Source organism: Phycodurus eques, chromosome 12 (genome assembly GCF_024500275.1).
Source record: "Phycodurus eques isolate BA_2022a chromosome 12, UOR_Pequ_1.1, whole genome shotgun sequence".
NCBI classification, from domain to species: domain Eukaryota; kingdom Metazoa; phylum Chordata; class Actinopteri; order Syngnathiformes; family Syngnathidae; genus Phycodurus; species Phycodurus eques.
In genome coordinates, this window is record NC_084536.1 from 12,262,289 (window position 1) to 12,406,467 (window position 144,179).

The window sequence follows — 144,179 nt, forward strand, 5'->3', positions numbered from 1 at the left end:
TAGTATTGAATTACCAAGAATTTGTCCAGTTGTCTTCAATACAACTTTTGTAAATAACTGAAAGGTGGTGGATAAAATATGTTTGCCTCATGCGCAAATCCGCAGTAATGGACTAATTTTAATTTCGCGACAGAGGGCTCTATTTTCATGACTGCCGTATACGCGTGGTGTAACTCTGTGCAGAGGCGAGTTAGACCCACTGTTGGAAATTTTGTAGACCAGTCCAGCGCACCCCAGCGTATTTAAAAGAGGGACGTCTGCTCTGCTGTGGGCGTGATCACAGCCGACTTCAATCCTGTCCAATCAAAGCAGCTCCTTTCACTCCCTTCAAATGCGGCACGCTCGAAGCGCACTGAGAGTCTTGGACATGGCGGAAGAAGAAACTAATTTACTCGTCAAAATATATAATAATAATATCCATCCATCCATTTTCCGAGCCGCTTCTCCTCTTTTGGAGGAGTAAATTGCTGCTAAATTGCTGCTAAATCATGCTGGAGCCTATCCAGCTGTCATCGGGCAGGAGGCGGGGTACACCCTGAACTGGTTGCCAGCCAATCGCAGGGCACATACAAACAAACAACCATTTGCACTCACAATCACACCTACGGGCAATTTAGAGTCTCCAATTTATGCATGTTTTTGGGATGTGGGAGGAAACCGGAGTGCCCGGAGAAAAGCCACGCAGGCACGGGGAGAACATGCAAACTCCACACAGTCAGGGCCGGGGATTGAACCCGGCCGGGTCCTCAGAACTGTGAGGCTGACGCTCTAACCAGTCTAGTCTAACCATAATAATAATAATAATAATTATTATTATTATAATAATGGCGGCACGGTGAACAACTGGTTAGCACATCTGCCTCACAGTTCTGAGGACCAGGGTTCGAATCCCAGCCCCGCCTGTGTGGAGTTTGCATGTTCTCCCCATGCCTGCGTGGGTTTTCTCTGGGTACTTCGGTTTCCTCCCACATCCCAAAAATCAGATGCGTGGTAGGTGATTGAAGACTGTAAATTGCTCATAGGCGTGAATGTGAGTGCGAATGGTTGTTTGTTTATATGTGCCCTGCGATTGGTTGGCAACCAGTTCAGGGTGTACCCTGCCTCTCGCCCAAAGATAGCTGGGATAGGCTCCAGCACCCCGCAACCCTAGTGAGGATAAGCGGTACAGGAAATGGATGGATGGATAATAATAATAATAATAAAGCAATCAATGAATTTATTTCTACAATGATTCATAGGGTTTTATGCCTGTTGTTCACATATTTATGAATAGATTAAATCTGACATCCACCACACTTGACCTCAGAATCTATCTGCCTGTGCCCCGATCAAATTGAATAAAATCCCCTTGGACCAGCTGTGACCAGAATTACACGTGGTCTCAGCAGGCATAAGTTTAGACCCACTTATTTCCACCTAATTGTTTCTCTGGTGGACACATGTCAAAGGACACACCCTCGCTGCGCTGGAACGCTCAGATTGGCATAAACTGGTCCACCAAATTGGCAAACACGCGCCGATAGCCTTTCGCTTACATGAAAATCAAGATACGACAGGATTTTCATTTCACCACGGATGTGCCGTCAACAAAAACATAGCCCGTAATGTTGAAGTGCTGCCTCCATGAGTGAAAATATCTGGCTTGTTCTGCTTTTTGCCTGTGTGCCTTTCGCTTCAGAATCTGGGCTGCTTGAGAACAAATAGCCAGTCGCCTAGTCGCAATGACCAAGAACAAGTAATTTCACGTGTAGCATTAAAAGGGTATATAAATGTAAGTGTACTGTAATTCTTTATTCTTTGAGTATTTTGACCGAAAAATGTCAGACAGTTTGAAACAGTGAAAAAACATCATTAATTAAATGCCTCCGTGAAACTGTCTTTTCAGGCAGATTCAGAAGTCAAAATCTTTTATCACTGTTATATTCCCTGCAGTAAGAAGGATGGAAACTGGAAACACCATCTTTTAGATAATAATAATAATACTAACTAGAAGTCAAACCTTTGGCACTTGTAAAAGCTTATGTTGATCTTTTTTGTGATATTTTGATTTAAAAGCCAAACTCCTGAAACTCCTCGTTTGACTTAACATGTGCTTGGTGCAAGAACAAAGAGACATGGAAACGTTCCAAACTAATGAGTAGTCATTGATAGGTAGTTATTAAGCCCAACAGAAGCGGTACATTTTCTAGTCAGGAACTCTTGAAGCCCTTTACACCATGTGGCTTCTATGTAAATCTGTTTTTTTAGTAATATGACATTTTGTTCTCTAGAAATATTTTTCATTGATGAGCATGACTCAGGGAGTTAAAGTAGTCTAACCGGGAGTAGATAATCAAAAATAAAGATTTTTTTTTTCTCGCTATTCGTTATTTATATACGATCACGTAAAAAGTAAATTTTCCATGATACAGTATGTCCTCTTTAATCATTTGCTGTTGGCATCGTAGCAAGCAAAGTGATAAGAAAAGATGTCTTGAAAACACAACCGTGATATTTAGCAAATTAATTGGTATGAAAATCCATTGGTGAGGAAACATAGCAGAAGGGTCATAGCTTTTCAAAGGGTCTCTGTCATTTCCAGTAGCATAGTTTTATAGTGCAGGGCTGATACAAGCCCCATCTGTGCGTGTGAGTGCAAGAGCAAGAGTCATAAAAAATTAATCAGAAGATGGAAGTAGACGTCACATCGAATATGTTGCCAGCTGCAGTGATGACTACGGGTAGTGAGCTGTGTAAGGTTAAGGAGGTGCTTCCGGATGAGGCATTGTGTAGACCCCATCAGGGTTAAATGTATATGACTATTTTCTTCATTTAGACTGCAATAGGAATACCAACCATTGTATTTTACGGCCAGTGAATAGCTGCTTCAGTAAACACTGGCTCTAATTGTGTTCTATGTGTAACATATAGCTAAAACCAAAAGTATTCATACAATCCAAAAATTCTGAGCAAGTGAAATGCTCACCATGCATACCACCACCTGCACTCGCCGTTGAAGGAGTTTTATCAACCGCTTTATTACCAAAGTCTGGACTTCTTTTGTTCAGTCTTCTTTCAATTTTTTTATTTTTTTTTTGCCAATAACGACTGGAACAACAAATGATAAAACTCACCTCATTTGTCCCAATAGAATATAGTCCATGATGCACCTGTTTTTAGACTGTTTTTAATCTTTTATTCACCATAGGCTATGATGTAATGTAATTTGTAAACATGTAACGATATCACGCTGTGCAGTTTGTTGTATATATATTTTTTTATTTGCTTGTCTGCTAACTGGAAAAAAAGTGCCTTCTCAAAACAAGTAAAAAATATTAAAAACAAAACATTTTGTCCCGAAAATTAGTGAAAAAAAAAATCTTCCAATTGAACTAGTATGAATTGATTTGATAAAATAGTTGGAACAAGTCTTTTTCCATCCATCCATCCATTTTCTGAGCCGCTTATCCTCACAAGGGTCGCGGGAGGGCTGGAGCCTATCCCAGCTATCATCGGCTCACTGAAAAAAGTCAAGACGGTCTTGAAATATGTATACTAAGATGTTTTCACTAGAAATAAGAAAAATTCACCAGGTAAGATTTGCATTTTTACAGTGCTGTCAGGTTGGCAATGCAAATGAGAATTGGTTCTCAGTTGCTTTACTTGGATAAATAAAGGTTAAATATAATAAAATGAAAAGGTAAGGTATCTTTTAGCTGACAAGTACAAAGGAAAGTGTCAAAAGACTGTAAGACATCCAAATAAAACAACAACAAAATGCTTTGCATTTGCATTTGCACATTTTTCATATGATAGCGGCACGGTGGAAGACTGGTTAGAGCGTCTGCCTCACAGTTCTGAGGACCGGGGTTCAATCCCCAGCCCCGCATGTGTGGAGTTTGCATGTTCTCCCCGTGCCTGCGTGGGTTTTCTCCGGGCACTCCGGAGTCAAGGTTTCAAATCCTAACTCTGGCCTTCACGTGTCGAATTTGCATGTTCTCCCCGTGCCTGCGTGGGTTTTCTCCGGGCACTCCGGTTTCCTCCCACATCCCAAAAACATGCATGGTAGGTTAATTGAAAACTCTAAATTGCCCGTAGGTGTGAATGTGAGTGTGAATGGTTGTTTGTTTGTATGTGCCCTGCGATTGGCTGGCAACCAGTTCATGGCGTACCCTGCCTCCTGCCCGATAATAGCTGAGATAGGCTCCAGTACGCCCGCGACCATAGTGAGGAGAAGCGGCTCAGAAAATGGATGGATGGATCCATCCATTTTGGAAAAAAATACTCTGACCATTACTAAATACAGAAAAATCAGCATTCTAAATATATCGGATAATTTATAATAATGCAAAACGATTACATTTATTTTAGGTTAAATACATTTGGATAATGATAATCTTCAAAATGAAAATTTTTTTCATTTATAACTCAAAGATAGCTTCTTACATTTTTTAGCCAATTTCGGAATTGCTAGCTAAAAGGCTTAATGGTGGTCTTCATGGTCTTAGAGGTGTGTATATTTCTACCAAATCTACCAAATTTACAGTCAAAGAAGTTTCAATAACCACTCATAAACTGTACATAATACACTTTTCGGGATTTACTTGTTTTGTATTGTTATGTATCTCATTACGTTTCTTCCATTTTTTAATTATTCTGTTGTAAAGTAAATCTGTCTTCTTATTTTCTTTAAAAAAATATATATTATTTGATATTGTATCCCAAAATATCTAAATATCTAAAATGCTATGACCAGGTATGATGAAGTGTTCTTAGCCTCTCTTCACATTGCCTGTAATATCTCCTTTTTCATAACACTCTGCTCATCAAATATTTAAAGACAGGAGAGGGAAAAAAACAGACTTAAATGACAGAAGATCACCTGGGGATTTAACGAGTGGGTGAATATTACTCATTATCTATCTAAATGTCATTGAAATATGCATGCCTCCCTGACCAAAAGCAATCCAGATACTGTCTAAACACACACAGGTCAAGTCAGAGGTCAATTAGAAGGTCATTTGTTAAATATTATTAATGATAAGATTGCACTAAATTAAAGCACATTCCTGTTTAAAATTAATATGTACTATATATAATATATTGTGCATAGTCAAAATAATTCCCAGGTGTCATAACATCCCAGGGAGCCTTATTTTTGTTTTGCTGAAATCAGCCTGTTTTAAGGGGGTGTGTGTATTGTCTCTTATCTGCCAAGCCAATGACGAGTATGGATTTTGCTACCATGACAACTTGGAGCAGAAGAAGGCATGGTCCCATCTTTAGCACACAGTCTAAGAAAGTCAACTGCCCTGACAAAGACAGCATGGAGTCTATTTTCCATCTTGGATGCAGCACTTCATACACTAACATACCCTTGTCAATTAGTGTGCAGACCCGTGTATGTGGCGCATGCAACTGACACATCGCCAAAAACCCCACCCCACCTCCAATGTGTCAACAACTTCATCAAACAATCATGCTGATCAGGAACTAATGCTGTTGGCTAATGCTAATCTGTGCATCCAACAAAACACAAAGCAGCTCTGCTTACCTTTTTGTTTTGACACTGACAGTGTTTCAGACAGTATAGTCCAGCCATTGCTTAAAAAAGTCAGATCCTTGCTGTCAAGTCATGGGTGAAGAAATTCGGCGTGGGGCAGTTATTGTATAAATAAGAAGACTAGTGACATCAAAATTTGACATTTCAGATTGCTCACAAACACATTTTCAGAGATAGACAGATACAAACTATTGACTTGGTTGGGCAGGGATTCTAGAAACCCAAATATGTGTACTTAAAAAAATTAAAAACAGAATGTCCCCTAATAGCCCATCTTTAAAAAGAGTTTTGAGGTGCACCAAACAAAATGGCTTTAGAAGAAATGGGTTTCAAGTGAGGTCATTTTTAGATTCGGGTTAGGGTGACAGTGACTCCTTTACAAAGAAGAAACACAAAGCACAGCGCTGACAACCCTGTCTTTTCCTGTCCTCCCCTAGTGTAATTAACTCCCCCAATATCTGCTTGTCACCTTGTGGCTGTTGCAGGATTTTTTTCTGTACTTAGTTATTACTTAGCACCCACTAAATATAGCTTTCCCCCAGGGAAGCAGCATGATAGCTTTTCCCAGTAAACCCCGGTTGTGGGTGATTACTGCTCTCTAACCTCACCCAGTTAAGAAGATGTAAAGGGAAAATACGCCACTCAATAAGTGTTGTATTTCCTCAATATTTACTTAAGCGAAGACTTTAAGGAATTGGGCAGGAGCTGTGATGGTGGTTATTTCCCATAACATTGCTGTGACACTGAGCCCGCAACTCAATTAATATAAGCCATGGAGCCTTCATCGGACTGCAAGGCTGCTTGAGATGTTTGATTGACACATTTAATGAAATTGAAAACGGAAGAGATTATTATTTATTTATATAATTTATTTTGGGACATTTTGTGCCGCCAGCTTTGCCTGATTTGAAAATTATCTTTCAGTAGACGATCGCTTCAATTGTGTAGTCTTTACACACTATCTGAAACAATATCATATTGAAGCCAGGTAAGCAGAGCTACATTGAGTTTAGTTGGATGCAGCTTTAGCCAACAGATTCTGATAAGTGGCAAATACTCATTTGGTTGATGAAGTTGTCTGCTGAATGTGAATGAAAACTGTATAAAGTGTCATGTATGAAATCCTTTTATTGTTTTTCTGCACACTCACGCTTGGCTTTGCTCAACCCCCCAGGGCCATCCCCAGTCGTGATGGTACAAAAGATCCGTACTCACCATTGGTTTCAGGACAGCCTCCTCAAAACTGGCTAAGTTTCATTAGGCTTAAATAATAGGATGCAAAGTGTACTGTAATTCTTGATCCTTTGAGTATTTTGACAAAAGCATTTCACAAATGCATTATTACGACATCGGGGTACTGTTTTAAATTGTTGAAAAACAAGAAAACATTGTCATCAGTCTGCCGTTTGTATCATGACAGACAGCCAATCCTGTTCTACAAACCACAGCAATACAGCCCCTGTTTAAGGCTTTGCTGATGATGTAATCAGTGTCCGAGGCCTTATCAAGTTGTGTGAGTTTCCCAGTTCTTGCTCTCTGTGAATCGTGGATTAAGATAGCAGTGAAATATGAGCATTGCCTGTCCTTCTATCTGTGGATTACGGAACATTGCATCATTTTGGGTGAAGACAAATTCCCTATCTTAAAAGCCTGACCCTCGTGACGATGAAGTGAACTGTATCATGGCTTTGAATTGACCTATCACAGTTGATCTTAAATTGATTATTAAAATCCTTTCCAACTTTTCCAGTGGTTCAGTGTTTTGCGCTTGTGGCCTTCACCACACTCGCCGCTTGTCAAACATAGGGCAAAACAGAGAAATAATAGACTTCATTATGTTGGTCAATGAAAAACTACCCTTGTCATTCCTGCCATTGACTTCATTTGTAGTCTGTTTTCCTCCTTTTGTATATTAGAACATTTCACAACACATATTTTTTAGTTCCAACATATTGTATGCATTTGTGAGAGGTTTTATTCTATGTGTGGGGTTTCATTCTGAGAGAGAGACAGTTTTTCAAGATTTTGAGAATTTAAATATTGTCCATGTGGCTATGTGCTGCATGGAGCATCTTAACTTTGAGAGAATTTTATTAGGTGTTGATGTAAATGACAACCACTGAATCGCAAAAGGTAACAAGCAGAAGAAATTTATGGATTAACGAATGTGTGTATAGTACTTTTACTCTAACACCTATTAAAACAACTCTACATGTCAGTTTAAATATATTAACTCTGCCATCACAAAGGGCTGAAGTTGGAGCTATACAGTGTTAACAAAGAAAAATGAGTTGTACTAAAAATTGATTGAATAGTTAGTGATGATGTTACGGGATGTTCCTTTTTGGTTTCTGTGTATTCATGTATTTATTGTTTGACGACGAACCATTCAGGGTGTCAATCTGACCCCTGAAAATTTGCACCAAAGAAACAAAGGTAACAGCAGGGTTGAATAAATCATGAAATGAAGACATTGTGTCGCACATTTAACACATTGCTGATCCAAATGAGCCATGCTCACAAAAAGGAAAAGCATTTAACGAATGCACTGAATTAGTTATGCTCCTAAAATCACATGTAAAAACAACTCGGCTACGAGTAGGATTTAACCTGGAACAGATAGCTTGTTTTTTGAATTATATGACATAATATAAATTTGGGTTTACATGATCAGGATTTTTGGATCCTAATCAGTGAGTTTAAAAAAAAAACGATAACCGATCACCGATCCGATCACAAGATTGAGCAATGTGTCTATTTAAATTTACTGTACATACTTTTTTACTGTATACTGAGTCTCTCCAAAAACATTCTCTAGTCAGGTCATGTATTGTAATCAGTCTGGTCAAGCCAACATTACAACATGACAGAAATAATGGGTGCTAATTTACTGTATTTAAATTACTTTATTGCAATTAAATTATTTCACACACACCGAAACTTTAGAGCATGATTCAACATAACGCCGGCATGTTTACGTACAACCGTTAGTGCTAGCACTAGCTTGCTAGGCTACATAATATTTTGTTGGCTGCTTGTGAGCCGTATCGTATTAAAAGTACATGAACATACTTCAAGCAATCTGCCCTTTCCTGTGTGGAGTTTGCATGTTTTCCCTGTGTCTGCCTGGGTTTTCTCCAGATACTCCGGTTTCCCACCACATTCCAAAAACATGCATGGTAAGTTAACTGAAGACTCTAAGACTCTATTGTCCGTAGGTATGAATGTGAGTGAAAATGGTTGTTTGTCTATGTGTGCCCTGCGATTGGCTGAGTTCAGGGTGTAGCCCGCTTCTCGCACAGAGTCAGCTAGATAGGTGCCAGCTTGCCCACGACCCTAGATAAGTGGTACGGAAAATGGGTGGAGGGATAACTGGCAATGACCCATGGATTTAGTTTGGAGGCAAATCCACCATGAATCCAATAAGGGCCGAAGTAGGAAACAAGGCTCACATGACAGGGAGCTTGAAATTGGAGCCTCAGCTGAGCAGAAAGAGCTCGAGAGTAGAGAGATAATGTGAAATCAAAGCAGCAAGCAGCGACGAACAGGCCCCCGCACCCTCTTTTTGATGGCCAAATGATCATTACATTTTGACACCACGCTCTCTCCACATCAAATGGAGTAGCCCAAAAAACGTTCTGCAATGTCAGATATCTGCTTCAAACTAGTGTTCATTTAGGCAAATTCCCTAGAAGGAGGTTTGTATGAGCCCAGGAAATGGCTTAAATAAAGGATACCCCAAACCAAAATGGCCGACTTCCTATTCATTTATTCTATTTTTGAGCGGGACCTTGAAACGACTTGTATGTCTGTTATGCTAATGTCCACCCACATTTGTGTTGATGTGAAACTGATGTCCCTGGCTATTTTTTTCCAGCTGGCACTATAATAAGTGATATTGGGGTGTCAGAACCCCTAAATTTTTCAGATGATACAGAAAAGGGTGATTTATTCATTAGAATAATGATAATAATAAGTTGTGGAACATCACGTCTTCAAAGTTGTGCCTACAACATTTAGCAAATAGCAGTTTGTCTGAATGACACATGAGAGTACTTTATCTTTTTACTTCATTTGATCTTAAATGTCCCATATTTTGGCTATTTAGACCTCCATACTACATACATTTAGACTCTGACAGGGATTTATGTCAAAGTGTCAATTTAATCTAAAAGGGCCCCTCAGTTTTGAATCTGCTTTGTCCATAGTTGCCCCCTTTCCTCTGATTGGTTGCTTCCATAGAGAAGACCCACCTGTGAGAGCACACGTACCTGTTATGTTGACAGTGCTGGCTCGGGAGCGGAATGGTAGTCAGAGATTTTCGCTAGTGACATAAGCTCAAGAAAATCATCCATCCATCCATCCATTTTCTGAGCCGCATCTCCTCACTAGGGTCGCGGGCGTGCTGGAGCCTATCCCAGCTGTCATCGGGCAGAAGGCGGGGTACACCCTGAACTGGTTGCCAGCCAATCGCAGGGCACATAGAAGGAAACAACCATTCGCACTCACAGTCATGCCTACGGGCAATTTAGAGTCTCCAATTAATGCATGTTTTTGGGATGTGGGAGGAAACCGGAGTGCCCGGAGAAAACCCACGCAGGCACGGGGAGAACATGCAAACTCCACACAGGCGGGGCCGGGGAAGGAACCCGGGTCTCAAGAAAATCAAATGACCTGATTTTCAGGCCTCTTGGCAGAAAAATGTATGGAACTCAGGAACGTGTGAATGATTTTAATTCATATTTCACGTGTTTACTGAGGCACCATAGAGCCAATATTACATCCCAAACACCAGAAAAAGTTGGTCTGGTAAAATATAGCCCCTTTAAGTCATTTCAGTGATTGCGTTAAAATTATATTTCCTGGCATTCCTTTCAAGAAATAACTTGGAGGTGTTTGGCTTCAAACCCAAAGTGAATCAGAGTCCAGTAATCACCTGAATGTGCGCTGTGACAAGCGATGTCATATTAAAGTATCCAGCAAATTAGGCCACCTCTGAATAATTCAAATTAATCTTCTTAATCAAATATGATCATCGAACTCCTACTAACTTAAAAGTGGAGATTTAAGGGGATTTTCGCCAATGACTAGTGACCTAATTCAGTTCTCTTTTAATATCCACTTTACTTTAAGACCTACAGCCTTTCTGTGAATATCAATGTAAGAGTAGGAGTGCTGTGCAGGCGTCTTTGAGAGTTAAGAGTGTATTGGTTATTTTCCCAGTACTCGATCACCATAAAACCAGTAGGCCTTCATAAAATTATGTCGTACCAATTAAGCTTAGTGGAAACTGTCATATATACACAGCATATTCCACCGTGTCTTGAATTATGATGTATACAGTATATGATTGAAGTTAAATTTTTGTTTTGTTTTGTTTGTTTGTCTTTGGGAGAGGGGGGGAGGGCTCTATATTGGGTGAAAACATAAGACATTTTCGTCCAATTTAGAGCACTGATGTCAATCTCAGACAGGTTTGATAATTATTTTCCCAGATGAGCCGAATTCAAGGAAAATACAGACTTCCCTACATACTCATATAAAGTTCCACATTATTAACTGAGTCCGATTTTGTGATCCTTAACTCCCATTCTGCCTTGGACATTTACATTGGTCAACTGGAATCCAACCATTTACAGCCACCGACGTATACATTAAGTACATATTTCAGGGTGTAGGCGTGGAAGAGGGTCTCACTAAGCTTGTTTGTGAATATCAAGTTTGTAAACCTCTGTAATGACGACGTCCAGCACGTTGGAAGTCGGCCAGGTTTAGGAACCTGACACTCGAACAGAGTATTTATGGTATAAGGTATGTGTCGCAGCAGCAGCAGACTGAGAAAGTGTGTGTCGAGATCATGAGAAAAGATGTTAGTTCATTGACTGAATGAGAAACGGCATGTGAGCCATGTCAGCGTTTCTTATAGCACATCAGAAGACATTTCTCAATTTTGTGCTTTTTTTTTGTTTTAGTTTGAGATGTCAGAAAAGCAAAAATAAAGAAAGAAAAAACAGCATCAAAATCACTGTTCTGCTTGACATTTTCCTTCACAAAAAGCCTTGTTTTCTCTGCTTTTGTTCAGAAACCTGTGTTTTTGGTGAAAGCAACCCATGTTCTACTGCTGATTACTATAGAACAGAAAAAGTTAGAAATACACGGGTGTAATAAGAGACTCTCCTCTTTCTTTTGATAGGTTTGGTGCTTATATTGTCACAGAACACAATATGTGTAGGTCTTGAAAGTCAAAATGCTCTAAAATGGCTAGCAGTGACTCAGTTAAAAGGACTTACATCATTACATTGTAAATCCATACACCACCTCCATGGATTAAGTTTAGTGGATGAGAGTTGTGAGGTCATATCAAAGAGAGGCTCCTATTAACATGCATTGATTGGCAGAGATTATTGATTGATTATTGTTTGGCAGAGAAATTATTGGTTAGAACAGATAAAGTGCTCTAAACGACTCCCAAATCTGTGCTTAATAATGTCGAGTGCATCACATTGTTACTGTGGCGTTTGAAAAGACATTTATTCAGTGCTTTGAAGAGCAGTACAGCTCAATGCGTTGTTAAGATGAAAATGAAGAAGGAAAACAACAGGTGCAGTCAAGACATCAGTTGCACTAAAGTTGGGTCACAACAAAATATTGCTCTTTAAAAAAAAATAAGACTCTCAACACAGATTAGCAACAATCACTTTCCGTACTCACTCATTTAAGTAAATCATCATTTTGGTGATCAAATCTCAGTGAAGAAAAATGGTCCTGGGTGTCATTTATGTCCATCAAATACATGCAGCGTAAAATGAAAGCAAACGTTGCATCGGAAAGCACATGTAGCAGCATAGTCCATCGTTATAATAATTAATATAAAGGAAGTGGTCCTGTGCTATATGTGTGTGTATTGAAAGAAACGCAGGCTTAAGTCTTATTATGTAACAAGGCACAGTGATGGAAATTTTTTGCCCTTTAAAAAAAAAAAAAACGTGCTTAATATAATTGGGAGTATTTGGGCAAGCTGTATTTTCATTTAACTCACCTGTTTGTCCTTATATAACTTCATTTAAAAATAAATATCTTCTTTAAATTTAAAATAGTCTTTGCTGTGCCCAAAAGTAACCCACAACTAAAAAGTAAAATTGGAACAAATGTGGAAATGATCAATACATTAAAAAAAATAACAAGGTGGCTATAAGAACAATTGAAAAGGTAAAAATGGGTAACACGAACAAAAATGACAATGCAAGTAACACAAACAAATGTATACAATTTGTGAAAATATTTACTGTATTTTTCTTTTTTTTATGTTTGTTCAACACTTAGAAGAAAAAATGAGAAAAGGAACCATCCGTCCAACCCCAATCTCTTTGGCGTTCATGGAGAGAGGAAGCATGCGACGCAAAGCCCCGCAGTCAGGCCCCCTCAAAACAAAATTTAAAAAAAAACACTGGGCAAGTTCATTGGACGCCAAGTTGATAAAAAAACAACAACAAAAATCGTTAGAATTAAAATTATTTAAAAAAAAACATGGATGGATCCTTTTTATTTTTTGGAGTGTGACGTGAAGGCGTTCTCGATGCACAGGACAATGTGGGAGTTGGAGCAACTGCGGGAGTGTTGCTGCAGGAGGTGGCCGCTCTGTATCGCTGACGCCAGACCCGTCACGGCCTGCTCGCCTGCCCGCCATGTTTCGCAGTAGTGGTCTGTTTGCCTGCGGCCTTTGTTGCTCGACCCATGCCAGACCATTTTGTGTGGCCTGATAAAGCAGAGAAGGTACATGTTGCATGTGTAGATTCATAAATAAATGGAGGACATTCATTGTTACTTTGTGTAACCTTCCAAAATAACAAAGACTCACCATGCACTGTCCCTGAGAATATCCCTGCCATCGAATGAGTAAATTGGTACACTATTTCGCATTCTGCTGGCATTGTCATCAAAGATTGATTCCCAACTGTCAAACAACACTTGATCCTGCATGGGGGGGAGACAAAAATGTAATGAGGTCATTGTATTGATAGGATTGCCAAAATAAAGGACATCATAATCAATGCAAATAAACGACAAAAGATAAAATCTCTGTATTCTCTTACGGAATAGCATTGAATGACAAGCATCAAATAGCATTTTTATGAGTCACTACTATATTTTTGGACTATTTTGACCTTTTTAATATGATGTGAATCTTAGCATTCGCCTTCAGGTACAGTGCCCACAGCGTAATCGTTATCTATGAAGGTGTATAATTGATGGTGTTCTGAATTGACTGTAAAACTGCTTTTTCTCACCTTGAGGTTGACAATGGGCAATGTGTCCCTGTCCGACCTGCGGACAATGGTGTAAAGGTCTTGGAGCTTTGAGGACAGGAAGGCTCTGAAGGTGCCCTTCAGGCCCACAGCACGGGCCTGCTGGAAACACAAGAAGTCTGCCCCCCGAATTCCTCGCATGTTACCAGTTTGAGGGGCATTGAGGGCGATGAGATGGAGCTAATGAGGAAGAAAGCGCATACAATACATGTATTTGTACATATCTTCAAGATGAAATGAAGCATATTATTGATTTGTGGTTGCTGAACACCATTTACCCCTGATTCTGAATTGTCCCCATGCACTGCAGGTTGCAGTACAGGTGGGCTCGGTCTTCGCTGGGGAGTCACAGGATATCTGTTCTCAGCCTGTTCTGTCGCCAGTCTGCCATCCGTCTGACCCGAGTGCCTCTGGTCTGGGAATCTGGGATCATACTGTGAAGGGTATCGGGGGTCCACAGGTGGGTGTGGCGGCGGCTCGATGGGTCGAATGCCTGAAACAGTCTGAGAGTAGTGGCCGGCTCCATTGTTTTGGGACTGGTCGTGGGACTGAGGGTACAAGATCACAGGTGGAGGTTGAACCTCTGCCAGCTCGTTTTCCTTGAAAAAGAAGTGTAAAAATGATCGTCAAGAAACTGAAATGGTAAGCTAGTAACTTCTGTCCATTTTGTGTGGAGTGAGACTCACCAAATCTCTGAAGAAGGGGCTGTACTCGCCGAGCTGTGAAGGATAAATTATTCTCACATGTATTTCACCAATACTTTTGATTCAAAACTTTCATTGAATTTTCTCAAAACAATTTTATGCAGCATTTGCTTTTAATGAAGAGGTAACAGGTCTGCAGATGCAGCAGAAGAAACATACCATTACTTGTCGCAGTCCATCGCGGACTCTTAAATAGAGGTCGGCTTTGTCGATGATGTAAATGAGGCTGCCTTCTGCATGGCGTCTGGCAGTAGCAAGCATTGTGTCATAGGACCTGAGAACTGCAACCTGTTCAGAACCAATGAATGAGTTGGTTTGTTGGACCTCAATTAGTCAAACAAAGAGTATTGCATTGATGGATGGATGGATGATAGAAATGTAGTAAAAACAAAACAAAACAGAAAAGACACCTACTCCAGATGAGAGCCCAGGACTTCCAGGTGGCCCAGGAGGACCAGGTGCTCCCGGTACATTGGCACCTTTAAATTAAAACAACTTATTTAGGATGCGGCGTTACGACATATCCACCAGTACTCACTTTCACACTTGATGTCATTGTGCTCCAAATAAAAGTACATCAAGTTAGTCTTCAGACCCTTTTTAAATGTTCCCATGAATGTTTCGTTTTGATATACTGAAGCGCAGGAACAAAACCACTCACTTTGACTGGGCCAAAAGGCCCCAGGCAGAGAGGGTGACGTCGCCGGTCCTGGGGGTCCTGGTGGTCCAGGAGGACCTGGGCGACCATCGTAACCAATGCCCGGTTTGCCAGGTGGTCCCTGAGGTCCAGGGGGACCCATTACAGAATCTCCTTTTGGACCCTAACACAAAGAAAACACATTAAACGACTGAGAAATATCCATCTTGACGATAAGTGGGACATTGATGGTTTAATTTCAAACTCACTGTTAAGCCTGTCTTGCCAGGAGGCCCTTGTGGGCCGAGAGGTCCTCCAAAACGAGGGTCATAATATCCACCAGGTTCACCCTTTTCTCCCTTCACTCCTGGGTCTCCATGCTCTCCTTTTAGGTCATTCTGTTGAAAAAAAAAAAAAAAGACTTAACACGTCATTCATGGTGTTGCCTTTGTTGGTGACCTGTTAATTGTTCCAATGTTGTTAATTGAGGTTGATGGCTTAATTCTGAAACGTTCCGTTTGTGCGCTTACCTTTAATGTATGAATATCAAAATCGAAGACTCCTGCAAATAAATATATATATATATTTTTGTAAATACGCCATGTAACAAACGATTACAGCAGCAATATTGAAGAATATTTTCTGGTTTGTTCTGTATATTTCAAATCAAGGATTTACCGGGGGCGCCTGGAAGGCCACGTTCGCCATAGTCTCCCTTTTCTCCTTTAATTGCTGTAGTAAAGAATGACATATACCCACTTCAGCATGAGACAATATTCCACAGGTAACTGACTTTGGCGTTGCTACTTCCTATCGCGACATATTTAGTGATTTATCGGCTCGTTTCTCAAATCTAGTAAAACTTGACGGATTAATCTTGCGACAACAGCGATTAAATCCCCTTCAGGCAGAGATACCTTGAAGAAGCAAAAATTAAGAACGTTTTCATCTCTACAAACTTTAAAGACTTTTAATCTCACTTCTTTGACAGGACCATTTCTTTCTAATGAAAGCGCATGCTAAATTTCAAATTCTATCCTATTGTATCTCACACGCAGTCATAACAGTAGATAGGTACACTTAAATGACACAATAACATTGCAGACAATAGAATAGCGTATAATAGTTCTGATTTTTTTTTTTTTATGCCTTGTATACGAGTAGTTGGATCTCTGGAGTACCTGTCCACCATCAAGTGTGAAATTAAACAACCAATAAACAATAAAATGTGCCTGTGAGCAAGCAGTTCCTACTGGGACATCACAATCTGGTTTATTTAAATAATAACCACTCTCACACCAATTTTCTCCATCCCTGATTCAGCAGCTCAGCTGGGCGAAGAACCTTTAAACTGGACCTAACGAAGTCAACTGACAACTGTTTATGGCAAAGGGTTCATACCTGGATAGTTTCTGGAAGTTCCATCATAGCGCTGTTAACAACAAAATAAAACAAATTCAGACATGTTAGTCAACTTGTTATTGCTTTAAATAGTTTGGTAACTCACATAGAAGCGATCTAAGGCTGGTCCCGCAGGTCCTGGTGGTCCAGGTGGTCCTGGTGGGCCTGGAACTCCCTAATGAAAAAAATTATGTCTAACAACTTTTGACTAGCCTAATTGTAGCTAAATCACAGAACAACCAAAAGATGAACAAAAAATAACAATTATAACTGATAAATCTGAAAAGGAATATTAGCTTGACAAAATTTCATGCAATGGCTTTAAAAGTAACTTACTGGGTATCCATAGCCAGAGGCTGGCTCTCCTTTCTCCCCCTTGTATCCATTTACACCGGGCCGACCCTAACGGAAGTGGCATTTGCTTTTTTTTTTTTTTTACTTTACTGTGTACAAAATTTTATTTGAATTTCATTTCAAATTTTACACAATCTACTGTGTATACTTACAGGTCTTCCAGGCATTCCAATTTCACCCTTAATTCCAGGAGGTCCATATTGTCCCTACATAGTAATGACACATTACTGCATTGTAAAATAAACATTTTGATAGTTTGGAAATAATTGTTGTAGTTATTTGAGCACTTATATAACCCCAAATGTTAAAGAGAATATAACATGTGCAAATGCTTACAGGTGGTCCAACAGGTCCAGGAGGTCCTCGATTCCCCTGAATGCATGGCAGAAACGTAAGGAAAGCAAAGCAAATATGATGAGGTAATTCATTCTACACACAAAAGAGACTGTCAAATGCACTGATGCTCACCTTAAAACCTGTTAGACCAGCTGAAAAGAGTGGACTCCCATCAGGACCAATGACTAGACCTGGCTCGCCTTTCTCGCCCTGCATAGATAACCGCTATTAGCTCCGTTACCAAAGGTGACGCGAGGCTAAAAACTGTACAGTACTGAGCTTTTTTGACCGTACCTTGAGGCCATAACCTGGAGGTCCTGGTTCTCCGCTGTCACCCTTTGGACCCATAGGCCCCTAACAGGACCACAATATTACAATTGCAATTTGTTGACATCCAACAAATATTAACTTTTAATAGTAACTGAAGGGGACTTACTGGGAATCCAGCTCGACCCGGCATGCCAGGTTCTCCCTTTACAGCAAGAAAACAAACAAACAAACAAAACAAAAAAACATTTGATTGAATAGGTAACGCACACCCTGGACTGGTTGCCAGCCCATCCCAGGGCGCATACAGACAAAAAAACATTCACAGTCACAGCTATGGACAATTTAGAGTTTGAATACACACCTGAGGACCAACACTGCCAACAGCACCGTCAAACTGAAGTGGCAAAAAAAATAGAAGCAAGAAAAGGAAATTGCAAATTTATATTTGCAAATACAATTTGGGGAATTTGACATGCAAATTAAATTTGGGGGAATTCGCTATACATTGTCAGATGGCTGGTAGACGATTTGTCCAGGTGGTCCAGGTAGGCCTGGTGGTCCTGGGACTCCAGAGGCATCTCGGCCTGGTTCCCCCTTTAACAAAGCATGCATGTGAAAACATTAAGAGTTCTCCATCCAGTCAGTAAAATATGATTACAAGTCATTCACTAGAATAATAAACATAAAACATTAATACAGTTTGTAACAGTTTGTATTTGGCATTGTACACAAACAATACATGAATAGGATTTGGAGAAATGATATTCACCCTTTCTCCTTGGTCACCTCTGTCACCTTTTGCTCCCTGCAACGTAATGAGACAGAAGACTTTAAAAAAAATTATTCCAGTTCACAGTCAAAAGGTAAGCAGAGCTACATTGTTAGCACATATTAGCATTAACTAACAGCGTTGGCTTCTGGTAACTAGCACATACTCTGATCTTCGGCGAAGATGTTGACGTTGGGGGATGCGCCATGAACATGGATCCGCATACACTAGTCTAATTCCGTGGCTTGTTGATCAAGTGCTGCCGCCTGGAGTACAATGTGTCCGTCTTTCTTTTTTTTCTCTTTATTTTTATAATGCTTTTAATCATATAAAGCACATTGAGTTACCTTGTGTATGAAATGTGCTATATACTGTAAATAAATCTGCTTTGCTTTGGTTTTGCTAGCCTTTCTCTTCATACTCAATGCTGTGTGAGAACATGTAGCCACACGCTTAGTCACTACACCATTGCTCGGCTCCCGGTCGTCACGGTAACAAAAGCGCTATTTGGTAGGGGAAACATGAGAACCCCCCCCAACCTCCAAACCAAGTGATTTCAAGTCAAGCGTAACAAATGAATGTTGAATAGGTAATGTTATTCTTCCTGTACTAGGACCAAAAATGCATAATAATTATGTAATGTCAATAAAGTGAAATGTGAAAATAAATTGCACCCTGTAGGAGCAATAGCTTATAAGAGTTTGTCTTTGTCTACAACGGAGGTAATTTAAATAAGAACAAAATGACACATTTAGAAGCATGTCCATGCAGACGCTAGTACAAGACAATCAAATGTACGGAAGACCTGAACTCCAGGGAAGCCGTCCAGTCCTGGTTGCCCATCTCGTCCTTCAGGACCCGTGCTGCCCTTCTGACCTGCGAGGGCGGGCAACCCTGGTTTACCCTGCAGAGATTAATGCATAGATAGATAGATGCAGATATAAGCAAGACACTATGCTGTAATAGAGTATAACGGCATGTTAACGGTGTAAAGCTGTACAAAGGAGGGGGGGGGGGAATATTTTCTCCTCTATTAATGTCACATGTACAGTAATACATATATGGATATATGATTACTGCATAAACTGCTTGGTTACTTACTGGAAGTCCAGGCAAGCCAGGTGGACCCTAGGAGAACACAACATTTGATTTGGTTAAAAACATTTAAAAAAAACATTCTACCTTGTGTTTACATTTTACTATTTTGTCCAATGAATAAGTTGTTTGACCATGCGTCATGATTGTTTGCTGTTGGTGATCGTTCGCTGTTGTCGTTCAGATCTTTAGTCACTATTAGCTGTCAGATGTCCGTTTAACCCTTCTGTACGTTTCTTTCCCAGGTACAGCAATGATGTTCCTGGGTCAATTTGACATAGGCATGTTTGATTATACAAAAGTGTTGAAGATAATAAACCTGCATTGCATTTGTTGATTACACGTATTAACTCAAACAGAAGAACTTTCATACTGCAAAGCTACTTTTAACTCCTTTGGTTACACCCCCAGGAAAGTAAAAAAAAACAACAGCGACCTGTTATGGACATACCTTCCATAACAGGTCGCACCAAAAGGACCCATGCATGAAATAGAACAGGAAGTTGGCCATTTTGGATTGAAGGAGCCATTTTGAGCAAATTCCAGGGTTGAATTACAAAGTTGTTTTTTTCCTAGTATGGGTGGAACATTGGGTCAAAGGTTTGATGATCATTTTGAGGATTTGCCATGAAATGAGGGTGGGGAAGCCAGTCCATCGTTGCTTCCTTTTGATTGTATTTCTCTAATTTAGGTTAATTTGACCCGAAACGTGACAGGAGGGTTAAGAAGCATGTTTGGATGCTCTCCTTACAATCAGTCAGCCTCCAGGGCCATTCCAACATATCTTATCTCGTGCATTTATTTAGATTTTTTACTCAAATTGGTGCCTGCCAAAAAAGTGGATTTCAATTTTGATCATTTTTTTGGAATTCACCAAGTGACTAACCTGTCTTCCTTCAGGTCCTCTGACACCAGGAGGTCCATTAGAGAAAATCCCACCAGATCCCTCCATGTCATCCTTTAAACAAGAACAAAACCGTAAAACTTTCGTTCTTGTATTTGTATCATGCCTCACAGATTGTATCTTTATAATGTGGAATCACCAGTCTCCAGTGAAGTCAAATGCTTAATATATTATAGTGAATTAAATGCAGCATGTTTCATATGAATCCATGATGACGTATTGTTTGGAGATAACTTACAAATCCAACATGGTATCTTGGTCCAGGAGGCCCGGGAGGTCCTGATGGCCCAGCTGGTCCCATTGGTCCTGGTAAACCAGCCAATCCAGGCTCCCCTGTTGGTCCAGGTAAACCAGCATCTCCTTGAGCTCCCTGTTAAATGGAAACAAAAGAAATATGTAATTATTCAGGGAAGAAAAGAATGGTAAATGAATGAATATACAGTATGTCTCATTCACAAGTCATCAACAGCATAAAAACTTTAGATTCGCTGAAAATGGATTACACGGGCAAAGGATCGATTATGTTTAATGTCGGGATTGTGCAAGACAAACGTCTTTGCTCTTGGCACGATCATTTGTCATGTGACTGGGCATACCCAGCAACCTTTATGAAAACAAATTGATTTCATTTAAAAAGAAAAATAAATCTTCACCTTCTCTCCACCTGGTCCTGGATGACCAAGCACACCAGAATCACCCTAGAATAAGACAACAGACAATAAATAATGATACATTGATCACTTTTCAGAGCTTCTACATGTTTTTTGTTGTTGTATTGGATGTTGAACTCAAACAAATAGGTTGGATGCAGTGGTTAACTCTTTATAGAGACAATGATAACAAAAAAGGGTCAGATGTAGCTAAATTTAGGCAGATGTACTCATCAATGTACAAAATGTGGGAAATTACCTTTTCTCCCTTAGTGCCAGGGGGTCCTGGATGGCCATCGACACCTGGTAAACCAGACAAGCCCTGCAGGCCAGAAATTCAAATCATGGGTGGATTATCATAACCACTTAGAACGTTTAGATGGAATTAAGTGGCATCAGTCCCTTTCATATTGCCCTGGCTTTTACCCCGTGGTGTTGTTTTGTGCGAAAGGTATCGACAATGAGTAGGGGAACAAAGACGAACTGTATCATAGTATAAGAGGCGACACCTGACACTCCCTGGTCCTGCCTTTTTCCGTTGGAAGGAACTGTCGCTGTACTGTATATATTTTATTTTATGTCACATTAGACACCTTCATGCATCTAAATATCAGTTTATGGGAAGCCGCATCACCATGTGAATGCAGTGGGTTCTGTGTGAAAGGTACAGGCGCATATATGCTGGCTTCAGTGTTCACCGTTTCTGATAATTCAATACAGTGGCGGCTTGACTTACAAGTTTAATTCATTTCATGGACACATTTGTATCTCAAAACACTTAAACCCCATGGAAATGAACGGAAATGCCAGTAATCTGTTCCAGCCCTGCATTGTGCTTCTTCTGGTGTGCGTACCTTGGTTAACAGGGGGTGGGGGCAGTATGATGTAGATATCACAACAAACAAAGAAGAGTTTCACAAGTGACTCCGTAAACTGCAGTAATATTAGTAATTATTCCCATCAGATCAATAATATATGCCTGTTATATTGTCTGTCTACACGTGTTACTGCAACATTTGTGTTCAAATATGCATTGCTTAAGGGCTTATAATGCCTCAACATTGATGCTATTCATTATCTCGTTTTGGATTGCTTGTTAGCATTAAGCTAGTAGACTGTCCTAAGTCAAAGTTATGTGGTTGTTTTAAATACTCAATGTGTAATTCTCATTGTTTTATGATTAGTTTGACAATAAACTTCAACTGGGAGTGGAAATAAACAATTTGAAACATTGAAGATAGTTTTGAAGAGTTGTTACCTGCCACCATCTGGCACTTGTATCTGAAATCTCAATTTCCATCGCAATTCAAAGCAAAAAATTGTCAAAGCAAACCACTATGTCTGGTCACTTGCAAGTCAAGGTAACGCTGAAGTGCAGAAACTTTGGCTATTTATTTGTTTAGCAACAAATATATTGGCACTTACAGGTTGACCAGGCGCCCCATCGTGTCCCGGTGGTCCCAATGCTCCAGAACTCGATGCTGTATTTGGTGTAGCAAGACCAGGAACACCAGGTAGACCAGGGGGGCCTGGTGGTCCTGGTGGCCCTGGCAGTCCCTAAAACAAAAATAAATGACAAATGACATTTCAATCTTGTAGAAGTGAAGAATGCCAGAAAACAGATTTTATGGGAAATAAAGCCAACATTTTCCATTATATTTCCCTTCACATATTTTGCTGAAAACAGAACACTTACCCTAACTGATTCCAGATCAGGGAATCCTGAGCCCTCCATGTCCACAAAAGTCTGAAACGCGTCCATTAAAAATAGTTATATCCAATCAATGTTCACTTACATGACTCAGCATAGAACACAATATTCACTCACAGATCTGCTTCCTGGTCCTGGGGGTCCAGGAGGACCTGGTGGCCCACTGGGGCCAGGCTGACCATCGCCACGATCTCCCTGTACGCATCATTCCCATTAGATTTAGATGTTACAGTCAATTTAATGACTCCAAGTCCACTCTGCAACTGTTCATCTAACCTTCTCTCCTTTCAGTCCAGGATTGCCGGGGGTTCCTGGGAAACCCGGGGGTCCATCAGCACCCTGAATTGAGAAGGCCAACCATTATGTTGGGGTATTAGAAGTTGAAATGGAGTCAATACATGCAAAAGCAATGCGTAAAAGGCACTGTACAAGGTGTTCCAAACAACTCACCCTTTTTCCATCTTCACCAGGATCACCCTTTACAATTACACAAAATACAGATGTGGATTAATATGCTGTACATGGATTCCTTGCCACAAAAGATTTGACCTGATAAACTGAACATTAAAGGGGGGATAAGATGGAAAAATTACTTTTCAATCGCTTATAAGTTGCTGATTTGGCAACGCTGACTCACACTGGCCTCATTGCAACGCCCTAGCCCCGCCCCCTGGTCGCCTTGGATATGAAAGTCACACTCAGCGTTTGTGTATTTTGACCTAATTATGTCAAGGCCTTTTATTAAGATACAATTGAGAAGAAAAAATGCATCATAATACAGTATGTTTATTTTGAAATTGAGATGATGATATAGCATGGATACACGGAAATAAGTGCTTCTAAACCAAACCAAAATACCACATTCTGGGCCAGAAGCTGAAGACTGAGTCAAAAGGACACAACGATACACTTCACACAACTGCTACTGTGCATAGTTAGACTAGAATGTGGAAAGGAAGTTTTTCAACATCAAATATCTTGAGAAGTATTCAATAAATATCACACTAACCGGTTCTCCGTCCTCTCCTGGTGGTCCCTGAGCACCAGGGACACCTGCCGGTCCAGGTGGTCCTCGAGCACCAGGTACACAGGAAGGATCTGAACCCTCTTTGCACACTGAGACCTCTGATGCCAGCCCAGGGGGTCCTGGGGGTCCCTGGGGGGCCTGTGGTGCCAGGGTCTCCCTTCTTTCCTTGGTAGCCAAAACCTGCATTGCCCTGGAAAACACACGAATGAAGTTGTTGTGGTTCAAAAAGGACTAGCAGAGAAACATGTACTACCAGGCAGCTAACAAAAAAATATAATTATTGGGAGATTCAACTTACCTTTGCACCCTTTTCTCCGGGTTCTCCCTGAAAATATGAAAAAGAAAAATAACAGTATTGTCATGTACACTTGTTTTTCATCTTCAGAAATGAATAATTTCTGTTGTCACCTTTAACTGAAACGTTGTTTATCAAAAATTACTTCACTAAAACTCATACATATGTGGTTTGTCATATCTCAATGCAATTCACTAGGATGATTTTTTTTTTTTTACAATCTCTAGTGGTTGACTGTGACTTTTTCTAAAATAAAATTTGAAAACCAATCAAACACTCACCATTAAACTGTGTGCATATTAAGGAGTACTGATATACACAATGGGGGAAAAAAACACTTTCCAAATTGCTGCATCAAACCAGTGTGGCCAAATTTTTTGGGGGTGTATTTATGATACATCCCTACTAAAATTCATTTAGCTAACTGAAACTGACTTAAATTTACATGACATTTGAAAACATTCTGGTGGGTGTTAGCGAGTCAATTTTGGAGCTTACACCAAACAATACTTAGCAAATGTTCACAATTCGTTGAGATTTAAATTTTTTTTTTTTTTTTAAGTTTGGGAAAGCCCTTGACAATGGGCATTTATTTGTCTTAAACATAAAAACAACAAGCAATTTCAAGAGGGCCTTTGCATCAGGTCCTCAGTCTCTAAATTAAAAAAATGAGAAAGAGTGGGAGACATGACCCAAGGATCCACACCTTCCCTCCTCGACCTCCTCCCTGTGAGCTAACTGCAGTGCTGTAACTGGTGTCTCCTTTTGGCCCCGTTAGACCTCTGTCCCCTTTCTCCCCTTGGTCGCCTTTCTCTCCTTTGGTCCCAACTGATCCTGAAGGGACAATAACATAGGACACCATAATCACTATCACACAGAAATAGAGCAGAACACACCATGGAGTTGTTACCTAGAGATGGATACCTGCCACAAGGGAGGAAGTCAAGTGGAGTAAAAGTGTCTGTGCACCAATCGTTTTTAAAGGTAATGTAAGATGAGTTTGAAATGATATTAAAGTGATTTGTATGCATATTTTGTGGAATAACTATGGTTTAAACTATTAATATGGGCAATTATAAACATTTTAGGGGTGTGTAAAGTAGTCACTGTGTCAGGGCTAGATTCCTCTCCCTGGCGGTGTTTACTATACTAAAATTCTGGAGAAAAGTTGACTTTGTGCAATAGTCCTTTTGTCCACTAGATGGAGGAATTTTCCGCTAAATAAGTAAGGCATGTGGTGTGTGGGTAAGTGTGAGAAGTGGCAAGTGATTGTGCAGCCTCAGAAATCTGGAAAACACACAATCATGTGAAGACAACGCTTCACCTGTATGTCTCAAAGTCGACGTCTCCTCTTGCCTGGCAACCGGGGGCTGCTGAATGGGCCGCAAAGATGGTGGGGCCGTCTGATGGTGGGACAATAATAATATGATAAGTCCATCTATTTATGAATGATGATGAACAAGCCTGAACATTTTATGCTCCGCATCTGCAGATAATCGGCATCCATGCCATCTTTGTTGGTTCCCCACTACACTGAGAATCTTAGATTAGAAAGAAGTTTGTGGATTCAGGCCATGGGAAAATTAATTGTTAATTTTAAACCCAAACAATCCCAACACAATGACTCGGCACTATTATGTCCAGGCAGTAGAACCAAAGCCCTGCTGCAAACAAAAAACAATGTTCACCAGACTACATGCAAACTGTAGTTTGTCTTCATGTCTAACATGACCTCTCTCACAAAATGCTTCTAATGCAGAATGTTAATTCATACCAGAGTTTTCGAAACACTGTTCCATGACACATTCGTGTGCAGTGAGAGGTCAGCAGATGTGCCGCGGGAAATGATGCAATTTCACTTTGTCTGAAAATTATTATCTATTTACTACAAATAATGACATTTTGTTCATCTACTATATCTGCGCCAATGAGATATAGTGACAGGAAGAACAATTAAAAGTTCTTCCACTTGATGCCATTCATACAACAGAATAATAGCTTTGTGTTCACACTGAGCAAGTCTATTTGTGAGTAAATGAGCTCAACATTATTTTAGCATATTGTGACATTTTTGTTTGATGGCGTGCCGAGAGATGATTCGCGTATGATAAATATGTGCCTTGGCTCAATAAAGGTTGGGAAACACAAATTTATGCCTGTTAAATTGTTCGGTGAACTTAAGAGTGACATCAGGAATGTACCAAATAAAATGTATTTTCGTACATTCTCTTAGGGGTCAATAAGAAATGTTCTTACTTTTGACAGAAAAGCACTGTTTTTTTTCCCAACTATGATAAAAGTAATCATAAATACAGTCTAGAAATTGTTAATGTTGTAAAAAAAACAAGAAAAAACAAACAAACAAACAAACAAAAAGCAAGACTAAGTGGCCACGGGTTAGTCAATTTTCAGGTTAGCCAGTTATTTCCATACAGAATCTTAAAATTTCAGCTCACCGAGACCAAGATATCCGTACGAAGTGCTGCCCCCACGAGTGAAAATGCTTTTATGGTCTTCATGGGCACTTGTTTTTTTTTCTCCACCACTCTGGGCTCCACTTCGACAAGGAAGCCGCTCATGTAGCCGCAATACCCTAGCTTCGTTCCTGGTTGTCATGGTAACACAAACCAGACTGGTATTGCTGAGAAAGTAGGCCTAGTAGAACACAGGGTGCGGCATTACAATCGCCTCTCGCATAAGGCAGGGGTGCCCCCTTAAAAACGGGCGAATGTCAGCAAGACAAAAATAGGGTTTTGAGAGTGCACTATAAGTCTCGATTCTTGTGGGATTTTGACAGAGGCATTTCACAGACATGTTCACTGACAACTGATTAAAATGGTGAAGAAAAGAAATGTTTTCAATTGATATAGCACACATGCCACTCCAGTAGTGACGCTGTAAATGCAGACTTTGCAGGAGAATCAAGAAAATACACAAAATGACAGTTTAAAACCATTTTTTTCAGTCATTTTAATCCTATGTAAACACCCCCTAAATGCACAGGAACAGACTGGCAAGTAACAGGAGCTGCTTTAAGGCTTGGGGGGGGGGAATCAGGACTCAATCCAGTTCATTTGTGTAAAACTGGAGAGGGGAGGAAATAATGGAGTCCCCCCCTTCTTCCCAAACACACACAGTTCATTCTTTACCGATGACACACCATGATTGCCACCTGCGAAGAATGTAAAACAGAGAGCAGCCGAAGGGGGCAAAATGAAGCCCCGGTTGATAATTAACCTGTTGTTTTCTTTTGAGAGGCTGCAGCCCCCTCACTGTGCCACATAGCAGATATGCTAAGAATTCCACCCGACCATTATTGACTATTGATTAATTTAACACAATTAATAACGTGATAAAAAAGAGCCAACAACTCATTTATCCATTGATGATAGCAAGCGGCCTGATGGGTGGCAGGCTGAGATGTGCTGATAGATGTGAACCACATGACCTTCACCGTCCAAAAGGAGATATCCAGTTTCCTTGGTGAGAGAAATCTCGGAGTGGGTTGGCCCAAGACCGGTTCAATTCATAAAGTACAGAAATGGACGTTTTGACTCTTGCTACTACCTTCACAGAGTGAGTCTTGTTCACCATTAAAATAGGGCATGGATGAGTATAAATTATGCAGATTGTGTTTTCCTTTTATGAACACTCAGGCCTTGGTGAAGGTTTACCCTCTATTGTTGACTTGGAGATGCTGCAGATAAAAACTACACTGACTCCCCACTGATACATATTTCACTCTTCCTAAATCTAAAATTCAAAAAGTAAAAGAAAACCCCTTGACAGATCTAAGAGAGCGGTTCCGGTTCATGAAAATGAGCCAATGGTCACCAGCTCGGAGGTTGAACGAGGCAAGGGGAAAAGGAGCCCAGAGTACAGTAATAAATAAATAAATCAATCAATAAAGCAAGCGCCCATAAAAACACAAGCATTTTCACTCATGAAGGCAGGGCTTCACCCACTATAGTTATTTGTGCATCCAACAAAACTCAACGAAGCTTTTCGTAGCTTTTGGCTTTGACATAATAATGTTTCGGACTAAATTAAAAAGTCAATTTTCAACAGTATGTCCCCTTTAATGAAACAGAAATCATCACATGACATCATCAACATCACATCATGTTTAGACGTATTCTCCAGAAAAAGGGGGGGGCCTTCCTCTTGAAGAGGACACTTCAGTGACATTTTCAAAGATGCCATGAGCAGCTCAAAGTCCCAACAAATTCCTGCATGACGAATGGAAAGTTTCACTTCACTACACTCTCTGCTTTGCATTTGCCCTGACTTGTTGGAGTTGCACACATAGGTTATAATGCCTGCGAACAGACATTACGTGAGAAACATTGGTAGGTCCTCATTTGGTACCACCTGTTGTCATCAACACCACCTTTGCGTATTATGATGCTAATGAACACCTATTGGACAGAGGGAAATCCCACTTGTAAAAGTGACAGGGCATCAATGCAGAATCATTAATGACCAAACAGGAATATTTTTGATGGCACGACATGCTCTGCCCACAAAGTCTGCTTGAGGGGTTTTCAAACTGAGGTTCTTGGACGTGGATATATGGAGATTGGCACACTAAGAGAACAAACACCACAAACCAAATACTTGTCCCTAATTAAATTTTGGGTTAATTAAAATCCCTCGTTAGCCTGATAGTACATTACGGTATATTTGGTAAATTCGGGTTCTTTTTAATCTTACTGTCCCAATAGTAATAAAAAATACCAATGTGGGTGCTATTTTTTCATAACTTTTGTGTGGCTTGTCAGTGTCCCAATTCAATCCAGACAAATGGACTCTTCTTGTATGATGATTTAAAAATAAAATGTGTTTATTTATTATTGTTATTGTTTTTTTTTATTGTTTTCTGAAAACGTAAAAAAAAAAAAGTTTTGAGTGAGCCGTTCTGAAAGTCCGCCCAACTGTTACGCAACAGTGGAACTGATTTACATAATAACTGCCCCACACCGAGCTTCTCTGCCCATGACTTGACAGCTATGCTGGGTGATGAGCTGCCACTTTAAAGCCACAGCTGGAAAACAATTTCTGAAACACTATCAGTGTCAACCCAAAAGCTAAGCATAGCTCCATTATGTTTTGTTGGATACGCATATTAGTGTTAGCTAACAGCATTTGCTTCTGAGATGCGGCAGATGATTGACTGCTCTGTGAAGTTGTTGATGCAATGGGGATTTGGGGGGTATTTGTGCTTGGGCATATGTGCACTGCAGGCACCATATGCACAGATCTGCTACAAAAATGGACACGTTTATGAAGTACTGCCTCCATGAGTGAAAATGCTTTTATTGTCTTTACAGGTGCTCGCTTCTTTTTTCCACACTCTGGGCTTCGCCTCTGCAAGTCGAAGCCCCTTGGTTCATTCAAACCCCTCGCTCTACCTCAAGCCGTTATGGTAACAAAAGCCGTCCTCGGCATTGGCCCAGCAGTAGAGGGTTGTTATTAACATACCTGTAAACTATTTAAATTGTGCATAAAATGCATACTATGTCTCCTTTTACTGTACACTGCTCTCAGAGTGTCTGTCAAATATTTCAACAAATATTTTTTGTTTGTAAAGGACATGATATAATTGTTGTGACAGCTCTTGGAAGCTAGGGTGCTAGCTTCAAAATCAGAATAAAAATTACAAGCTTTCATAGTGACTCATTTGAGGATTCAAAGCTCTTTTCATGTATTTTTCATTACAAACCAAAATGAGTCCTTACCGTCCATGTGTGTTTTGCTACGGCTGGTTTTGATGGTCTGGTTTCCACATTGCCACTTCCCTCTCCTGAAGCCTGAGAAAAACAAGCATACAGTAAGTATTTATATTTATTTTAGCATTTTATTTTACGTCCAAGAGGCACTGCTTAATAAGCTATTCAGTAAATTATAATTTCAAAATGTTACTACATTGGTACAGCTAAGTCATACAGCTGCATGAATACAGAAACATTCCTGTCTGTTCACTTTCTTAAAGAAATATTGAAGTCAGTGGCTAATTGTTTCTTAAAAACATATTGAAGTAATGAAACAATATTTGTTTTACATTTTTAACTCTAGAAAACCATTGAGTAAAATTGGATTAGATCTTCTTCTAACCTCAGTTTTATTCCTTTCTTATTTTGACTGTATGTGTTTTAAAATATATATATTTTTTATTTGCAAATATAACAAAAGGATGGAAAGTGGATTTTTGAATATTCACAAAAAAAGTGTAAATACTAACTGAATAGTAAATAACAGTGTTGCAAGTGCCAGTTTGTTTTGTTTATTTTGTATTTATTTAATTTGTATTTATTTCTGTGTATTTTTTTTTATGGTTGAACATGCAGTGGGTTAAATATGGAGTGGGTCACCTGTTGACCTATTACTATTTCTGGTGTACCAAAGAAACAAACATGTCAGGATCTACTGTATGGCCAAGCCCTGCCACTTATAACAAGTTCCATGATAGATGCTGTTGGTTACTGTAAATCAAGCTAATATGGAAACTGCCATTGTCACTCCCAACAGCTTGTAAATACGCGTATCAGACGGCGGCAGTGCCACACTCCTGTTAGACCGGAGAGAGTTTGAAAAGTCATGTCTCAAATGTTGTTTCTCCTGGAAAACAGCTGTGAGTGAGGTGAACATTTGCAATGAAAGGCACATCCTGTAATCACAACCCTATCATTTCCACTCGGAATGTGATTTCCCCCGCCATCTAATACAAACACCACGTGAAGCTTAGTTGAGAAGCCGGTGGTTAAACCTTAAACTGGGTCAGTCGGAGAGGATGAGTTTTTAGTGGCCTGTGGAGGTTTAACAGCTGTGGGATGGGGTGGCAGGGTGCAATGTTTTATCAAACAAGATCAATGGCGGCCTGCAGTGAGGCACCTGTGTTTGAATCTTGGTGGTCAACAGCGACTAGAATGCTGAAAGACTATCACAAGCTGCAGATTAATGAGAAATGATGCAATGAAAAAGGCGAATCCGGGGGTGGGAGGCAGGTTTGGACTGAAAGGGAAATACATTAATGCTACATCATCTTAATGAAGTAAAATAAATAATACAATACAGTGAACCCACCAATTTCCCTTTCATTATTCACAAATTCACAAATAAGTGCTCTTTTAGAAACACCCAAAGATGTCACAAGATGGTTCCAAAGCCCTGTCAAAATAGGAAATTAGTAGAATAATTGGTTTCAAGTAATTACGCTGAGATTTATTGCAAATGAGGAATAAGCTTTGTATGTTGGGGAGGAGCTAAGTTTAGCCTGGGTTGCTAGCACAAGTGACAGAGAGTCTTCGCAGCATGGTCATGTGCCTTTAAGGTGCATCTTTTTTCGAAATCAAGTCATCTGCAAGCCATTTATTTTTAAGGGCAACGTTGTAAGGTGAGTTTGAAATGATAATAAGTTTGTGGTTTACAGTTCATAGTATCAGTATAGGTAACTATACACATTTTTTGTGGGTTGTCAATTACTCTCATTTTTTGCTAGTAGAGAATACTGTATCTACAAAACATAAATTTTTAAACTGTGACATGATGACTGAGCAAATCTACCTACCAAACAGGGATGCGTTAATACATCGAAACTGTATTTTGTTAGTCCGTGACAATTAAAAAAGCCAAATAAAAGTTGCCCAATGGTATATCTATGGTATTATAAGTGGGTTGGATTAGCAAATTTCAAATAATGTATTGTTTGTTTTCCAATACTAAATGAAAGCCCGCCATCAAAACATGGAGAGACTTAATGATGTCAGTCACTCGATTAATTTATGTACGTAAAACATAGTCACTGCCTCCAACATGTTTGAGACGTGATGTGGTATGCTCTGGATTATAAACTGTTCCATTCCTTCGCCATAGTCCTCTCTTCCAATCACTCTGATACACCTGGGGTTTATTTATTCCCATTGTGGTGGTGTCAAAAGGCAAAAACGGTCCAAATACTTCTGGACATATCTGTACACCGGTTACTTATCATAGGATATCCGTAGAAACTGATTTGACATGCGTGTTAAATATGATGATTGGATATGAAATACAGCATAATGTGAAATGATAGTGTTCCTACACAAAATAGCGCACTGAGTTTATACTCACCATGTCCGAGTCATCGTCATCCTCTTCGCAGTGCCTCTCAGCGGCACGGGGGTCTCCGACCACGCTCAGCTCGCTCATTACACCCTGATTAGAAGACAAGATCACGGTGGGTTTGACGTTTGATGACCAAATTGCAATAGAATATCACAGATTGACTATAAATAATATAAGAACTTTTCATAAGACACTCAGTCACGCATGGGTACAATGTACGCGTCTTATAATTGATGCCAAAGCTAATAATAAATATGCACCATAGAAATTTACAGAATGACTAATTATCTACAGACAAAAAAAAAAAAAAAAAAAGGCGATTTCATGCACTGGTCACATAATCACATGATGTTCATGTCATATCATTGATGCCATAGCTTCTTCGTCAATGCGCACAAAAAAAAAAGAACAGATGGACTGGAAATAATCAATGGATTGAAAAAAATTAAAACATATCCACGGCACACTCGGGTACAAGCACGCACAATGTACATGTCATGTAATCGAGGCCAAGTGCACCAAGTAAAAAATAAAAAAACTCCATGTCATGCATGTACGTCATACAATAAATGTGATAGTTCCTGTCCCACTGTACGCAACGTAAATAAACAGAACAACTGAACGTAGATATTATAGACTTATTATGCATACATGCTAATTCATAACATTCAGACCTTTCACTGAGCAAAGTACGAATATTTTTTTCCAAAATATGTCTGCCGTCGAAGCAGTGCAATCTAAGCTCAAATGTTTTTAGGAGAAGATAAATTATGTATCTGCTGGCCAAACTTTTTAAAACCTGTTTCAAGTGCTATTGCTCCGATGGGACAGACTCTTGATTGCTTTGGACATGCAAATGGAACTTTATTTATCTTCACTCCTTCAGTAGTTAGTCTTTTAGCAGACTGAATTTTTTCCATATTTAGGAATACAGAATAAATAAAAACCCAAATGGCACAGAATCCACCAGGAACATTAATTTCAAGTAAATCCACTATTCATTTATTTCTATTTGACTTAAGTAAAATAAGTTGACGTTCTTTTAGCCATTAACTTTTCAGAGGAATGTGGAGCACTGAACTGAACTTGCTGGAAGTACACCTTTGGGTGCATGCTTTTAGTAGCCAAGGGTAAGGAAAAGTAACTCCTTAACAACATGTTCAGCAGACGTCCGGGTCAAATGAGTTGATTTGCTGCAAACGAATGAAAGACGTAAATTATATGCCCACGCTGAGGACCTCCAATTACTTGCAGACAACTTTCGGGAAGCTGCTGAGGTGATTATGAACAACTGTGTGATGGTTTGGATGGAGCTAATTTGAGCAATGAAATCAAATTAGTTATTCAGCTGCAATGTCTCGCATGCTTGATTAGGGATATAAAACAGCATTTGAGCTGCAGGAAGTCTGATTTCATCAGAAGTTCATTCTGGTTCATGACAACAATAGACAAAAGTTTAGGGATGTGATTATAACCAGAAGATCATGGACATTTTTACTTTATCATCAGTGAACCCCCGCCTATTTGTAGTTTGCTGTTCACAAATTTACCTATTTGTGTGTGGGGTTTTTTTCCCCTGTGGAACCTATCCTGAGCTAGTCACTGAAAAACTCACCTATGCCACAGGATGGTGCCAAAACCCTGGGGACGAGGAAAGTAGTACAGTGTTGCCTTCAGATAGAAGTTAAATTCATTCCGTGACCACGTGATTAACTCAAAACACTCATACCTGAAATCATCTTTTCCCACTGAAATGAATAGAATAATATAAAAGCATATAGTAATGACGTAATGCAATAGAATATAAAGAATTGTATAGTTTGTGCATCATGATTATTTCATTGCGTGACTTGGCCCCCTTAGTATAATACAGTCATGCAGATGGAAACAAAGAAGAATTTCACACCTACTGTAAGTAACTCAGTAAGATGCATTAATACTTGTCATTTTTCGCAGCGGATAAAGAATATATGCATGTGGATATTGCTCTATAGTCTGTCAACATGTGTTAATGCATGCGTTCAAATAACCGTTGCTTGAACTGTTACAACACCTCCACACAGATGTTATTTGTTAGGCCGTCCATCTATGGTGTTATTTTTTGTTGTTTGTTAGCGTTAAGCTAAGCAGACTTTTGTAAGACAAGGTTACTGTGTTTTAGTTAATACAGTGTAAATTCTGTTTTATATTTAGTTTGACAGTAAACTTCAATTATGAGTGTCATAAAACATCTTGAAGCTTCTTTTTTGAAGAATTGGTCAATATCTGCCAAACTGCTGTGACGTGAGTTGAGGTCATCCCACCATACGGCGCTTTCTAAAATTTTTCCTCACAAGTCAAACCAAAGAAAAAGGCAGAACGATGGCTTGTATCTAAAAAAACTAGTAAATCCGGTCAGTCTTATCACGAGGCACCACTGTAATTGGTGTCAAGGAATTATGTTGAAGTTATACATCTGTTCTAAGATCTTTGTATGCTGGGGAGGAGCCAAGTTTACCCCCCTATTAAAACAAATAACGACAGATTTCTGTACTTCATATTTGAATCCTAGATTGTAACATAGTTGAAGTCTTTACACATACCAAGAACTTGTCTGGATCAGAGCCTCCAGCCTGTCCAACAAAGACCCTCGCGCCAGCTTCTAACTCCATCTCATCAGGGGACCTTTCGATGCGCAGTACTTGAGGATCTATGTCACAGTTCAGGTAGAACATGACCTTGTCATCCTTTACCGCGATAGCAAAACGGGTCCAGATGTCCCTCAAAGAGGGTACGAGGAACCTGGCGGCCTCGTATGATGTCTCTGAGTCAGGCTCTGTGTAGTATAATATGACATTCTGGTTTCCGCCCTGCACGGGTGACAGTTTGACACCCACATACATGATCTGCTGTGTGGCGTCTGTGACCGAGAAGATCACGCCACCCCTGTCAGATGTGGGTTTCAAGTTGAAGATGAGGGAAAAGTCCCGGTAGAATGGGTTCGGCAGGTAGGCGCGGGCCAACTGGCCCGTGTTTGTCATCGACCCCACCACGTAGCCGGGAGCGGAGTCAGGCCCGTAAACTCGTGTGATCGTATTTGGAGGAGCGTCCCCGATCAGCTGCAGCAGGGAGACACTGTCTTCTAAAGGGAAGGAAAAAAATGGACATGAGACCACAATTTAGAAAACACAAAGGGCTCATTAAAAGGAAGGGCAGCATGGTAGGGTACAATGCTAGAATAGGTTTCATTAGGCGTTTGGTAATAGTGTGTGTTTGTGTCTGACGGAACAATAGTATTTCACAATTTTACTTTTATTTTACAAACTCAACCAAACGGCATGTTTTTGGAGAAACTTCAAGACCAAAATAAGGGTTGTTGAAGTAAAGGGGGAGCATAGTCCCATTTTACCCAGATTTGAATAGGCAACTAGTGTCTACAAACCTTGCAAACTGAGCTCAGTGACCTGCTAGTCTGACCACAGACACAATCACAAGGGTCTGTGGAGAACTATGGCAATTAATTGAACATGTATTCAATTTTTAAAAAAAAATAATAAAAGGCAACAAAATCTGTCCAGGATGTGTGTGACCTTTCCAATTGCGAAGTTGGATGGGTGACCCAAATTAGGGTAAGTAGTACTGCATTGGTAATGGATGATTGGTTCAGAAAAAAATACCGAAACCCTACAAACACTTGAAGAATCAGGGAACTGATAGAGTATTACATCTTTTCATTTAATGGTTCCAGGGAGCCGTTGTGTTTTCCTTGCATAAAAACAGAAGTTGTTGCTAGCTTTAACAACTGAAAAGTTCAAATGAAAAAGCAGACATTTCCATTTTTTTTTTTGTGAATTGAGATTTTTTTCTTCATTTCTGGTTCCAGGTTAATGCTAATAATTTTTATTTTGGGCATTCTAAATAATACAAATCAAAGAGGTATATTACATAATTTCATTGCAAAACCTTAACAAAAATAAATTCTTATTTCTAACCCTTGAAATGGAGAGACATGTCACATTGATTGCACATAGTCTGTTATCTTGTTTCTTGCTGTTATCCTCAAGATCCTGTTGACCCAGTTGATTGCCACCAACATCAGCGAAGAATCAGTCACCAATCTCACCCATGAGTTTCAGAACATGATCTCTCTTGGACTGTTTCAGAAAATTATCATATTTTACACACATTTTCAAGCACAAGTGAAGCTGTTTTAGGATCGAGGAAATGAGAAGTAACAGGCGCAGACATGTTTGAGGACGTATGTGACGAATGACGGCTTTGTGATGACGTAAAGGCGTATGTATGGGCTCGTGACTAGCTTCAATGCCCTCCAAATCCGTATGGGGCTCATCGGTTTATGCATTTATCTTCATTGAATTTTACATAGTAGTGGTTTGGTTTTGCAGGGTGCGGAAATGCAACATCAAACAATACCGTTTTAGGCAGTCTGCTAGTAGGTGTGGCGCTATTTCTGTCAAAATGGCACTTGTCCGCTTTTGTATTTGAACTATTCAACTAATTCAAACAAACACAGAACACCAAACTTATGAAAGCCAGGCTAATTTGTTCTAAAGAAAATACATCACTTTTATCTGACATCCCAGTCCATTTTTGTGAAAACACGCTGCCTCGAGACTAAAGTAAATAAGTCCCCTGACTTGATGCAACATCTACTGAATGACACTGCACCATAGTTCATAGAGTCCATCAGCTGGGCCCCTAGAACGTATTACCTCATACCTCCATCTCCCTGGGTGACTGGTGACTTAGCACATAATAATTGAAGCAGGCTTAAGCAAACAAAATATTTACAGAGCATGGTGTGCATGTCTGACATCTGACTTCAGACAAAATAGAATTACTTACTACAAACAGTGATGTATCCCAGTGTTTTTACAAAAAGTGCTGTTACGGGACATCCCTTGAATTTTCTCATTCTTTGAAGACAAGATTTGGTTTACCGCCCGGTGAGTCGTGTTCCAGTTTTATTGGCGGGTTCAAAGCCTCCCCGCCGCTGTGAGCGCTGGAGATCAGTGTAGCTGGCGGTTGGCTTTGTTTAGATCTTAAACACACAAGGTGTTTGGCCGAACCTGGGGTCCCGCTTTGTGCTCAACAACCCTCGACACAAGTCTGAATATTCTTGCATGCTGTTCCAAAAGCAAACCTTTGAATCGGAGGAGACAAAGAACCAAGTCAAGCCTTAACAGGACAGCAATACACTATTATTAAGTCATACCGATCCTAAGGTACTAAAATTAGATCACATTTCCGAATATCTCTTTATAGACACAGCACCATAAAAAAAAAAAAAAATCATTGATGGATATACAGCACCAGAAATGACGCATATCTAAGTCAAAACAAATTATTAGCCCAATATATTTTACGCATCTTATGTTATGATTCATTTGTCATTTTTTACAGTAGATTCATATTTGAATGTTTTACGCAGAACTTGTCAAGTGAGCTCATCATTCATTTCTTAATTTGAGTGAATGGTATAATGAGGCAAGCAAGGTAATTGCCTAAGGCCCCTAGCTGAAGGGGGCCCTGATGACATTGGCCCCTATCAATGACAAAGCATCACTTTAACACGACAAGACAGTTGCTGGCTGGTGGGCTCTGAGAGATGGCTGATATTGGGCCATGTCAACGCCACAACAGTAATCAGACTCTGCAATGACACGGTGGGATTCAGATAGCTCCTAATGTGGCCCATTACTAGCAGGCTTGTTGGATATACATGTATAGTACAACAAAATTAAGCAAACTTATCAATCAGGGCATGCAAAAAGAAAAAAAGAAAAAACAAGAATGAAGTTATGTATGTTATATGTTATATATATCAAACATCACAAACGTTTACTGCAGATTATTAACTAACATTAGCTAAACAGCAGACTTGCTAATAAACTAGTTGAGACAAAAACATACATCTTATATCTGTTGGAATATATTTACACAGAAATGGTTTATGCTATAATAGCCACCTTGCAGGAAGTTAGTCCTGTGCAGTAGATGACAATTTCTCCTGTTAGCAGAATTTGTTGTCAAATGCAAAAACTGATTCCAACTCCAATTCTGCTGTGAGCTTGGTCTGTTCAAACTGGTAATAATGTATGTTTATAATATATATATATATATATATAGCTCCTTGAATTTTCTGGTCAAGGCTAAATGCTATATGAAACTGTTAACATGAAGCATTGAAGTTTGTACTGCAAATGAACTTTCACCAATTATTCAATCTAGATCTAAAATATGTTTTACTATTCCTGTCCCCATGCTAAAAAGAACAGTCTACCATGAAGAGACATGTAGTTTCAAGTTTCAAAGGAACAAGCATTTGCCAACATCCTATGTCCCTAACATAGGAAGGAAAGGATTTCCAAACTAACAGTGGAAACACTGAAAATGATTGACTTAACTTGCTGTTGATGCATGCCATCACGTCTCACAAGATGTTTTTCTGTTTTTTCTGCATTTTTCTTCTGCCAGAGAGGAGGCCACCATACAGCCTACCCTATATACACAAACTTATCCATTAGCATTTTAACTGCATTCTTACATTCTCAAGCCCATTGTCAACCAATGACAGCCCCAAGGTCGAGCGGACAGTCACTGAATGGAGTAGTCCCAGGTTTATGCTACTCGTTTGTCTTGTCGAGAAAGCCTCTTCCTATTCCGACAGAATTCCAAGATGGGGCTCCAGTATTGTGATTCCCTGGTGAAAAAGCTGTATGCAGCGTGGGAGTGTATATGTCCAATTTTGAGATTGTGCATAATTCATGGGAAAACATTTAATCATGTTAAAAGTCACAGTTTTACAGACTTTGTGGTGTCACTATTTAAAACACCCATGGAGACCTGCTGACAAGGGCAATAATCCTTTCCTACATTATACAAAAAGCTCAGTCTCACAAAATTGGTGATTCATTGCTGTCCAATGAATGTGAGACAAAATTTAATATGTAGTGGTTGTTAACCCTTTTGATTTACAAGTTAAATAAAGGCAACTCATATAAGCAAAAAAATTTGTAGTTCTCAATGTAATGGGCACAATTGGATTTCCAAGAGACCATTGCGCACTGCATTAAAAGAAATGGTTCTGTCCAAAGTATTTTCTTAAAGATAAATATGGTTCTAGTTACCAGGTTTTGTACCTGTAACTAAAAAAAAAAAAAAAAAAAAACACCATCCCTCCACCCCCTTTATTTGTACTACCATAAAAGGATATGATATCTTTTGGGGAGGAAAATCCTTGATCGTAATACATCCTCAGTTTTCATATGACTGCAACGCAAGCCCTCGGGTCCAATGTGTTTCTTTCAAACACACTGCACTGTGCCCATAAGTAGTACCCCTTTAAGAGCCAATCCAAAGTGAGTTCAAGGCAAACATAGACAGGGAAAGGGTTATGGACAGTTCCATCATGCGGTACAATTTCAATCTTTGTTGAAAGGAACGGTGGTGTTTTCAAATTGGTGGGAGCTCGTCCATAGTTTTCTGGCTACAAAATACATGCAGACAGATACCGCCATCTCAGAATGACAATGGACAACTATAGTTTTACATTTAAGAAAGGTGAACATGTACCTTGAGACCAAGATATAAGTGACTTCCCATCTTTCAAGCACACAAGTAACCATATAGAATCATGTATAAGGCTTGCATTACTTAAACATCCTGTTTTACTGCCCCCTCAGCGTGAACAGATCACGTTCACAGATTTCTCATGTCATACATATAAACATGTCTGAATATTTTTGAGCTCATAACTCTACCACATGTGCAGCCTGACTTCGTTATGTCCGTGTTGTGCTTAGCGGCCACATGATATAGTTGTTCACCCTATGGATGTAAGCATATCAGGTCACATTCATAGCCTATAATTAAGTGATGTAGTGGTAGGTGGTTATTAAGGCCCAAAGGAGAGAGTACTCTCACATCTTCACATCTCCTGATAGTAAAAAAAAAACAACAACAAACAAGTCTGAAGCATCCAAGGCACTGCATGGTAGGGGTTCATTTGGAGTCACATGGAAAAAAAACGATCCATTCCACAAATTTGAATAGGGTTTTCTTCATCATTCCATGAATATATGGGTTCGTCTCAGTCGTCAATGCCTTTGATAGATCTCTCTGACATCCCCAAGATTTATTGTCTAGCTTTAGCTAACATAAAGTCTGCTGAGCATCCTATTTGGCCAGTTGTCTGTCCTTTAGTGTGGGTACGAGAACTAACTGACCACTCAGTCTGTCAGCAGAGCAAGCTGTCAGGAAGATACTGGCGCTGTAAAAAGACCTCCTTGAACACTCACTGATATGAACTGAAGGGGGAGGGCAGGGCCAGGTATTTGGTCAAAGAGATTTAGAGGCACATCTGCATTATAGAAAAATATTATATTCACAGTAGAGTGCAACACAGGATGTTTGTCAAAAGAAGTATCAGTCAAGTGGCAATAAACATTTGAATCATTGTCCTCCTTTTAATTTTAGTGAGTGGCATGCATGATTTTCATCCAGCAGGTACATTAAATTTGATTATTAAGATTATTAACGTCAATCAATTTAACAGCAAAATATAATTTACTATAAACATTCCCATGCCATAAAGAGCAAAGTAATTATAGTATGTAGCCACAGATTAACTCAGACGATTGATGGGCCTATATTTTCAATGTTAACAAAATAGGATCGTTTTCAAACATCCATCCATCCATTCTCTGAACCGCTTCTCCTCACTAGGGTCGCGGTTGTGCTGGCACCTATTTCAGCTAACGTCTGGCGAGAGGCGGGGTACACCCTGATTTGGTCGCCAGCTAATCTCAGGGCGCATATCAACAAACACCCATTCGTACTCACATTCACACCTATGGACAATTTAGAGTCTTCAATTAACCCACCAGCATGCTTTTGGAATGTGGGAGGAAACTGCAGTACCCGGAGAAAACCCACACAGGCACAGGGATAACATGCAAACTCCACACAGGCAAGGCCAGATTTGAACTCGGGTCCTCACAAATGTGACGCAGATGTGCTAACCAAGTCGTCCATCGTGCAGCCCATTTTCAAAAAGGTCACTGAATTTGTAGTACAAAAATTATATCAAACAGAGAATTGCAGATGCAAAAATCCTTACGTGTATTGACACCTTTTGTCACTACTGTACATCAAGCTACCTAGACATGCGTTTGCATTATATATTCGTGTGTGTGTGTGTGTGTGTGTGTGTAAAATGGTCCATTCACATGCAATTTAAATGGACAAGGGAACAAATACGTGCAACAAATAACAGGTTGCTAGGCACATGCTGTTATAGAACGACCAACCGATTAACAGCAACACATACTTGATTGTCTTTGGAGTAATATTTCGGTGCATGGGGATTCCCATTGGGGTGAGGGTGGGGGTGGGACTGTAGTCATCTAGGAAGTGTGTGGATATTGGTTTGGTATTGCAGACGAACTGGGAAGGTAGGGGTTTTAAGAACTGGTTCAAAATAAATGTCAAAATTGGTATTAATTTAAACCAATCATTACCTTTCCGATTAAAAACCGACAAGCACTGATACCGATCATCCTCCTCTTCTGGAAGTTGGTGGCACTCCAAAGGGAGGCGTCCCTCGTCCAGAAGTGTCCAGCAACTGTCCCTTAAATCTTCACAAAAGCTTCGGCAAGGCAACACCGTCATTGGAGAGCCACACTTTGGTAGCAGCAGAGGACAGAAGAACATCTCCAAACCACGGTGGCACTTTGACCCCAACAACCAAGCCCAGTCATGTAGGAGTACTTGGATTTCTTCCAAGCTGGTCTGGTTTAGATGATTGGGCACAACAAATCTTTTGCCAGTCATGGATGAGCAGAACTGAAGAGCAGTATCCAGCATTAAGCAATGTGGGGGTTTTCTAATAAGATGTGGTTTTGGAAATTCTTTCTCATCTTTTGCTGGTGTATAGCTCTCTGCAACTGTATATGTATATTGTATAGCTACAAACTGACTGACAAATTGACTGTGTTTTGACTGACTGTCTGATGTTTGTGTTAAGGTATGGCTAGGAGTCACTGCCTGGCTAGTAGGTAATGCCTGATTATTGATTTGATGCTCCATAGAAAGGGCTAATACTGTTCCGTCCGATTTTGTGTCATCTATATCTGATTGTGTCTGAAATCTGTAGGGAGTTTCTAATGGTAAATCCTGGTGATTGTTGTTAAGTGAATTTTGGTCAACTTCAGAGGCACGTTCATGAGATAGATAAATGTCCACTTGTTGTTTGTCCTCAGGTCCCCATATAGTTCCCAAAGAATTGTTATCAACGATCTTGTTTCGTAAATATGCAAGTCTAGCCGATTCATGAGAAGGATCTGTCAAACTGTCAGACTGATTTGTACTCAAACTAAATCCACCTCCTACAAGATTATTGCTTTCTTCAGTTCCACTACTACTACTACTACTACTACTACCATTCCTGCTACTACTACCACTACTACTAGCATTCATTTGAATCTTCAGATTGTTCACTTCAGAAAGTACATTGCCCTTACTGTCAAACCTGTGAAGGTTACTGGGCACTAACAACTTTTTGGGGTTTCCCACAAAAGGTTCTGGGCTTTCAAATCCAGATCCCTCATTAAATTCATATTTTTTTGCTAATTCAGATTCAGGCAAGAGCCCCGAATTAGAGTGTCCAATTGTAGACCCAACTTTTGAAACATTTCTTGCAAAACTTTCATGATTAAATCCCCCATGACTCGTACCTTTTAGTGAAGATGTTTCATTACCAAGTTTACTTGTGCTTGGTGAAATCTCTGTTGTGCCTTTGGCTGGTGTATGCTCAATCTCCACTGAAGGTGTAACTGTAAGCAGTTGAAGAGCTTCGGTAGTGTCCTGCCCAGTCCGCTCGACACTTTGCTGACCACGTCTGTCTTCGATGACCTCTGCTCCAGTACTGGCAATACTCTCTGTTGGTATTTCTCCACTACCTGTGGGGCTGCCAGACCCCTCGAGATCCGCTAATGGGGCCAGAGTAGTGGTTCCAGTCCAGGACCAAAACCAAGCATCAGAGTAGACCGCACACATTGTCAACAAAAGCAAAATTTCACAATGGTTCCTCATCTTGGGGACAATGTTGAGCACATCCACCTGTTTGATTATTCGACTCCCTGAGTGTACTTGATATGTCCTGGCAGCCACTACCCTCGACACACACACAAACCACACACGCATGCACACACCCCGCAGTGTCTCTTCACACACGTCTCTGCAGAGAAGACAAGTGAAGAGAGCACCCCATTCAAAATAGTCAAGGAGGGAGAGAGCAGGAGGAGCTGTGTGCATCATTGGCTGCCCAGACCATATTTCCTCTCTCAACTCCTCCTTCTTTTGTCAAGGCAATGAAAAGTGAGCTCTTCTGCTGACCTATACCTTAGAAGTATGGCAGGCTTTTCTTTGTACAATACCGACACTTTCAGGGTTTAAAGCAAAGGGGGAATCTAATCCCCTAGACTGTCTTAAAAAATAAGAAACTACAAAAAAGACAACACTCACTTAAATGGACAGTCATTGTTCAGTTATTTTAGATTTCTTGTTTTCCTACTGTTGTAGGTGTACACAATATAGTTAAGGGGTCTAACATGAACTGGTGCCATTCATGTTTGAAGTGTTCTGATGTCACATACTAACTTGGGCCTCACTTTCTTGTCCAGACTGGTTTCCTCATACAGCCATTGGAATGATTTGACAGAGACCCTCAACATCAGCCAAAGGCAGTTTTAGCTGGTTTAAGCCACTATTTTCATGAAATTAAAGACACAAACATTGACATGAACGACCATGTACAGAGGTCCTCATTTTACGACAGTGTGTTTATCATTCACATATTTACTTTAAGCGGCACTAAGGTCAAGGTTTCAAATCCTAACTCTGGCCTTCACGTGTCGAATTTGCATGTTCTCCCCGTGCCTGAGTAGGTTTTCTCCAGGTACGCCGGTTTCCTCCCACATTCCAAAAACATGCATGGTAGGTTAATTGAAGACTCAATATTGCCCTTAGGTGTAAATGTGAGTGTGAATGGTTGTTTGTCTATTTGTGCCCTGCGATTGGCTGGCAGGGCACAAATAGAATATATGGCAGGGTGTACCCCACCTCTTGCCCAAAGTCAGCTGGGATAGGCCCCAGCCTACCTGTGACCCAAGTGAGGATATGTGGTACAGAGAATGGATGAATGGATATTTACTTTACTACAGTGCATTCCAACTTATGTGTAAATTTGGGATAATTCGCAACCGTACGAATAGAACTCCGCTGTAAACCTCATGTACTGTCATTGTCACAGGTCTGGACATTAATGCTGGAATAACAAAAAATGTCTGTCTGCCCTTTAGATCATGATCTAGGGTAAGTCATGATTCAAATGACTTAAGATTGGCAACTGCAATACGGTTGTGTTGAAAGTGGAGAAGAAACTGAATGCTTGGCAAGCAAAGAACAGAACACGTTGTTAAACACAAGGCCAGGCATTTTTTATTCTATTCGGATGCTTGAAAGGAATCATAAGACAACTTCATACTGAGCAAAAATGATTAAGGGACTCGTGATGGCTTTTTTCTGTCTGCATATTTCAAGGGAACACTTGTTTGATCTTAAATCAACAAAAACAAAACAGAACAAAAATCCACCAAAACGTCTGTGGCATTTTTTGACAAAATTTGATTTGCAGTTGAAAATAGATTAGAGTTTAGCCACATGTAGGGATAACCAAGCCATTGTTTACTGCAAAACTCTCAAAGTTTGTAGTTTAAGTCATATTAACAACAGCAACCTGCAACATAGAAACTTAAAGGTTGTCTGGAAGCAAGAGGCCACACATTATAACATAATCCACTAATAAAACCACAAAAGTGTGTAAATTACTTTGTATTAAAGATACATTATCTTGAAATGTTAAGAAAGTTAAAAAAAAATTCAAATTAGAATATGACGTCAAGGTGGGAAAACCTTGTGGTTAATAAACCGCAAATAAGGTGGTTAATAAACATTGAAGTAATAAATACTGTATACTGCCTGGTTGGTAATGATTAGCCAAAAAGTCACGAAACTCCCTGAATTCCTTTGGCTTACATGAATACTATACAGCTTTGCATAGCATTAAAATGAACACATTTAAAGGAGAAATTAGGGGCAAATCCAGAGAACTTTTCTCTCTCTCTCTCTCTCTCTCTCTCTCTCTCTCGCTCTCTCTCTCTGTATAGCTTAAATATTTTTTAAGGAAGATGTAGTCTCAATAGTTTATCTTATTTTTAAGAAAGTGCAACATCAATAGTTTGTTTTATTTTTGGTAAAGTGCAACAACAATAGTTTGTCTTCTTTTTTTAAAAAAACTATGCAGACAAGTGACTGTAATAGATTTCATTGTCTGAAATATTATGCAATAAAAACTCATACTGAGTGACCTGATCTGTTTATTTAACAAACATCTTAATGTGCAGATAAAATCGTACGAAGGAAATATCCTTTTTTTTTTTTTTTTTTTTTTTTTTTTTTAGCACCGCTTGGAAAACACCTAAACATTGTTATAAAAGAACCCCTGTGTCCAATATCTCTTTCAAGTCTACCACTGAGTACAAAGTACCGGTGTAATTACAACAACACAAGCTGAGGATTTCCTGTTTTCGAGAGTGGCATTTGGGTTTGAAAGAGGTTAATTGCAGTCGAAACACTTGAAACATTCTCTGTGTGTCAGAGCTAGAACGAGACAATGTTTTACTGTCCTCCGTCGCAGATTAAGACATCCCCCCACTAGCTCCTTGAAAACATTAAACGGGGTTGTCATGGCTCAGTGAGAGTTAGGATGAAATGTAATTGGTTCATGTGCCAGCAGCAAGCTGTATGTACATGACACTCCTGTTCAGCTCAATAATTAGTTATTTCCCATGGACTTCTTGAAATTGAGTTCAAATGCTGACCGCGGTCCGGCAGAGAGTGGACTATATTTCTGACTAGGACACCTGCTCTTTCAAGGGGCCAGCAAACATAAACAGACAAAAAGTTTTTCCTTTTATAACTGAAAGACTCCATATTGACTCAGTAATATCAGCCGCTTTTAACATATTACCGCCTCATGTTGTTTACATGAAATGTCTGAAGTTCTAAGTGCTGAGAGCCCTCGAGATGTTGGAGCAAAGGATAAAGTGAAATTCCAAGCCTCCCCGGTGTCTGTCCACACAATACACAGACAAAAGAATGTAACTTAAGACCTGGAATGAGTCTGCCGGCTCAGACCATCAATGACTGGCTAATTACAACAAACAACAGAAGCTCACAGACATAATCCACCATGGGTCAAGGATACCATCTCACCTGACAGTTTATCCCATACTGCCATTTAGGTTTCACATTTCATATACAGAGTCCACATTTAAATAGCTCAAATGTGGTAAATCTTTAAGTGAGGGGACATATTATTTTTAATTGTTCGCATTTAAATAGTTGGGTCTCTGGAGTGCCTTCCCACCCACAAGCATGAAGTTAAACAACCATGTAAATCTTTTGTTATCTGCCTATTTCTGAAAATGTGTCTGTGACCGAGAAGTTCTGAATTCTAACTACAGTGGTGCCTAGAGATAACGTTTAACTCAAATCATCTTTCACCATTGAAATGAATGGAAGTTACATTAAATCTGTTCCAGCTTCCCTAAACACCCACGATTGTACAATCTTGTTGTTGTTGTTTTAATCAGAAAATAGTGCACTATATTTGAATAGAATGTAAAGAATTAAACAGTTTGTGCATCATGATTAATTCACTGAAACTCGTTCTGGTGTTTGTGATTTGCCCACCGGGGGAAGTGCAGCACAGTCACACAGACAAACAGAGAAGAGTTAAACATACTCTAAGTGACTTGGTAAGCTGCAGTCATGTTACTTATTTTTTGCAGAAAAATAGAAAGAGAACGAATATATGCCTGTGAGTATATTGTTATATTGTCTGTCTACATGCGTTGCGGTACCGTTTGTGTTAAAAAAAAAACGTCGCTTAAACCGTTAAGAAGAACACATGCCGCAGATGCTATTGGTTAGTCCGTCTGAGACATTTCTCATGTGTTATCATGAAGCTAAAAATATTAAAGCAAAGCTATGTGTTTGTTTAAACACAGAATGTGGAATTATCTTTCTTTGATGTTTAATTTGACACTAAACTTCAACTGGAAATGCCATTATTAACAGCTTGAACACCCTTTTTTTTAAAATAATTGTTCATTTTCTCACAAAGTGCTGCTTGTTAAGTGAGTTGAGTTCACTGCCACCATACAGGCCTCATATCTCAAATGTTTGCTTGTTAAATCAAAGCAAAAAAATCAACGAGTCACTTGTATCTCAAAGGTGGGGGTACACTCCGTTCAGGCATTGCAGCTGTAAAGTGTTCAATTGGGGTTTTGCCCTTAGCAAGTGTAACTGCTGTCAAAACAGAGACGCATGAATCGGGATGGAGCCTAAGCAGATTGAAAATACAAAAATGTTGGTGTCATCTGGGGCATTTAGACCATCCACAAAGGTTTAAGGCAATCCCTCGACCCCCCTGCGACGTCACCGGTGTTATTTCAGCAAGCGAGGGTCATCGACCTCTTCCTGTGAGTCACCATCTTCAGCGGTTTTATTAGCTCTAAGCCACTCGTTTTGAAATGAACAAAAGTCAAGGTACAGCCACACAGCATGTCACAGTTGAGGCACAGAATAAACACTTACGCACATACATAAGCTTTTTGGACCACCTGCCTGGACTACTACAGTACTTGTTGCAAAATTGTAGATTTTTGTAAGTATGTCTTCAGTGCAAAAATAAAGACACATTTGTAAATGATCCATGTGTCTCTTAGATAAACCCTTTTCATCTGACTCAAAAATATTGACAGGATCAGTAAAACACTTTGAAGCAACCTGTTGTGAATCTTTAGAATAGAGAATACAATCACTGTGATGGCTCTTTTTAAAAAGCACAATTGCTATTACTGTTGTCATCCTGTGCAATTTAATAATAATATGACATGTCATGGATCAGAATGTTCTTTTTCTTAAAAAAGGAGTGCCATCCATGTGTGTGATAGATACAGTGTACATACAACTATAATGGCAATAAGTACAGTATATACAGTAATTCTAAGCTCCTTGTGTCACGGCTGGGTCAATATATTGAATTCATTCACTGCCAGCTGTTTTCAAAGCAGACATCCCCATATTGTCAGCCATTTCAGAGCATTTGGCCTTATCTTTCAAGACCCACAGAATATTGTGTGCCTTGCCAATATAAACACCAAACCTATCAATAGAAAGACTTGACCCTTTTCTATTCCCAGAAAATGTTTGTTTCTACACTGAAAAAAAAGTCCTTTGAATTTCCTTAATGACCATGTACTTTGGTTGAACATAATTAAAATACGGAAAACTGATTTATTTCCGAGAAGAGTGGACAATTGTACTCATGTGCAACCTATTTACATGATCCAATTTAGAACTTTTTTTCCGTGTAGTTTTTTTTCCCTTCTTTAGTAATCAGCACTAGAACATGGATTGGTTTCAACAAAAACACTGAGAATATAAACAGGAGAATATGAGCTTTTTATGAAAAGAAGCATATCAAACATCCATCCATCCATTTTCTACCGCTTATCCGAGGCCGGGTCGCGTGGGCAATAGCTTTAGCAGGGACGCCCAGACTTCCCTCTCCCCAGCCACTTTATCCAGCTCTTCCGGGGGGACCACGAGGCGTTCCCAGGCCAGCCAAAAGATCTCGCCAGCGTGTCCTGTGTCATCCCCAGGGTCTCCTCACGGTGGGACGTGCCCGGAACACATGACCAGGGAAGCGTCCGGGAGGCATCCAAATCAGATGCCCCAGCCACCTCATCTGGCTCCTCTCGATGTGGAGGAGCAACGGCTCTACTCTGAGATCCTCCCGGATGACCGAGCTTCTCACCCTATCTCTAAGGGAGAGCCCGGACACCCTGCGGAGGAAACTCATTTCGGCTGCTTGTATCCGGGATCTTGTTCTTTCGGTCACGACCCACAGCTCGTGACCATAGATATCAAACATGTCAAAAAAAAAATTTGACGCTAATATTATTTTGCTTTTGTGATACCTCAACAGTAAAACAATAAAAACTAGACTGAGAAAGGGTTTTTGATGGCAAAATACTTATTTGCAGATATACAACTAAGATGCCTGATAAATGCTGACTCACCACATGACTCAAGTAGAAAGTCAGTCACTTTTTTAGATGGTGTTCGCCATTCACTCCATGAACTGCATCTTCTTTTCTCACAATCGTAACACACACCTTCTACTAACTACCGTGAAAACATACTCTGTGTACTCCAATGGGTTGGCATTTGTCTCACTCAAAATTAACGTGACCAGCCAGATTCACCCCCTAATCTTTATCTTCAACTCAAACGTTGTGCTGATCTAAAATTGAAAGCCATGCAACGCCACCATCTACATGGATCTGTTTGTCATTACTGTGGTTTAATAACCTGAATTTCACAAACTAGCTGGGTGAGACCTTCTTCCATGCGTAGCCATTGAAAAAAAGCACTGACGAATTTATTCATTGGTGGCAGTGAACAGTTGGATTCCAGTTGACGAATATAAACACATACGGCAGTGAATGAGTTAACATACCTTGTATATGAGCAAAGTAAAAATAAAAATAAGATTTTCATTTTTTTTCTGGAGATTTAACACTTTAACATGGGTCATTTTGACCCAAAACATACCATGAGGGTACGTCAGACACTGGGTCGATTTAAGCAGGCATACAATAAGCAGCAGTCCTCTAGTGCCATCCAGCAGTGGCCCAACCAAGCATCTAAATGAAGTGTATAAGGCCTCCAGCGAGTGAATGTGTGTCACAATGAGAGGTGGTGGGGGGTTGGGCAGGAGAATGGAGTTCAGCGGGTCACAGCTATCAGACTGGGAAAGGAAGGAGGTTCCTCACAGAGGCTTTTCACAGTCCTGGTGAGAGTGCATGCATCATGCTCTAACACACTTTAAACAAGACTGTATCCAACACTAAGTAGAAAGCCGACATATATTATCATGGGGTCCATTTTTTAATGTCTAAAAGATGGGCAAGCTTTATAGATAATGTGACAATCATACTTGTGATTAAAAGGTATATTAGTACCGACGTAATGTTTCTCATTTGAATGAGTGGAAATGCGAGTAATCCATTCCAGCCCCAGAACAAAGTTATATATTATTTTCATCGTGCTGTGTTGCTTTGTGGGATGTGGCGGCCCTTTTGTGCTAGCGGTATCCATAGTGAACATAAACAAGGATGTGTAGTCACGCAGCGTGAAAGACTGCATGTGATTTACAGGCAAAGTTTAGATCAGGCAAGGCTTGAGGTTAACTTTTTTGTTAACTTTAGCAAGTGCCCTAAAACCTTCGCCTGCCCATGGCAAATTTCAGCTTGCCCTGTTCGGTCAAGTGCACTCAAATGTTTGCTGTCTCACGATTCGTTTTTTTCACGGGATTACTCTCATGGTACGATAATTTTATTGCGGTATTCTGGGAAATGTCATGGCATTGCAGAAAGGTTGACAGTACAGGTGGGGCGAAGAGGTGACAGTAGGCATACCAAAAAATCTCTCTTTTTCTTGCTGGCCGAGTCCTTCTCAATAGGGTTGAGCAGTGTCTGTGCATTTCCCCACAGGTTTTTGTAAAAAATACATATTTTTTAATATATATTACATTATTATCCCGATATATTACTCACGGGTTGTTGTTTTTTTCAAAAGTAATATGATTGGGCTTCCTAATAACGTTATCGCAAGCGGTTTTCACTATCTTTGGAGCCATACTGCGGATCAATTAGAGCAAAAAATAATTACAACATTAAAAAAAACACATCAGCAATGTGTGACACAACAATTGATGTTTACGGAGCATGATTAAAAGACTGTTCATGAACAGAAAATAGTGCGTGAATCAAGGAAATTTTTCTTCAAACATTTCGTTCACAAACCGAATAGTTGGTCAAATGGGTTGTTTGTAAAATGACATTCCAAAATGTTGTTTTCTTGAATGGGTACTTTAACCCTCCTTTTATGTTGCTGGTCAAATTGACCCAAGTTAAAGAAACAATTAAAAGCAGTAAGTACCTGTCCTTTTTTGTCCTGTATGAAAGCTGTTGACAAAGTACAAACAATGTTTATTGGAATTCTTTTAATTTCTGACACCTTTGGAGAGTTAAGCATTGATGGGTTCAAAATAACCCAGGAACATTATAAACAAGGTTAGTTAATAAACGTTATTATCAGAAGCGGAAAGACTTGAAACACTTGATTTTAAACCTTCTGTTATTAACAGAAGGGTTAAAATATTTTTTTAATGAGAGGAACAAAAGTAATGAGTAGTTTGCCCTAATTGGTGAATAAACCCTGAAAATTTTCTTGCAGACAGATGACACATTACTCATGAGCAAGTGCCCTGGGGCATTGCCCTTGGAAACCACTAAACTGAGCCTTTCAGGCTATTTCACTGAATAATCAACCATCCTGTTAGAAGGAGACAGAGCCCCTCAGGGTTCCCCCACAGTCCTGCTCAGACAAGCAGCAACAGCTTGGCTGTCAGTGTGAATAAGACACATTCCACAACAACAGGGGAATATGCGGCATGTGGTGCCCGAACAGTGCTTACAGTATAGCGAGGAGGAAGGGGTGCTGTGTGGGAGTCGAAGGGAGAAAATATTCACTGCAAGTATTTTGAGGATGTGGGGAAGGGGGAAATAATATGAAATTTTTATTTTTTAAATTTCTTATTGGCAAATAGTTGGGTCTCTGGAGAATCTGGCCATCTATCGAATGTGAAATTAGAAAGCCAAGCAAATGTTTTGCTAAATATCTATTTCTGAAAATCTTTGAATTTTGCCGAAATGCTAAGTCACAATTTGGCCAATTTATATTATAACCTTCTCTACGGTGATTTCTGGGTGTACCCCACCTCTTGCCCAGAGTCAGCTGGGTTTGGCTCCAGCACACCCGCAACACTAGTGAGGATAAGCAGTTCAGAGAATGGATGTGAGGCGTGTGAGGCGAGTTTACCTTGAAGCGTGAATAGATTTTGCCGCTTAAAATGTGAAGAAACAGTCTCCTAGGTATAACCTGCCTTCTATGCATTAGTAACATGACACGATTTCCAAAAAAATTACTGTCTGTCAAAGTTCGGCTGAAGTCTGCAATGTCCACTTCAACTGACTACAACGTACCAAGAATTTTGAAAAATCGGGTGATGGATTCCAGAGAAATTTAAGGGTTGTTTTGGTGGAACAAAAATTATTTTTGGGGAACATTTTTGTGTGATATCGCATGAAGAACATTTGGTCAAAAACACCTGCATTTGCAGTAAAACTGTAAAACATCATTATTCCTTCACATAAAGTATCTCCTTGACGCTTTCGTTTTGTCTGCTACTCAGGGAACTCCTTCTTTGATTGGCTGACAAGTTTCAGTTTAAAATAGCCACTAGTAAGCGTGTACCGCCAAAAATTCCAAGGGGTTCTCCAAGTCAACAAGTTAAAATTACTGTGATGTTTCAAACAGTGTCACTTGCCCTAAACCTCGACTTAAATTGCGCAAACGGAACATTATTTGTGTGGCCAGTAAAATAGGTCATGTACTTTAGTAATCAATTGTTTTTGAAGTATGTGCCCTGGACTGACTGGCGACCAATTCCGGGCGTAGTCCGCCTTTCGCCCGAAGTCAGCCGGGATAGGCTCCGGCGCCCCGCGACCCTAACCAGGATAAGCGGTGTTGGAAATGGATGGATGGATGGATGTTTTTGAAGTAAAGTTATTTGTTATGGAGGATTTTAGACTATATTGGAAGTGCTCATTCCATGTAAACGTGGCGGCCACTTATCACATGGCTACATGCTTGCACGAGAGGAAGAACATATTTCCTATTTTAAAACCAAATCACTCACTTCATTCATACATCAAGATAGTGGCGCTGGTTTAAATGGCATTGGCAAAAATATCCACGCCATTCCGACTGAGTCTGTCAATGGCAGCTGAAGACAAAAGTTGACTGAGTGAAGTATGTAACATGACAAGAGGATGTTTGCCCAAGCAACGCCTGCTGGCTTTGAGAGCGATAACGGACAACCATGTGGTATTAGTCTGCGCTCTTGCAGTGTTAACAGCTGTTTTCTAGTCATGTTGGAAAGGAAAGAATAATTCCTCAGAGGCCCACAGTGATCAACCTGTGTGGAAAACTAGCATTGTAAATAACATGTAGACATTATGGTTGACAGAAATGCTTTCAAGGGCAGGATTGGACCAAGTATGGCAGTATGTGTGACATTAATTTGGCCCTTTATTTATTTATTTCATTGATCTAATTAAATAACTGGTTAAATGGTTTAAATAAAACCAAAACAAGCACATAATTAATTTTAAAAAAGTATTAACTACTGAGTTAATTAATTGTAAATAAATTATACAAATACAATGTTTTATTGTATTATTTAAATGACCAATTGTATATGCTTTAGATACACATTGTAACTTATTTATTTTTCAATATAAATGACCGAGCCAATTTTTCTGTTTTAGAAATCAAACTTGCCTCTTGAGCACAAACTTTGCGCACCTAGAGCAGTGATTACCAACCACATTAGTATGCTGATAATTATCCAATTTCTGTTGCCATTCATTCCAAAGAATAATACCTTTGTTCCATTAAAAAGGCCAAGATTTTTCACCCGTAGTAAGTACATTTTGGGAGTAAATTGAGATGAGATCATTATTTCAGTATATACACTTTTTGTGACATTATTGTTTTTGAGAGATTATACACCATTAGATTTTTGAAGTGTAAAATATAAAATATGTGATTGGGAATCGCTGGTCGGGTAGCAATTGAAACCCCTGAGGCAAGTCAATTCTTGCAGTGCTGTGGGGAAATGCCTCCCTCTGCTGTCCATAACCATCCTTCCTCAGACACAGCATCAGAAATAATAGATTGATCTAAATGATCAATACAGTAGCGCTATTTGCAAGGGATAGAGACAGAGCCCTGCTGCAAATAGCAAAAAAATAAAAAAATAAAATAAAATTTAAAAAATTAAAAAACAAGTAATTGGCACACCCCTAAAAATGTTTATACTTGCCTTATTACATGTTGTAGAAAGAGCACAAAATTTCGACGAAAACCGCAAATAGCTAGCAATAGGCTCCAAAGGGGAAAAAATGTGAATAAGAAAATTCTTGCATGGGAACAGGCAGGGGATTACTAGATTCTTTTTTTTTTTTTTTTTTTTCCCCAACACAACCAGTGGGAGTTTACAACATAAAAAGCCTCTGTCTGCTTCATGTTAGTATTTGTGGTAGTAAGGTGTGACAAATTGAAATATCAGCAATTGCATACGCTACACTACCTCATGCTATCGCACATCTTTGCTGTTCACTGCACGTCAAGGACAAAATTTATACAGGTGGTGGTCTCCAAACAAAAACACACCTGGGTAAAATCAAACACGACATCCAAAAAAGGCCTGTCATCGCCAAGCAGCAGCTCATGGGAGATAAAGCACTTTATCGAAATCATGATAAGATACAAAACGACATTATGCGTACGTGTGTGGTGTGTTGAGAGGAAAGTTCAGAGGAAATGTACAAAATACGCAAAATCGCTCAGTTAGTGACGATCGCCTTGATAAATAGATGACACCGTATGTAGTCTCATTATGGTGGTGAGGGTGTCAGCTTGCACCTGCACGGTGATGTCACGGCACAAAGGAAACAGCAAACACGTGTGCGGTAGGTATTAGGTTTCCTTAAATGACAGGATTTGACAGGTTAAGTCCTGAAATGTCCTTACTCTCAGACATTCGGTATCATATGAAATCTTCTTTTCAAAATCAACAATTTCAGTTACTCTAAATTGCAATGTATAATAGTGTTAGTTACATTTATGCAATACAGTTGTACTCAGTAGCCAACTTCTGCCAGCCTAGCCTAAATTTGTCTCCTGAAAAATAAAAAAGAACTTTCCAAAATCAACAATTTTAAATTATGTCCTAAATTTCAATGTCTAAAATTAGTGTGTGGGGGGAGGGGGGCGGTCGGGGGAAATCTGAATTGAATCCAATTTACCTATATTTAAACTCAAGAATTGTACAGGTCACATTTCTTCTAAATCCAAGGTTCCTAAATTGTCACAACAATAAACTGTAAACCTTCAAGGACACCAAACTCCTGACTATGCCTGAATGTGTGTCCTGAAGGGAAAAAACCAAATCTTACATTGTTAAAAAGGTGAAAATTTAAAAAAATAAATGATGGCTGCTCTGCGGTTCACTCTTCGATCAGTAGAGGGAGGCCAAATCAACAATAGGTGTGCTTAGACCAGTGATTTCTGACCTTTTTGGAGCCAAGGCACATATTTTACAATAGAAAAATCTCACGGCACACCAACAAACAAAAATGTCACAAAAAGTGGATACAGTAATTACTGTATGTGCTTCCTGCCATTGAAGAGAAGAGCATTTTTTTTTTGTTCTGTCTGTCAGTATTCCTCACTGGCATAAATAGACGAACGAAGACACATCATTCATTCATCTTCCATTATTTCTAAATACTAAATATATACTAATAAATACTTTTTTTTTTTGAGCAATTACATAAAATTTTATAATTTCCCACAGCACACCTGAAGAGCGCTCATGGCACACTAATGGCACACTGGTTGAGAATCACTGGCTTAGACCCCCATATATATATTTTTTTTCCAATAATTTGACCCCTTTTATTCCCTTCATTCGTGGGGGGTGGGTTGTTCTCAAATTCAAGAGTAAGAGTAATATTTAAAAAAAAAAAAACAATTGCCAGAAGATTTATCCCACTAAAAAGCTGTATATTTAAAATAAAACATTATACACAGAGCATAACAGGAAGTTTAAAGACCCACCAAAGCCCAAAGATTGAGCATTTGATTCAAACCCTTAAGAAAAATGCAAAGTGGAGATGAGTCGCTTTCAAAGCGAGCCGGTTCAATACACTTGGCTTCATTTGTCAAAATTGTCAGCATCTTCCACTTATGTTTAACAGAACGAAGGCCTGACTTATGTATGTTGCGGCGCTCTCAATATCATGCACATTGCACCCATCTAAACACGCAAACACAGGTACACAACACAAAACCTTTTCACTTTGGCTACTCAGGTTGCGATCTTGTTATATTGTAGCATGTGCTAACATTTTTTTTCACAATTCACAATATAAAAATACCATTGGAATACAGAGCAAGATAAAAATCCTCATCAATCTGCCTTTTTGTTTTCTGTATTCAGGTTGATGTCTTATTATAGGTCAGCATTTCATCAATTCTCATTACAAATAGCGAATGATCACGCGGCGTGTGGTAAAATCTTTATCGCTTTGCTATCTTGCTACGTCAGCTTACTAACTGTTAGCCTGTTAGCATTTTATCAATTCCCATTTTAAATCGAGCCAAACATCAAGGCAAGATGTAACATTTTTATCTAACTGCTTTCGTGCTTTTTCTTTTTAGGTTTCTATTTTGCTATGTGTTAGCATGTCAGCATTTTACCAACTCCGTTATAAATCGTGCCCGACTACATGGAAAGATGTAAAATCTTAATCGATCTACTTTAGGGCTTTTGCTACTCAGGTTGTTATCTTGCTATGTGTTAGCATGTGAATTATTATCAATATAATAGTACTATAATTGCACTTATTTATTTTTCAGTCTCACATTTCCTACATTTCACTTAATTTTACAGCATTTCAGTTCTGCGATAGTACTTCAGCATTAACATTTCGTGTTCTTTTGTTACATTTAACATTCTACTCCAGCTTCCATGCTTATTTTTGCCCAACATTTGTAAATATGTTCCTTCAATATCTAGGATTTTATCATGCGTGCTGGAAATTCTTTTCAAATCAGTCTGACATCTGAGTATTTGAACTCTAACGCTAAGGGTTATGCCGCTTTGACAAATCATTTACCGGCTTTTCCAACCCACAGAGTGGGACTCTCCTACACCTGGAATCCAGACACTCAGTCTTATAAGTGCAAGCTTAGGGGATCATTGGGTTGGAATCGACCCACTCAAGTTTGCTCCAATTGAGTAGTTTTGGAATTCAAGGTTTTCTCCATCCATCAATTCAGTTTCTATATTACTTCTTTTTCTTCAGGTTGTAGATGAGCTGGACACCCTGGACTCATCACCGGTCAATCACAGAGCACATATAGACCATGTTTTCTCTATTTAATTCGAATTGTGGTAGAGAACTGAATGCTTAGCTGAAACCAGCTGACTGCAGGTCAAAGAAAGGTGCCTTTTGACCGGTGGGTCACCAGTTGGACTCGGAAACCAGATGGGAAAAGTCTGGAGGGGAATAAATGACTGACAGGAAATGATTGCCTTTGACAAAGTAAAAGTTAATTGTGCTTGAAATTAAGTAGATAAACAAAGTAAAATACTTAGTGTATTTCAGTGGATCATTCTTGCCAAGATCCTGGCTCAGTATTTGTCAGTATGACATACATAGACTCAGCGTCATCAAGTTAAAGTGAGGTTAGTCGATGAACTGCGCAAAGCAGCTGTGGGTTCCAGAGAGCACCTGACAGACAAGTCTAAACCTTTTCCTTTTGCAGACATGAAAGAGGCCACGGGGTTCTCGTTTGAGGGCCAAATGCCATGCCCTGTATGTCCATGTCCTTTCAGCTAGTGTTGTGATTGGGACAGCCGCTGATGACAATGCTGTCATTCTCACTTCCCCAAAGTGAAGTGTGGCGATCGGAAGTTCAGCATTACAAACTGTTGACTTCGGGGGATTAGCACGAGTAACCGCAAGGGCTGGAGAAAGCCCCAAAACGATTGACTTGTCTGTGAAGTGTTTACCAAAATTCCTTGAGGATCGAAAACTACAACAAACTTTATACCCTATTATTTCAGCATCCCAGAACTTGTAGTGTTTTGAGGGCGTAGTCCCTCGACTGCAGAACCAATTTCAAGTACGTCTATTGCTGGTTTGAACCATGCAGGTGGCTTCTACTTCCGGCAGCAAAACCAAGAGTGCAGGGGAAAAAAACAAGCGGCCGTAAGACCAATAAAAGCCTTTTTACTTGTGGCAGCAGCACTTCATATACTATACTTCATACACTTAACTCGTCTGCAGATCCGTCCGCTAATTTATGCATTCAACACGATACAGTGAATAATAACACTATTCAGGCTGCATAGTCTGATCATGGCTTGAAAGTGGCAAATCTTCACCCAACTTAAGAGCCAAGTCATGGGCGGAGAAACATGTTGTTGGCGGGGTGGTTATTATTTACACAATTAGGTCGCTCACAGACACATTTTCAGAAATAGGCAGCTAACAAAAAATTTCCTTTTCTTTGTGAAATTTTAGACTTGATGGGTAAGCAAGCGGTTCAGTGACACAACTATCTGTATACAAGAAATTAAAAAGACAGTTTTCCATTTTGTGTCCCGTTTAATAATTCCTTGAACGTGTTCCTTGCCTTAAAAAAGGCAGTTGGTAGCTGCTTCATGGCATTTACTGTATTTGTCTCCAGAGTCATGAACACATTTATTTTTAAACCCTAGTTTCCCATTGAGACACTCTCAGGGGAGAAACAGCATGAGAAATATGGTCCATGCCAGATTATTTTAGGGTACATTAGAGACAGTGTTTATTAAAAATCCCCCTTTCATTTCAAGACCAGACCCCTGTATGACTAGTAAGATAACTTTGCGGTCTTGGCTTGCAACTTGAGCGGTGTAATTAACACGATAAAGCATCAAAAGGTTGGAGTCGGCTTCTCTTATGTGGGGTCTGACTTGTTTTGTGTTTAACTTTTGTAAGATTCCTCAAGAAAGGGGGTAATTGTGCTCACCACCCACATGATAGAGAATTTCCTGTCACACACATTGAAGGTCTTTGGCCTTTTTTTTCAAATGTTTCAAACCCATGTACAAAAACAGTCAAAGCAGACAGGCTGGGAATGTTGGCTTCAGTACAAACCGGCATCCGTTTGTCAAGACTGGACTTAACACCTTAACGCCTATAGAGGGATTTATCTTTATGGCTCTGAATCGATATGCCTCGAGACCCAAGAAAGATCCGCACAAAGCTTTTATCGTTTCAATACAGGCAAAATTGATGTCCCAAAATCTCAGACAGAATTTATTTCTGTACTGTGACGCATGCCAACATGAGTAACATGTTGCTCTCCAGTTTAATAGCATGAATCAGCAACAGCAGAGATAAATAGGAAATTTCTCCCAACTTGCAAACAGATGGAGGGAAAATCCAGATGTTGCATTAGGTGGACTAAAGCTGGAGAATAACATTCGTGCTGAGGGGGATTTGCATATATTTCCACTTTTCCTTCCTATCTTGCATCAAGACTCATTTTCATTCAAAGGGGATGCCACAATATGTTGCCCTTTGAAAGTTATGTGTACGAAGCGGAGATGACTCTTGAAAAGCTGATTTTTTTTTACATTGAAAAAAAGGGAACAATGCATTCATTCAACCAAGCCTTGTTTTGAGGTTTAGCCGCAGACATTACTTAACATTTCCCCGACATGATTTTCTCTTCCAGAGAAACATGTGAAGGCAAGATGTTCAATTCAGAGCCCTGAGGTGCACAGAACAAATGGAACAGGATCCCCCCCCCCCAAAAAAAAAAAAAACTTCAAAGGGAATTGTTCTACGAGTTCAGCAGGTTTTGGAGGAAGAGCATTGATTACCGAGAGGAAATGATGTGCCGTTGCTTGCCCACCGGAACTTTATCGACATGACCCATTGTAAGAAAATGCAAATGCATCATCTTGTTGACATTTGCCTTTTGCCATTTAACACCAAAACAGGACAAGAAACAAAGGACGTGTAAACTAAATTGCTGCTACCCTTTCCGTTAATGAAACAAAAACCCAATGGTTACTGAAAACGTCCATCCATCTATTTTCTATCAGACGTGTCCTCATTAGAATCATGGGTAAGCGGGAGCCTATCCCAGTTGACTTTGGGCGAGAGAGGCGAGGTTCTCCCTGGACTGGTCGTCAGTCAATCGCCAGGCACTCACATCACAACACCTACCTAAAATTGAGACTCTTCAATTAACCTAACATTGATGTTTTTGAAATAAGGGAAGCCGTAGTACCGGGAGAAAACCCACGCAAGCAAAGGGAGAATCTGCAAACTCCATACAGAAGAGCTTGAGCTGGTTTTCAAACCCAGAACCTCTCAACTGTGAGGCAGATGTGCTAACCAAGTCCTTTGCTACTCTATTTTGGCCTATGTTTTGTGAGCAAACTGGTCCAGCTCTTCACAGATGTACAACAGGATATTGTGTAAACCAGGTCTCATCAGAATAGCCCAATCTTTTATTCTTTGCTCTTCTTGGGTGTTTGTAGCTGTGTATTTGGGTTTTTTTGTCTTGTAGGGGGACCCGTCACCTGTAGCTGAAACCAATTAGCAGCCCATTGTGCTCCAGAACTCCTTGATAGTCTTGAACTTTCATTGTATCCTGCACAGATTCAGGACATCCTATTCTAGATGTAGCAAAGCAGCCAGAGAACATAACTGAGGATCCTCCATATTTTAAACCGGGTACAGTCTTCTTATCTTTGTAGTTTGTACATTCACTGGCACGGGCAATACTCCTCGATGTAATATCCTTCTGTTAAAGAAAGAAAAACTGCATCATTCTCCAACACTATAGTGTGACTTGTTCATTTTCAGGTGTAGTCAAGTTTCACTTCAAGTTATTTCAGTGATCATTGTGTTTTTGGCTTCTTTTAACATAAGGGTACCAAGGATTTAACCTACATGCGTATGCTGCAGAATCAGAATCATCTTTATTTGCCAAGTATATCCAAAAACACACAAGGAATTTGTCTCCGGTAGTTGGAGCCGCTCTAGTACGACAACAGACAGTCAATTGACAGAGAACACTGTCAGGCTAATTTAGGGTAGGTATCAGACATTTGTCCAAATAAATGTAACCAGGGACATTTTTTGCTCATTAACTCAACAGAAAGGAACATTCTGAAAAAAAATAAAAATAAAACAAATGATTCCTGTGGGTTTTTAACAAAGGAAAAAGGCATTTTGTAGGGGGTGTGATTGACTTCACATCTGTAAACTTGCATGACGCACTCAAAATATCATAGCTGAGAGTGTAGGAGGAGAGCAAGATAAATTGTGATAGCACCTGTCATCTACAAGCAAGTGGCCACCACAAGGCCATAATATTTTAAACAGACATTGGTGGATTTCCTGCATCTTTGCTGGGAGCGTGGTGAGTTTTACTGCAAGGAAAACACTGTCTGAGAAATGAGGATAAGGGATCCTATCAACAGCAACAAAATGTTTTTTTTTAATAATGAGACCTTGCTCTGAGAAGTTCTTATTTTGCTGTCAAGCCAAAATGTTGTAGAACCAAGTTAGACATGTAAAGACGCATTAAAAGGACACTACACAGTCATTTTTAAAACTGGCCAAAACAAAACATTCCATACAACATCATCAAAAACATACAAGGCAGCGGTGAAAAACACCCAAAACAAAAACAAGAAGCGACCTTGAGGACCATGTCAAGTCGGCACAATGCCACCCTTTAAAGTGTGGGTGGGGCGTCCATGTCTGGACATCTGAATACCTGTTCTCGTTACGTGTACTCATTATTTGTCTTTCTGTCCCTTGCAAGTTAGCGTTTATGACCGTGTCTGGGGAGAAAATGCGAGGTTTGAGGGGTGTGGAAGAATACTTAAACATACACGGCGCAACCTTGGAGATGAATGACAAGATGAGAGCGCCTGCATCCTTTCATCCTATCACATCAAACATAACAGAACTTTGAGTCCAAAGTGCAGACCCACAAATACTGAAGGGAATGATGTAGCAGCAGTGAACCACACGAGCAAGGAAATTGCTACCTATAACCTCCCATCTCCAGTGCATCCGGAAATTGTTAACAGTGCTTCACTTTTTCCACATTTTGTGATGTGTAGGCGTGGGCCGGAATCAAATTCTGATGCTATGATAAGCTTGAGCAAAATTATTGCATTTTCACAGTATCACGGTATTGCAATGACAGCTCTAAAATATACAATTTTGAAATGTTTCAGTAAATAACAGCAAAATCTTTCCGTTGAACACAATCTATTTTAGTTTTAAACAACAGATATATTATTTTGCTACATTAAACAATCAAAACCTTTATTGAACCAGAAAATAAAAACCCCTTGAGACTGAGGTCTCTTTTTCAAGGGTGATCTGATCTGATTAGTAAACGTAAAAACAAAATAATTATTTTTTTTCTGAAAGTAATGATTTCTCAGAAAATAGATAGCTACTAATCACTTTGTAAAGTAACGTCAGAGTGGAAAGAAGCTAATGTTAGTCATGCTATTTAGCGAATTAGATAATTGTCTGCCTCGAGACCAAGTCTATAGTATTTATTTCACCAGTAGTAGACACATGATTCCTCGCAGCTAGTTGCAAACGATTTCAAGACAGCGTTTTATTAATATACAGTATTAACGTTGCATTCAAATTGTCAGAGTGATGGGTGGCACTCTCGTGAATTTTATCTCATAGTGGAAGTATTGCTCCCTCCAGCAGCCACTTTTCATGAGCACGTTTCACATGTCCTTCCTCCAGCAAGTCGCAGTACCCCAAAAAAAAATTCACAAATGTGATGATTTTTTTTCAACAAGGGGAAAAGTCATCGGGCTCACTGACCATTTATATTGCTGATTGAAAGATGTAATGGTTTTGAAACTGTGACTTTTTAAAACTGCTATACCTTGAAACAGATAACAGGGCCATGTCCAGTTATTTACAGCTTTATTCCAAAATGGACCGAATGCATTTTTCCCTCCCAATTCTACACACAAAATGCCATAATGACAACATGAAAAAAAGTTAAGAGATTTTTAGAAATGTATTCAAAGAAATAAATAAAAAGGCAGCCTCAACTCTTTTTGAATATGCCACAAGGCTTCGCACACCTTGCTTTGTGCAGTTTCACCCATTCCTCTTCCTGTATGGGGATCATTTTCAGATTCTGTAAATACTTTCCGGATTAACTTTATAATAATACAGGAAGCAATGGCTTTCTGTTCTTGAAACATCCACCCATCACCCAGTATTGCGAGGATGAATCGTTTCCAATCGTTTAAAGAAATTCTGACAGTTAGCAGTACCACTTCAAATGTTAGTTATCGTCACTATCATATTAAGTGTCAGGGTGGTAGTTATTTTTTGTCTTCTCCCATGCCACAGTAAACAAATAGAGAAATAATCCGCAAACGGAATAAGAACTTGAAGAGAGTGTGACTCGGACAGCAAAGACGCATCGATAATCAAATCTTAAGGTGGCGAGAGAGTCCCAGAGCATACAGTTGAGCTCTTTAGGCCAGCTCGACAGACATTCACAGCAGTGACCATGGCATCTAAGTGTTCTCACAGAAATGGTCACTCAGATATATGTCACTTGTGAAAAAATCTGCCTGTGGCACTTTGACAAGATGGCAAAACAAAGAAGATCTGAGTTTATCTGTGTTTAATTTGGCTTGTAAGTAAGAAGGGCTATACAGCTATTGTCTGCACAGGAGCATTCTCCACAAGCTGCAACTATTCACCAAGGCGACTTCGCTGTCTGTGTGTGTATGTGACCGACAACCCCCCTCATTTTAACTTCAGCCACTGAGTTTAGGGCCAGTTAGATTAGTGATGGGGGGTGTTAAGTCAGAACTTGATGACAGGGAGAAGTAAGCCACCAACTACGTTTGCATCCACAAATGAATCTGGTTTACTGAAAACCAGACACTTTGTTATCTCATATTTCTCTGTGAAATCCCATTATACAGTACATGCATTGGGTGAAATTCAATATTTGTCCCAATTATGTCTGCCACCGAACGTTAGATGATGGTAATCCAAACTTTAAAGACCCTGTAAAGGGAAGTCAGACATTTGTTTCTAAATATATTAGCCTATACATGTTTGTAGTTGGCGGCATGGTGGCCAACTGGTTAGAGCGTCAGCCTCACAGTTCTGAGGACACGGGTTCAATCCCCGGCCCCGCCTGTGTGGAGTTTGCATGTTCTCCCCCTGCCTGCGTGGGTTTTCTCCGGGCACTCCGGTTTCCTCCCACATCCCAAAAACATGCATTAATTGGAGACTCTAAATTGCCCGTAGGCATGACTGTGAGCGCGAATGGTTGTTTGTTCCTATGTGCCCTGCGATTGGCTGGCAACCAGTTCAGGGTGTACCCCGCCTCCTGCCCGATGACAGCTGGGATAGGCTCCAGCACGCCCGCGACCCTAGTGAGGAGAAGCGGCTCAGAAAATGGATGGATGGATGGATGTTTATAGTTTCTGAATACGTGCAAAGACTGAGAAATATGTAGTACTGAATTGTGAGGCTACGGCATTAAACCGTTTTTTACTATTTCAGTTTTGAAATTGTTTTGTGGTGTAGCTAAAACAGTGAGGCACCTCGGCAGTTATCGGGAGCAATTGCAATGTGCAGTTTGCTCGTTAGCGGTGCCTACACAGCAAAAATAGATCTTTCCTTTGAATAGTCTGCTGGCGTGGTCGCTTTAGAGCGCCTCGTTGTTGGCTGTGAGTGTGCGCAGGCCATGGAGAGAAGCAAAAAGAGCAAGGGGGGAAAAAGTCAGAATTGACAGACACAGCATTTTAAACAGTCTTGTTTCAGTTGATTCAATGCAATACTTTCTTTAGTGGATGCAAACGTACTGACGCCTTCTTTTTGATGACCCAAGCGCCATTTTATTGGGATGAAATGGAAATGCAACAACTCCAAGTTCTCACATATCAATATGCCAAGGATGAAATACATCAGTCATTTAAAATAAATAAAATGAAAGCTGTGAGCAGCAATGAACTTGCCCTTGTACACCCTTTTTCATGGTGAATGATAATTAAACTATGGCAATATCCTCCACCCACATGAGAGGATGTAGGCTAAAATGTGTCATAATTTAGCATCAGCCATCTTTCTAGGATATATTCTTCTGACTGAGGATTCGTTGGGCCCAAATGATAAATAATGTGCCCCAAATGGCTGCTTCCAACCTAAATGTCTGACTTCCTGGCCTTAACAAAAATCATATTGCGCTGGTAGGCATTTTTCCTCTTGGTGTGAAAATAAGCATTCCCAAAGAGTCTTCAAAGTGACATTAAAAGACATAGAATGCAGAGTAGTCCCCCTCGCAAAAGAAAAAAAAAGTATTTATCCATCTTTAATATCAATCAGTTGTGCCCTGCGATTGGCTGGCAACCAGTTCAGGGTATACCCCGCCTCCTGCCCGATGACAGCTGGGATAGGCTCCAGCACGCCCGCGACCCTAGTGAGGAGAAGCGGCTCAGAAAATGGATGGATGAATATCAATCGGTGCTTTCCAGTCCAGATCTGATTAGGTAACAGTGCATGAAACCTGGCGGTGCTGCTCAGCTGTAAAGACTGAGGGGTGAAATGCACATCCAGAATGCGCTGGATAAAAAGGTAAACCACAGTATAAACATCGAATGAAAAGCAACTACTGCACACCACACATGGAACAATTCTGTGTTTTGATGGCAAAGCTCTCGCCCCTCCATTTTGTCATATTAAAGCCCTCACTCAGTTTATCAAGGAGCAATTTGATGCAAGTGTACTTTACGCCCGACTAAGAAATTTCAATAATGTAAGCTCTTGATAAGTGACTACCCTGTGGGTCTGCGACCCCCGACACCCACCCACAGACACACTTTTATTATTATTCTATTTTTAAATTGGTCCATTTTTTAAAGGATTTATATGGGTGTTAATTTTTTCCGGCATGAGACAGACAGGAGCCTTGAGGCCAAAACTCGGGTTTTAGAGGGTGGGGATGTGAGAGATTTGCCTTGCCCTCGGGCTAAGCATGTCACTGTGGTACGGAGAGTACCATACTACAATGGAGCACTTCCCATTAAAGTCTATAACTTCAAATAACCTAACAACTGGAGATCTCTTTGTGACTCCAAATTAACTTTAATTACTATTTACAACTTTAAAAAAATATTTGCATTTACCATCATTTACTGCAATCACCACAAGAAAGCATACTTTACAAGGATGGTAAACCATATGAGCTTGCTCATCAAGGCATGCGTATAACTTGCAGCAGGTGAGTCTTTAAAACACACAGTGACAGTGCAAAGGCTTTTCTGAAGCTGGGAACAAGCCCAAGCCCGTAAACTGAAAGAGGAGGGATGTATACCTCAAGACTGATACTGGACTAAATTCTGTGGTCCAATTGCTCATCAGGAGGGTCTGAACTGAATATTGGTGGCAACAATGTGCATAGGAGCTCCATCAACTCATTCACTGCCAGGCTGTTTTCAAAGCAGAGTTTCCCATCTTGCCAGCGGTTTCGGAGGATTTTGACTGATCTTTCAAGAGCCACAGAATATTGTTTTCTGCGAAAATATAAGCACCAGACCTACCAAAAATAAAGAGTGGACTCTCTTCTTTCACCAGAAAAAAAATGTTTCTAACTTTTTTCTTGTCTTCAGTAATTATTAGTTAATAATTAGCCATTAACTTCAGGTTGGTTCAGATGATATTCAATGCACCATAGTTTATCGGGGTTTTAGTAATCTGTAATGAGACAGAAACAAATATGGGTCTCAATTAAGAAGTATGTGGGTGCTTTAGTTTTATAATCTCTCCTCTGCTTGACCCAACTAAGAACAAAACAACTTCTGGCCCATGCCACACCTGGCACAAGTCCAACCCAGCATTTTTTGTGTGTGTATTACAACTAAAAGCCAAACAAGCCAACAGTGCTGAGAAAACTGTAAATTCGCTGACAGAGGTAAAAGGTTCCCACAACTGACAAGTTTACGGATGCAATTCTTTGGCATGCTTAGGTGGCAATTTTATAACAATCATAAACGTGTCAATCAAAAACAGTGGGAGATTCGTAAAGGTGATCAAGGAACGTTGTATTGAGTGGCCAGTTGTATTTTGGGGATCACTTCCAAACCGAGCTGAATTTGTCAAAGACTATTCAGGAAAAGAAAGATTAAGAAGAACCACAGAACAAAAACAAAAATGAGACCAGTAGAGTCACAGTAAAAACAAAATCAATCAACATCCCTGGAAGACTTCTCGACAGCCTCAGTAAGTGTTGACCTCCTCCTATCAGTTAAAGAGGAAAACTGACTGAATTGCTAGTTTACAAACACTTGTGTGTCTGTAGTGCTTGTCCATCTGAAATTAAACAACCAAGTAAATACTGTATCTGAAATCAACATCCCTGGAAGACTTCTCGACAGCCTCAGTAAGTGCTGACCTCCTCCTATCAGTTAAAGAGGAACACTGACTGAATTGCTAGTTTACAAATGCTTGGGTGTCTGTAGTGCTTGTCCATCTGAAATTAAACAACCAAGTAAATACTGTATCTGACTATTTCCGAAAATGTGTCTTGTGGCCAAGCCATTTTGAACTTTGCTAATTGGGACGTCACAATATAGCTTATTCACATAATAACCGCCCCCATATCGGGTTTCGCTGGTCATGACTTCGCACCTAGGCTGGGCTAAGATCCTCCATTGTCATTGCACTAATCACACTGAAATAACTGGCAAAGTGGAATTGGTGGCTTGATTATCGTTACTCGCTTTATGAGGGCATATGGTGAAATTAGCCAGTGGTGGCCTTGCATAAGTGCGATTCATTTGCAATTCATTCATATGTGCGCAAATATAGTGAAAGATCTAGACTTCTTATTGCCTGTACAGGTAAAGGTGATAAAAATAGACAAATCATCAAAGAACCAAAAAAACTAAAAGACAATATTTTGACTTGAAGCCCACTACGTGTCACAGATTGCAAAAGGTTATGAGGAGTCCTCGACGTGCTGCAGCTTGTTAGCTTCATAAATCAAAAGGCACGTCTTGGTCACATTCCAAGACGTGCTCATATCTAATAAAATAGAGGCCCGCCGCTTTGCCATGTAGAATGTCCACTGACAAACTTCCCAGGCTATCAACATTCTTTAGATTCTCCTGCCACTCAGTCAGGACAATATATTGACTGACCAGTGGAAAAAGACCTTGTGGCTATATGTGAAAGAAAAGGGTTACACTTTCACAATGCTCATTTGATCTGATAATTGAAGCTTAGCCTACAAATTAAGTATTTAAGTATGTCTCAGATTGCTTTCACATTTATGAGACTCTGTGATGTGCTTTGGCAGCTTTAGTTGTATGCGGTGCAGTGGAAAGCTGCTAAGCCATGTTGAACTCTGAGACATAAAGCGCAACCTGCTGAGGTAGCACCGTGGTGTCTAAGTAAAGCAACTATCTGTAATTTCCATCTCCTGTCTCGTTTTGATTAGCCCCTTTTCTGACCTTTGAGTGTGCTCTCCTATACTTACGTATGTTCAAACCGGTGTTTGCAACAGTTAAGAAGCACAAAATCCTTGATTGAAAGGAGAACCTTTTCCACATGTATTCAAATATGACTTTCAATAAGAAGATGACAAGTACATTTTATTGCCAGTTGAACTCACTATCTCACTCATATATTTACGGTATGACACACCCATCCATGAATGCACACATTTTGCCTGTCTCCACAGGTTGAAGATTTTGCGAAGGAGCTTAGAAGGTGCAAAATCTTCAAATGGGTATGGCCATCCACTCAGGATTCAGCCTATGCAAACAATGCAATCCACTTGCAGAAATATCAATGCAGACAGATGGCAGGGGTTTTGCAAAGACAAGGAATGATAGACCAGAACATTTGACATTTGAAGCAGCTCAGTTGTAAATCTATAGTGAGTACAAGTCTCTATCCTGTGAAGGGCTGTTGAAATTGGTGCAAAGTCCTTACAATGAGAACAATATTATACAAAATGTACTTTTTACTTCATTGCATATTGTTCATTGTATAAAAATAGTCAGGTATAAATGTGGCCTACAGTATAGACTAGGACTCAACAGACCAATCATGATAACGTTTTTGGATGACATCTTCGTATCTGCCTGTGTGTGAAAATGGCTTCAAACACATCCGACCACAGAGCTGGAAGCACTGTTATTTATCCAGTTGAGCTAATAAAGACAACAGCATGTCCATATCAAACAGTCACGCATCCTCCCTGCTTTCCTGGTTGCTCCAGAACTTCATGGGGAACGCTAGGCGCTAAGCGAATATACTCCGAGTCCCTACCGTGTTATTAGGAATCCCACTTTGCCATCAGCCCCTTTGCAACATGATTGGCTCCTGCATCACTGAAAGGGCAAGATGTAACAAGCTGATCATTCCAAATGTGTATGAAAGTTTTACAAAATTAAAACAATCAAGTTTGTTATGGCTAGGTTTAGGGCTAGGGTTGGGGTTAGAAGTGGGCTACGGTAGGTCAGGGTTAGGATTAGGGTGGGCACGGTTAGTGGGATTCATATAAACGCTACCACACTGAAGTCTGGATTAAAGCAAGCACTTATTTTGCAGCGGCGCATGTCCTGTAGCCAATCATACTGGACCAGGGCGTGTCGTGCCTAGAACATGAGTGGGATTCCTAATGACATGTCCCGACTAGTAACTAACTAGCTGTGGCTAGGTAGCTAGTGCGGCTAAACACTGTTGTTGTTGTTGTTTTGCTAACGGACTATAACATTAATTCAGAAATACTTCCATTACAATTTTTAGTTTTCAACAAGTTTAAAATCTCCATATTTACCATTACCGTGAAGCGATTCAATTTATACTGTGATATGAATTTTAGGCCACATAACCAACACCCGGCACGGTGGACGACTGGTTAGAGCGTCTGCCTCACAGTTCTGAGGACTGGGGTTCAATCCCCAATCCCCTGTGTGGAGTTTGCATGTTCTCCCCGTGCCTGCGTGGCACGTGCCTGCGTGGGTTTTCTCCGGGCACTCCGGTTTCCTCCCACATCCCAAAAAAATGCATGGTAGGTTAATTGACAACTCTAAATTGCCCGTAGGTGTGAATGTGAGTGCGAATGGTTGTTTGTTTGTGTGTGCCCTGCGATTGGCTGGCAACCAGTTCAGGGTGTACTGCGCCTCCTGCCCGATGATAGCTGGGATAGGCTCCAGCACGCCCGCGACCCTTGTGAGGAGAAGCGGCACAGAAAATGGATGGATGGATCACCAACACCTACTCCCCACCAATCAAGTGTGGCATTAAACAACCAAGTAAATTTTTCATCTGTCTATTTCTCCAAAATAGGCTGTGAGCAAGCCATACTGAATTTTGACATTACAATTCAGCTTATAGACATAAAAAACGACCCCTACACCGAGTTTCTCCGCCCATGATCGGGCAGCTTGGCTGGGCGAAACAGTCTTCCACGCCCACCCCTTGAAAATTGTACTTGACGTATATAAGTCGGTGGGAGTGAACAGTTGAATTCCAGTTGACAAACATAAACATTGAAGGCAGTGAATGAGTTAAGAAACCTCAAAACCATTTTAAACTGTGAAAAAAAATGCATAATAAGGCTCCTTTAAGACATTCACCAGTATAGCCTGCCAGTTAATTTGAGTTGACACTTTAATCTCCTTTAATAAATTGAAACAATGACGGCGAGAGGGTGAAGTTTTGCCGATGGCTATATCAGAGGCCCCCAGAAGATGAAGAGAAGCGAGTGTGACAAAGAGGCCTTTCATCCACAAGACAATATCAGGGCCGTCAATTAGTACAGGGAAGATTAGAGTCCAGGGTGCCGGCATTCATTGTCCCCCCTCTTTTGGGCACAAAAAGAAAAGAAAAAAAATCATACTCTTCCTCTGTTTCAGATTAAACCAAGCACAGGCATGTTATAATCCACGTGATGGAGCTTTAGGGGGCTGGTGCAGCAACCTGATTTCAATTGAACTTAGTGAACCAGCTGAAAAACCTCACGGCCCAACGTGGGGGACGTCGGAGGCTGGTATTTTAAAAACATATAGTAACAGTGACAACGCATAACGCCGCAGCTTAAAAAGTAACAGCATTGCACGTTGCTGTGTAAATATGGTTCACGGGTCCAAAGTAAACTTGGTCAAAGCGCCGCCACTTTTTGAGACACTGAAGTGGAAGAGCTCCACCCAAGCAAGCATCTATAGATATTCCTTCCCTCAGGCATTAATGGACTAGCAACCTCATCATACTTTCAGAGTTCACAGATGGAACAATGATAAGGGAGCCAGAGGCTAAGGGCATGAGTGTTTCTTAGCTTTGGAAATAGACAGGAATAACATGCGACCACAATTGAAAGCAGAAATCTGTTACGTTTCTATGATTCTTTATTTATTTACACAAAAACAACAGCTACTCATTTACTGTCAAAAAGGCCAATGTGGCAGCCAGCAGCTCTTGGTGAGTTCACTCTAACAGAAATGTGTGGTGTAATTTTTCACCAAAATGGATGAGGGGGATGTGAAGTGACATGATCTAACAAGAGTCTTTGTGAGCTAACTTTCGAGCAGAGTTGGGGAGGCTTGAGTAAGACTTAAGTTGCCAATTTTAGGACTTGGGACTTGCTTGCCGAAAACTTATTAAAGACTTGACTTTGACATTGATTTGAACTACTGTATGACTTGCCTAGTCTTGCCTTTTTACATTTGAAAATCTGGACTTTCAAGATAGTCTGCCATTTGTTTTGTTTACGAAAGAAAAGTTTTTGGGGTTTTTTTGTGTAGTGCACGCAAACCTGCCGACCAACCAATATGCTATGATGCAGAGTACACAGTCCACCTCATGCAGGAAGTACCATTGAAAATGATGATGTCTGGATTCAAGGATTATGGATTTGACAAAATCAGGAAAAATAGAATGACAACATGCAAGGTTTACAACTCAAAGATAAGAGACAACAACTCTGACAGCTAACTTCATCTGCCTGAATAAAACCCACAAAGACAAGGTCGGTTAACTTCACAGTTTAGCTCACCGATAGATGGTCGAACATGAAATAAACTTAATGTTGGTTATGCGTTTTGTTGAGAAGACACTAAGCAATAGACAATACGGAGCCTGGTTAGGGACCATTAAAAAAGTGAATTGCGTTAGTACAAATGCGTTAGTACAACAAACTAATGTAGCTAATGTGTAAATATAAGTTGTGAAGATTGTATGGCTTGATTTATGACTTCCTTAACCAAAGTAATGACTTGACTCAACTTGCTTGAAAATCAGTGGGGCCTCCACTTGACTTGCTTGATTTTTGCCACAGTAACTTGTGACTTTGTTGGACCTTTAAGGTTAAGACTTGAGACTAAGTCAGCATTCTAGGTGATATTAAGTAATGTTAAGTAAAGCTTCTCATCTGTGTAATTACTAGTGCTCAGATAGACAAAGTAGCCATTTACTATGAAAAATAGAAATTACACCCAGGACAGGTTTCGAACTAATTGCACATGAGAGGAATCCATCCATCTATTTTCGATGACACTTGATCTCATTAGGGTCACGGGTGAGCTGGAGCCCATTCTAGCTGACTCTGTGTGAGAGAAGCAGGTTACACCTTGGACTGGTCACCAGTCAATTGCACATGAGAGGAATCAAAACTGTCAAAATCCCAAATTTACAACTAAGTAATATTTGTCTGCCTGACAGTCGAGAGGTTATTGGTTAGAGTCTCAGCTCAAGCCTTCCTGTGGGGGTTTCAGTTAGGATTTGGATTTTTTTTGGATTCACATAGAATTGTAAATGTATTGACTGAGCAGTGACACAAGGGGCTAAATGTGGCAGATTTGGCTCTTTTTTTGTTTGTTTGTTTGTTTTGAGATTAAACATCTGGTCCCACTGAACCATGAAAATTTGTGGGTGTACCAAAGGAATACATGGGAGGCTTAACAGGCTAAAAATGAAAATTGTCATATATATTTTAATGACAAGCATACACAAAAAGAAGTGCAAAGGCATGAAAAAGTCAAACACACAAAAGTGCAAAGTGACACCAACAGATGAATTTTACAGTTAGAAATTAGTGTTGCACTCTTCTGTTCTGCTTTCTACATTCAGGAAAGGAAACAAGTTGCAATAAATCTACATGGCAGTCTTGCTGAGACCAAATAGTAAACTCAAGCTATGAAACCACGGGGTTGAGTTGAGCATGACAGTAACAGAGTTTCATGGGGACTTTCCATCGCTCAAATGTTCAGTGAAGGAGAGAATTCACTGCAGCCTTACGAACCCACCTTGTAATAAAGTACTTTCAGCAGATGAATGTGCCCCGCAAATCTTTCACTGGACCTTTAAATATTTAACATCCTCGTGGCTGACCCATGACCCCCCTCCCTCGATCTAAACCTCTCAATGGGTGGCACCGTGCCACCTGGCCCAAAGCAACCGCAGAGTGAATAGAGGGCACCCTTTATTGTCTGCAAACTCACGATTCACACAATTACAAGTTATGAGCAACTGAGATATTCATTTGAGGTGATAAATGAAGACTCTATAAGCCACAACCACCTTGGAAATTATCCTTCCTAACTTGCTGGTGCAGTAAAAAAGGCAAACGTTTGGGGTACAGGGAACCCTTACAGGGGAGAAATTTTCCAAAGACACCCTCAAAATCCTAACACCAATTTAAATGCAATATAGGTTAGGTATAGGTTTTGGTATAGGTCAAAGGTGGCCCATTTTTGAGGAAAAAAAGCTATAAAGTGCGGATGACAAATTCATATTTCTTAGAGGAAAAATGGTTGTAATTTTATGAGAATAATATTTTTTCAAAACAAAAACGTCTTTGTACATTAAACAGAGGACTTCTCAAACCTTTTGTGTCCAGGGACTCCTTAAAGTGAAGAAATGTTTCCAAGAACCCCCTCGTAATCCTAAAGCCAATTAAAATAAGAGTAACTGCCATGCGGTGCTCTTTCATGCCACAGTAATTAAAAAGTTGCCTATTTTTGAGAAACAAATATGTAATGTTACGATTAAAAAATATTAATACCTTTTAGAGAAAAACATTTGAAATGTTATGAAAAGTCTCATTTTTTTTCAAAGAAACCTGATGTAATCTTGACATGGACATGGCCATATTTTGTTGGGATTAAAAATTGTCATTGTACGAGAATAAGGTTGTATTTTTCCAAGATAAAGTCGATATTAAATTATAAGTTTAACAAGGAAAGAAAGATGTTTAAACATTTAGAAAAAGACAACTTTATTCTTGTAATATTATGCATTTTATACTGGAAAAGACACCTTTAATTTCCATTTTAAAAAAGTATTTATAAAAAAAAAAAACAACAACAACAACGCTGTGGTTTTCTGTTGTTGAAAAAATAAGACTTGGATGTTGAATTGAAGTGATGACACTTCACAATCATATCAGAGCTTTTATTAGGGAGACATAATTGGTTTATTGTGATTGTTTTATTGCCGCACTTGTTGTCTTATGTAGGTATGCACTTATTTTAAATGACACAACATATTGTAATAATTAATTGCAAATCATTTTGCACAACCCAAGCTACTAATTGCTTCCCCGCAAGGGTTCGTGGACCCCAGTTTGAGATCCATCGTATGCATCCTACCTATTATTTTACTTCCAATGTGACCATACCCAAGGAGGAAATCTCAGCAAATCCCCCTTTTGTCACAAGAGCCTGAGACTTGATGATAATCTGCCCGGCCGATGGGATTCTCTTCAATTCACACCCCCATGGTGTGAGATTTGCGAGGGGGTGAAAAAAAAAAGAGAAGTGCCTCACAGACGTAGCAACTCTTGAGGGACGGATGAATGACCGGAATCCACGGATGCTTTGAAAGGCGGCCTGCGAATCGCAAGAGTCAATCAGAAGATAAGACGACGCGGAGAGCAAAAGGAGGGATACATAACAGCGAGTGAAGTTTGAAACGCACAATGGCATTCCCAGGAGGGGCCTCATGAAATCTTGAATGGTCCATTCACTCATTTTTAAAATGCATTGAGTGCATTACCGTTGCTTCTATTGACCAGCGTTCACATCTGGCACTTAAAATATGCTTAAACTCACGCGTAAATCTGTGAAAAAGCTCATGGAATTTCATTCAATTCTCACTGAATATATCCTAACAAGGAAAATTTGGTGACATAGAGTTCTCAAGAACATGTAAAAGAGTAGAGAGCTCGTCTAATGTTTCATGTCATGTGTTCAGCAGGCTGTCGGTAAGGATAAGAGAACACTCCCTAAAGCGAGAGAGGGACAAAGTGCCAGGTAGAGGGATCCGGTTTCATTCCGCAAAGGCCAAGTGTGTTCTTGTGGTGGAAAAGTATGCACCTGATAGCTGAGGGGACGAACCGACCACACACCCTAACAATAAATAAAAATTCATCTTTGTCAAAGTAGTCAAGGCTACGTATTGATCTGTACCACCTCAATATTGAGACATGACAGTTGAAGATGTTCATCCATGACAGTTCTTTGCAGGGGTTGGGGGGGGGGGGTTATCAAGCTTGCAGTGCTGTCAAATATTGTCAAATCATTTCCGTGGATCATGAAAGTATTTGTTTTTGGAGTAAAGGCAACTCAAGGGAGACATATTATGATTCTTTTCACAGTTTGAAACAGTTCCCAAGTGTCTTAGTAACCTGTGACATGCTTTCATACTGAAATTATCCCGTTTTGTGGGTGCAGGCCCAGTCTCATGCAAGTGAGCAACTGTGTACCCCGCTCTACATACTGCGAGGCTAAAAACAAGTCCAGCTTTTGTTCCCATAACGACTGGGGGGTTTGGGGACTAGAGCGGCTTCTACTTGAGCCCAGACTGTGGCAATAAACGTAATGGCAATAAAAACATTTTCACTTGTGGAAGCAGCACTTCAGATCCTACATTACATGCACTTGACAATTAGTGTGGATAGAGATTCACCACCTAATCTTTATCTTCTACTCAAAAACTGTGCTGATCTCAAATCCAAAGCGATGCAAGGCCACCATCTACAGGTATCTGTTAGTCTTTACAGTTGTTTACAAACTTGAATTTCACAGCCAAGACCCTCTTCTATGCCTACTCATTGAAAACCGTACTTGATAAATATATACGTTGGTGGCAGTAAACGGTTGGATTCTAGTTGATGAACATACTTTAAAGGTCCACAGCAGTGAAAGGGTTAAAAAGTAAAATTTTCCACAATATGGCCCCTTTAAATCAAACTTTTGTAAAACTTTTACAAGTAAGAGGTATCTTTGAATATAAGCAGATGAAGTAACGAAAAAGTCGGCTTGCTTTGCCTCTTGGACCGCTTTTTTTTTTTCAGCAAATGCATAAAACGCAGGTGTCACACATCCAAGAAGCGTGAATCGAGTTGAAGCTGGGAAAGACAACCAGATAAGTGAGGGTTTGCCACAAACAGGAAAGAGGTGCTGAGAGAGCACTCAGTGTGCCATTAGTGCTGGAGACAGTTGGTCGTACTGAACAAGTGGCCATATAGACCCTCTGCTTTTGCACAACAAGTAACAATTATGGTATAGCTCTGTATTTTGACTCTGCCAAACTGGCATTTTGACATAAGGGTCCACATGAGGGACGAGAAGACGAGAGCATTTGAAACTGACGTGGAAGCACATAAAAATACAAATAACAGCTGTTGGTTATTGAAGGAGACATATGTATTTTTTCACAATTTGAAAAAATGACATGTCTGTGGGCGGCACGGTGGCCAACTGGTTAGAGCGTCAGCCTCACAGTTCTGAGGACCCGGCTTCAATCCCCGGCCCCGGCTGTGTGGAGTTTGCATGTTCTCCCTTAGCCTGCGTGGGTTTTCTCCGGGCACTCCGGTTTCCTCCCACATCCCAAAAACATGCATTAATTGGAGACTCTAAATTGCCCGTAGGCATGACTGTGAGTGCGAATGGTTGTTTGTTTCTATGTGCCCTGCGATTGGCTGGCAACCAGTTCACGGTGTACCTCGCCTCCTGCCCAATGACAGCTGGGATAGGCTCCAGCACGCCCGCGACCCTAGTGAGGAGAAGCGGCTCAGAAAATGGATGGATGGATGTATTATACTGCCACCATGTGGCCAAGGCGCACACACGAGAAGGAACAGCACAATGTCCATTGAATTGAAGCAAAGTGCTAAAAGAACAACTGCTTCATTCTTTACATTCTATTTATTTATCATTACTGTATGTTTTTATAAAGTACAATATATCTACTTGAAAAACACTACATATTTTTGGGTGGAGGCTAGAACAGATTAATAGCATTTCCATTCATTTCAATGGGGAAAGATGATTTGAGACAATTTGAGATACGAGTGTTTGCAGTTACAAGCATGGTCACGGAATGAATTAAACTAATATCTCAAGGCACCACTGTATTTCCCCTCATGGAGGCAGCATTTCATTACAAAGCCGCTGAATTACACTCGTCAATTAGTGTAACAGATCAATATATGTGGCACATAGAGCGGACAAATAAGCAAAACACAAAAACGAAACTCCCATGTTGACTACTTCACCAAGTAATCACTTATGTGCTGCTTGTCAGAAGCTAACAATGCTGGTTGACGCTAATCTGTGCATTTAACAAAACTCAATGCAACTCTGCTAAAAGAAAGTGCAGAAAGTGATGAATCTTCACACAGGCTTCCTGTCAGGTCAAAGGCAAATAAACTCAGTGTGGGAGTGCTTATTATATAAACTAGCCCCATCCGGGCTTTGCTTGGTTGTGTAATTTAACACTTGATGGGTGGGCAGGAGCTCCAGAGACGTCACTATTTGTATAAAAGCAATTAAAAATGTCACTTTTGCAAATTTTTCCCCTGTGAAGGTTATGCCATATGTGCTATCTTTTTTGAAAACATCAGCAGTTGGAAATTACTAACTAGTAAAAAGAAAACTCAATGACAAACAACTCAAACCTTTCCTTAAATGTTTCCACCACGTGCGTGGACTAATTTAAACAGTGTGTGTGTGTCTGGGTGCGTGTGTGTGTGTGTGCGCATGTGTGTGTGCGCATGTGTGTGTGTGTGTGTGTGTGTGTGTGTATGTGTGTGAGCAGGCAGGGGGGTTTTGAGACGAGGCCATGTTTTTCAATGTCCTGAGCAGATATGGAGATTTACAACGAAATCCAGATGGGTCAATCGACGTAAACAAAGCAGGATGTGTTCACAAAAACACATCCAACTCAAGGTAAACTACACCAAATAGATCGAATTTCTCAAAGAGTGCTTATCCTACCAAGATATGTTGTGTTTGTAACTTGTGTTATTGTGTGGTCCCGTCTGCGGCTCAAGTTTTTTATTTTTTTTTATTTTTATTACCCGACAGGCAGTCTCTATAAAATAATTGCAAGCCTATAAACAAAGAAGAATGTGTAACCTTCCGAACCGTGTGGAGTTAACCAACTTCGATCTTGGTGAGTGACACACACCTACATACAAAAAAGTGGTCTTGGATTGGACTGAGCACATGGAAACAGGGAGTGTTAATCCCTCACGTCAAGGTTGTACAAATGCGAAGAAAACTGAGCCAATAAGGGAGGTGCACACCACTTGACACTTTGATTGACCCCCCCACCTCGTCCTGCAAGTATAAACCTGGCTACCCTGACGCTCCGAGATAGAACCCATCTTCCTAGACAGAAGAGTCTTAATGACCTTTCAAAATACACGCGACGGAGATGGCGCCTCTGAGCCTCGATGCGCGGCACCTCATGGGGGTGGTCGATCATGAATAAGTGTGTTTACTGACCAGTAAATCCATGGATTAGACATCACAAGGTTCAGTGAGTCAACAGAATCTGTGCACAGCCGGCCCATTTATTTCATTTGTGGGTTACAATGATCTAAAAAGTGTTGTTATATCCCCGTTTAAAATATGCTGCAAACTGCAGTTCCATTCCAAAATGTCGTTTTAAACCTTTTGTTTTTTGGAGGGCAGCAGTGGAAACAATCGAACATGGCAGCACGCTTTCATGGTGCTAGACCTGCTCCATATGTTAAGTGCCTTGAGAGCAATTATGCTGTTTCGTTGACTTGACTACCCATAATGCATTGCGTTTTGATCACATACTTTCACAAAAGCAAGAAATTCTTGACGTTGCAGGAAATCCACGTTTGTTTGAAAAGGATGTAAAAAAAACTATCTGATCTGTGTTATCGGTATCGGCCGATAATTAGCATTTTCTGCTGATCGGCTTTCATGTCATAATTCGCCGATCCAATCAATGACGTCATCAATCGGCTCCACACAAGACATTTAACTCCGCACCGCCGTTGCATATGAATCCAAAAGCTAGTCTATTTTTAGCCTTGTCGCGTGTCTTGTGGCGTAGTACTGTAACTATCTGACAGTCAATAAAGTGTTTCTCAATCTTGTCGGTTAAAAACACGTCATAGTATTTTGCGGTGTCTCAGACAAACAACACGTAAGTTATTTTCAGTCTGTGCATAACTTTAGTACGTTGTGGGGAACGTCATCTAAATGCTTCAACACAAATTTGATCGGGCACCTGAAGAATGTACACAAGGAGGAGCATGCCACGTTCAAGCAACACAGCGTGGGGAAAAAAAAAAAAAAAAAAAAGGAAAAGCCAAACGTACGCAACTCTGGACAACACCCTTGCATATAGTGATAAAGTTAGAGTAAGCATGTCATTAACAGTATTTATTAAAGTAATTTAATTGCAAAAAAGTAATTTAATTACAGTAAGTTAGCACCCATTATTTCTGTCATGTTGTAATGTTGATTTGACCTAAACTTATGTCAGTGGCCAATCATTGAATGCCCCCTAGAGGTCATTGATGTTTTAACTTTTGTCTAAAATGCTAGAGAATAATTTGAGCTGGGATGGACGGCGAGGGTCGCGGGCGTGCGGTACAGAAATGGATGGATGGATGGCTATAGTACTCAGTGTACAGTACACAAGTATATACAATAAATGAACAAGTCATGTAAATGGACACATTGCTCCATCTTGTGATCGGATCGGTGATCGGTTATCGTTTTTTTAAACTTGCTGATTGGTGATCGGCCCCAAAAGTCCTGATCGTGTAAAGCCTAGTTTCGGCCATTTTTGTTGTTCTTGTTGAAGTAATTTTCACCCAACCCACTCCTAGAGGAGATGACACAATGCTGACTAAGCCTATCAGCTCCTTTAATATCTGGGTGTATTTTTCAGTATTAGATTTTTTTATATTTCGTGAATGCCCGCACAGGTGTGGGTTTCTTCTGCCACAGTTTGTCAGGAGAGGAACACTTCTTTTTGTCTTTTATAACAAAATAGAACACTACTGTAGATTGATACTCAGTAGAGCCCAGATTCCGCCAAGCTGTAACATGTTAACCTCAAGTGAGTACATTTACATGCACAAATGAATATGTTTACTGACATAGTTGGGTCTCTCCACTTTGTCCAGCTTCCATGTGAAGCCCCAGTTTACATGCACTTAAGCAGATTTGCAGATTTCTTCACAAGGAAGTGGTTGCTTGTTGCTACTTCCTAACTGGTATGAGCGGAAAGGTAAATGGATAACTGTATAACTCTTGTTCTAACTCTGATGTTCTTTTTTGCACAAAGGAGATCTGACTCTCGGTTATGGTGGAGTATAAAGACAGAGAAAACAAATTACAGATCTATAAATAAAGTATGAAATAAGATATATAAATAATATTTAGTTAACCTGATACACTAATACGTTTTGTGGACGGTCTTAACACTCATGTATAATTTTTCATTCGGGGAACAAGATGCTATTATGCTATTATTTATTTTCATTTTTAATTTGGTAGTGAATAGAAAAATGCTGTTTTGGTGTCACATGGGATAGCTCGCCTGTGTTCTTGCGGCTCAAAAAGGAGACCCCCAAAGCCAACTGTGATTTTTAATGTGGCATCTAATTCAGCCATTAAATGGCACAGCAGGGTGTCCCCTTAGAAGCGCTACGCCCTCCGCCCCCCTTCCTCATCCTGCTACCCTTTAGGCAAAACCACCGCTGGGTGCATGTCAAAGATCACATGACAATAGGGATTCCTGACCCAGCCGGGGACTGGGAATGAATTAGACCCTAATTCAAACATTTCGCATGCAGTCAACAGCACTGCGGCCTGGGACAGAACGGAAGGATTTGCAATCAGGACACACACACACACTGGAGACTATGACATGTTGTCTACGAGTTACATTTATGATTTAATAGCACACGAAGGATCACTGGTGGGCGCTTAAACATAGAAGACGCAACATAAATGAGTGGCCAAAGCCAAGAGCTGTCTCACTTTATCAATAAGTACCTGAGCCACTCAACTCAATTTCACTCACTTTTTTACTGCCCATTACTCAAATTAGCCTAAATGATGGCAAATGTACGATTAACTTTTGGAGAAGGTTGCCTTGAATATTCTCATTCATACATGTCACTTCATTCTCAGGGCACTGGATCGATCGCAACTAGACATCCAGAGCAGTCCAGTTGCGATCGACTCAATGCAATGAGCACTTTTGAAGGAAGACAATTTGTCATAAAGTGGTACTTCTACGGAAACATCACTGAAGACAATTAAAAAGACAGTTTTACAGGAGTCCAACAACGTAGTATTGCTCGCATCAGAGATAAGTTTGAAGCAAATGGAACTGTTCAAGATGTCTATCAGCAATGTTCTGGAAGACCTCCAACATCCAACAGCCCCACAAGTGACGAACGATTGGTGGAACTTGTCCTCTGAACCCCAAAGAAATCCATCCAACAATCAGGTCGTGAAATAGGAATCCCAAAATCGTCTTTATCGCACGTTGTAGTGCGACTGGAAATGAGTAATGGCCAGGACGCTGAGTACATTTTTGGGCGACACCCTGTTCTGACCTTTACAATAATCTGCGTTTATGCGGCAAATCCATGGAGGTCTAAAACGCAGACCGAACTCACCCACGACTCATCTGTGACTTTTCCGTATCTTCCCCCATAAGCCTGAGGGGTCTGATCACTTATCAATCAAATATTAATCAAGATCCTCTCAATTTCATGTCCCTATCAACTGACAGTGCAACAAAACATTGGCGAGATTAAGTACGAACCACCAATTAATTATTGAACAACAGAAGAGATTTGTTTCATTCATTAATACTTTGTGTGTCCTTGTTGGTTTCAACGCCAGGCGTAGGAAGAGTGTGGTTCGGGCAAAAAACACAAGAAGCAACATTTTGTGGTTATATTACGACAATAAATGAAAACTAGACTTAGGACCGGCGGCACGGTGAGTGACTGGTTAGAGCATCTGCCTCACAGTTCTGAGGACCGGGGTCCAAATCCCGGCCCCGCCTGTGTGGAGTTTGCATGTTCTCCGTGTGCCTGCATGGGTTTTCTCCGAGCTCTCCGGTTTCCTCCCACACCCCAAAAACATGCATGCAGGTTAATTGAAGACTCTAAATTGCCCGTAGGTGTGAATGTGAGTGCGAATGGTTGTTTGTTTATATGTGCCATGCGATTGGCTGGCAACTGGTTCAGGGTGTACCCCGCCTCCTGCCCGAAGATACATGGGATAGGCTCCAGCACTCCCGCAACCCTTGTGAGGATAAGTGGCTCAGAAAATGGATGGATGGAAAGACTTTGGACCACAAGGAAATGTGTGTATGTTGGAAATACAACTCTGGCCTTGAACAAATAGAACTTCTGTTGACTTGTCATGACTAAATCTACTAATGTGGTATTGCAGCTTTGTGATACACGGAATCTGCAATTTAGGCTGGTTTCACACTCTCAAGTGGCATAACTCTGATATGCATCACGTCAGCGTCAATAGAAAATAAATGGACGATATATCCTCAGATCGCATTCAGCACTTTTCCAAACAGAATATCACCCAATGAGCCTACAGACACAGATCGTATATACTCCGTCAATGGCTGCATGACATCGTCGAAATACACCAATCGCTGACGCGTATACTCCGAAGTCTGCGCAAATAACACAAATAAACACGTAAAAAAAAAACGCTGTAAATCAAAACTACGTAGCGCTGCGATTCCCAAACCTTTTACATCATGATGCAGTTTAAACATTAACACTGTGTTGAAATCTAGGAAAATTAAAAAAATAATAATAATTCAATTCAAATGTAACGCAGACAAAAGACAAAATAAGCGTTTGAAAACAAACAGATCTAAAATACGAAATGCAAACGTTGAACTTAGAAGTCAAATACAACTGAACTGTACTTAGCACCACTAGATGGAGCCTTCAGGAAATAGAATCATACCCCAGAATCCCAAAAATCTCATCTCGTAATTTACAAGGGAATTGGGCACTTTGACCTGCAATGTAACCCATCCCAAATCAAAGTCGAATGGGAAATGGCACTCATAACTGAGTGTGATTACAGATGTATTTATTAATAAGTATCTATCTATCTATCTATCTATCTATCTATCTATCTATCTATCTATCTATCCATCTATCCATCTATCTATCATGTAAAACTGGCCACTACATTCCATAATCACACAAAGTGGAGTATCCAAGTATTTCATTATCATTCATTAACAATGGAATCTCGTGTGTGTGGTGGGGTGGGGGGGGGGGGGGGGTGTCATTCGTCTACTTTTGACAATGCACAAAACAAGTGCTAAAAGTCTAAAAGTCTTACTGTACTTCTTACCTGTCCATTGCGTTGCAGCCCGGCTTGCAAAAACGAGAAGGTAGCACAAAAAACGCTCCAGCCCTGAGGTACACCTGCAAGAAGAAAAAATAAATAAATAGCTCAACTTTCGTATAGAAAAAGCTGCAAACATTGAGAGGAATAACGCGGATGTACCTCATCGTCATCTTTCTTGCGCCGCACTCGAGCCAAGAAGAAGCAACATGGACTTTTGACGGTGCACAAATGTCCACTCGTTCCCGGCCGGCGGCGTCGCTCCTCCAGCTGATGCACACACAGACACCGCAAGAAGTGAGTAGAGTGTGGGGCCGACTGGTGGACCCGCTCGCAGCGCCCACCGGGGACTTCCGCCAGGTCCTAAAGGAGGACCCGTTTCCTGCGCGGGGGCTGCAAGGTGTGTCTTGCCCCCACTTTCCCCACTGCTTTTGGAGAAAATCCGTCGCAATTTACAACTAGTAATAGTAATGATTCAACTCCTAAAAGGAAGACAAGTACAGACTGAAATGCAGGAGACTTGATCCAAAAATAAAAATTAATAAAACAAAAATCATTAGATTGCCACGAAAATGTTTGGGTTTTTTTATAGAAAAAAAAGTCAGAATCATAGTAGCATAGAGTTGTCGTTTTTAAAAAAAAAAGTTAAAAGTACTAGCATAAAGTTGTTGTATTTTGACGAAAAAGTAATAAGCGGAGGAGCATAAATTTTGAATATTGCTTGTTGGAGTTGTTTTATGGGTGAAAAATAAGTTATAGTATTAAAGACCGAGAAAAGTTAATTCAGTGATTTGTTTGTAAATACTGTACATTAAATATGTTTGAAGTGCTGAAAACATGCAAAGACTGACAACTATGTAGTCCTCATTTTGAAGACATAGCAATAAACTCTTATTAGCCATTTCAGTTATCCAGATTTTTTGGGTGTGACTAAAACCAAACCCAAGTGTGCACTTGGGCTTTTCTGTCATTAGTCGGCCCTCCCCTACTATACGCATACCAGTGGGCCAAAATTCAAAATTGGGACAACGTCGCGGGCCAAATTCAATATTTAATGAAAAATCACTGCGATGTGCATGTTTCGCTTCTCTGCAGAAAAGTAGCGTTAAAGTTTATCATATGACAACAAACTTAAATTTTGCTTAAACACTGAATCGCGAATAAACAAACTTTAATATTATAAACACATGAGAAATAAAATTTGTGACAAAAGACATCAGTGGTATTTTTTTTTTTTTTTAAATTTAAATAGATAACATGAATTCTTCTGTCTCTCTATCTTCTATTCATCTATCTCCGACTACCTTTCTTTTTGATGTAAATCTTTTTTCAAAGGCCAACAACAAAACAACCTAAAAAAAATAAGAATGTCCTTCAATAAAAAGCCAAACTTCAAACTATTAATAGTCCCTGCCTAGGAGTTGATAAAGGGCATTAAAAAAATATATTAATTAAATTATGTTATATTCTTTGCTACAGCCACATTGCTCCGCACATGACAAACAGGTCTCTCTTTTACTTTGGTGAACAGATAATCTGCCTCCCACCTGTCTTGGAAGTTAACTGTTCTCCATCTTTCGTTTGGCCATTTTTGGGAAGGGGAAGTGTAAATTTGCTCGAGGAGACTGGTAGCATAGTTGCTAACGACAGCAACAGAAAGCAAAGGGGCACTCGCCTGTCTAGACTTATGGGCCAATACACTAGCAAAGCATTCTGGGATTTGTAATATTAGTGGCGCATGTGCTATATACTGGTGAACCAGCTCTAATACACATTTGATATGGTCTTGCGGGCCAAATATAATTACATCATGGGCCAGATTTGGCCCCCGGGCCTGAGTTTGACTTATATGTCGTATATTGTAAGTCCATCAGTGTCTATTTGGTGCAATTGCCAGTTACTTAGTAACAATAACTTGGCCCATTTTTACAACAACAGCGTGCAGTTAGCCCATGGACGGGGACCTGCGTTGTCCAAAAAGTCCGCGCCTCACTTGGTTTTGTGTTGTGAGATACTTCAGGGAAACTAACTGTTTATTAAACACAGCAGCACGTTATTCACCCTGTGGCTCACACTACAGATGTTTGAGCACATAACGCAAGAACGTAACTGAGTGCCAAGCCAAGCGGGACATGTCTTCAGTGCATTTAGCAGACACGCCCACAGCGTCCAAGAGCTGGGAGCAGGTCTCTATTTTTCACAATTTTGGAGCCTCATTGTATATACATGTCGATGTTTTGATTCATTTAAATTTGTCAGGCTTGTTAGCAGCACTCTTTTCTGTGGTATTTCAAAACTATAAGACATTTTTGTTTTCACTGTACAGGGACTTTTCAGTTATTTTGCGCTGTAGCGTCAGATGAGCAAAAGCTGTGCTGCTTCCTGATTGGCTGACTGATGATTGACAGGGGCTGGACAATTGCCTTGCAATAAACAATACAATAACCATTTGGACAACAACGGTAAAAAAAAATATTTTCCCATAAAATAGTTTTCCTCTTTTATTAACTTACATACATGAGAAGGAGAGGGAAAATAATCCCTTTACAAGTCACATGGTGTTGTTTAACAACTAGCTGGCATTGGCTCGACTGTAATGCTTTCAAAACGTGTTCCCATAGCCTTGCTCATGTTGTAAACTGACTTAAAAAAAAAAAAAAGATGGTAACATCTGAAAAACTACACCTTACCCGTATGTGTTTTCTCAGATTACAATTTTTGGAACTTCAGAAGCTGGTGTTTTTTAGGCTGACACAAGATACAACACATTTTTAGGGCCGGAAAGCTCAAACGATTCTCTTAAAATAACGCCATGGATAGGGAATATCTTGCTCCTCCGAATCGCTGTTCATGTTTCCTGGTTCAGGTTCCTCCATTTTGCTGCTGCCCCTGTTTATTCCACCATATATTGTAAATTGCCAAGATATCAATCAAGGTGTAAACTGCAGTTGACTTTACCTCTCTCTAGTCACATCTTTTTTTACCTTGTGTCATCATCCGCATAGATTGAAAAATCTATATTCTGACAGCAGAAACTAAAGATATCTGTTTTCAAAAACTAGGGGAAAAAAAGTAAAAAGTCTCCAAATAAATAAATGCTCAAGTAAAGCACATGTACCTGAAAATTCTACTTAAGCACACCACCACCGCAAAATTCTAAAGTGAAACTAGAAAATTGAATTTCTGTAGTCATTGCGTGTGAATGTCAAAGAGCTGACGCTGAAATGAAATGCTGTAAAGTGAATTACAAATGTAAAAAATTGGAGAATGTGAGACTTAGCGGGGTGGGGGAGGGGGGGGGTGACCTGCAGAATATGACTATTATTAGCACATTTACATTTATTCTATGTCTATCTATCTATCTATCTATCTATCTATCTATCTATCTATCTATCTATCTATCTATCTATCTATCTATGAAGAAGCAGAATGATAAGAACAATAAATCTAAAGAATGCTGATGCTCTTCATCATTCATACAGTTACATTTATAATTGTCACCCATTTAGATGAAACGGAGTTGGTGGCATGAATATAAACTAAAATGGTTTGTGTTCTTCATTGTCATTGGCTGGAGTGGGTGTGAACAGTGGGGGGTAAAGAGTACACGAGCTGTGTAAACGCACGTTTTTTCACCGGAAAATCTCTGTCATTCATGCTGGGTTTGCACTGTCATTAACCTCCTTGTGCTCACGGGAGAGGTCTTGGCAAGAGCATAAGTCTTGGGTAAAAGGCTTATTTGCTTTGCTTTATTTTGCATGGAAGCAAGAGAAATATAAATGGGGCCATTTAAATCTTGCAAAGCAAATTCTCTTCTCATATGAATGAACACATTTTATAACTGGCACTAATGCGTTCTTTTTATTCTTCTTCAAACAATTACGCTGGATCAAATAATTCATCCTCATGGGTATAATAGTGTAAATTGTACATTTAGCAACAGAACAGGATTCCTTCTGTTCCCCTATTTCTGAAATCAGATTGAATGAACAAAAACAAACAACAAAGAAATAATCACAATTTATTGTTGCCCATTTGTCCCCAGTAAGGACTTCTTGACTCCAGTAGGTCAATACGAGCCCTGGAATTTGCCTCAAATGGCTGTTTCAAACCAAAATAAACAACTTTGGACATGGGTCCTTGAGACTTTTTGTGCCTCCAGCTATGGTGGACCTTTACACCAAATGTTATGTCTTTTAGTGAAAGTGGTGTCAGGGGATAATTCTTTTTTCTAGCTTTCCAGAAGGTGCTACTGAGTTTTGAGGGGTGGTGAGTTGGGGACCTCTGAGTTACATACATACATTAATTTTCACCATGAACATCAATAATTGATGAATTTTCAAGCATGCTGATACCAAAAAGGTCTTACATTTGTCAGAAGAAGAATTCTGAGTTCTGATTCCTTTTTAATGCTGCACTTACACAAAATGGCCACCAGAGGAGAATGTTGCTATTATTTTCAAGATTTGTTAAAGGGACAAAAAAAAAAAAAAGACTTGTGGTGCCTTATTTGTGTGCATATTTCCATGAGATCTACGGAGCCCCAGAAATGACATGGACAAAAAAATTAATATGGCAACGACATAGCTATAATGTGCATGGCACATTTGCTATGGAACCAAAAGAACAGATGATGAAAATAGACTGCCCACCCTCCTCTTTGGCCTCAGCTGGCAGAAGCAAAGAGAGATGTTTATTAAGGCAGCACGTGAGAAAAAGTGGCCGTTTGGACTTGTAGCACTGGTTTATAAAATTCATGAACCACGTTGCCTTCTTCAAGTAATACTGCCATAAACCTAGCAGCCTCCTGTGGGACTGATTTGCCTCTACGGATTCTGTCCTGCAGCACGTGCATTTGACATCGCTGTCTTCTTCCAGGCCTCCATCCTCCAGGTCTGAACACGTCCGAATCCCTGTGATTGTCTGTTTTGCTCACATTCCAGTGTCACGGAGAAGAGAAGGTAAAAATGTCAGTAAAAGGTAAAGCGGCATCCAAAGTGACCTTAACAGAGATCAGGGTGGAACTTCTACATGTATTGCATATACCAGTGGTGATCAAACTGGGGACCGTGAGCTGTAGCTTAGAGGTTAGCAAGATTGTGATGTATCACGTAAATCTGTCATTTCTTTCAGTCTAGTTATACATATGATGGAAGGCAACCTCGGCAAAGTATTGGTGGCTTGGACGGACCTACCTCGGGTTAATCGTTTACAACATGTGGCCAGATCCCTGCATTTAAAACGTGTAAACGAACACCAGGTCTTTCGTAATGTTCAGTCCTATTGACTCTGTGATTGGCATCCACCAGATTCCTTTCTTGTCATCCTCAAAACTATGTGAAAATGATTCTGCTCATGTTGTGTTTGTTTTAAAGTCACCTTTTTGAAAAAGAGCCTTTAGAGGGGCTGCAAAAGTTGCAAAGTTGACAACACTGGCTGTCCTTTTGTAAAATAGCACCTCTCTGTTTGCAGCCCTGTTGTTAGTGGAGTTAATGCATGTCAGCCAGTAATGATAGAGAAATACGTATCTGATTGTATTTAATTTAATTTGGTTACGTTCCTCTGTACTAAACAGGTCGTGAAAATTATGTTGGAAATGTTCAAAAACAAAATAATTCCGATGGGTGTTTAAGGGTGCACATGGTAGTTATGCTTAATTGGCGTTAGGACGCTCCTATGAAGGAGTCCTTGGCTAAAATTCGGGCTTCTAAGGGGTCCCTGGATGCCAAAAGTTTGATAAACCTTGGACAACAGTATATACTACTGTGGAACTGTATCACAATAATAATTGTGCATATTAGGGCCCGAGCACAATGCATAGTGAAGTCCCTCTTGGAATTGTTCTGTTTCCAAAGAAATTGTCTTTTCACAGAAACTCACCAATGTTTTGCAATCGTGTACTGTATATCGTAAAAATATACATATTTTAGCATTCCCAAGAATGACGTGAAGAAGTTCTTAACGACCCGTGCATGAATTTAAACAGGAAGTGGGACATTAGGTTTGAAGCTGCCTTTTTGGGCAAATTCATGGGATTGTACTTTTACAAACTCCTTGGAAACTGAAAAGGAAGTAAGTCATATTGGGTTAAAGCTTCAAATTCCATTGTTCGTACTTGGTAGCTTGCCCAAATGAGCACCAATCGGAAATAGGTATCGTAGACATACTAAATTGCAAAGCTTTTTTTCCCCCTATGACCATCAAAGGTGCGCTGAACATGGCGTCAAAGTTTGATGATCATTTCAAGGATTCGCCATTAAAATCAGGTTGTAATGCCCTATCTATCACTGCTTGCAGTTTTAACTATTGTTATTGCTGCAACAAAAGGAAAAGACACCTTCCACATCCAAGTAATTTAACAATAACAATATGCACTGAAAAATGGTTTGCATGGTTTTTTTTCAATTATGAAAAGGTAAAATCATATTAAGTTGTTATACACCTTAACAAAGCGACATAAATGCCAATAAACAACAACTTTCTGACAACTATTTTGATGTTGGTAATATGAAACCTTTCACAGAATTCAGTAGGTTGTATAAACTGTTAAATAACCCCTCATAAGTTAACAAAATACAGTTTCATAGCACATTCATATTTAATAAACGTTGACATTTCTACTCCGGCACAAAGCATTTCATAACCAGCTCCATGGGTCTGAGTTATATCAGATTACGTCCAACAGCTGAAATCAGCCAGGAGGTTGTGTGGAGCCACTAAACAGCTGAAGGGACTCGGCAGCCAACAACAGCCACAAACACAGTCCCATGTGCTGGCTGGCTGTCCTGCTCATTACTGAAAGGCATAAAATTCCTCCAATTTGTAATGTTAAAAAAATTTAATGCACTGTAGTGATTTGGGTTTTTTTTGTGTATGGATTACCTAAATACATATTTGTTTTATTTAAGCGCAAGTAAATAATAACAACCCACCCAGCACAGAGATTGTGCAGTGAAAATCATGTTGTTGAAAAACAGTCCACCACATATACTAACCTTCTGTATATAAGTATTAGGACAGTGATGGAAATGACTTTATTGTTACCTGAAAACGTTTAGGTTTGACATTAACAGATGCATATGAGACAGGATATCAATATTTCAGCTTTTATTTTACATCTGGATCTGATACCCAAGTTAGAAGAAAAGCATTATTTGTAACGATCACATTTTTAGTTGAGCAAAAGTACAATAGAACAGATTTTACTCACTCTTTAGCAGATAAAATGCATGCTATATAGGGTTTAAGTCTGGTGATAGCCATGGTTCGTATAAAACATCCCACTTCTTACCCCTGACAAACTCCTCTGTTGTTTGGATAGTTGGCAGATTGGCAGATAAAATGTTTCTGCTGTATAGACATCTATGTTCACTTTACCACTGCCATCATGTTTTTTTCTTTTTTTTCATCACTGAAGATTAATGATGAGCCCATCCCTGAAGAAGCCTTCGAACCCCAAGCATTCCAACACGCTCATTCATCATCTTTGTCTCATCAGTCCATTAAACTTTGTGCCAGAATCTTTTAGGCTGCTCTCTCTACTTCTTGTCAAATTCCGTCTGGGCTTTCCTACTCTTCTTCCTAATGAGTTGTTTGCATTTTCTGGTTATAGCCTCTGGACTTTTGTTCATGAAGTCTTCTCCAACACTAGATTTTGATACATTCACTCCTGAGCTCTGGAGGTTCTTGCTGACGTCACTAACAGTTGTTTCTTTCTCACAATGTTTCTATCATCAACTGCTGTTTTTTTTTTTTTTTTTTTTTTTGGTCTACCTATTCAGCATTGGTTACTTTCTTCTTCAGGACATTCCAAATGGTTCTATTGCTGTCGAAGGTTGTTTTCCCAAAGGCTCTTCTTGATTTTGCATCATCTTTCAGCTCTCTCTTGTGAGAGTTCGGGCTCTATTTACGTGACTAGCGCAAATACAGCGATACGCTTGGTGTAATTCTGCGAGGTGTCAAGTCAAGTTTATTTGTATAGCCCTTAATCACAAAAGAGTTTCAAAGGGCTTCACAGGTCCATAGTTGACAAAGATTGACAACATTCCCTAATCTGTATTTTAATCCTCAAGCAACACCTCTCAGATGAAAAGAGTATCAAGTGGTTATAATAAAGACCAAATCCCAGCCATGTCAAACTCGCAGCCTGGGGGTCACATGTACCGGCCCGGTACATCATTTTATGTGGCCGTCAAAAGCAAATCATCTGTGTCAACTTCCATGATTCCTGCTAAAATCTTTACCAAATTTTCACATTGTAATATGTAAAAAATAATCACGTTGAGATATGGCAAGCATTTTTTTTGGTTACCAAACCCCTTTTTAAAGTAACTTGAACAATAGTTGAACAAACTATTATTCTTGATTTATGCTTTTAAAACTAGTTAGCCATCATTTTGTTATTTATATATACAACCCCAATTACAATAAAGTTGGGACGTTGTATTAATCATAAATAAAAACAAAATACAATGATTTGCAAATCACGTTAAACCTATATTTAATTTAATACACTACGAAGACAAGATATTTAATGTTAAAACTGATAAACTTGATTGGGTTTAGCAAATAATCATTAACTTAAAATTTTATGGCTGCAACACGTTGCAACAGGTGGCAAAAAAGACTGAGAAAGTTGAGGAATGATCATCAAACACCTGTTTGGAACATCCCACAGGTGAACAGGCTAATTGGGAACTGGTGGGTGCCATGATTGGCAAGCAAAGATGGGGCGAGGTTCACCTCTTTGTGAACAAGTGCGTGAAAAAATAGTCAACAGTTAAAGGACGATGTTCTTCAATGTACAATTGCAAAGAATTTAGGGAATTTATCATCTACAGTCCATAATATCATCAAAAGGTTCAGAGTCTGGAAAAATCACTGCATGTAAGCGGGAAGGCCGAAAAAACAACATTGAATGCCCGTAACCTTCGATCCCTCAGGCGGTACTGCATCAAAAACCAACATCAATGTGTAAAGGATATCACCACATGGGCTCAGGAACACTTCAGAAAACCAATGTCAATAAATACAGTTCGGCACTACATCCGTAAGTGCAACTTGAAACTACGACGCAAAGCAAAAGCCATTTATCAACAACACCCAGAAATGCCGCCGGCTTCTCTGGGCCCGAGCTCGTCTAAGATGGACTGATGCAAAGTGGAAAAGTGCTTTGTGGTCCGAAGAGTCCACATTTGAAATTGTTTCTGGAAATTGTGGCCGTCGTGTCCTCCGGGCCAAAGAGGAAAATAACCGTCCGGACTGTTTTGGACGCAAAGTTCAAAAGCCAGCATCTGTGATGGTATGGGGCTGTGTTAGTGCCAATGGCATGGGTAACTTACACATCTGTGAAGGCACCATTAATGCTGAAAGGTACATACAGGTTTTAGAGAAACATATGCTGCCATCCAAGCGTCTTTTTCATGGACACCTCTGCTTATTTCAGGAAGACAATGTCAAACCACATTCTGCCCGTGTTACAACAGCGTGGCTTCGTAGTAAAAGAGTGTGGGTACTAGACTGGCCTGCCTGCAATCCAGACCTGTGTCCCATTGAAAATGTGTGGCGCATTATGAAGCGGAAAATACGACAACGGAGATCCCGGACTGTTGAACAGCTTAAACTGTACATCAAGCAAGAATGGGAAATAATTCCACCTCTAAAACTGCAACAATTATTGTCCTCAGTTCCCAAACGTTTATTGAATGTTGTTAAAAGAAAAGGTGATGTAACACAGTGGTAAACATGACCCTGTCCCAGCTTTTTTGGAATGTTTTGCAGCCATACAATTCTAAGTTAATGATTATTTGCTAAAAACAATAAAGTTGATCAGTTTGAACATTAAATATCTTGTCTTTGTAGTTTATTCAATTAAATAATGGTTGAACATGATTTGCAAATCACTGTATTCTGTTTTTATTTATGTTTATCACAACATCCCAACTTCATTTGAATTGGGGTTGTAATACAATGATCAGGTGATGAAACATTTATGCAGTTTCACGGTCATAATGGCCTTCTAAGGGAAACTATACCAACAATGTGTTTGACACCCCTTATTTAGAGGGTTTGATGCCCGCTGTTCACATATTTATGAATGAAATATGTCTGGTCCACCACACGTCTGCAAAGCTTGCATATCTGTCTGCCTGCACCACGATCAAATTCAACTAAAATCTCAGTAGTCTCACTTTGATAAATGTTAGACATGGTCTGAGTAGGTCTAAGTAATCAAGATACACCACCATTTGGACCTCGGTGCACGTTGCACAGAATCAGAATAATCTTTATTTGCCAAGTATGTAAAAAAACACACAAGGAATTTTTCTTCAGTTGTTACAGCCGCTCTAGTATGACAACAGAGAGCCACCGTTACAAACTATTCTTTAAGTACATAAAAACACACTACAGTCTCCAAAAAAAAAGAGCCCTTAATGTTAAAAATGAGATGTACGGTGAGTGCACAGATTACCTCATCCTTAGTAGTAATTGAAATTAAGGAACTGTTTGAAGAGTGTTTTATTGTTCTTAACAGATTAATGGACTGATTAATACTGACTGGTTACCGTCTGCTAATACAGGTAACTTGTATGCCATTAATGTTAAATTGTGACTCAAATCAGTGCCTTCCATTTAGTAAAGGTTTATATATATATATATATATATATATATATATATATATATATATATATATATATATATATATATATATATGAAGCTATACTATCCTTTAGCTATATTAGTTAAAGGTATGTACTTTTTTATGACTCAAATTTTATTATTGCATACAGGAAGTCGGCTAAAAAAACAACAAAGTAAAAGTTTATGATGTCTGTAGTCTTCAGGGAAAGCATTTTTTTCCTGAACTCTTTCAACTAAGGTTAATACATATGCAAAAGACCGGAAGGTTTTCCTTCTCCATGTACTGTATTTTTAATGCAAAGCCTCACATTAGCAAAGCAGTCTTCTGTGGACTAGTCACCTGCGCTATCTTTAGCCCCTGCTGGCAAGTGAATGAAAGTGCCGTACTTATCTCCCCTGCTGTCATCGAGGCTGCCAGTATTTTTAGGGGACAGCAGCAGCTGCAAAAGCATTTAACAGTATTCCACGAACAATGACACTTGGGGTGTCGAAGGGCTGAACGCCGCAGAGATCGGGGGGGGGGGGGGGGGGCATTCTGAAGCTGAGACTGCCGAGGAGCCTGAAGTTGGTTTAAACCAAACAGAAAGCTTCAAACATGTACTTGAATAGAACGGCCCAAGTTTTGAGGAAAACATGAATTTGGACATTACTCGGCCTTCAGGAGACCCGCGGTACTGCTTCTTCACTCAAAGACTGATTGCGACTGCGGAATGTATGTTGACGGTCGTCATTGGCAACTGAAGTGAGGTAGGTCATCTGAGGGGTACACTGCACAGATTCATGAGGGCCATGGGTCATTTCAATTAAATTAGACATGTAAACACAGGCGTTAATCTGCTCTCTTTAAACCTCCAGTGGGAATATTGATGATACTTTCAATGCAAAGTCCAAACTGTGACAGTTTCTTCACCGAAATATATCAAATAAACAGAATAATACAAAGTAGACTGTCACAAAACTTTAGGTTTGCTTTCAAGTCTGTTATAGTCAAGGCATCGAAGATACCAGTTGAAGTGGTGGCCAATTTGCTCACCGAAACAAGTTATGGTTACAAGCGTGAGAATATTGGAAATTCTCATTTATTTCTTTAGTAATTTTAATGTGTCACGTGTTGCCTTCCACATGCCCGACTTGAAACATGAACTATGTACCACGGAGTATTTATGCTCACATGGACAAGCTTTCCTTGACAATGTTTGCCTAAGAATATTCTCATTCATCCAGGTCATTTCATACTCTGGGCATTAAATTGATGGCAACTGGACCGTTTTGGTTCTCTAAGAAACAGTCCAGTTGCGATCGAGTAAGTACCCTAAGAATTTCCATGACAAAGTTTTAAAAGCGCAGTTTTTCAATAACAAACTAATGACAACCAAATCCAAACAGATTTCATTTTCCTAAACAATACAAACAGTATACATTATGTTTTAAATACAAAGTCCTTGGTTTATGATTGCAAGTGGTTAGTGTTCAGCTCCTAGTTGGTACACACTGTATCCTCACTTGCTACACTAATGCTAATGCAGTAGGAGGACTTTGTGTGGAATTCTGGCATGGGTCTTTTTCATGCATCCTTTTATGTTAGTCACACATCATTTTTCATGGTGAAAAGTGGGTCGCAGACCCATTTTGGGTGGGTCACGGACAGCTAGTAAAAAAAATTATGTATTCATATTTCTTCGGGAGAGTACAAAGCCATACCAATTCCCCACATGGAACATAATCGGTAAGTGACAGGGAATGTTACTCACTTGTGCTGTAGTCACTAGTTTACACTGTAAACAAATTTTAGTTTGAAGTGGCCAACATGGCCAACATGGCCACTTCAAACTAAAATGGAGGAATATTGTGGACTTTTGACCATGAATTCTTGAGGCTTTTTGCTGCGTCCAGTTATGACAGTCTACCAAATTATGTGTCGATCAGTGAAACTGCTGACGAGCCCTGATTAACGCAGTAGCTACTTGCTTCTAATCGGGGCTCATTTGGGTGAGTTTCCTTCTAGAAGTTAATCAAAGTACAAGCTCTGGAATTTTCCCAAAATGGTTGCTTTAGACCAAAATGGAGGACTATGTGTGACATTTCGAGTATGGGACCTTGAGACTTTTTCATGCATCCTGTACTGACAGATTTGTCCACCCAATTTTATGTTGATCGGCGGAACGGGGCTGATTTTTTTTCTAACTTTCTACTACTGAGTTTTGAAGGGTTCATGTTCAGTACCCATAAAATATGTACATTTTCACGACAAGACATGCACTTGCAAAACATGTGCCTGGTGCTTTGACCTTAATGATGATAACCGTATCGTACGAGTGGAATTTTAAAACCATGTTGAAAATGAAGGGTATGACAGAGGCGTGGCATATTTTGACTGTGAGGTCTTTTGGGGGGGGAGGGTACATGGCAAAATGGTCCCCGTGTTTGTGTGAGCACGTGTGTTTCAGAAGCTTCTTTGTGATACCTGACACACACTCTCTTGTGGCTCTTTATATAGGTTCAACTATATTAAGCACTTTCCCACTGAAATACAGCACCAGCTGTACTCGCTGAACATTGTGGCTGCCGTTGCAGTGGGCCCAAGCAACCCCACCCCCCATCTCACTGCCAGCTTGTGTTTTTCTGTCATGCAGACAGCTCCAATTCAATTAACCCTAATATTCATACCATCCGCTTGTGCTGAAACACGCACGGCACTGAAGTACGGATCTTAATAACTTGTTGGTTTGTAATACTATTTTTAAAAGTAAATTGAAGCATTGCATTAATACCAGTGATTCCCAACAGATTTACTTACTACAAATAATGCCTTTTGTTGATATATCTATGCCAGTGACATATAGTGACTGACAGAACAATTAAATGCTCTTCCACTAGATGGCAGAGAGTACAATTGACCTGTGTATCGATCTGTTGCCATTCAAACAACAGAATATTTGCTTTGTGTCCAACTAAACAGGCCCACATTTCACACTGAGCAAGTACATCCATGACTAAATTAAGATAAGGTCATCATTATTTAAGTGTATATACTTTTTGTGACATTTGTGTATGGTAGTGTGCTCAATAAAGATTGGGAAACACTAATTTATACTCCTTAATAATACTAAATGGGCTTCACTGTTTTGTACACTTTGCCACCTTCAAGGTACTCTCTTTCAATGAGTAATGATATGCATACTAGTCACGAGTCATAATAGGAACATAAGAGGTCCTTTACACACTAACATGTGTATGAATGGCATGGCACGTGTATGAAAAAACTGGAAACTGCCAGGAGTAAAGCGAGATATTCAAAGAGAAGATAAAGGGATATAGGAGAAATGCACATCATACTGATGCCAATAGCACCATCTTTATTCCAATATGCAACAGGGATGGAGGCCTACTATCAAATGGACCACTGCTAGTATTACTATCCATCCATCCATTTTCTGAGCCGCTTCTCCTCACTAGGGTCGCGGGCGTGCTGGAGCCTATCCCAGCTGTCATCGGGCAGGAGGCGGGTACACCCTGAACTGGTTGCCAAGCCAATCGCAGGGCACATAGAAACAAACAACCATTCGCACTCACATTCACACCTGCGGGCAATTTAGAGTCTCCAATTCATGCATGTTTTTGGGATGTGGGAGGAAACCGGAGTGCCCGGAGAAAACCCACGCAGGCACGGGGAGAACATGCAAACTCCAAACAGGCGGGGCCATGGATTGACCCCCGGTACTCAGAACTGTGAGGCTGACGCTCTAACCAGTCGACCACCGTGCCGCCTAGTATTACTACTACTGCTTAAAATAGCAATGATAAATCTTGCATCGTTGTCAGCTACAGCTCTGGAGGCAGATGAAGTTAAAGCAGGGGAAAGAACATGAAATATGAATGGTTGTTTGTTTATATGTGCCCTGCAATTGGCTAGCAACCAGTTCAGGGTAGACCCCAGCTCTTGCCAAAAGTTACCTGGGATAGGCTCCAGCATACCCGCGACCCTCTTGAGGATAAACGTTTCAGAGAATGGATGGCCCCTTTAAACTTGGTTGGAGATCTTTCAGGGACTGGAGTGAAATGATTCCACAAATAAATATGATGTTTTCCTATTTGATGTGTGTGTACTGTTTCATGTGTAATTTCTCCATTTAATATATATATATATATATATATTTGATCCTTTTTAGAAATTACCATTGAAGAACCGGGACTGCTCCAGCCCCTGTGAATAACTGTCAAGTCTGGATCTCTCGTACTGCTTAAGGTGAAACTTGGCTGACGGAGCAAAGTAAAGATGGACGTATTTGGTGGTGCACCACGCTTCCTGGCATATCCCAGGCCAGTGGGGGTACAGAGTGGGACCAATGCAGTCCTGAAGTGTCAGATTGGTGGAGATCCCAGACCAGCAGTCATATGGGAGAGGAACAATGAGAAGATCGACCCACAAGGACGATACCGTGTCTTTGAGGATGGGAACATTTATAATCTGATCATAACCGCCGTCACTATCGAGGATAGTGGTCAGTATATGTGCAAAGCAAAAAACAGTATTGGTGAAACGTACGCAGCGGCCACACTGAAGGTTGAAGGCGAGGCACAAGAGCTGGAGTTAAGAGAGGAGAACAAACCACGATTCCTCATCAAACCTCTATCCACTCGAGCCGGTCGTGGAGAAGATGCAGTCTTCTCCTGTAAGCTCTGGGGAAGTCCACGACCAGAGGTGACCTGGGAGAAGGACGGCAGAAAACTCAGTGAAATATTTGAAAGCACTCACTTCAGTGTAAGTTACCAGGATGGAGGATGGTTCCAGTTAAAGATCTTCAAGACTCGCGCACCAGACGGCGGCGTGTACACGTGTAAGGCGAGGAACGACTTTGGCGAAGCGTTGGCGGGAGCCGTGTTGCTCGTGGACGCGGGCCCCGGACACGAGGAAGACGGAAACCGCAACGGCTACACAAATGGACACAGGAAAGCTCACCAAGGAAAACAGAGGATTAGCAGGCAGAATCTCAATCAAAACAAAGACCAGACAACAACCAAGTCGACAAGAGTGAAAATGTTTGCGGTGACAGAGGGTAAACATGCAAAATTCCGTTGTTTTGTGACAGGAAAACCCAAACCAGAGATCATTTGGAGAAAAGACGGAAGGCTAATACTGTCTGGAAGGCGGTATTTGTTATACGAGGATCGAGAAGGATACTTTACACTCAAGGTTCTGTACTGTAAGCAGAAGGATAACGGTGTCTATGTCTGTGCCGCCTCAAATACAGCAGGCCAAACCCTCAGTGCTGTACACCTCTCAGTAAAGGGTAAGTCAAGACACTGTCAGTCAGAGTTGGGAATAAGTCACCTTTACACAAGTCCCAACTTCTTGTGTTACAAGATAAACAAGTCCAGTCTAGTCGCCACTAAATTTCAAGCAAGTTGGGTCACGTCATTACTTGGGTTATGCAAGTCTTAAGTCAAGTCGTACAATCTTGCTCAGTAACAAAATCCTGTATAGTACTAGTATTTGTACCAGCGTTTATAACACATTTACCATCATGTCGTTTTCAAACAACTCTGTATCATACATGACTTTGTTGTCTTCTCAACTAAACAGATAACTAACATGAAGCTTAATGTACATGTAGTACATGTAGTCTTTGTTGGTTTTAAAATGTCAGATGGAATTAGATTAGATAACCGGTAGTCGTAGTTCTTGTGTCTCCTATCTCTGAGTTGCAAACCTGGCATGTTGCAATACTCTTTTCGCCCATTTGATGAAAAACAAAATCCTTGAATCCAAATGTAATAATCTGAAGAGCTCCCTCCATGATACTTGCTTCCTGAGGTGCTCCCTCATAGTATAACATAGTGTGTAACATAGTATACTGGTGGCTTGTCAGGTTCGCACCACACAAAAATAATTTTTATTTCAAAAACAAAACAAATGGCAAAGTAACTGAAATTTATTTTTTCAAAACATAAACAGGCAAGACTGGTTATGTAGTTTAAGTCACATCCAAATGGAGTCTCATGAATACCAAGTCAAAATCTTTGTCTTTCACATTTTAGCCAAGCAAGACCCAAATCCTTAAATTGGTGACTTAAGTCTGTAATGGTTTTGCCAGTGAAGGGAGTGTGCATGTGTGTGTGTGTGCGTACGTAGGTGTGTGTGTGTGTGTTTTCAGATGGGGTGGGGGCACGGTGTTGATGTTGCATGTCCTTTAATAGGATTTCCTTCCATTCGGTGCGAGATTGATGTCAGTGACATATGTCCAAGAAGGTATGCTGAGATCATGAGGTAATTTCCAACAGTGGTATAATGTCTGCAAAGTCACTTACTTATCTTGTGAGGCAGCACCGAGGAAAGGACCACGTGATCACCATAGGACGGGTAGGTTCTTATTTCTCACAAGGCTGTGGGAGGTCCAAATGCAAAGCACGCACCACAAGCAAATGCATTTGCACAGTACATGTGTATTGTACATACAGTAATGTATTTCAAGAAATATACACACTTTTTTTTAATGACGTGTGGTTACTTGTAGCAAACAGATTAGATGAGATTAGATCAGATGAGTCACTGAGTCACTTTAAAAGAATGACAGTGGATGTGAGTTTACCAGTAATTGTACATTCCAAGAAGGTAGGGATGGGGACCTTGGAAATCGATACCGGTACTCAACGGTACTTTTATGTGTCTTTATGTGGCAATAAATAATTTGGTCAATAATAAACTCTCAAAATGTTTCAATTTAACATTTACTGTTAAATATGTAAACTTCGACAACTATATAAAAAAAACACATCCTAAGTTTAAAACAAATGAGCAAAAGAGGATGGAGTAAAAAAAAAATAAAGCTACACTATTTCACAAATAATAAAGTATTACAAAATACAAAACAAACATATTTGCAATGAACTGGAACGAAGATAAACAGTGTTTGTAATACGATGCATGTATGGTCTCCTCGCTGTTTTTGCTTTTTAGTACCTAGTTTTATCAATTTACTCAAGACTGTTTCATATGAATGCTGGACTTTATACCCAATTGTTGGACTCGATTTATCTTCTCTTTCTCACACTCTGCAACCCCGAAAGGGTACTTTATATCAAAATAGACCATCTCATTGGTAGGATAAGGGAGTGCCACACCAATAAAATTAGCCGGATAAAAAATGGTATGATAAAATGAATGGGATAAGGATTAAGGATTTATTGCCACTTTTTACGTTATAAAATTTGCCAAAATGTTCTGCCCAGAAATCAATGTAAATCATTAGGAAATGTGAGACTGAAACCTTGACGCTTTGGTAGAAAAATGCCCCGATGTTAGTTGAGATGGAGATGTAATGTTTAAACAGGGCGGCGTCAATTTGAGCCATTTGAGCATTCTCATTTTAATGCTCAAACTGAGAGCAAAGCAATCAAAAGAATTACTTCAGACTTCACAAAAAACAAGAACAATAATTGTGAATCATCACCGAATAGTTTTCTATCGTTACCGAATCTCACGAATGTGTGATTTTACCACACAAAATCTCAACCGAATTGAAAAATTTTAAAACGAGGTGGTCAAGGTATGGTACTACTTTGGCTAGCTTCCGCCCTGGACAGGCTTCTGGTGTACCTCACGAAGCACACTCGCTTGGACCAGTCTGCTGCAACCCTACCAGCTCTCCTGCATGTTTACCTCCACCCACGGATTGCTGTTAATGCGGAAGACTCCCCCTGCCGGACACACTGACCTGGCGGCTAGCTTGCTACTAATTACGAAAGTCCATCCAACTTTTCCCCGTCTACAAAGAAGCGCAATCAGTACGCTCCACCCTTCTGCTTCCGCCATGGTTTAACACCGCTGCCGATCTCCCATCATGTGGATGAATAATCTGCTCTATATGGATTGTGCTGTGTCTGACTCTCATGAGTGCAATTCCCCCGCTTCGTTATTTGGTAGTGGATGCATGCTGATTTGTTGTGAACGTGAGTGAACCGGTGTGAGTGACATTATCACGCTCTCATTGCTGCCATGGAAATTGGCCAACAAAATAAGACACTTTTCCCATGATTTTCATCATCTTGTTTGCTAAAGAAGAATTTAGTATGACATTAAAATTTTGTTGCAATATTTCACGATCTTGTGATGAGTTTTCATGGCATTATTAAGTGTGTGTGTAGTGGGAAAATCTTTTACAAAAAAAACACGTGGAATGGGAACTTTGGTTTAAACAAAGATATGCTCTTCTACTCCTGGTGCCAGAGCCACCTGTGCGGTTCAAGCAGCCCCTCATCGATCTGGAGGTATGGGAGCAGGACTTAGCTGTTCTTGAGTGTGAAGTTCCAGAAGACTCTGTCCCAATCACATGGTACCTGGAGGATCGACGACTACAGCCAGGAGCCAAATATGGAATGGAAGAGTGGGGAACAAAACGCAGACTCACGATCCGTGACATTGGAGTAGATGATGACGGGATTTATCTGTGCGAAATGCCTGATGGTGGACGAAGCATCGCTGAGGTAGCAGTGAAAGGTAACCCGCAATTAGTTAAGATATGAAATAAAACCGAACACCTGGTAATTACAGTTGCTTAAAATCTGTTCTGGTCAATCTTTGATTTGGTCTCTGAATCCTGCAATTCCTCCTAAACTTAAAAATGTTTTTTTGTTTCGGTAGTTTGATCTCACTTTTGTTGTCAAACTGTATCTCTTTAGGTCCAATTATGCGGAAACTTCCAAGGAAAGTTGATGTTTTGGAAGGTGAAAATGCTGCATTTTGTGTTGAAGTGGAAAAAGAAGAAATGGACATACACTGGTACAAAGATGGTGTGGAGCTGCGTGAAACGCATCAGACAATCTTGAAGTCCTTTGGTCGAACTCATATTCTGGTTTTCGTCAACACGATGCCCCAAGACTCGGGCTTTGTGACTTTCTTTGTGGGGAGATCCAAGACTTCCGCTCAGCTCAGAGTGAAGGGTAGGGTTTAGTAAATGACAGTATAGCATTACAAAGGTAACAATTATCACAACCTTGTCATAATTTATGTAATTAATTTGCTTTCAGCGGCCAAACATTGTCCTCCTAGTTGTCCAGTGGGAGTGCAGATCAACACAGAGCGGGCAAATGCAGCACTTCTTTCGTGGACTTCAGCCCAGGACTCACGCAAGAACCCTCCGTCCGGTTATGTTTTGGAACGACAGGAAGTGGGCACGGGTTCACAGGAGTGGCTACAGTGTCTGACCACTGACTCTGCCACATCGGTGGAGATCCTTGGTGATAGCGTGCCTTGTGAGGCGGATTATCGATTCCGTATTTGTAGTGTCAACAAATATGGAAAGAGCAACAATGTGGAGTTCCCTAGAGCAGTGCACTTGGGTAAATTCAGTTCATCAATGAATCTATATCATGGTTGATAATTTCTCATGTTATTTCTCTTTATTTTATTCTTCAGTTCCAGTAGCCAGGATACAAACCCCATTACAGGACGCACTTGTTCCAGAAGGACAAGATGCAGTCTTTACCATTGAATTATCTGCATCTGTTATTGGCTCGTGGTTTTTAAATGGCACACAGCTTCAGGACGACGAGCGTTTTTCCATGCGTCGCTCGAGAACACACCAGTCTCTTCGGATCCAAGGGGTTCGCGACACCGAAAATGGAGCTGAAATAACATTTATTGCATACGGCATACGAGATTCGGCCGCGCTGTATATTCAAGGTGAGTTTCTCAAAACTGTAGCTGTATGAGTTTTAGTTGTCTTAAATTAACTGAACAAAAAAAACACAAGGTGTTCCACCATTTTAATCACTACGGTCTTGGATTCTCCCAAATCTGCAGCTCCTCTCGTCAAGTTTTCACTGCTGTCAGAAATGGATCGAAACAAATTTGTTGAAATTGGGAACCCCATCGTGCTCTATTGCGAGCTCTCGGACCCGGCGGCTCCAGTGCACTGGTACAAGAACGGGGTGGAATTACAGACAACAGATGGTCTTCACATCCAGTCAGAGGGTACCATGAGGAGGATTGTCATCCTGTCAGCAGAGTTCTCACATTCCGGAGTGTATTGCTGCGATGCCATTGATGATGTCATAAGGTTCAATGTGGAAGTTGAGGGTAAGTGTGAATTCTTCTTATCATGCAGTAGTTTTTTTTTTTTTTTTTTTTCAAAATTGTGTTAGATGACCTATTTTTCTCCTTTTTTAAAGTTTGGCTTAGTGAAAAAAAAGAACAAGAAATATATGACCATATCTAAATATCTATAGCCCCGTCTGTAAGGTTTTCAGCAATTCCTGAAGCGGCGAGGAACAAAACCGTCCATGCTGGCTCTCCTATTCTTTTACGCTGCGAGCTATCAGACCACGATGCCCACGTGCACTGGTACAAAGATGGCTCAAATCTCTTCCCTCAAAGTGGAGTAAATATTCAAACGGATGGACTGGTGAGGAAGCTGGTTATCCCTTCAGCTGACTTTTACCACTCAGGGTTGTACTGCTGCAAGACAAAGGGTGACACCGTCACATTTAATGTGAACATCAAAGGTGATTTAATATAAAGCAATATGAAAATGTACTCCTATGCAAAGCAACTAACTCTATTATGTGTGAGCTGTTTTTTAACCTTGATCATTTATTTGAGTCTATTAGAACATGTAAGTCAGTTGTCAGGTTTAACTAATGCATAACAGATCTTTACAGTTGGCTTAATTTTGAAATTAGATATTGAATTATATCTGTAGCTCCACCGGTGAAGTTCTACCCACTTGCTGAGGAAATGACGACCAAATCAATTGAAGTGGGAAATCCTGTTGTACTCCAGTGTGTGGTTTCTGATCCCGAGGCCCATGTTTGCTGGTACAAGGATGGAACACAGCTTGTTTCAAGCTCAGAGTTAGAAATCCAATTGGATGGAACCACAAGAACTTTAGTTGTTCATTTTGCAGAGCTGCACCACTCTGGTGTGTACCAATGTACGGCAAAGGATGACTCTGTGGACTTTCAAGTGGAGATAAAAGGTGACTTTTTTGTCTTCTGCGGAAATATTTTAACCTCAGCTCTTATTTCAAGATGCCATTAACAACCCCTGCTTTAACTCTATATAGTTTGTATAATGTCCCTTCGGAGTGAAGTTTAAAAATAATATCAAAATATAAAAATATAAAATCTAAATCTCCAAAGCCATTTCATATTCTAAGTTACTTTTTCAAGGTACTTATTTAGCTTTCTGAATTTCCAATGCTAGCCAAACCGACGATGCCCTCCAATAACTTTGATGCTAAGAGAGCCAAGTCCTTCGAAATGGGCGAACCTTTGGTGCTGGAATGTGAGGTCGCAGATTCCACATTGCCTGCGCAGTGGTATAAAGATGGTGTAAAGCTCTTCCCAAACAAAGAGCAGGACATACAGAGTAATGGCACTTTGAGGAGGCTTATTGTCCCTTCTGCAGAGCTTGTGCATGCAGGGCAGTACAACTGTGAAACGTCAGATGAGTCTGTTCACTTCACTGTGGATATGAAAGGTGATTATACATTGATTGAATCCTAAAGCAATTCTGAAAACTGTCTACAAACTATAACCAACTAACATTTATTTCTCACTTGTGTCAAATGGTGTTTTTATTGTTTTATAACTTTTTTCTTGAAGTGTTGTCAAACTAATTTCTACAAGCTAACATAAATGCTCGTCTATTCGTTTTTGTCTTTGGCCTGATGTCTTACAGTTTAGAGAAAGTTGAACATTTTAACCTCCTTCGCTTAATCAGAGTATGGATATGTACAGTTTATCCTCAATTATGATTTGAGTCATCACCTTTAGCTCCATCTGTGCCATCGGCACCCTCGCTGAAGTTTGTGGAAACGCAATCTCTTGAGGCACCCTGGTCCTTTGAACCAACACGTCAGACTTCAGACCCTGAGAGTCATTGCCCACGTCAGGCAGTGGTGTCACTTCAAAAAGTTAAAGCAACAGTATCAAATTCAGAACAAGACGTTGGAATAGAAGACATAAAGAAGACGCTTGTAATTGAACCAAGGAATCCATCAAACTCTGGAGCATACTACTGTGCAACAGCAGATGATGTTGCTCCATTATTTGTAAACACTCAAGGTGATTTTATGTCTTTTTTTCTTTCGTTTCTACTTTTGATATGACTAACTCACTTTAGTCTTTGTTCTCGATTTGTCTTTGTTATTGCTGTGCAAAGCTAATATACGAAACATTTCTCTCATTTCGAGAAAAAATCTTAAACCACTTTTTGTAACCCCACCATTAATGATTGTCCATAGTGCCAGCTGTGACATATGGCCCAGAAGTTGAGAGGGCCAAATCTGCTGAAGAGCGCATCCCAATTGTGCAACAATTTGAGATTTCAGACCCCATTGCCAAAGCTTGTTGGTACAAAGACGGAACTCCAATCTACCCAAAAATGGAAACTCTTTTTGAACCTGAGAGCAACATCCAAGTCTTTCCACCTCCGGTCACAGTTGATTTGTCTGGTGTTGCGAGTTTTAGCTGTGAAACATCTGCTGATGCACAGTTAAATGTGGACATAAAAGGTGTTTTTCCCCATGTCATAATACAAATATTTTGTTTCACGTTGGGAGATATGACTCCTTCCTCATTGTTTTCTCTTTGGCTTTGTCCAAACAGCAGAGCAGTGTCACTATGATGGTGAGATTGGTGAGATTTCTGATGCATCTGCCCAAATCACTGCTGGATGTCAAAGGTGATTTAATATATTTCAACATCAATCATCCATTTTAACCCAGCCCACACATGCCACTAACAATGGTGGTGTTTTACTCTAGGCTCAATCGGCTGAGGCACCAGCCCGTTGTTTTTTTCCCCCACCTGAAAATTGCTTTTTGTCATCTTGTCCTCCATATTATATTCTGTTGTCTGTGTTCTCGAAAAAAAATGCAGATGTTTAGGTTACTTGAGCAGTTGCTCAAACTAACATACGTGTTGTTTGGTCACTTCATTTTTCACAGTAACAGACATCTTTGCTCTTTAAATGCTGCTTTCAACTCTATAAGCTCATTCCATGCGGTACATAAAACATCACCAGATCCTCTCAACCTTTGCCCGTTGCAATGACAAGGAACTCTTACAAAAGCAATGCAATGTGCATCTTAAAATAAATGAGTAAGGTGTTTCTTGTAATTTAAGTATAATTTTTTAGGTGGAACTATAAGAGCTCAATTTCAGACCAAACCTGGTCGACCATCTTGTTTGTCTTTGCAATGGATTATTGCATAACTCCATCCTAACCCACAATGATGTCAATGAAATTCTGTTGTGAGAAGAACCATTGAGACCAACAACCTCTGAAATCCTTTCTGCTTGTAGCTACACTGCCAAGGTTTGCCTCTGAACAAGAGAAGACCAACCCGACTGATGACGAGTGCATTCCCTCAATGCACAAGTCTGCTATCTGCAGCGGCGAGAGGAAAAATTCTCTAACATATGAAGAACATTGCACACACAAGACAACTCCTCAGTCAACTAATGAATACATGACTGACAGGATTTTAACAAAAAACAAAAATGAGCAAAATGATCAACAAAAAAGCCTAAATGTCAAATTTCCATCTGACTACAACCCAATAAAGCCCTCAATCGTGAAACCTGACCCATACTATCACACTAGACATCTCACAGAATCCCAAGGTGAGGAATTGCTTTTCCATATACAGAAGGCAAAAGACCCTGACGTTTCTGAACAGTGTATGACTTCCTTGCAGACATCTGTCCCATCAGAGGTTTTTAATTCCCTGCAGAGTACAAATGTTGAATCAGAGGAATGTAATCTCAAGACTGTATCTGCCCAGTTAGAAGAGCGCCATAGCTCAGCACCAACTGTTCTACCTTCAGACCTAGGTAACATCCAAAAGACTTCTACCCCCCAGTCAAGGCACTTTACTAATCACATAAAGACTGTGTCGGTCCGATTAGACAAGTTTTGCGACACTGTAAACAGTCCTTATATGGAGAAACCTTTTAGAACACTGCAGTGCACAACAGTCGGAGCAGAGGAGCCCCACAATTCCACAGAGATTCCAGACTTCCTGACAAATAATCTTCTTAATTGCACCCAGACTAAACTACTCATTTCAGATGACCGTAGTAATTCCATACGGACTATTTACCAATCAGAGGAGGCCTCAACTGTCTCCTCAGTAAAGAGTGATAAGCCTGATAGTACGTTTTGTTTATCAATGGAACTGTATGACTCTCAACATCCAGAAAATGACCAAACAAGGGGGAATTCCAATTTCCATACCCCATTTGTTGGACTGGATGACATCTGTCCAAAAGAACAGGCTGTGACTACCCAACAATATCAGTCCATGGTGGAAACAACAGTCCAGCCGACTTCTCACCACAATACGGAGGCTGCAAAGGACCAAGTGTACGTAACACTGATCTCTGGGCAAGGATCGTCGATGCAGTTTTCAGGCCAAGGATTGCCAATGCAGTTTTTAGGTTCTGCCTGTTTCGAGCAGACATCAAGTGTCCAATCAGAAGAGAGCTATCCCTCACGGACATGTGGCAGTCACAGCAATGTCACTGCCAATAAGGTGGCTGTTGAAGGTGATTTAAATGGTTAGCAAAGAAAAAGAGCATAATCAGATATTTTGTAGGGATCATGGACATTGTATTGATGTATGCATATACTTAAGTGATACTGAAGCGGTAGAAAATGGATGGATGGATGGATACTGAAATAACATTTGGGCTATGTAAAATGAAAATTTAATCTGCTTAAAGATCAATTATAATTATAGTGTTTGAAGCTCCTTAAAAATTTATAAAATCTATAAAATGCACCGTGCATTCATACATTTCTAAGATTTATTTTAAATTGGAAATGTTGATTTGCTCCACTGTTTTGTGAATCAGTAATAGTGATGCAATTTTCTCTCAATGTACCTCAAAACATCCCCAGCTCCACCTGTGACAATTTCAACACCATGTCAGACTGAGAGGATCAATTCTGTGGAAGTAGATGACCCAATAGCGCTACCCGTAGTGGTACCATGTGAACTATCACCTCCAGGTGAAGTAGTCAATCCTTACGAGGATGGAATACAACTCCAAAAAAAAGAGGCCAGCCAAGACACACCGGTGGATGGGGCTGGAAGAGAACTGGCTTTGCATTCGGATGTGCTAGCCGATGCAGGGGTTTACAGCTGTGAGACAACAGATGATGCTATGCCATTTCAAGTGGACATTAAAGGTGACAAGCAGTTTTTGTCGGGATAGAGTGTGTAAATGTAATTTACTGTTCATTTGCATCTTACATCTAGATTATCACTTAGGTGTGGTCTAACTTGGACAAAGTGCTTTCATGATTTCTTCTTTTTTTTTTTTTTACCTTCCCCTGCACTGTGAAACCTTTGCCTTTGTGCCCTTGTTTTCCTTACAGCTTTTAACCACAAGTCTTCCCCTAAAACCCTTTGACATTCTTGCTCATCCCCTTAAGAGTATCTTGTGCAAAGGGCAGACCTCCAGTAGCCACTGATGGAAAACATGCATTAAGGAAATGAGAACCAAAAAGATGGTCCTCTTCTGCTGAATGGACTGCCCTGAACCCAAAAAGCTTATATATCTATCTATATTGAGCTGGCTTGCTAGCCCACTTGAATTATGCTAATTAACCAAATTCTTTCTTTTTTGTATCGTTTTCATTAAATCAGTAACTTTATACAACTGTCTTGCATTCGTGCAGTGTAATAACATCCCACAAGTCTTTTTGCTTCTTGTAGACATAAATTATGTGTTGGTAACAGAACATGACTTACTGACTCACCTCTTTCAGACATTGGACATGGATACCGTTGTCAATGATATTGCCACAATTAAATCAATTTAAAGCTAAAGATGGATGGTGGACACAAAATACAGAGATTATTGAGATACACATTGTTTTACAAGGATAGGCGTCGGCGCCTCCATCCAGGTTTAGTTACTATCAAAAGTTGACCAAAAAAAAGTTACCTTTGTTTGTCTGTCTCCAAGGAGAATTAGATAAGATGTCACAAATACACAGGTTGGAACTGTACCATTTTTGTTTTTTATTGCGATACGCTGCCGAAAAGTATTCTTTCATTGATTGTACTTTGAGATATTTGGTTCATAAGTAAGTTTTCAAAACTAATTGCATTTTGCATTCCATCTTTAGTTCCACTTCAGACATTTTCAGCTATAACAGAGGCTGAGCAGAAACAGACAATCATGGCAGGCTGTCCCGTTGCTCTCCAGTGCGAGTTGTCGGACCCCACTGGACAAGTCACGTGGTACCATGATGGAACAAGGCTGATACCTCAAACTGGTATAGACATCCAGTCAAGGGATAATTTGAGAAGTCTAGTTATTCAATCTACCGAGCTGGCTCATTCTGGTGTATACCGTTGCGAGTCAAAGGGCGAAGACATCCAGTTCACTGTGAAAGTAAAAGGTGATGCACACAAGAGTCTTACGTCGTTTTGCTTTGCCAACTAACTGAAACAGCAGGTGTCCATGTTTCCAACCAACTCACAAAAAGTTGTTAATCCATTTCCCTACCTAATTTGGTTTACTACTCTTTGAAAATGGCCTCTCCTAAACTCGTTGAATAATTTCACAGGTTCTTGTGCATGTAACAAAAAAAAACAAAACAAAACAAAAAAAACCTACAAATTCTACTGGTACTTGAATACTACATTCTCTGTGTTCCCTTGCTATGGTATATTCTGCAAGCAGATATTTGATACAATGACCGCCCGGATTATTCTCCCTTCTACTTATACATTATTTCTACCTTGAGAAGTGTACTACTTACATGCCATGCTTCCAAAAATCTAATGCTTGCGACTTAACCCTCCTGTTATGTTGCTGGTTGTATTGACCTATTGTAAAGTTGTTGGTTTTAAAATATTAATTGTAATAATTGGAGTGGATGAACAGTGTAATCAACTACAAACATTGATATTGAGATACAAAGGTTTATTGTTTTTGTTGTTTTTTTGGACACTTTTGAATAATGGGTCAAATTGACCATGAACATTGTTGCTGTTCCTGAGAAACGGATGAAAAAGGAGGGTTAATCAGTCAATAAAAAATAAGTGCTCGTGGCATATTAAAATGTGAAGTGGAATGCCACATTACAAAAACAAAAAAATACAAATACTACCACTGAATACTATTTTCTCTGTGTACATTTGCTGTGGTATATTCTGTAAATACATATTTGATACCATAACAGCCCAGATAATTGTCCCTTCTACTAGTGCGCGTGGCATATTAAAATTTGAGTGGAATGCCACATTATTACCAAATGTATAAAATGTATTCGTAGACTTTATTATGTGGTGTACGGGACATTCGTTCATCTTTCCTTGAATACTTCATCTTAGCTTTTCTCGTTGACATTTTCCACGGATGACCAGTCCAAAGTTGTGACACATCTGCTGTGACAGTAGACTCTCTTTTGAAAATGCATAAGTGTGAAATGAGGCTACAAGCCATCTTTTTTCCCTTTAACTCTTTAACTAATTATTCCTCTTAATCCAATTGCTGTTTCCATGATTTGCTTTCTGCTTCAGTTTGATCTTGAAATCCTTTGTAATAACAAAGTTGCTTGGATACTTAATACATGTTTATCCATGTATTAAAAGACAGTCTTTTTTTTTAAATGTCTAATTACATATAGCTCTTCCCACGAAGTTCTCAGAGCTTCAAGAGGCCGACAGGAACAAAACCTTCCAAGAGGGCTGCCCCATTGTCCTCCTCTGTGAGCTCTCTCAGGATTCTGTGGTTGACTGGTACAAGGATGGGCTCAAACTACAGCAACAAAACAATTTGGAAATCCAAACAGACGGTCTAAGAAGAAAACTTTTCATCCCTTCAGCTGAAAGCACACACAGTGGAATGTATGAATGTGCAACAGCAGACGACACCGTCACATTCAAAGTGGACGTAAAAGGTGATCGATTTACTCTCGTGTCATCTTCTTTTGTTATTTGCCACGCATTGATTCATTTTCTTCTGTTTTCAATAAGCAGTAAAGCTTCAAATATTCTGGCTGTGCCCAGGTAGGATTATCGGTCAGTGTACTCAAAATCTACATTGTTCTTTACTCTTAGGCCGATTGCCACATATTACGCCAATCCCGCAATCAGAAAAACACAGGATGATTGCAGGTGGTTCTCCAATTATTCTCCAGTGTGAGGTATCGAATCCAGTTGCCCAGGTTTCATGGTTTAAAGATGAGGCCGAACTCTTTTGCAAAACCGGCCTTGACATGAAAAGAGATGGCAACCTCAGAAAATTAATAATTCACTCTGCTAAAACATCAGACTCGGGCCTCTACGGCTGTAAGCTTGCTGAAGATGTTGTCACATTCCATGTGAACGTCCAAGGTGGGATTTCCTTGTGTTTAGTTAACACATCATAATGAGCACAAATGTTTAGAATTAGTTTACAGCTAAGTATCTTCTCTCTTATCTCATTTTTAATCTCCAAATCTTTTCCACTTACCAGCTGCTCCTGTAAGGTTTGCAGCAATTCCAGACAGAGAAAGGAACAAATTGGTAGAGGCAGGCTGCCCAGTTAAGATGCAATGTGAAGTCTCAGAGCCAACTGCCGAGGTCCACTGGCATAAGGACGGCGGGCAGCTGCTTCCAAAAAGTGATTTCGAAATCCAAACTGAAGAGACATTGAGAGCGTTGATAATTAAAGCTGCAGAGGTCAGACACTCTGGTGTGTACAGCTGTGATTCTGCAGATGACCACATAGAATTCAAGGTGGATGTTGCAGGTGATTTACATATTTTCAAAATCATTAACCTTTTAGTTTGTGCAACTAAAACAACTAGATTACTTGACACTGTTTGTAATACTGTGAGACGGCGTACATGACGGTAGGTTAAAACTGCTTAATCCCGAGGAGTGAAAAACCTGCAGTGTCCTTAAATTTTTCTCTCACTTTTGTGATCTGCTGTTTGGTTTGGTCTGGTCTAACCGGTGTCATCAACCCTGGTTTCAACACAAAATCTCAGATAAATGGACTGCATGCTAGCCGACCCGCAAGTATGTTCTTTTATCTTTTAGCTGTAATCCGATGTACTGTATGTGACAAAGCTGAGTGTGGCAAAAAATTATTCGTTTAATGCTGAAGCTCTGCAATTCTTGTAGCACTGATTTTATTCTCAGCTGTTCCAGAAGTTAAAGCCAGGCAGGCGGTTGAAGCAGGCGATACAGACATAACGCAGTGCAAGGGCTCAGGCTCCACAGACCACCCTGCCATGCATGAGGATGGAATAAAGCGCTTTTCGAAATCGGCAACAAAGATTGATTCGGAAGACCTCACAAGGACACCTGATCTGGACTCAGCAAGATCTTCAGTCTCTGGGGTGTACGGTTGTAAATGTGACGATGAGTCAGAGTCCAACGATTGCTATGTGGAGGTGAAAGGTGATATGCATAGCTTTTTCTTCTCAAGATTTTATGGTAGAGTTCTATACTCTGCCACGACCTCTAATAACATGCAAAAGTAAAATCATCTGTCAAAACGCTCTAATTCCATCACACTTAGCATTTTAGGTAAAGCACTTCACACTCCATTGTTACACTGCTTCAAATGTAATTAACATCCATTTCTAACGTTAATGTGGAGTGGTAACACAAAAGGTGTGGGAAAAAAACAATTGATCGCCGCATGTCTTAACTGCCATGCGGCTGCTGTGAGCGCGAGCTTGAAGAGCGAGTAAAGAGTACTGTTTAGTGTAAACTTTCTTGATGTGCCTTTTTCTTCAGCCCCACCTGTAACGTTTGCCGACATCCCAAAGGAGGAACTTTTCAAGAGCATGGTGGAGAAATCCCAGCTCAGCCTGTCCTGTGAAGTGTCGAGGGTCGATGCTGTTGTCCAGTGGTACAAGGACGGAGCTGAAATCCAGCCGAGTAGAGATATTACCATCCGAGCTGAAACAACAAAGAGACATATCGCAATTGAGTCAGCCCAGCTGTCTGATTCGGGCATGTACACATGCCGTGCAGGAGACAACACTGTAATGTTCAAGGTCAACATTCGAGGTAACATTGTCTTATTTTGCATGAATACAGTCAAAATTAAGAATATCAATTGATTATGTGTGCATTTCCTACTGTTCCTTCCAAGAACCTCCAGTGATGATCGTATACCCCAAGGAAGATGTCCACCTTGACCGTCACGTACCTGAGGAAATTATTCTCAGCTGTGAACTGTCCCGTCCAAATGGAGTGGTAAGCTGGTACAAAGATGGCCAAAAGCTCCAAAAGAGCGAGAATATCAAACTGAAGGTTGAAGGCCCTTACCGACGACTCAAGATTCTGAAGAGTGGAGTTGATGATTCTGGAGAATACGTTTGTGATACAGCTGACGATTCAATATTCTTTAATCTCACTATTACAGGTAAAATCCATGACATTGCATGTTGTGTGTGTGTTGTTTGGTTGGGTTTTATGGCATTTCAGAATCAGAATCATCTTTATTTGCCAAGTATGTCAAAAACACACAAGGAATTTGTCTCCGGAAGTTGGAGCCGCTCTAGTACGACAACAGACAGTCAATTACTGGAGTGCAATGATACCTCAAACAAGAACACAATGCCAACATGACAAATGATCATAAATTTAATAGGCCTCCTTTCTATATCGAACCTTCTCACTTAATCAAACGATTACTATTCCCTAATATTGCTACAGATCAAGATAATACCCCTGGTGTGGTTTTCCATTGCTTAGTTCTTGAAGATCAAATCTTTAAGAGCTGTGTTCAATTGGTAGCTACCTCAGAAAAAAACACAGTATATCTACTTTTTTGATTTGTCAAATGCAGACTGACGATAAGGAGCGAGTGAGGTAACCAACCTATTACTTCCATTGCATTTACCAAGTGTCATTTATAATATACTAGCCAATGATTGTACCCTTGTCTACAGGTGAGCTCGAAGGCAGGTATTCATGAGAAACACAAGACACTTTTTCTTAACCCGTAACTACCCGATTCTTTCACATGAAACATAGCATACAGCCTGTTATAGATGATCAAAAAAGTCGGTCGGTTAAATTAGCCATTTGTGGCTTTGTGCAAGCACAATTCATTTGCAGTCTGGACATGGATGGGTGAACATCTCCTGCTCTGGTCGTAAACTCAGTTTACTAAAGTCTCCAACAACACCACAAAAAAAGTTTGTTGCTAGTTGCAAGATTTCTGAGTAGCCCTCGCTTTGTTTTAGGAATACACTAGCACTGCTACTTGGCATGGTAACAAAAACTATACTCAGAATTTACATGGGACAGAACAGTCCCCCAAAATGGAGTGATTTCAGTCAGAGTGTGACAAGTAGATGTAGAGCGTGCTGAAAGTTTGTTTCCTTTGAGTACTTTGACCAAACCATTTCATTATGTCAATATTTAGAACCTCCAGTGAAGATTGTATCACCTAGTCAGTCCCAAATGGAACTGTGCCAGCAGATGTCAGAGAGGATGGTACTCAGCTGCGAGATCTCCCGGCAAAATGCAATGGTCCGTTGGTACAGAGACGGTCTCGAGGTAGAGGAGAGCGACAATCTCATACTGGAGGTAGATGGTGTCTATAGACGGCTCATTATACCTGAAACCACTGTAAAAGATTCCGCTGAATATGTCTGTGACACAACAGATGACTCCATGACGTTCTTTGTAAATATAGCCGGTAAGAAAAGTCAGAACTATACAGCATGAAAAGCTTTATGATTAACTGTGTTTCACCACATTTCATACATTCACAGAGCCCCCTGTCCGCTTTGTCCGTCCACGAAAGATAGTGAGCAGACTTGAAAAAATGGTTGGCGAAACTTTGGTTCTGGACTGTGAGGTCTCTAGACCGAACGCTGTGGTTTTCTGGAAGAAAAACAGAGAAGAAGTGGAAGATTCCAAAAATGTCACCGTTGTTGAAGACGGTGTAGTGCGTCAATTAACTGTTCACTCACTGACTGCAGAAGATGCGGGTACATATGTCTGTGATGCCAAAGATGATGTGATGGATTTTCACGTTAAAGTGAAAGGTAGGTCATACTTTTAAGTTATTTACATCATAATGTTGTAAAGATTATGTATACAATGTCTCTTCTTGTTTGTTCTCAGAGTTGCCCGTACAAATAATTGGGAAAACCAATGCAAAAACAGAAAAGCAATTCCTAGTGTCTGATGACATTATTCTAGTGTGTGAACTGTCCAGACCAAATGCATCTGTCAGTTGGTACAAAGGCGATCAACCATTTGACAACACTGAGCGTTACTGTAGTGAAGAGCAAGGTGTTTTCCGATCATTGGTCGTCCTAAACGCTTCGCTCGAGGATTCGGGAGAGTACACGTGTGATGCAGTGGATGATAAGATGGTTTTCCACATCACAGTCACAGGTAATTTCATTATTACGATATTTCTTTGATCAGGAAGACTTTGACCCCTAATTTTTTTTTTGTTTAGAGCCTCCAGTCAAGATTGTTGGAAATTCTGGCCACCCAGAGCATCACATATTAGTAGCGGGAGAAGAACTTATTTTAGAGTGTGAGGTGTCTCGGCCAAATGCCACCGTTCGGTGGCTCTGGAATGACAAGATACTGAAACCAGACACCCGCGTTACAATTTACAGCCATGACATCATGAGGAAGCTTATTCTCTCTAGACTTCAGCCGTCGGACTCCGGAAAATATGTTTGTGATGCAGCAGATGACAAGATGATCACAATTGTTGATGTCCAGGGTAAGATAAGAATATGAATATTTTAAAATACCATGTGAACAACACGTATTCAATTGAAATTCATGATTAACTTCTCACTTTTTCACCCTGCAGAAGTACCAGTCAAGTTTGTGAATAAAAAGGCAACTCATAAAATCTTAGCCTATGAAAATGAAAGTGCAACACTTTGTGCCATCGTGAGCCGAGACAAAGCTAATGTGCGCTGGCTGAAAGATGGCCAACTACTGAACAAGGACAACATTCACATCTCCAGCGAGTGTAATACCCACAAGCTCACCATTAATCCCCTGCAGCTGTCAGATTCTGGAGACTATGTCTGTGATGCAAATACAGATGATATGTTTTTCAGTCTTTTTGTAAAAGGTAAGAATTTCACACCCACTAATCAAAAGTAGCGCCCTATTTCCATCATAAATATTTCCTTGATGATAACTGTCAACAAGTTAACTTCTCTGATATGATATTCTACACATCCTCATCAGAAATGAAGGTGAAATTCATCCGCCCACTGGAGAATGTTACATCTTTGAAGGGCAGCAGCCTCACGTTACGATGTGAGATCAATAAGCCAAAAGGAGACGTCCAGTGGGTGAAAGATGGCCAAGAGATCTTGCCAAGCCGTCGTTACAGAATAAGGGCGCAAGGTCGAGAGCGAAGTTTCACGATCTTTGAAGTACTTGATGAAGACGCAGGCAAATATGCCTGTGAAAGTACAGATGACAGCACTTTGGCTACTGTCACTGTAAACAGTAAGTAGATGTCAAAATCATTTGACTTCCTTTTAAAAATGTGTCTCATTGTCATCTAAAAATGACTTGCCGATTTCTTTGCTCCCAGCACCCCGTGTTGTGGAGTTCATAGCAGAACTCCGTAACATCACGGTTCGCGAAGGGGAAGACGCAGTTTTTAAGTGTGTGGTTTCACCAGCGGACACTCAGTTGGTGTTTTGCCTGAATGGCAAACAGGTAGCCTGGAATGAACGCACTGATGTTTCCAGCAATGGACTCTGCCACATGCTCCGTATCTGCAACTGCATGGTTTCAGATAGCGGCATAGTGACAGCTGATGCGGAGGGATTGATATCAAAGGCTGAACTCAGAGTTCAAGGTGAGTGTCCTGTCCCTCAACAAATTAAGCTTATACTACATATTTGTCACAGTCGCAAATCTATTGTACACACCATTTCACAATATCTCTTATTTCTTTGGTTGTAGGACTGCATGATTATGAGCAAAGTTATTATCACAATTATTTTTAGAAATATTGTACTCTGGATTATTAATCACGATTATTGCTCATGTTAGGGGAACACATGTATTTATTTAATTTGAAGGTGAGGAATTATTAGTAACCAAGACAGTACACTGGATGTGAAAGGAATGAGCTGATTCGACATTTTAATAATTGTTGAAAAGGTAACTTTGTTTTCTCCGGGCACTCCGGTTTCCTCCCACATCCCAAAAACATGCATGGTAGGTTAATTGACAACTCTAAATTGCCCGTAGGTGTGACTGTGAGTGCGAATGGTTGTTTGTTTGTATTTGCCCTGCTATTGGCTGGCAACCAGTTCAGGGTGTACCCCGCCTCCTGCCCGATGACAGCTGGGATAGGCTCCAGCACGCCCGCGACCCTAGCGAGGGGAAGAAAATGGGGGGATGGATGAAGTAAAAAGTTGTCAGACAAATAAATACTCAAATACAGATACCAGGAAAATCTACCTTCGTATAGTAATAATTCGAAGCATTTGCACTTCGTTATCTCCCAGAACTTTAAACCAGATAGCACTGTCATTGGTGTCATCCATTCTTTTCTTGTCTTTTTTTTCAGAACAGCAGGTGATGTTCACTAAAAAGATGACAGCGGTTACAGCTGAGGAATACGGCGAGGTGACCCTCCAGGTCGAGGTGAGCCTCGATTCGAGGGAAGTGCAATGGATGAGGCAAGGGGTGCTGCTCCACCCTGGGGCCAAGTACACTCTGAAAAACAAGGGCCATAAACATAGCCTTACCATCCACAAACTGGCCATGTCCGACCGGGGCACCTACAGCTGCGAGACCCTTCATGACTGCACGCAAGCTCAGCTCACGGTGGAACGTGAGTGCGCACACGTTGTTGCTATGCCGCCACTGTTGTTTATTTACCTCCGTTGCTGATGTCGCCGTGTCTTTCACATGCTCCGTCCATGCATGTCGAGGAGGCAATAACTGAGTAAGAGTAATTTGAGTGAGCATGGACCAGCGGGGCGCTTGTACTGAAACCTGATTGCGACTGACAGCTGACTACCACCCTGAATTCAGCTTAAAAAAAAAATAGAAAAAAGAGAAAGCAACCACAGTTTGAAAGGAACAGAAGTCTTTAAGATTCCAAGATTTAGAACCAAAATGGTGGAAAGGAGTTTAGTCGTAAAAGGTATAAAGTAAGGACTAACTTCAACAAAGAAACAAAACAGTCAAGGTCAATCACTTATATTTAAAAAGCTCATAATGAGTATTAATCATTAAGATAGTGGTCTGTGACAAAGTTTAAGAATCATTTCTGGCAAATGTATTTAAATAGAGATGCTAAAAGGGAACTTTAAATGTGAAATGTCAAAATTTCCTGTAAAAAGGGGCAGAAATGTAAGATTAGTTTTGTTCTTGTCGCTGCTAGAAAGTACTGATATCTGTTTTCTAATGTAGTGAGCAATGGTAAAAAGAAAAATAAATACTCAACGTACAGTAAAGAAATACTAGTTTCATTGATGACAATGACCAGGGGCACACACGTCCTGTAAACATGATTATTCCTGTGAACCTCCGCCCGCAGGGCGACTTAAGGTCTGCTCTTTCATCACACGTAGGGGTGGGAAGGGAAAGTCAGCACCTTAGCTTGCTGGCACCGCCATTGAATTTGGATCTCCCCTCTTTGCTTCTAAATTTACACCCTGGCCTTCAAAACTAAGGTTGTTGTCATCGGGTCTCCAAAATAAACACTCCGTTTTTTTTCCAGAGGGAATGGTCGTCTACGTTAGAATCGATGAAAAATGTTGGCAGATTCGACAATGGCTTTCGCATAGAGCCCCGCGCTCAGATGACCAAAATGTCACTATGTCAGTGTATTATTCAAGACTGTGATGTTTGAAACCTAATCCTGGCCAGGAATATGGAAACTAAACCTGCTCAGTTTTTAAAGCAGTCGGAGTCACCATTTGAAACATTATCTCGATTTAAGTACTGAATTGAAGAAAGGGCCCCCTTTTTCATGGCAAACAATCTTAGATGCTATGCTCCCCCAACATTAGATAGTGTAAACAAAAAACTGCTGTTAAATTCTTTATTTTACTAATATTTATTAATATTGAATTGCACCATTTTGCATGCATACCACCATTTTGCATGCATGCATAACATAGCAAAAATGAATAGAACATTTTTAAATGAACTTATACATTTGTTTATTTTGTTAATTTGCACTATTGCTACAAGCATACACACCTTCCTTATTTATAACTTGTTCAATTATAAATAATTAACCAAATATTTAATAAATCAACTAAAGTTATGTTACTAATATTTTCTGTCCCATTATTTACAATAGTTATTTTAATTTATTGAATTATTTTATGACATAAGTCAATTTAAAAAGTGAATCAAATGTTTTTTTAATTAATTTTAGGGAAAAACAGCTCAAGTAATGCTACCAATATGACAAAACTCCTGATAATGTAACTGCTCAGTTAAATTTGGAACAGGCCCACCCCTTGTCTAATATGTAGAATTCACCCAAAATTGCTACATGAACCCAAAATGGTCGACTTCCTGTTCAGTTTTAGCATGTGCCCATGAAACTTGTTCATAAATCCTGTTTATGATAGACATGTCCATTACATTTCTGAAACTGGTGTCGAGGGCAATTTTTTTTCTTCTTACACCTTTCTAAAGGACTGTTTGACTTTTAGGTGATGTGTGTTCGGGACCCCTAAAATAAAATAAAAATTGCTGGGAATTTTTTTTTTAAATTGGCCCCAAATTTGCATAATAGTTTGGGTCCTAAAAACACATACTGATAGCTGAATGGGTATGTAGCATAGAACGGCGAGGGAATTTGATGTTTCATAAGTGTTATCTTTGCAGCTCGAAAAATCACAATCAAGAAGGGGGTGACGGACATAAAAACCATGGAGAGAGAGACGGCCTCCTTTGAGGTCGAACTGTCACATCCCAATGTCGCCGGCACCTGGTGGAGAAATGAAAACCAGCTTAAACTGACAAATCACTTTCGCATGAGCGCCAAGGGACGAGTCCACAGCTTGACTATTTCCAACCTCTCGGTGGAAGACTCAGCCACCTTCATGTTCTGTGTGGAGAAGCTGAAAACATCAGCGAGGCTTGTTGTCAAGGGTAGGCCATTTTAGGATTAAGACCCCTTTTTAGCCTGGATTTACACTGCTGCTCTAAGTGGCCAATTCCAATTTAGTGTAGCAGGGGTGTCAAACTCATTGTTGTCGCGGGTCAGATTGTAGTTACGGTTTCCCTCAGGGGGCTGTTAATGACTGTGACTGTCGGGCGGAATCCACGCATGTCCAAAATCACTACTTTGCAAGAAAACAAAAAAAAAATGCCATCTTGCTTATACTGCGATCACATATCGCTGAACACCACTATCAACAGAACACCACCGCAAAATCATGTTTAAATCCTGATTTTATATGCTAAAATATCTCAAATTTCTAATGGCGTCATCAATTAAAACAGTATACGTCGATAGGACGTCCACATCAAACTGTGCGCCCACCACCGACCAGACAAAAAAACTTTTAATGTTTCTAAAAGCAAACGACTGTGGATACGTTTTCTTCCCAAACTCTTTGTCAAAGTTCTTAAAGCCATGAGTGCTGCAAGAAATAAAACAGTGAGCTGACGAAGCTGTGTAATTGGCGGAAATGAATCCGTACCCAACTTACCTTTGTGGCTGATGAACTTCCTTCTTCACTGCACCATAATAGCTATCCATCTTTTACAAATTAGGCTTATCTAACTTAAGTATTTTCACTTGTTATTGTCTTATAAAACATCAAAACTTTCGATCTTGAGGCAACATAATTGCCAAACAGCTCCTGCGGAGTAAGGACAAGGTGGAGGCCTTCTCAGACAGTTAAAGTGTTAATAGATATGTTCTCAAGCTATTTTCAACACTTTAAATTGGTTAATAATACGTACAAATAACAGATGACGTGGGGGTTAGACCCACAGTATCGATTTGTGAAAAAAATATTAAATGGACCATATTTGGGTACAGGGTTTTCAGCCCGACAACAACCAAGTACACAACAAATTAATGAATAACTAGTTTTGAAATCAGAAATCAATTAAAATAGTTTATTCAACCATTATTTTTAAAAAGGGGATTCGTTACAAAAAATGGTTGCAAAATCTCAGCGTTATTAAAAGTGAAAAATATTATAAATTTTGGTACAGATTTGAGCAAAAACCTTGACATAGACAAACATGATTTGCTTTAGTGGGCCACAAAAAGTGATGTGGTGGGCCAGATCTTCCCGCCTGGGCCTTGAGCTTGACACCAGTGTTGTAAATATTACATTTTTTTCTTCTTGAAAAAAATATTAATTTGTTACCAGAATAACAACACTTTTTTTTGTCCTCAAAAATAAGCATCTTTTTCATTCCTATGGCATTTAGCGATACACACGTTTGTTATGTTGAAATTGGTGTTAAGATTATGAGGGGGTCCTTGGAAATATTTCTCCCCTGTAAGGGGTTCCTGGACCCAAAACGTTTGAGATCTCAGATTGACAGCTAAAGTGATCCAGTCAGTGTAAATTAAATGACAGATGATAGGAGGACTCGATAAGAGAATGGAGTGGCACTTTGGACCGGCTACCGCCAGCCTTGTCCTAGCTCACATTCCAAATACAAAATAGCCTCGCATGACCCAATGAAAAGAAGCAGTTTTGCTCAGTCTTTTCTGTCATCTGCTAGTTTAACCTCACACTGTCAAAATAATCCACTCGCTGCCAAGTCACTCAGTATTCATCCCGTTGAGCCAGGGATTGACACTTTCATCCAGTTGATGACAAACGGATCAGAATGTCGTCACAGTAAATAATGCATTAAAAAAAAAAAATAATAATTTAGACTTTTTCTTGCTTTGCATAGTTAGACATGTTTCATGAAAATTCAAAAATGAGAAACGAAAGAGAAAAAAATTCATAAATCTAGTTTGCTGGCTCCAGAATTCCAGAAGTCCTGGGATTCCCGCAAAATGGCTTCTTCAAACCAAAACTGTTGGCTTCCTTTGCAATTCCGGTCATTGGTCTTTGAGACGTTTTCGTACGTCCTGTTATGATCGACATGATCATAGAATTCAGCGTTATTAGGTGAAAGTGATGTCACAGGTGATTTTATTTATTTTTTTTAACTCGCTGCCGAGTGGAATTTGAGCGCTTATGTTTGGAACCCCTAAAATAAATTCACCTTGAAAAACGATGACCCAAATTAACTTACATTTTGGCCTTTGTACAGTATTTGGACATTTTTTTTGTCGCATACAGTAGTTCAAAATTTGTTGTTGAAAAAATATTTTTCACTAACTTTACCTTGTTGTTTTACCTATGCCAGAACCTCCAGTAACAATTTTCAGAAAATTAGAGGACCAGAAAATCCCTGAGGGATCAGTTGTCTCCATTGAGTGTGAACTGTCAAGGCACAATGTGGACGTTAAATGGATGAAGGTGAGTATTATTCTTAGTTATCTTGTAAGTCACATACATTTGTTTTATATACTGTATTGTCTATATTAATTGGTCAAACCATGGTTTCAAAACACTTTGATATAATTTGACTCATCTCACAACATTAACCTTAATAATAAAAGGCTTACAGATGTTTTTATTTTTTATTTTTTGTAATGCACTGGAAGTGCAGTTGTACATGCTAAGTATTTTCACTAACAAACCAGGCTAAACACAGCTCTTCCTTGACATACAAAGATATGTCGCGTCATCACTTCAACTCTTCAGCAATACTTCCTTAACACCAATTTTTAACTTTAACCAGTGCTTTGGTACCATCTTGTGGTATCTTAAATAAAATGAGTTTTTCAGTAAAAAAGTGAATTGGTGAATTTGAGAATTAGGGTTTGTCAATGGGCAGAGGGTTGTTCAGTGTTCCTAATGAATTTGCATTTATGGAAATAAAACCTATTTTGATATTCAGATTGTGAGCCCCTTTATAATAAACACACTGCTAATATTCTAAACATGACTGTATCCAGGGGGTCATCCTCAGTTTATGACATAAAACATTCTGAGGTTACACAACATAAGCTTAAGTTTAAAAGTATTTGTCAGCTTAGTTACCGCTGTACTTATTGCTTTGCCTTTGGATTTTGATTGCTGCTCATGACCTAGAAGTGTTTTTTATATGAATATTTACTTTCTTTATAACATTTCCTACCGCATTAGCGTAGGGTAGTTGCACAAATGCATAACAATTCTAGTTTCGTCGCCACCAGAGAAACGGAACTCTGTCATAAACCGAGGACCCCCTGAATAGGGAAATCTGTTTGAGTTTTGTTTTGTGTTCCTTCTCAGAATGGCAGCGAGTTGAAGCCTGGCATGAATGTGCGCATTTATGCCATTGGCAGGAAGCGATTTCTTCAGATCACCAAATGTCTTCTGAGTGATTCTGGCATGTACACCTGTGATGCCGGAGAAGTGGCTACAAGCGGGACTGTGGAGGTCTATGGTAAAAAGTCTGCTGCCTTTAGTGTGGCACACGTCGACAAGGCCTGGGGATTTGTTGTACATAGGAAAAAAAAGTGTGGAACACAGTCAACATCGATCCAACCATGATATATACTGCTTATCCTGTCAAGGGTCCAATAAAATGTAAAGTTGAGGGATAAATATATACGCAGAAGAAAATTAATCTGGACAAATAGTGCTCAGACAGTATTTACTCTGTACACTTGTAGTGAGCTATTGTAATTACCTTAATATGGATTACCGGTAGTTAACTTGGATCCACCATATGTGAATGTTTGTGGCAATGTGGGTCTAAAATAATATGGCAAAGTTTGGAAGTGTGCTAAATCATTTAATAATATATATATGCAGTAGCACTTCATTTACACTTCACTTCTTTTCATGAATTGTTCATTTTGGGGTACCATGAATGCCAACATGTACTGTGACATACTGAATCAGAACATAATGCTCTCAAAATAACTCAGCACACAGCCATTCATTTCTAAACCACTGGCAACAAAAGTGACTACACCCCCAAGGGAAAATATCAAAATTGGGCCCACTCCACGGGGCAGTATTCCAACACAAGAAGACCCAGTTTTATTAAAGAAGGGGAGAATAAAGGTGATGGACTTGCTAAGCATCTCTTCAGACCCAAACCCTATTGAGCATCTGTGGGGCATCCTCAAACGGAGCTTGAAGGAGCACAAGGTCTTTAACATCTACCACCTCTGTAATGCTGTCATGGAAGTGTAGAAGAGTTAAGGCAGTGTTGAAAAATAATGACACTTTGGACCCAATTTTGACATTTGCACTTAGGGGTGTATTCACTTTTGTTGCCAGCTGTTTAGAGATAATTGGCTGTGTGTTGAGTTATTTTGAGGGGACACTACTGTTACACTGTTATACAAGCTGTGCGCATACTACTTTACACTGTCGCAAACTGCTGTTTCCTCAGTGTTGTCCCATGAAAACATATATTTACAAAAATGTGACGTGTACTGACTATTGTGAGATGCTTTACTTACAAAGCAAAAACAATTATGAATTAAACAAAGATAGTTGCGCCATAAACTAATGCTTTGTTTTACATTGACAAAACTTCACCAATGACTAGCTAACACGCTTTAACTCAATGGTTCTCAAAGTCTGGTACGAGTACCGCCTGTAGTACGCAGGCTCCCTTCGTGGTACGTGAAAGAATCACTGAATTAGATGTTCAAACTGTGCATAATGTTAAGGTGTCTTAAACTTTCTTTTAATTTTTTTAATTCAGTACAGTACATTTGTCAAGTACTGTACAGTTGTGTTTAACTTTTAAGTACATTTGCATTTAAACTTTTAGGAAGACTTGTTTTCACACATTTATTTACTGTAGGTATAACCTTTATCTAAGTTATATGCAATACATTTTAATTTAATCATTTAAGTTATTAACCCCCCCTATATCTAATCACAATGTTGCTGTTCAGAATCAGAATCATCTTTATTTTGCCACGTATGTCCAAAAAAAAACACACAAGGAATTTGTCTCCGGTAGTTGGAGCCACTCTAGTACAACAGACAGTCAATTGACAGAGAACACTTTTGAGACATAAAGACATTGAGAAAAAAAGTCACTGAGCAATAAAGGGTTGCTAGTTATCTGGTAATGCCGGTACTACTTTTTGTGTGTGTGTGTGTGTGTCAATTGTGCAAAAAGATGCAGAGTCCTCTAGCACTTAGAGCAGTTTGAATGACTAATATAGCAATAGTCCGGTGCAATAACCATTGTGTAAAGGGAGCTGAGACATCCAGGAGTGTATGCAGTTTAAAGTGACTAGTAGCGCGATAATCTGGGAGAATGTTGACTGTGAAAAAATGTTGCAGATACTCCTCAGTCAGTGTGCAAGTGGGGCAGATGCTACTCTGACATGAGTGGCCAGTATTGGTCAACAACAGATATACAAATAGTGCAGCGTGGCGAGACTACTACAGTGAGTGCACGAGTAATGTATAATTGGCCTGACAGAAATGTGACAACAAGCTCAAGACCAAAAAATTGGCAGCATGTTGCAATGGAATTGTAGGTTAGCTGTTTAAGAAGTTGATGGCAAGAAGGAAGAAGCTGTTGGAATGTCTGCTAGGTCTCGTTTGCATTGATCGGTAGCGCCTACCTGAGGGAAGGACCTGGAAGAGGTGGTGACCAGGATGAGGATTTTAAAACTTACAATAATATTGAATATACCTTTTAGCGCATTGTTGATGAACACGTTGGCCTACTACACTACTGTATTTTAATGTGGAACGTTATGGTGGTACTTAGAGAACCAAATATTTTTTGAAGTGGTACTTGGTGTAAAACTGCAGGGCATCACAACACTGCCATCTCCTGGAACTTAGACTCTGCAGTAATTATAGTGCAGGAATGGTATCGATGTTACTGGGAACAAAATGCAACATAGACTGTAGATGATGGAATAGCAATCTAATGTTAATCATAAACACAACTTTATATTACATATATATTTCTCCATTTCCAGAACGGGAGCTGCTGGTCGTGCAGGGTCTTGAGGATTTAAGCATCGCAGAAGATCAGAATGCCGTATTTGTTTGTGAGATCTCAGTGGAAGACGTGCCAGGACAATGGTACAAAAACGGAGAGATGATTCATCCGACCAGTACCATCAAGACCCGACAGGAAGGTCAGTGGAACTGCTGATGAATGAGGCACATGGTACGTTGGGGAGGAATTTCTAAAGTCAAATAATTGGACTGTGTGGCAATATTAGTCAGCCAAATATAAAATCAGCAACCCTGTGCACTTTTTACACATTGCCATTTGTCAACAGCAGCAACCAAAATGGATTTTGCATTACTGCAAGATGCCAAAATGCTTCACACAAAAATTCGAATTTGAGTTTCAAACAAGGGGTGGAATTTCAAATTATGGTTTTAAGCAAGGGTTTTTGTTTGAAAGTAGGGTTTCATTCCATGACTAGGGTTTCAAAGTAGCTTTTCAAGCCTGGTTAAGGTTTTAAACCAGGATTATGGTTTTAAAGTTGTGTTTTAAGCCTGTTTTAAGGTTTTTAACAAGGTTTAGTTTTTCAAATTAGGGTTTTAAGTCATGGTTAGGGTTTTAAAACATGGGTTAGACATTCAAATTAAAGTTTCAAGCCAGGGTTAGGGTTCCAAAGTAGGGTTTTAAACCAAGGTTGACATTTTCAACCGTTAGGGTTTTGAAAGTAGGCTTTCAAACTAGGGTTAGGTTTAAAAAATCGGGTTTCAAGACAAGGTTAGGGTTTTAAACAAGGGTCAGGGTTTTAAATTATGGTTTCATGCTTGGATTTGGTCTTCAAAGTAAGGTTTCAAGTAGGGTTTCAAAGCAGGATTTCAAACCATGGTCGAGGTTACAAACAGTAGGTAGGGTTGCAAATTATAGTTTCTAGCCTGTGTTAGCGTTCCAAAGTAGGGTTTTAAGCCAGGGTTAAGATTTTAAACCTGATTTAGGGTTTCAAATGAAGATTTCAAGCAAAGGTTAAGTTTTAATACAAAGGTTAGGGTTTCAAGGATTGGTTAGGCTTCCGAAGTAGGGTTTCAAGCCAAGTTTAAGGTTTTATTTTTAAAAAAAGAAGTCGGGATTTCAAGCCAGGGTTAAGGTCTAAAACAAGCGTTAAGGTTTTATAGTAATCTGAATTTCCTTTCTCAATGTATATTTCCTGTAATATTATTGACCTTTCAGGGACCAAACACTTTCTCCTCATGTGCAATGTGCGACCAGAGGACTCTGGGGAGATCAAAGTTGTTGCCAGACATATAGAGTCTGTTGCTAAGCTGCAGGTGAAAGGTAAATTTGCAGCCATAACTGCTTTCCTCATTTTTGGGCGTCGTTATCAAAATGTCCGAACTGAACACCGACGTCATTCCCCAGAGATTCCCCTCAGCATCGTGAAACCTCTGCAGGATAAAACCGCCCTGGAGAAGAGCCGAGTGATGCTGGACTGCACCGTGTCCAACCCGCGATGCAGCATCCGCTGGTACAAAGGCAGCAACGTCATCCTGCCCTCGGAACGCTTCGAGATCAGCAGCGAGGGCTGCTATCGCAAACTGATTCATCCAGCAGGTGGCGCTAGATGACGAGGGCCACCTATAGCATGCAGGTCGGGGAGAACACGTGCTCGGCGAAACTCACAGTGGAGGGTAAGAGTCTTAAATCAGGGGAAAATAAAAATCTCTGTCTTCATTTGGGTGATCAGATCCAGATCACCCAAGTGAAGACACAGATGTCAGTAACTACTAAATTAAAAATAAAATAAAATAAAAACATTCTGACTTTTTGTGTACCGACACAGCTCAAACTGTGCTAATGGTCCGAGAACTGCGAGACGTGGAGGTCGTAGCCCCCAGTGAAGCCTGCTTCGAATGCGAGGTGTCTGACCCCGTCCAGAAGCTGCCAATGTGGACCCTAAACGGGGAACCTCTGCAGCCCGGGGCCCAGGCGTGCCTGGAGAAGCTGGGCACAGTCCACAGGCTGACCCTCAAGCAAACCTCCATGAGCATGAGCGGAGCGGTGGTGTTCACTTGTGGAAAAGCAGAGAGCACAGCTCATCTCCAGGTGTTGAGTAAGTCAACTGATTTTTTATCTTTATTTTAACTTATTATTTTTTTAAATACCTAAGCAAAGCATCAAACATACTAGACAAATCATTAGGTACATCTATAAAGAGAGGTATGCTGGCTCCCTCTAGTGGTGTACAAAAGAAGCCTAAATTCAGTTCAGTTATTTAATTTTTAAGTACAATACAATTGCATTGAATCTTTGAAAACTTTGTGTTTTTAAACTATTATTTAAATACAATGTTTTTATTTTACTTTTATAACCAATACATTTTAATTGATTTTGTATACTACAGTTATTTTCCTATATTTAAGTGCAGTGTTAATCTGAAAACAATGCATATAGTTCAAATGTTTTCAATAATATTTAATGTAGTTATTGGTAAATATTTTGGCCTACTACGCTACTGCATTTTAATGTAGGTCATGACGGTGATTCTTCCGGAGTATTTTTTTACGTGGTGCTTGGTGTAAAAAGTCAATTTCAATCAAATAAAATCAAAATGAACCGTAACTCTGCCCAGCCTTGTTGCCAAGGCATGGGTGGCAAATGTCACTGTTGGGAGGTTATTGTGTAAATTGTAACATCATAATTTGCTTACCGACACAATTTGGGAAATACAGATAACAATAGAAAAATTCACACTTTTTATTTTATGGGATGGGTATTAAGGCCCTCCAAAACCTTCAGATTCGTCTACAGTAAACCACTGACTGTCAGAAGCTGCTATTCATAAATGCATCTAATTGTTTTTACTCTTTCTATGATGCCCTAATTTGACACCAGATGGTGTAAAGCCCTGGCTAAATAGGAAAGTAGTAATTTCGTCAAGGAATTATGTTCAAGTGATACCTTAACTGAGAGATGAGCTTTGTATGTTGTAAGTTTAACCTGGGTTGTTAGTGGCAGTTACAGAGGGTCTTCGCCGCATGTGTATGTACACTTTGGGTACATTTAAAAAAAAAAAAAAAAAAAATCATCTGTAATCCGAGTCACTAATTAAAACTTACATTTTTCATAACAAGGCCCCTTTTAGGAAAGACTAATTGCTTACGCCATTAGCAAAGAAATGTGACGTGCCTACTAAGTGAAAAGATGCATGGTAGGAAATGGTGAAAGGGTGTCGAGTGTGATTTGGCCTCCTCTGTAGCGCTTATAAATAGAGTGAGTTTTGGATCAGTGCCACATTTTGCAAATTGTAACGGGTGTTAAAAAGTTGTGCTCTATTTGTGGACAATGTAGGTCAGCCAGGAAAGAACTCACACGACACTGAACTTTGAAAATGTGCGAGGGATCGTTACCAGTTTGTAAAGCTGTATGGTCAAGAAAATGACTTTTGAATGAAAGCGTTTAACCATATTAATATTTATTCAGATGTTAAATCAATGGGGTAAATGTTTGTGTTTAGACAGAATAGGGTCAAACTTGATTGACTATTTTTAAATCCCATTCTTCCTCTGCTCAAATTGTACAGGTGGTCCGTGAGTGACATCGACTGTCGTCAACCTTCAGACTTATTTTCATCTAGTGAAATTACTTTTGTCCTTGTCTACACTGTTGCCTTTGTAAGTGTTAAGTGGTCAAAAGGCTCAGATACAATATCATACATTTTAATTTTTTTTTTTTTTTTTTTAAGTAGATTGCCTTTTAGAAACCCAAATTCCTGTTCGTATAAACTATGTTGCATTTAGTGTGTCAGTTCGTCTTCTTCTGAACTTAAGCAACTAAAAAAAGCACTTGAGAATGTAATGTAAATAATGTCGTGTGTGAACTATGTTTAAATTTAATTGATTTCAATAAATTAAATCATGATAAATATTTGTCTGGTTTATTTGAAGCAATATTTTACAGTTGTAATTCCATTTGCATTTAAATATACAACTACTGGGGGTAATGTACTAAAGCTAAACTAAGTTTTGTATTTATTAATGGGTTATAATTGCTACTTTTGCCTCTCCTTTTACAAACTTTTATCAGAAAATATAATTATGTTCCTGGGTCAATTTGACCCCATGGTATACTAAATTATCAGAAAATGGCTGAAATTTAAAAAACAAAATCCCAATAAGAATGTGCACCGCACCCGTATACGTTTCGAAATATGAAGGTTCGTATTTATGACTCGGATATAAGTGTTACTTTTAACCATTGTTACGTTTGTTTCTCAGGAACAGCAATAATATTACTGGGTCAGTCCGACCCGGTGCCTGTTCACTTATCCAAAACTGTCCGAAAAAAACAACAACGTTGTTCATACTGCATTATTAACTCCATTTCACATTCCAATCAATAATTCGTACATTACCTTTCAAGGATCTTGGCTCAAGGAGGACAGTTAACTCGTTTTACATATTAAAGATGAATTTTAAAACTTAATTTAGTGTGATAATGTGAAATGTTGATTACACTTTTTATGACAAGCAAAACATATTTCAAATGGGCTGTTTAATCTCGTGTAAATGCAAATTCTGTTCTGCAGAAGAGATTATATGTTACAAAATTAAGTGTTTCTATGTGTACAGAAGGGAACGTGTATCTATTTTGAATAAACATGCTCTAATAATTCTAAGTAAAAAAAAAAGAATACATGAAGCTGTTTTTTTATTTGATCATAATTTCAAAATGATTGCAAGTAAGGATTTCTTCAGGGTTAACGCTAACCCTAAGTCTTTTTATGAATTGATTTAAAACTGATTTTTTAAAAAAAATCACACAGTTATTTCATACACGAGTATCACAATCAGTAAAGGCCAGCTTCCTCCTGGACACTTGAACGTCACACATGATTATTTTCCCAGACACAAAATTTAAAATTAACAACATTGAAAACATTTTACGTATTATATACTGTAAAGTAAGTACAAAGTCGTTTCGCCATTCTTCCATGGGTAAATTCCTATCTGTAATTCTGTTAAAAATAACAGTCAGTTATTTAGCTGTTTATATGTCCAGAGAAGGTCCAGAATAATCTGTTTTATGGTCTTGAACTTTGAAGGCATTCTAAAATTGGCCAAACATCTTTAATCACAAAAATAAATTGTACTGCAATGATTAGCTTCACTGCAAATTGCTCTCCAAAGCATGTGTTTGCATAGAGTCATTGTCTTGCAATAACGTCTTGCAGCACACCCCATTTCAAATGACACAGCTACGGAGCCGCACACATTCCGTTTTTTTCCCCCCATTCTAGCAGCATCTGTTGGAACTGGTGGGTCACTGCCCCCCACTTGGCCCCAACGCAAAAGGACAAACGTCAGCTCTTGACTTGTGCTTTTTGGGTCCTTGTTTCAAACCAATTCCCAGTTGCTCTGTAAACATGCTGCTTGTGAGAAAGTTGAAGGGAACAATATGATGTTGACGATTCCTTTCATCCCAGAGATCTCTGCTCCTTGAGCACATCGTAGACGTCGTCCACATTGCTTAGCCTTTCGAAAAAGGGGATCAGATCGTGGAGCTCGCTATCTGATGTGTCATCAAACCAGGATTCGACAGGAACCTACAGGATTAAAACATTCATATGCCATCTTCAGTATTTACAGCCTTAGAGAAAGTTTTCATTAAAATCATACCGCATTGTCTGGGTGGAAGATATAGGAGGCTGGGGAGTTATCGATGATGATGACTTTATTGAGATCTCTCCCTAAATGGCTCAAATCTTTGACATAATTCCCTTTGTGGAAGACGCATGCCTCCCTGAAGAGACGGCTTCGGAAAGCTCCCCATTTGTCCAAGACATCTGACACAGGATCTGCATACTGTTTAAAAATAAATAAATTAAAAAAACAGAAGAAACCTACTGGTTAGCTAGAAACTGTTACTGTAGAACTGGGTTAGCTCTAAATGGGAGTTCATTAAGTGCTTGTCCAATAGAACCAAAAAACTGATAACGAATAATATATACAGTAATTCGTCGCTATGTCATGGTTGGCTTACTTACTTACTCGTCTGCAAATCTGGTACATTTAACATTATTGACTATTTGACGATGATGTGGCAGCAATGACTCACATAAGGACAAATAAGCTCTTTTACTTTGCAGAAAAAGCAACCTGAGGAATTTCAACTCATATTTGAAGTCACCAAATTGCTTAGTGATTCAGTGTGAACATGCCACTGCTTAACACACAAGCTATAGTCAGTTTCATGAAATAAATTCACAAATACCAACCTATCCCGAAGTATAGCAAATGCACACACTCATAACAATAAAGACAGGAACAAATGCAGGTAAAGAGCTTGATTTTCTACTACTACAGTATTGTACTGTAGTTAAAAGGCACACCACAAAGAATTTTGGGAAGCAACAATATCTGCCGGCCCTACTACCCATCCTGCCTGCATCCCGGGACTGTCACTGCAGAGCACAGTGCCTAATGCTTTACGCAGGAAATCGCCCATTTACCCCATGTCCGGATGGAATGTTGTTCATGTCATTCAAGCAGAGCACACCTACCATTTGTAGGTATGTGCTCATGTAGATTATGTGGATGGCAACCTCAAGTGGACAAATAAAATACCTGCACCTCTCTAGAGTATCACTTATTGACATTGAGTTGCATATATGAAACTTTTACATTTATATAAATAGTACAACAAATAATTTGTTGCTACTTCACTGATTTTGTCTATTGTGGTGGTTTCTGGATAAACGAGGGATTACAGTAGATAGTAATTGGAAAGGCATTTGCTCCTGATGACATTCCTGTGGAGGTATGGAAGCAACTAGGAGAGGTGGCTGCAGACCAGCTTGGAGAGGTGGCTGCAGACCAGCTTGTTCAATAGAATGCCTGAGGAATGGAGGAAAAGTGTGCTGGTGCCCATTTTTAAGAACAAGGGTGATGTGTAGAGCTGTGGGAACTATAGAGGAATAAAGTTGATGAGCTACACAATGAAGTTATGGGAAAGAGTCGTGCAGGCTAGACTCAGGACAGAAGTGAGTATTTGCGAGCAACAGTATCATTTCATGCCAAGAAAAGAGTACCACAAATGCATTATTTGCCTTGAGGATGTTGATGGAAAAGTACAGAGAAGGTCAGAAGGAGCTACATTGTGTCTTTGTGGATCTAGAGAAAGCCTATGACAGAGTACCCAGAGAGGAACTGTGGTACTGCAAGCGGAAATCTGGAGTGGCAGAGAAATATGTTAGAATAATATAGGACATGTACGAGGGCAGCAGAACAGTGGTGAGGTGTGCTGTCGGTGTGACAGATGAATTTAAGGTGGAGGTGGGACTGCATCAGGGATCAGCCATGAGCCACTTCCTGTTTGCAGTGGTGATGGATAGGCTGACAGATGAGGTTGGACTGGAATCCCCGTGGACCATGATGTTTGCAGATGACATTGTGATCTGCAGTGAAAGCAGGGAGCAGGTGGAGGAACAGTTAGAAAGATGGAGGCTTGCACTGGAAAGCAGAGGAATGAAGATTAGCCGAAGTACAACAGAATATATGTGCATGAATGAAAGAGGTGGTGGGGGAAGAGTGAGGCTACAGGGAGAAGAGATAGCAAGGGTGGAGGACTTTAAATACTTGGGGTCAACAGCCCAGAGCAATGGTGAGTGTGGTCAGGAAGTGAAGAAACGGGTCCAAGCAGGTTGGAACGGGTGGAGGAAGGTGTCAGGTGTGTTATGTGACAGAAGAGTCTCTGCAAGGATGAAGGGCAAAGTTTATAAAACAGTGGTGAGGCCAGCCATGATGTACGGATTAGAGACAGTGGCACTGAAGAGACAACAGGAAGCAGAGCTGGAGGTGGCGGAAATGAAGATGTTGAGGTTCGCTCTCAGAGTGACCAGGTTGGATAAAATTAGAAATGAGCTCATCGGAGGGACAGCCAAGGTTTGATGTTTTGGAGACAAAGTTAGAGAGAGCAGACTTCGATGGTTTGGACACGTCCAGAGGAGAAATAGTGAGTATATTGGTAGAAGGATGATGAGGATGGAGCTGCCAGGCAAGTGAGCTAGAGGAAGACCAAAGAGAAGGTTGATGGATGTTAATGGCAGTTGGCGTTCGAGAGGAGGATGCAGGAGATAGGCTTACATGGAAAAGGATGACCCGTTGTGGCGACCCCTAAAGGGACAAACTGAAAGGAAATTGAAGAAGACAGTAGGCAGTAATTATTAACCAATTTACATTTATCCTGTGAAACCGATCCTCAGCTCTTTGCTCAGCTATTTGTGTTTTTTGGGCTTTTTCTGTAACACCATAAAATTCCACAAGATGCCACCAAAGCCCTGGCTAATAAGAAAGTAGTAAATGGTGTCAAGGAAGTATTGTTGAAGTGATTCATCTGGACAATTGTAAAGATTTGTGTTTGTCAGGAAGGCGGTAACTTAAGCCTGGTTTATTCTTAAATTAAGTCTTCGCAGCATAAGTCACAATGAACTTCCTGCTCTCTCATTTCATGGTGAAGCCTTAAAAATAATCGTCAAAATTTGACACCATGCTCAGCCCACTTGTAGCCGGTATAGACCAACAAGCTTGGCAATTTAGCATCTGTCTTGCGTACCAGTTTGGAATTGGGTCTCATTTGGGCGAAATACCTATAAGGAGTTCATCACTATGAGCTACGGAATTGGCCCCAAATGGATGCTTCAATGCCAAATGGCTGACTTCCTGTTCAATTTCGGGCACGGCTCCTTGATACTGTTTTATGCATACTTTTATAATAGACATCCACCAAATTCCATGTGGATGCAAATTAGATTTGAATTAGATTTTCTCTAAATTTCCAGGTGGTGCTACTGAGTAGGTTTTGGGTGAGGGTTGTTTTTGGCTACCCAAAAAATACATACATTTTCACTAGCACACATGCGCTTGCGAAAAAAATTCTGTGATGTTGAGACCTGCAAAAAACGCTATTGCCCTTGGCTGTAAAATTGGCCCACAATTGAAGTTGTTGGTGTTAACAATAGCTCAACAATAAACAATAAAAAATTAAAGCAACACAAACGTCAGAATGACATCCCAGCCATGCGAAGCATTGGTTTTAAAAAAGCAGGTGCCATATTACCCGTAAAGTCCAGCACATTCTTTACTGTGCACCTCTCAGTCAACAATGTACAGTTCAATGTAAAAGACAGCCAACCAACCTTTGAGAGGCTTGCGGTGAATAAAACACATTCAAACATCTCTCCCATTCGCCTGAGGAATTCATCCACGTGGGGTCTCTTTGATACATAAACCTGAATGGGCAGGCAGAGAAAAAAAAGGATAGAAATGTAAAATTTGAGACCTGTAACATGAGCAACATAATGACGTTGAAGTACTAATGCAGTACCTGGTGGGCTAAAAGTAATTACACACTTTAAATGTTTATAATTTCATTACATTAAGACTTGTTTATAACGAATACATTTATTATACACAGTTTAATCTCAGTAATGCTTGACAGGTCGTCCTTCAACATTGCAACATTCCTCAAACCAAAACACGACACTGCCACACGCTCCCCAATACAAATTCCCATCGTCATCAATTTCAATAAAACTGTCTAGATGAACTATTTTAAATTATAGTATTATAGAGTATAGACTATACTCTATAATACTATAACTTAAAAGGATACAGTATTGTGTATCCCTTATTGTTTTATTGAAGGTCTCTACACCATTTGCACAATGGTCACTGCACCAGACTATTGTTCTATTAGTCATTTCAAACTGCTCTAATTGCTAGAGGACTGCATCATTTTGCATAATTGTCCCCCCCCCCCCCCCCCAAAAAAAACAAAATTGTAATAATTGTTTTTTTTTCCTTTTATTGCTCAGTGACTTTAAAAAAAAATGTTTTTATGTCTCAAGCGTATTCTCTGTCAATTGACTGTCTGTTGTTGTACTAGAGCGGCTCCAACTACCAGAGACAAATTTCTTGTGTGTTTTTGATATAGTTGGCGAATAAAGATGATTCTGATTCTGATTTTGTCCGCCCTGTCTATTGTTCACCAATTATTGGGACTTCATTGTACAAAAAAAAAAGAAAAGAAAAAGGAATTTGAAAATGGCAGAACATTATTTTGGCATAAGACTACTTTGCCTTGTAATTACCAAAAATAGGACAAATATATAGCTATTCTTTTTACAACTGACTCCCCAACAATATTCTATATCTATTTCTGTTCTGATGTCAATGAGCATGTGTCTGCATACCCAAAGATTGTTTTTGAGTGTATGAGGAACCCACCTGGTGAATTGTTCCATCAATGTCCACTGGAGTGACAAAATCAGCATTGTTCACTGGCTGTTAAAAAAAATTCTTTATGATTAAACATGAAAAACGAAGCTAAGTTAAGTTAAAAGCCAGCAAAAGAAAGAAGTCAGGGGTGAATCTGTTTAACACAATCATGATCATTCCTTGATCTTTGTTAATCATTAATGAACAGGTCATTGCAACCCCATTATCATGGTGAATCTTTTCAAAATTATAATCCGAGTTTGAAACCAAGCTCAGGCAAAACATTTTTATAATTTAGTGTCTCCAATCTACCTAGGATACCTGCTTGCAATCAGTGCTCATTTGAACAAATTCGCTGGTGAGTTTGCCAAAGTACCAACCCTAGAAATTGGCCAAAATGGCTGTTTCATACCAAAATGGCTGACTTCCTGTTTAATTTAAGGAACAGGTCCGTGACACTTTATGATAGACGTCTGCACCGATTTTTGTGTCGATTGGGTAAGATAGAGTATATACTGTATAGTGTTGTCACTGATGGTGGAGTGGTACTTTCGCCTTAGTTCGGTGCGGGCACTGTGGGCTCAGTTCCCACTCAGTGACGGTGTGAATGTGAGTTTGAATGGTTGTTTGTCTCTATGTGTGCCCTGGGACTGACTAACAACCAGGTCAGGCTGTAGTCCGCCATTCGCCCGAAGTTAGCAGGGATAGTCTCCAGCAATCCCTGAACAGGATAAGCGGTGTAGAGAATGGATGGATATGTAGTGTTGGGGGGGGGGGAGGCATTTTTTTCTAACTCTCCAGGGGGTGCTAGTGAGTTAATTTTGTAGTGTAGCGTTTGGGACTCCTAAAATTCATAAACAAATCAAATGACACCAGGAAGGTGACATAAACACATAAATTGGAACTAAAGTGATCCAATTGTTTACAATGTACTTGCATTGAGCAACTTGGATGGCATTTTACGGTAACTATTACATTTAAGTACCCATCGAATTGAATTATTTTCCTGGAAAGGTATCAGTGTTGTTTTTGGTGTGTTTTCTGCACATTAATAGCCTTGTTACGTACATACAGTGAGCGCTCCTCTTTGCTTATTGCAAAGATGGACTTTACTCATCTAAGTCATTCTGTTTACATGTAGCTCTTAGCAATATCCAGTGACATCTTTTGAGGACAATCTGTAGCCGCAGAGTGTATTCATGTTGCTAGGAATCCATTACATAATTCTGACGCAACACACAAGAAGCGATAGAAGCGATAACTTTGCTCCCTGAATTCTTTCTGAAAAGGTGTGTCGCTGGTTAAAAATAATGTAGCGACTACTGTATATTTATACAGACTGTTTACATTTGTATCTGTCTCATTTATTACATTTAATTGCACTGGAAATAAGAATAACATTGCAGTCCGTAAGTGAAGAACATTAAAGATGTAATGGATGCATTTTGTGCTCATTGGATGAATTAAGCCCCTTTTGGAGCCTCAGTATGCCTGAAAACCTATCCTGGTCAAAATGTATGTATTTTCAGGGTCCCAAACACGATCCCTAAAAACGTTCTCAGTCGCGCCCATTGGGTAGTTTAAAAAAGAAAAAAAAAAGCCCCTGACACTTCAATCATCAAACAACACGACACTAGGTGGACATGTCTTTCATATTTTGACACATGACAAAGTCTCAAAGAAACCATGCTCTGGATTGAACATGAAGTTGGACATATTTGGCAAATTCCAAGGCTCCTTTTTTTTTTTTTTGGACAAAGTCCTGATTCGGGGTTTCGCCCAATAGGACAAGGTACCCTTGACAGCATTTTGACTCATCTTTCAAAACCCACAGTAAATTGTGTTCTGTGACAATGTAGGCACCAAACCTACCAAAAGAAAGAGTTGACTCCGTTATTTCACCAGGAACATTTTTTTTGTTTTTGTCTTTTTCCATTCTTTGGTAGTCAGCTGTAGAACACAGGCTGGTTTAACTAAAAACACCGGTTTCTTACAAGACAGCAGAGAAAACACACTGTTTGTGAGAAGAAACATGTCAAGCAAAACAGTGTCTTTGCCGCTAATATTTTTTGGTTTTGTGACACCTCATACTGTAAAACAATAAATACAAACCTGAGAAAGGGCTTTCTATGGCAAAATAATAATTTATATATACCGATATGTAACTAAAACAAACGCGTTGTGTGTGTGACACTGACTCACCATATGGCTTGAGTTGAAGATCTGTGGCTTTTTATATGCCATTCCTCATTCACTCCATGATCTGCATAATCTTTTCTGATGATTGCGACACACATTTTCTACTACCTACCGCAATGCATACTTTGTTCATTCTATATACAGTACTGTATATACATACTCAGTCACAGTGTGAGGTGCTGAAACGTGTTGGCATTTGTCTCCCTCAATCGACCTGACAAGCCGTGATTCACCAGGTAATCATGATCTGCAATTCAAAAGTTGTGCTTATCTCAAACCCAAAGCGATGCAATGCTGTGTCATCTGCAGGGATCTGTTAGTCAACTACACTGGTTTACAAACCATTACACTGGTTTGCACACCATGCGCTGGGCGAGACACTCTTCCATGCCTATCCGTTAAAAAACATACTTGGCAAATAAACAGGTATGCTGATCGCTGTCTGTAAACGGTTGGATTCCAGTTGACTAATATAAACGTTCATAGCAGTGAATGAGTTGATTGTGTATGTTAATGCTTAACAGCGGGAGCGATGCAGACATCGACCGCTGAGAATATGTACAGTGTACAGAAAAGCTGGTCACGCTGACCAACTTACCGTGAAAGAGCTGTGTACTAAGGTTTCGTCCAAGTCAATGACCACACAGATCTTCCCTGTATCATGGGATTTCAGTTGTGGTAGCAGTGCTTTCGTTGGTACCTGGGAATAAAAAAAGGACAGAAGCCCACCTCAATTTCTTTGACAACATGTATCCGAGTGTAAAAAAGGATATGATGTTTGAAATTAATGACTGTGAGTTAGGTATGCTTGTTGTTTTAATGATGGCTTTTAGAAGCTGCTCCGGCTGGTGCTGTGTCGACAGAGCATGCATGGCACTCTACTTTGTCCCATCCTAACATCATCACTCTGATTCTAAAAACAAATTGGGCAACAGATCAACTGCTTGGTAGAGTGAAGTGCTACGAAGGCTGATTGAAAGAGATACGCTACACTCTCCCAAGTCTCACGCAATGTGATCTTTTTATACATATATATGCTGAACAATTGTCTTATTGTTGACAAACCAGACAGTAAGGAGGTCAGATTGATCTTTTTTTATTTGTATAATCATTCATCATTGCTATTTGTCTACAAATGGTAAAGAAAATTAACCTCTTGGTTGTTGAAACCAATCGAGAAAAGTCTAGTTGCCTTCATTACCATGACCTGGATGACTAAGAATCTACACAGACAATTGGTATTTACCTGTGTATTTGGCGGTATGCAGTACTCGCAGTCACAAAATTCATCAGCGTCACTATCACAGCTCTCATCCTCCGAGTCCTTGGTCCTTCTGTTCTGTGCGAGAGGGTCCCCTTCTTCGGTCTTGTCGTAGTCGTAGACGACGCTGTGAATGATATCTCCCCGTACTTGTCTCGAGATTTCAGTTGAACCGGAATCTTCATTTGAGTTCGCTCTTTCTCCTCTCACAAAGCAATAGTCATTCACTTTACCGATTTGACTTTCTTCAGGACAGACGGCATGCGCTTGAGCATGTTGAAACTCACTCTTGCTCTGGGATGCAACTGAATGATCTTCACTCCACGATGAAGCTCTTGCACTGATCATCCGATCATTCAGAACAACAAAGCCATTCAAGGATTGTTTTGCTGTCATCTGAAGGCTTTGAATTTGAGATGTGTAGTATTCCTCAATCAATTCAAGAGTCTCATGTTCACGTTCCCTCAGCGACCAATATGACTCCTTCTCGGAACAGGCACGGAACATAGCTTCCTGGGAGTAAGATATGTTAGGTGGTTCTTTGCTAGGCTCTTTGTTGTCAGTACCCACTCTCGAAATATCATCAGATGTGTCACCTTTGACAAGGATGTTTTGAACATATGGTACATTCATTAATTCTGTAACATTGCAAGTTTGGGCACCATTTACATTAGTCTCCTCATAACTTTCACCATCAAGTTCATGTTCTGCTTTGCATTTTTCTGGTCGGGCCTCTGACTCACTTCTCAGACTTGGATCACAACCATAAACGTCTCCAAGATCTTTTTCTGAAGAGTAAAAACATGTGTCATTCATTTGTGGATTCATTTCTGGGACATTATACGCATTTTGTGGTTGTTTCTTGGCCTTCAGTTGGTCACGATACAGGCAATCATGGATGTCTCCTCCATCAAAGCAAGAGATGTAATGTTGTGGTTGTGTAAAACTTGGACCATAATAGTCACCTCTATCAAACAAATCAAAGTAATCTTCAAGGACAAAGTTAGATGTTTTCTTTTCATCGTGAACACGCTGTGTGATGTTGCATTGTTCTTCATCATCATCAAATGATTCCCACTGGGTCTGCTCATCACTTGAATATTCCTGAATCTCTTTTTCATATTCGGATCCTAATGAATCCAAGCTGTTTTCGGATTCATCTGCACAAGTCTTGAAGGATTTACTCTCAGAAGAAGAGCCATCTGAGGAGTCTTCTTCCATAAAGAACCCTACAAAGGTCTTGTCGGAGTCGTTCTGCTCTGATGTCTGACTTGTTTCATTTAAGTCTTCATCTCCCCTTGTGTTCAAGTGATCTGTGGCCCTGATATGTCCCTCATTTTCAACGAAGTAAACTTGCATAAGTGTTCTTCGATGTAAGCAGTTAACGTCTTCTGAGACAGTACAAGGCTCGTCATCACTGCTCCTTTCCTGGCTACTATCTGACAAATACCCTCGCTCATCATTGTCATCTGCTGCCATGCTTTGATTTTGGATGTCATCGTACTCACTGAGTTCTGTATCACAGTCCGATTCATCCGCTGACTCAGAAGCGTTGGGTACGAAACCATTCATCTCATGTTTCTCACAGTCTTTAGTCGATGTTTCTGGCTCATATTCAAGGCACTTGTACTGCATACCAGAGGGCTTGTATTGTTGTGATAACTCCAGCTGCTCTATGTATTCAGACGTACAACTGCAGGTTTCACCCTGCTCAGAGTTTACGTCGGATTTATATACCGCTAAGTCCAAATACTCAAATGAGTGATGGGTGGGCTCAGGCTGTTGGAATACGTGTTGTTGTTCTGTGTAGCAGGGACTACCATTGTGAGCTGAACTATGATTAACAGTGGGCTCAAAGGTCCTGGAAGGTCTCCAGTGCCATCCTTCTAATGGTTGGCTTAACCTGAAAGTCTTATCATGGATTGTGACGCATTCTAGAATGCTGCCAAATTCTGAATATTGGTCAGCTCTCTCAGAGTCTCCCTTACCTTCGTAGTTGTTACAATGTTCCATGCAAAGTCTGGAAGGGCTAACTTCTCGACCGGCAACCAGCTGTTCAGAAAGTTCTACAAGGGCATTACCATCAAGTTCAGCACTTCCATTATCTTCTGTTAACTTGGCAACCTGGCATTGCTCTGTAAGCATGCTGTCAGTCGGTAGCGTCCCTTCTCCGGAGGCGTCCCTCTGCTCACTTTCTTCCAAATACATCACAAAGCCTTTTCTTTTTCCAGTTCCGTGTCTGTGCACCATACCATGGAAGGTCTGGCTCTTAACTCGGGATCACACAGAGTCAAAAGTCCAAATGACTTGCTTGTGAGCCGTCACATCCATGAGCAGAGAACATCCGCAGAGCTGGCAGGGAGGGGGCATGAGACCACAGCTCCCCTGAGAAACAGGAGCAGCATGCATGTCGAATTGACAGTTTGTCACAACCAAAAACCGAACACTGGACTCCACCCCCCTTTTCTCAGAGACTGAGCCATTTATTTTGGGGGCTTGGAAAGAAGTGACAAATTACTCCTGAAATATCAAACCTTTATTAAAGGAAAACTAATACATAAATCTGAAGGTGACCACAAAAGATATCATGGTTATCTGATAACTACGTATGAAGTTGTTCCCCAATAATACTACCACATAACAAATTAGTGGCAAACGTTTAAGGGTTAAAGGCCAGCAATCATTGTCTTTGTATAACTAAACCAATTAAACATTTCATTGAATCTCTCACGCTACACTCTTGATAATGCACTGTTGACTCAGTACATTTTGTTTGTACTCTCATAATACTCCTAAGAGATGTATTTGCCATATTGTAGTGTTGAAATACAGTTCCTGTACAGTGATTTTTGCAAAGAAGTGACCTGCCATCTATGTCGTCAGCTCTTTGAAATTAACAATCTTTGTGTCCTTGCTGTGTCATATGATTGACATATGTGCATGTGGACTACTTTTCAACACTGGAACATATTAGTTCTCAGCCTGAGATGGATGAGCCAATAAAACGTGTGTAACACGTCACATGCAGTGTGGGACAACAGAGATTGAAAGCCGGAGACCTAATGTTTATTCTACTGCTTATATCCTGTCGATCGCTGTGCGAATTGTTTATTGTTGTTGTTTA

General features: G+C 40.0%; 3 protein-coding genes across 3 annotated transcripts; 1 reads left to right on the top strand and 2 right to left on the bottom strand.

The window, feature by feature from the left end:
• Positions 1-12,054: 12,054 nt before the first annotated feature.
• Positions 12,055-84,062, bottom strand: col18a1a (collagen type XVIII alpha 1 chain a). Its single transcript, XM_061692304.1, is given in 43 exon segments — positions 12,055-13,298; positions 13,401-13,516; positions 13,831-14,028; positions 14,127-14,447; positions 14,535-14,567; positions 14,712-14,840; positions 14,967-15,031; positions 15,214-15,373; positions 15,459-15,587; positions 15,720-15,751; positions 15,868-15,921; positions 16,591-16,621; positions 16,697-16,765; positions 16,927-16,992; positions 17,097-17,150; positions 17,281-17,316; positions 17,413-17,490; positions 17,575-17,634; positions 17,717-17,752; positions 17,912-17,944; positions 18,055-18,144; positions 18,320-18,355; positions 19,125-19,223; positions 19,421-19,447; positions 20,301-20,372; positions 20,557-20,688; positions 20,972-21,016; positions 21,228-21,290; positions 22,394-22,525; positions 22,665-22,715; positions 22,797-22,874; positions 22,956-23,018; positions 23,130-23,156; positions 23,689-23,835; positions 23,837-23,896; positions 24,005-24,031; positions 24,708-24,835; positions 25,326-25,404; positions 29,740-29,811; positions 32,111-32,194; positions 34,687-35,225; positions 83,724-83,797; positions 83,880-84,062. Coding segments are annotated over 43 exon segments (4,050 nt in total). The 5' UTR covers positions 83,891-84,062; the 3' UTR covers positions 12,055-13,084.
• Positions 84,063-98,634: 14,572 nt separating this feature from the next.
• On the top strand, positions 98,635-131,007 carry LOC133410659 (obscurin-like protein 1). Its single transcript, XM_061692075.1, is given in 24 exon segments — positions 98,635-99,649; positions 102,586-102,855; positions 103,038-103,298; positions 103,386-103,697; positions 103,774-104,040; positions 104,161-104,436; positions 114,116-114,391; positions 114,477-114,749; positions 115,758-116,033; positions 116,110-116,385; positions 116,465-116,740; positions 116,808-117,083; positions 117,921-118,190; positions 118,911-119,177; positions 121,196-121,462; positions 123,701-123,813; positions 124,675-124,828; positions 127,353-127,514; positions 128,552-128,656; positions 128,741-128,922; positions 128,924-128,953; positions 128,955-129,009; positions 129,162-129,431; positions 130,902-131,007. Coding segments are annotated over 24 exon segments (5,940 nt in total). The 3' UTR covers positions 130,913-131,007.
• Positions 131,008-132,794: 1,787 nt separating this feature from the next.
• On the bottom strand, positions 132,795-141,403 carry LOC133410606 (carboxy-terminal domain RNA polymerase II polypeptide A small phosphatase 1-like). The gene is made up of 6 exons (XM_061691998.1): positions 141,041-141,403; positions 140,393-140,494; positions 137,605-137,661; positions 136,515-136,607; positions 132,997-133,182; positions 132,795-132,923 (listed from the first exon to the last, which is right to left on the bottom strand). The coding sequence occupies exons 1-6, from the start codon at positions 141,401-141,403 to the stop codon at positions 132,795-132,797; spliced, it is 930 nt and encodes a 309-aa protein (XP_061547982.1).
• Positions 141,404-144,179: the final 2,776 nt, after the last annotated feature.

Coding starts and splice junctions, on each gene's coding strand:
- LOC133410606 (XM_061691998.1), bottom strand. CDS start 141,403: ATGATCAGTGCAAGAGCTTCATCGTGGAGTGAAGATCATTCAGTTGCA. Junction 140,495..141,040: donor GCATACCGCCAAATACACAG/GTAAATACCAAT, acceptor TTTTATTCCCAG/GTACCAACGAAAGCACTGCT. Junction 136,608..137,604: donor TTGATGGAACAATTCACCAG/GTGGGTTCCTCA, acceptor CTGCCCATTCAG/GTTTATGTATCAAAGAGACC.